The sequence below is a fragment of the Xenopus laevis genome, chromosome 5S, assembly GCF_017654675.1.
Source record: "Xenopus laevis strain J_2021 chromosome 5S, Xenopus_laevis_v10.1, whole genome shotgun sequence".
Taxonomy (NCBI): Eukaryota; Metazoa; Chordata; class Amphibia; order Anura; family Pipidae; genus Xenopus; species Xenopus laevis.
This window is the reverse complement of record NC_054380.1, coordinates 66,434,243-66,578,421: the sequence shown is the minus strand read 5'-3', so window position 1 is coordinate 66,578,421 and position 144,179 is coordinate 66,434,243. Positions and strand designations below refer to the sequence as shown.

The window sequence follows — 144,179 nt, the reverse complement described above, 5'->3', positions numbered from 1 at the left end:
ATGTAAGCAAAATTTCAGGGGTGGTGGTGGGGGATTCCTATTTGCAGACGTCCATGTCTATCACCAACTTTACCTAGATCATGGGTTTCTTTTTTTCTTATCACAGTTCACACTCAGGACTTATCCATCAGAAATATAACTGCTGAAATTTTATATTTATATTATAACATTCATTGTTATTTGCATTCGCGCCACAGAAAAATTATTACATTGCATAAATACTAAAAGGAAAATGTTTAGGCCCTACAGTTCCATTAATCAACTTTAGTCAATATTCAATTTCATTCTAGAAGAGGAAATTGGCATTTTTGATCAGAAGTCAAAACAGCAACAAATTTACTCCAGCCTCGGCAGAATTGTAAAAGACCAGAACAAGAAAGACAACAACAGTTTGAAAATCACTGACTTGGACCAATTTTTTAAACTTGGACTAATTCTTTTTTTGAAGCATTGGCTGCTCAGTCATAATTGAGCCATGCAATTCATATGGGAGGTCAAATAGAGGAGCCTGGCAAAAGAAGCACAAGCTGTAGGTTGCTTAAACAACTCATAATAGAGCTATTTGCCACTAATTAAAAAAGGTGCACAGTCTACAAGCTAGTCAAGACAAATATCAACACTTGAAAATGCAATTACTACTAATTGCCAGATCATAATTACGTGTACCAATTTGCTATAAAGATCTAAAAACAATTTCTTAATCTATTTTAATTTCAGCAGTTTGTAACAGCTTGGCTAATGGCACAACGACCACTGTCAGTGCAGTCAATATGCCCCTATCCTCCTGCCATTGCTCATTTTGCCATTACTAGGGGTCTTTTGACTGCCACAGACATGGTCATAAGCCTTAGGCTATAATTATCAATACAAAACAGCAGCATTCAAATTTATTGTCCCATGTTTATTTAAAAAGCTCTTGTGGACATTCACATGTGATAAAAAAATCCGCAATTCTGTTTGCACATTAAATACACCACTCTAATCCAGCTTTATAAATATAACCATGCAAATATATTCACTGTGTGAAACGATCTGCCCTGTGCAAATCTGTGCTAAGTTTATAAATGAGCCCTCAGGATGATGAGCTTCCAGAAACTTGCCCCACACATGTGCTAAATTGGTGGTTTAAATAATGAAATTAAATCCAGTTTAAGAGTTGTAACTGTAGCATTAGTTTACAATGAAAAAAGATTAGAGGAACAGAAAGAAAAGTAATGCATTCAAAACCATGTAGCTCTGATCGTCCCCTCCTATCACTTTTCCTATTGATACATTGCAGCCTCTAAAGAGTTGCTTTACAGCCAACATCCCAGGCCAATGGCACTTAACAAAACTGCTTTTATGAAACCCAGACAGGTTTTGAATAATGGCTCTTCTATGCCTTGAGAGGGTTGCATCTTACATTCAGTCCTATAACAGATACTAAGTTAAGAAAAATGGCAGTGACAGCTTTTTTCAAGCGAACGACTTTCCGAATGGAATCGATCACTGTAGGCTTCAGCTCTGCTTTACATGATCCATTTCTCAAAATCATGGGGTAGAAAGCTTTGATATTTTGGGAAATCATATTTATTTTCAAGCAGACGAAGATAGTTGGTATATATTTTTCTATCACTTTACTATTTCTGTTCCTTTTTTAATCAAAATCAGTTAGTTCTGGATTGGTTTAATGAGGTGAGTAGTTATAGTTACATAGGGGTTGAACTTGATGGACTTTTTTCAACCCAACTTGACTATCTATACTCACATAAACTATATATACCCATATCTATACTACTTGCAGATATTACTATTAGAATAGCCTATGATATTATGATTGTCCAAAAAATAATCCAAGCCACTCTTGAAAGCATTAACAGAATCAGCTATAAGAACAACATCCGGCAGTGGATTCTCCAACCTCACTGTCCACACTATGAAGAACCACCTACACTGATTAAAATGAAGGTTATTTTCCTTTAGTCTGAAGGGGTGGCCTCTGGTGCGGTGATCCTCTTTATGATAAGAAAGGTCCCATGCTATTTATCTATCTACAGTTAGAGATGTCGCGAACTGTTCGCCGGCGAACTTGTTCGCGCGAACATCGGGTGTTCGCGCTCGCCGGAAGTTCGCGAACGTCGCGCGACGTTCGCCATTTTGGGTTCGCCATTGTTGGCGCTTTTTTTTGCCCTCTCACCCCAGACCAGCAGGTACATGGCAGCCAATCAGGAAGCTCTCCCCTGGACCACTCCCCTTCCCTATAAAAACCGAAGCCCTGCAGCGTTTTTTCACTCTGCCTGTGTGTGCTGAAGAGATAGTGTAGGGAGAGAGCTGCTGCCTGTTAGTGATTTCAGGGACAGTTGAAAGTTTGCTGGCTAGTAATCGTTTTGATACTGCTCTGTTATTGGAGGGACAGAAGTCTGCAGGGGTTTGAGGGACATTTAAGCTTAGGTAGCTTTGCTGGCTAGTAATCTACCTTCTACTGCAGTGCTCTGTATGTAGCTGCTGTGGGCAGCTGTCCTGCTTCTGATCTCATCTGCTGACTGCTGCAATAACAGTAGTCCTTGTAAGGACTGCTTTTATTTATTTTTTTGTTGTTTTACTACTACTACTACTACTACTATAAGAGCCCAGTGCTATTAGTCTAGCAGTGTTGGGGAGTGGGACTGGTGTGCTAATCTGCTGCTCCTAGTAGTTCAGCAGCACCAACTTTAATTTTTTTTTTTTTAATATTCATTTTTTTTTTATTTTACTTTTTTTTATTTTACTACCGCTGTAGTAGTGTATAAGTTGACCTTTTAGGCATTATTTGCCCTGTAGGCATTATTTGCACAGTGTTTTCTTCAACCCGCCATCTAGCTGTGTGACCTTGTTCACATTCTGTCTAAATATCCATAATATTACCGTCTCCAGAAAAAACACCGGAGTGACTTTTTTCAAGCAGCCATAATATATTTTACGTAATCAGTATCCACCGCTGCAGTAGTGTATACGTTGACCTTGTAGGCATTATTTGCACACTGTTTTCTTCAACCCGCCATCTAGCTGTGTGACCTTGTTCACATTCTGTCTAAATATCCATAATATTACCGTCTCCAGAAAAAACACCGGAGTGACTTTTTTCAAGCAGCCATAATATATTTTACGTAATCCGTATCCACCGCTGTAGTAGTGTATACGTTGACCTTGTAGGCATTATTTGCACACTGTTTTCTTCAACCCGCCATCTAGCTGTGTGTATTATCGTTTCCAGAAAAACCAACTGAGTTTTTGTTGTTGTTGTTGTTTTTTAAAAAATAATGCCAGGCAAAGGCAGGCCGCCACGCAGAGGCCGTGCTAGGGGCCGTGCTGCTATGCAATCCTGTGGCCCTAGCAAATTGCCCAGTTTTAAAAAGCCAATGACCCTGAACTCCCAAAATGCTGAAGAGGTAGTTGACTGGCTTACACAGCACACCCCATCCTCTACCGTTTCTAACTTTACCACAACATCCTCCTCATCCTCCACTGCTATGGCCACCCCACGTAACACTTCCTCCACCACCGGTGCCCCTTCTTCACTGGGGTCAGAGGAGTTATTTTCCCATGAGTTTCTTGAACTGAGTAATGCGCAACCATTATTGCCAGAAGAAGATGAAGGAGATGAGGACCTTACACCAGATTTAATTCTGGCAGAGAACACGACAGAGATGGACATAATGAGTGATGAGGAGGAGGTCCCCGCTGCTGCTTCCTTCTGTGATGTGTCAGAAGAAATTGATGCATCTGAGGAGAATGATGATGAGGAGATTGATGTTTTGTGGGTGCCTAGTAGAAGAGAGCAAGAGGAGGGTAGTTCAGATGGAGAGACGGAGAGTCAGAGAGGCAGTAGGAGAATAAGACTTAGAAGAAGCAGGGAGGACAGCCTGCAGGGATCAGTAGGGCAACAACATGTATCGGCACCTGTGTTCAGCCGGCCAACGCACCCGCCATTGCCGCCAATGCCGCCAACTTCTACTGTTACCGCCAGATCGCACACTTCCAAAAAGTCAGCAGTGTGGGATTTTTTTAATGTGTGTGCCTCTGACAAAAGCATTGTAATTTGCAATGAGTGCAGTCAGAAACTGAGCCTTGGTAAGCCCAACAGCCACATAGGTACAACTTCTATGCGAAGGCACATGAGCGGCAAGCACAAAGCACTTTGGGAGCAACACCTCAAAGGCAACAGGCAAACTAAAAGCCACACTCCTTCTGGTCCAGCATCTTACTGCTCTACCTCTGCTCTCCTTGACCCGTCTGAACCACCCTCCACTCCGCCTTCCACCTTGACCACCTGTTCCCATTCCCAGTCATCTGCCACCAGCCAAGTTTCTGTGAAGGCCATGTTTGAGCGTAAGAAGCCAATGTCTGACTGTCACCCCCTTGCCCGGCGTCTGACAGCTGGCTTGTCTGCACTCTTAGCCCGCCAGCTTTTACCATACCAGCTGGTGGACTCTGAGGCCTTCCGCAAATTTGTAGCAATTGGGACACCGCAGTGGAAGGTACCCAGCCGCAATTTTTTTTCTAAAAAGGGAATACCACACCTGTACCAACATGTGCAGAGCCAAGTTACCGCATCTCTGTCACTTAGTGTTGGGCCAAAGGTCCATATGACTACTGACGCATGGTCCTCCAAGCATGGTCAGGGCAGGTATGTCACCTACACTGCCCACTGGGTGAACTTGGTAATGGCTGGGAAGCAGGGAATGGGTAGCTCAACAACAACAGTGGAGTTGGTGTCACCGCCACGGATTGCACGCGGTTCTGCCACCACCTCTACTCCTCCATCGCTCTCTACCTCGTCTTCTTCTTCTTCTTACTCTGCTGCTGGGTCCTCCTTCTCCTCCTCCACACCTGTGCACCCCCAGCTCCCCCTAGGCTATTCGACGTGCCAGGTACGCCGTTGTCACGCTGTCTTGGGGATGACGTGCCTGGAAAGCAAAAACCATACCGGATCTGTACTCCTGTCATCTCTGCAGTCACAGGCCGATCGGTGGCTGACCCCACACCAACTGCAGATCGGAAAAGTGGTGTGTGACAATGGAAGCAATCTGTTGGCAGCGTTGAGACTAGGCAATTTAACACATGTGCCCTGCATGGCACATGTGTTAAATTTAATAGTCCAACGTTTTGTCTCCAAGTACCCAGGATTCCAGGACGTTCTCACCCAGTCCAGAAAGGTGTCGGCCCATTTCAGACGTTCCTACACAGCCATGGCACGCCTTGCTGACATTCAGCAGCGCTACAACATGCCAGTCAGGCGTTTGATTTCTGACAGCCAGACTCGCTGGAATTCAACGCTCCTTATGTTGGAACGTCTGCTGCAACAACAAAGGGCCGTCAACGAGTACCTTTTTGAACTGGGTGGTAGGACTGGATCTGCACAGCTGGGGATTTTTTTCCCCCGTTACTGGGTGCTTATGCGCGATGCCTGCAGGCTCATGCGACCTTTTGAAGAGGTGACAAATATGGTCAGTCGCACCGAAGGCACCATCAGCGACCTAATACCCTTCGCTTTATTCCTGGAGCGTGCCGTGCGACGAGTGACAGATGAGGCTGTAGACCAGCGTGACGAGGAGCTGGAAGCGCACGATTTCTGGTCGGAATCACCAGAACGAACCCAGGCACCTGCTGCAACGCAGGGAGAGGTGCCAGAAGTGGAGTCAGAGGAGGAAGGTGGCTTTGTGGAGGAGGAGGAGGAGGACCAACAGGAGCAGGCTTCCCAGGGGGCTAGTGGTGACCTTTTGGGGACCCCTGGTCTTGTACGTGGCTGGGGGGAGGAGACCGTGGATGATGCAGTCCTTGATAATGAGGAAGCGGAGATGGATAGCTCTGCATCCAACCTTGTGAGAATGGGGTCTTTCATGCTGTCATGCCTGTTGAAGGACCCCCGTATCAAGAGGCTTAAGGAGAAGGACCTGTACTGGGTCGCAACGCTACTAGACCCTCGGTACAAGCATAAAGTGTCAGAAATGTTACCAACATACCACAAGTCCGAAAAGATGCGGCATTTACAAACCAGCCTGCAAAACATGTTGTACAATGCTTTTAAGGGTGATGTCACTTCAGGAACTCATCAACATTCCAGGGGCAGAGGTGCCAGTAATCCTGCCACGAGCACACCTGCAAGGACAAAGCCCTTTGGCCAGTCTGTAACGTCAGACATGCAAATGTTTTTCTGTCCAAGGCAGCGCCAAACCCTTCTGGATCCACCCTCAAAGAACGCCTCGACCGGCAGGTAGCGGACTACCTGGCATTAACTGCAGATATCGACACTCTGAGGAGCGATGAACCCCTGGACTACTGGGTGCGCAGGCTTGATCTGTGGCCAGAGCTGTCACAATTTGCCATGAACCTCTTGTCTTGCCCAGCCTCAAGTGTGCTCTCAGAAAGGACCTTCAGTGCAGCAGGAGGGATTGTAACTGAGAAGAGAACTCGCCTAGGTCACAAAAGTGTCGATTACCTGACCTTTATTAAAATGAATGAGGGGTGGATCTCGGAGGGTTACTGCACGCCGGAAGACTTGTTCTGACTTCTATGCAGCTGTCCTTCTCTTCGAGCCTCATGACTCCACACACAGCTGTCCTTTAGCGTCCTCCTCCTCCCTCCGCCACCGTTACAAACTAGGGTGCAAACCCTACTGGTTTAATTTTTTCTGGCCTCTGTGCTTCAGTGGCTGCAACCAAAAAAACTGGGCAAACAATGTCTACAAGGTCAACGTATGGCAAAAAATGACTATTTTCAGCATTTATATGGCATATTTTTTCTGGCAACTGTGCTTCAGTGGCTGCGTCCAAAAAAATGCATATTTTCTGCATTTATATGGCATAATTTTTCTGGCCTCTGTGCTTCAGTGGCTGCAACCAAAAAAATGCATATTTTCAGCATTTATATGGCATAATTTTTCTGGCCTCTGTGCTTCAGTGGCTGCAACCAAAAAAATTTATATTTTCAGCATTTATATGGCATAATTTTTCTGGCCTCTGTGCTTCAGTGGCTGCAACCAAAAAAATGCATATTTTCAGCATTTATATGGCATAATTTTTCTGGCCTCTGTGCTTCAGTGGCTGCAACCAAAAAAATGCATATTTTCAGCATTTATATGGCATAATTTTTCTGGCCTCTGTGCTTCAGTGGCTGCGGCCAAAAAAACTGGGCAAACAATGCCTACAAGGTCAACGACGTTGACCTTGTAGGCATTGTTTGCCCAGTTTTTTTGGCCGCAGCCACTGAAGCACAGAGGCCAGAAAAAATATGCCATATAAATGCTGAAAATAGTAATTTTTTGCCATATACGTTGAGTCAACGTATGGCAAAAAATGACTATTTTCAGCATTTATATGGCATATTTTTTCTGGCAACTGTGCTTCAGTGGCTGCGACCAAAAAAACTGGGCAAACAATGCCTACAAGGTCAACGTATGGCAAAAAATGACTATTTTCAGCATTTATATGGCATATTTTTTCTGGCAACTGTGCTTCAGTGGCTGCAACCAAAAAAACTGGGCAAACAATGTCTACAAGGTCAACGTATGGCGAAAAATGACTATTTTCAGCATTTATATGGCATATTTTTTCTGGCAACTGTGCTTCAGTGGCTGCAACCAAAAAAACTGGGCAAACAATGCCTACAAGGTCAACGTATGGCGAAAAATGACTATTTTCAGCATTTATATGGCATATTTTTTCTGGCAACTGTGCTTCAGTGGCTGCGTCCAAAAAAACTGGGCAAACAATGCCTACAAGGTCAACGTATGGCAGTTGTTTAAAGAGAACAGTAGATTACTAGCCAGCAAAGCTACCTAAGCTAAAATGTCCCTCAAATCCCTGCAGACTTCTGTCCCTCCAATACAGAGCAGTATCAAGCAGATTACTAGCCAGCAAACTTACTATCATCTGTCCCTGAAATCACTAACAGCTCTCCCCCTACACTATCTCTTCCAAGCACACACAGGCAGATTTTTCAGATACATTTTTGCCCTTGATCCCACTCTGGCATGCCACTGTCCAGGTCGTTGCACCCTTTAAACAACTTTAAAATCATTTTTCTGGCCAGAAATTTTTTTTTTAGATGTTAAAGTTCGCCTTCCCATTGAAGTCTATGGGGTTCGCGAACCGTTCGCGAACCGCTCGCGTTTTTGCGCAAGTTCGCGAATATGTTCGCGAACTTTTTTTCCGACGTTCGCTACATCCCTATCTACAGTATAATGTCCTCTAATGAACTTGCAAAAAGTAATCATGTCCCCTCTCAAGCAACTTTTTCCCAGAGAAAACAACCCGAAACTTGACCAAGTACCTTGTCTTAAGAGACATTGCCAGGGGTAAGTAGCAATTCCACACACTTGTATTTAAGCAATTTCTAACTCCTAAAATAGGGTAGATACTGTGTATCTTACTACCTATATAATTATGTGCTCAAGGGACTCTTTTAAATTTGGCATCTTGACACTGATTGATCTGCATATCTTCCCTCAATTGCCAAAAATGCATTATCCACTATAACCAAACAACTCAACAGTAATAGTTTATAATCAGTTCATTACCACCATTTTTCATGTTCTCTTTACTCCAACAGCCCCAAAGCTACTATTGAGGAGATGGATCAATTACAGTAGATCAGTATTAACAAATATAAAATATAATGGCCTTTCATATGGAGAAAATACACCCAGACACTGTTTTTTTCAATCATTTTCCATTATTTATTTTTTAAGTTTTTTCCAAAATCTAAGTTTAAAGGTGAATGTTTGTGTCTCTGGTGTTTGAGTCTGGCAGCTCAGTAATTCAGGCGCAGACTCTGAACTGTTACAATTTTGCAACATTGAGTTGATACATTTCTCAGCAAATCAGAATGCTTTAGGTGATATCCTTGCAGCATTTGTATAAATATGTATCCGCTCTCAAAACAGGGTGCCTGACTCCGTCCAGTCAGGGAATCTCACAGATCAATGAATAAAGCTTACCCTGGAGAACCTTCAAACAATTGTATTGTTTATTTCAATATACACAACATGTTTCGAGTCCAAGGACTCTTCATCAGGTGCTTATATATGAATAAGCACCTGATGAAGAGTCCTTAGACTCGAAACATGTTGTGTATATTGAAATAAACAATACAATTGTTTGAAGGTTCTCCAGGGTAAGCTTTATACATTTCTCAGCAGCATTTCTGGAGTATTAGCAACAATTGTATCAATTCTAACAGCTGTCTGTAATGAAACCCAGAGATTCTACTAAACTGGGACAAAGATAAGAAATGTATAAACTAAATGTATCCATTTAGAACAGTTTACAGGATCGGCGACCCCCCCCCCCCTCCCAGAGCTGCTTCAGAAGGAGAGAAGTGACGCTTTACACTTCAATATTAGAAAAACCGTCACACAGAAAATAGAAAGTCATTGGAAAAAGTCATTATTTCTGGTGATCTATCTGAAACCAACTAGTTGTTTGAAGGTGAACAACCCCTTTAATGAACAGAACAGACTACACATCTGCTAAAAGTGTGTATTATTTCCCCCTATCATGATGTGTGTGTGAGTAATCATTCATTCAAACATATTCTGTGGTTATAGCAGCTCTAAGATGCTGCAGTTTATTGTATTTCTATTTTTAACTAAGCTTAGCAACAGAAAAGCATTCCGGTGTGAAGCTGGCCATAGACACAAAGATCCGATCGTACGAATCAACGTATGATCGGACTTTCCCATCTCCCGACCCGCCACTAACCATTCAGATCAAAGTCTTTACCATTCCGATCAAATAAGAACAGATCACCCAATGTTCTGCCCCTGACAGCAATCGTACGATACTTATGTCTGACAACACTAGTGACAGTCTCCCACTGAAAATCGTACGATCGGCAATACACGCAGAGATATTATCGGCAGGCGACAGAAATTTTTTAACCTGTCCGATCGACCAAACGACCGATCTCAGACGGACGAAAAATGTCAGGACTCTCCACACATGGTCCGAAAATCGTACGAATCCACGATTCGTACGATCGGATCTTTGCGTCTATGGCCAGCTTAAGATCTATTGCCCAAAATGCTTATGGTCTTGGATTTTCCTAGATAAGGGCTTTTTTTATGTCATTTCTCCTTACCTTAAGTAAAAAAATAAAAAATTTTTTAAAAGCACTGTGAAGAAAGTGCTGGCGCTATATACTTTATGTACCAGGAAGTAAGTAAAATGAAAACATTAAATAAAACCAGTAGGATTGTTATGTCACCAATATGGATTTGTAAAGCTTACTTTCTTTAAGGAATAGTGTAATACTGTAAGGAAATCATTATCAAAATGGGATTGGGCCTTGCACCAGTGGTGCCAATAGGTGTGACTGCGCCCCACAGCTACTTTTTTTAAGGAATTTTTGTGCCAATATATATAGAAATGCACATTAATTAGAACTCCGCTGGGCCCTCTACATTCCTGGTTCCCCTTTACCCACATCCTTGTGGGACCGAACAGCATAAAATGCTCCTACAATCCAAATAGCTGGGCTGTTGGCAACAATGTAGATGTCTTTCTGGTACCCACAAACAGGTCAGGGCTGTAGTTAGTGGTGGCACAGCTCTTTGGTATGGAGAGATAGAATCTTAAAATACAGGTAAGGGATCCGTTATCTGTAAACCCCTTATCCAGAAAGCTCAGAATTACAGAAAGGCAGTATCCTATAGACTCCATTTTATCCAAATAATCAGAATTTTTAAAAATGATTTCCCTTTTCTCTGTAATACAATAAAACAGTACCTTGTATTTGATCCAAACTAAGACATAATGAATCCTTATTGGAAGCAGAACCAGCCTATTGTTTATTTAATGTTTACATGATTTTCTAGTAGCCTTAAAGAATAAAGATCCAAATTACCAAATGAACCATTATCCGGAAAGCCCCAGAAAGTATTCTGGATAACAAGTCCCATACCTGCAGGGCCGCCATTAGAAATCACAGGGCCCCGTACAACAACATTTTCGGGGCCCCCACCCTGGTGCCCAGGCCCTGCCCACACCACATCACAGTTAAAAGACCACACAGACATCAGTGCTAAACACACACAAGTTATAAGAAGCTATTGATGGTCAGGGCCCCCTTATAAATTTAAAAAAAAAAAAAACATTGGCGCCAGGGCCACACATAAAAGTTTTTCTTAAAAAGCATTGGTGCCAGGTCCCCCCTTACAAGTTAAAAAAAATTGGGGCACCAAAAATTTCTTTTTAAAAAAACATTGGCGCCAGGGCCCTCCTTACAAGTTAAAAAAATTGGGACCCCAAAAAAATATTTAAAAAAAAACATTGGTGACAGGGGCCTATAGATTATTAAAATAATACATTGGTGGCCAGGGGATTAAAAAAAACACAAATTGGTGTTCAGTAGAATTGAACTTGTGGCTTCAGGACTTCAACTTTGTCTCCTTTTGTGACTTTGGGTCTTTTCGCCGCTTCAGGACTTCAATTCAGGCTGTTTTCATGACTTGGGGTCTTTTTGCTGCTTCGGGACTTCAGCTATTTTCGGGACTTTGGCTTCGGCTATTTTCGTGGAGTTCGGCTGTTTGGCTTTTTGGCACTTCCTCATTTTCGGCTGGCTGCAGATCTTCGACGCTGGCAAGGGGGGCCCGGCTCTTTCAAAAGTGCAGCCCCCTGATGGCGGCCCTGAATACCTGTACAACTAAACAACCAGACATACACGCTGTGCCCTCCTCTTCATGACTGAAATGTCAATTTGAACCTGCTTGACTGGCACACAGTCATTACCATTCTAACTGGCACACAGTCTGTACCAATATTAATAGCACACAGTCTGTATCAGTCTAACTGGCACATAGCAGCAATAAGGAGAAGGGCAATAATAAAAGAAGAGTGACAAAACTATATGATCCAGTGAGGACACACACATGTCATCCTATGGCAGCAGTGTAGTCTGAGCATCTGTACGGAACGCATTTTAGGACATGTGCCAATCCCTAGACCTGAGCCATACTCCCCTACATTTGCACAGTCTCTACCCAGACAATAAATAGGTGCGGAGCCTGAAACACCTCAAATCTTCCCCCACACGCTTCTCTTTCACCATCTGTCCCAGTGTAACTTAATACTCGTGCTGTAACCTGGTATTACTCCCAACACACTTCCCTTCCCCTGGAATTCCCCAAGCGGATCATTTGAAGTCCCCGTTAGCCCAAGTTTAGAGCAAGAAGGTAGGAGCCTCCCGCCCCGGGTTTGGCCTCACTTTGCCACTTACCTGCAGGCTGCATCATGTGCTGCAAAGTTGTCGTGTCAGTGAGAGGGAGCAGCGGCCGGGCGGGGAGATGTGACTAAAATAGGCAAAGAAGGAGCAGAGGGGAGGCTGCAGCCCTGAGCTGAGCTCACTCCCCTTCCTACAACAGCGCCTGCAGCTCTCTCACTGCTTCTCTCACACACACACGGGAGAGAGGGAGGGGGAGGGAAAAGAGACGGACAGGGACAGCGGGAGGGAGGGGAGCCGGGAGGAGCCCACAATGGAAAGCATATGATTTTAAACAAGATTAAAATGAGAAAAGAGAGGGTGATTGAACATAAATACAGCCCAATTTAACAACTGAGATGATATTATATTAGTAAAAGTGTAGTAGGGATTATCGCGCCCCCTTTGGTAGACTATGAGGATATTAACCGGGTCGCAGGCTGAAGTGACTTTATTTAAATTACACTTTATACTAGGGTCATGTGACCTCATTAAGAACTGGTGACGTGACTAAACACCATTGCTGTTATATTGATGGCTCGTGCCTCATGGTTATTAATATGTCTGTCAGTGCTTGAGTCTGTAAGAATGATCGCTTCGTGTTATTTGTGTATGTTACACGTGGTACAAGCCAGGTATAGGCCATATTCTGTTAAACATTTCATAGTATGGTGACAATAAATGAAGGAATAATATATTAGAAATATTGCCCCCAACTAAAGTGTAACAATGTGTAAAATATAGTATTGCCTGCATCATAGCATCAGCTGTGATAGGGGAAGGGAGCTGTAGTTGTACATTCCTTGTGTAACAGTGGCCTGAGGGGCAGTAGGGTAGCTACCTTGAAACACACACTCTCTCTCTCATGGGGATAACTTTTGTTTTGTTATAAATCAGGAAGGATAGTGTCATATTGGAGTTCTGTAGTAAGAATATAACTAGTTTGGCCACATTTACAACTGGGGTACATGTCCCATATAGAGGTTACATATAGCAACACTATAATAATACATGTACAGGGTAAACTCAGCTGCTGAAACCTTTATACCTTTCGTCTTCACCCCTGGGCTGTGCACACAGGCTTATTCAAGTATGCTTTGATAGGTCCCTCAGAAGGCAGAAAAAATTACAGTAAGAAATTAGGCTGCACAGGTAGATTCTGAGATTGCGGTGTCCCTGTTGCTCTGCCATCTGACTAGATTTTCAAATTATGGGACAGGTGAAAATTACCCACATGTATGTCTCACCTTGTGTTTGTCAAGCTTAAAGCTGGTCATAGATGCAACAATCCAGGGGTGCTTCGACAATGAGGCAAGTTGAGGCTGTCGCCTCAGGCGGCAGCGCCACACAAGGTACCAGGGGCAGCAAAAATGCTGCTCCTGGTACTTTAAGAGCAAATTTCCGGGGGAGGGGGGCAGCAGCAACTACTGCTGCCTCAGGCGGCAGAGGGGCCAGGATCGCCTCTGCAAAGATCCGATCGTTCAAATCCTCGAATGATCGAACTTCCCCATCTCCCAACCTGCCACTAACCATTCCAATCAAATAAAGTAGCAAATGAACAAATCAGCTGATGTTCTGCCCCTGACAGCAATTGTACGAAAGTTATGTCCGACAAAAGCTAGTGACAGTCTCCCACTGAAAATCGTACGATTGGCAATACATGCAGAGATATTATCGGCAGCCGACAGAAATTTTTTAACCTGTCCGATAGACCAAACGACCAATCTCCGCCGGACAAAAAAAGGTCGGGACTCTCCACACACGGTCCAAAAATTGTACGAATCCTCGATTCGTACGATCGGATCTTTGTATCTATGGCCAGCTTTACTCTCCTCCTTTCACATCTCCATGATTTGCTCCCTTGTTGCCCTGAGCTCTTCCATTCTCAGTGTTTTTCTGCTCCACTACCCTGCACTACTTTCATACCCAACTCCATGTTTGCACCTTTCCTCCAACCTGCTCATCTAATTCTTCCTTCATTCCTACATTAGTTATTCAGATCAAGTCCCTAGGTTTTACATCTACATTACTATAGTGCTTGGATCATGGGCTGTTTATTTCAAGGAAACTTCCATGTGACATCTGTCAGTACAGATACAGTAGGGGCATAGGGCTTGCAGTCTATTTTTGGCTCCTTAGACACAGGCAGATAAATTTAGTTTACTGTGGGCTGTGGGATAAACATATTTTTAGCTAACTGTTTTTCAAACCTCATTTATATTGCCATAAAAACACAATTTTCGTTACTATTCTGCCACTACATTCAGGTATTTGCTAAATAAAACAGATTGTACAAATAAAAGCTACAGTGCTGTGGGAACCCTGAAACTATTGTCACATTCAGTGTGGTGGATGCTTTAGGATTCCACAGAATCAATAGGCTCACTTATGCACAATTCAACAGAAAAAGCACAAACGACCCAATGGCACTTAGTGCTGCCATAAATAAGTGCAAGGAGCTTGTGTAAATGCAAGTCTTTTTAATGAATGCCATCAATAATTGTAACATTTTAAGTTATCAGTTTTAACACAATCATATTTGGGGCTCTGTTTGTAAATGAGCCTATTTCCTTTATTGTGCAGGATTGCTAATATGCAGCAGGAGTACGTTGTCTTCTTTATGACTTCAGCGTGTATGTAGAAGTTTAGAATTTGGATTACAGTAAAGTTGAAGAAATTGGAGAACCACCTTAAATTAAAAAGGATTAAAGGGGAAGTCATTGCATAAAGAAAGTAAATTAAAATATATACATATATATGTATATATATATATATATATATATATATATATATATATATATATATATATATATATAGGGATTTTTTCTTCAGAATTTATCTTTATTCAATCGCCATTTCGATCCACACCTGGGACCTTGATCGATAACGTCAATTGAATAAAGATAAATTCTGATGAAAAAATCACTGTGCGTACCAGCATTTATTTATCAATATTATTATCTATATTAACTTCTGGGAGTACCAGGGTAGGTGGCTGAACTATAAAGGGCAGATTTATCAAAGGTCAAGGTGAGTTTTCGAATTTGATAAAAAATTAGAAAACTCGAATATCAAAACTTGTCATGAACTGTCTCTTAAAAAAATTCGACTTCGATCATTCACCATCTACAACCTGCCAAATTGCTGTTTTAGCCTATGGGGGACCTCCTAGAACCTATTTGGTGTCAATTGGTGGACTTTGAAAAATCAAAGTTTTTTCTGGGAAAAAATCAAATTTGATCGAATGAGCTATTCCTTCGATTTGTACCATTCGAATTTGGCCGAATACGGACCTCTGCGATCAAAAACGGACCTATTAGACCATATTCCAGTCAGAAATAGAGAGGTTTAGCTCAGAGACTTCAGCACCTTGGACAGCAGCTATGCCACAAAACATACAGTTGACAGCTGAATCGCATACTCTGGAATCTTGGAATCAGAAATCTAGCAGGGTTTTTAAAAAAAAATGTATATTGTCCCTTATTTTCATATTGCATTGACATAGTGTAAAAAGCAGGGGCGATGCTGCCATGAGATGAGTTGAGGGGGAAATAGCTCCTGGTAATTTCAAGAGCTGAAAATTCTGATATTTAAATTAGAATGTCAGCTCTTCTAGTATAGAGATCAGTCTTTGCACTAGTAGTGCACCCCCCCTCAACTCTCTCCAATACAAGAAAACTGGGCGAGGAGGGGCAGGATCAGCTCCTTTAAGCTAAATAAATCTATTTAATTCTTCTACAGGTATGGGATAAAGTATCAGGTAACCCGATACCTAGAAAACTTTTTCTCTGTAGTAATAAAACAGTACCTTGTACTTCATCCCAGCTAAGATATAGTTAATCCTTATTTCATCCATTTGTTTTTTAATTTTGATATCTACATATAGGTATGGCATCTGTTATCTTCAAACCCATTATCCAGAAAGCTCTGATTTACAGAAGGACATCTCCCATGGACTTCATTTTTATCCAAATAGATTACCTTTTTCTCTGTATTAATAAAACTGTACCTTGTACGTGATCCAAACTAAGATATGATTAATCCTTATTAGACGCAGAACCAGCCTATTGGGGTTATTTAATGTTTACATAATTTTCTAGGGATAATTTAACCCTAAAAATGAATATAGCTAGAAATGCAATATTTTATATATTGAACTCATTGAACCAGCCGAAAAAATTAGCATCTCTATAGTAGTAATGGTTCAGGATCAAAGTTGTCTCAGGAGTTTCCCATCTTGGATATTGTTAGGAGTGCCTTGACACACACAGATGCACAGTGGGCTTTAAGCAGCTGTTGAGCAGCTAAGCTTAGGAGTCTTTGCAAATCATTAAGCAGAAAATGAGGTTTGTCTGTCATATAAGGTGATGCTACAGAGCTGATTATTAATTATGATGCTAATCGTGCTGGTTTCTTAGCTGCCATGTACCAATAAGTATTTACTAATTGGTCTCTGCCTTATATTTTGACATGTATATTCTTTATATTCAGTATCTTGTGCATCATTCTCTTTGCTCAGTAACTGACAGGAGCACAGAGCATGTGCAGTGAATCAGCAGAAAAGAAGGTAGGGGGCTACTAGCAACTATGCTCTGATTTGAATAAGAGACTGGAATATGACTAGAAGAAGACCAGAATGAATCGATGAGTAATAAAAAGCAATAACAATACATTTGTAGCCTTACAGAGCATATGTTTTTTATATGAGGTCTGTGACCCCCATTTGAAAACTGGAAAGAGTCAGAAGAAGAAGGCAAATAATTCAAAAGCAATAAAAAAGAAAAAATGAAAGCCAATTAAAAAGTTGCTTAGAATTACAAATCTATAAAAAATTGAAATCAATTGAAAAGTTTCTTAGATTGACCCCCCCCCTCCTGCTACTGTTTCACTGATACACTATTATGTATTGCCTTTTCTTCTTTGTAACAGATTCAATATATTTATTATTGTAATGCTTTCTACTCCTTTCTGCTAAATTCCTGTTTAATACTAGGCACACACCAGCATAATTTTTTGTGCTCCTATCAGGTACATCCTCTGTGATTCAATAGGTAGGACACATACAACTTGAAAACTAGGTCATATATTTTACACCAGTTTATACTCTTTTTTTTTCAGGCATAAATTAATTTACACAGATTTATAAATGTACCTGTTAAAGGAAAATTAAAGTTAGAATCACTGGTGGAGAGGGGGCGCCTTTGCCCCACTGATTCTAGTTTCTGACTTTGTACCCTTCTTACCTGGCCCAGCACTCCTCTACTTCAAAAGGTGCCAACCTGGTTAGGCTGCTTATCATATACTCCTGGCATAGAGCTCATGAGAAAAAAGTAAAGGGGCATAAATCTTCATCTAATTGTTACTCCTAAGCATGCTCAAAAATACTTTGATGCTGGGGGCTGTAGTTTAGCAACATCAGGGCTGTACATCTTTCAGAAACACGTTTAATGCAAAAACTTCACTAAAACCTCTGTTCTTTTTTCATGTGATCATCACTGGAGGAGAGGAAATATATCTCTAGCTCTATAGTGACACTTCTGATGATTGATTACAATGTAATGTTGGCAAACAAATAACAACAAGGTAATCACAATCAGCTGATTGATGTAGGGATGATTGGAGACTTTCATTGGAGAGACAAGGGATGATTTTTGGTAAGTTGTATGTCTCTTTAAAGATGTATGTTGCATATATGCTATAAGTCCAAATGTATAATCTTTTATCTACTTTTAATCTTATGTTACATAGATAACCAGTGTATCAATGTATCCAAAAGTAATCGATCTAGCTTACAACAAAAACTGGGACTTTGCAATCAATGCTTACTTTAAAGTCATACATAAAAGGGAACCTCATACAGAACCCTCTGGTGATGTATACTACATTTCTAGAAAAGACAATTATAACGTGGTTTATGAAATAACTATGTAGTACTGTGTGAAAATGGAAAAGCATGCTCACCAATCATACATCGAGACAAAAGGCTATCTTTTGCACACAGTATATTAAAGAACATTAGGATAAGGCCTTCCCAAATAAACTGTGTCTCTTTAAATTGCAGTGTAAAGCATTTTAGATGCCAACTACATAACCTACAGCTATGGCCAACTACAAATTCTGGCCCATATTTGCCCATATATGGCCACCTTCAAGTTTTATGTGTAACGTCCAACTGATTGCTCATGTTATTAGGGATCACCTTACACAAGTTGGATTCTAACAAAGTATTATCACTCATTATCACTGTAACAATCATACTGGCATCATTTGCATGCCTTAGACTTGTAATACTCAAATATCTTTAAATTAAACAATGTGGGGGGTTGATTGTGGGAGTTTTATTTATATAATTTTAATGTTTGCCTCTACTTTTCTCTTTCTGTCAGACTTGTACATTTGCTACTTTTTAAAATAATTTTAATCTTTATTATGTTTTTTTTTACCCAGGAAGGTATCATATCAGCATTATTTTGCTGAAAAGTACTTTGTTAGATTTGGCCTCTCTTTTATTAACTTAGACTGCTGCAATGTATAATCTCTATTTGCCAGTTTTTCCTTCCACCGTCATTTGACACAAGCCATACCTTGTGCAAGATTTCCTAAACCATAAGAGTAACTTTTCTTTTAAAGATTTTGTACTTGACACAAGAAATCTTCCTGCTCTTTGATCTTTGGGAGTTTCATTAAACCAGTTCATTTCTGGGTAATTAATTTCCCTGTGATTAAACTTGATCCAACTCAGCAGCTTCTTTTTTATATCTAACCTTGTTCCTTTTCATTAATATGATGTGGTCTCTAACATATAGCTACAATTAACCTGTTTCTTCTCTTACACGCCTGTGCAGACACTATTAGCTTGTGTCAGCCAAGTCATTCGCTCATGAAAACTGCAGGATATATTGCCTGTCACCTAAATGGATCATATTATCCTGGGTTGGTGGGAGGAAAAGAAAACTCATCAAGCATTAACTGTGCTGAAAAAAGACAATACTGGTGGTAATAATTAGGACTGGCTACATTGTATCAGTGTTGGGCAGCACTGCAGCTATATCACATCTATACAAATCTTCTGGCCATTTATTACTTTTTGACATAATACTTGCGGCTCAGGAACTTATATGCATGTTTAGTGCATATTAAAGGAACAGTAACACCAAAAATGTAAAGTGTTTTAAAGTAATCATAATGTAACATACTTTTCTGCTGCACTGGCACAGCTGGTGTTTTTTCTTTAGAAACTCTACGATATTTTATATAAACAAGCTGCTGTGTAGCCATATGGACAGCCATTCAAAGTTGAAAAAGGAGGGCACAGGATACACAGCAGATAACAGATAAGCTCTGTAGTATACAATTGGATTCTTCAGAACTTATCTGTTATCTACTGTGTATCCTGTGCTTGAATGGCTGTCCCTATGGTTGCACAGCAGTTGTGAAAATGAACTATAAATGTGTTTCTAAAGCAAACACACCAGTTTTACCAGTGCAGGGCAACACTACATTATATTGTCATTCATTTAAAACCCTTCCATTTTTTGGTGTTACTGTTCCTTTAAATTGAAAGCAAAAGTGGCCCCTGGCCAAATTACATATTTAGTTCATTTTATAAGAGAAAAGTAGTAATAGCTGCAGGGATCAGTATGTTAAGAAACAACATCTGATTGTGAAGTTTAAAGCGATATACTTTGGATGAATTTCTACATATTGCCAATCAATTTGGTTTGAGTACTGTTAGGCAAATCTGATTTGTTTGGTTTAGCTGTGCTCTGTTTAGTTGCAATTCTGTGCAGTGTTGTAAATTGACTATTGTGTGACCCCCCCCTTTTTTTCTTCTGTACCCCTTCTCCCAAATATTGACAAACTGTTAATAAAAATCTTTATGTTAAATCAAGAAACACCAGCTGCAAATGTTAATGCACAATTACATTTTATTTTACAAAAAAGAACAAAGAAAATCTTAATTGTGGCAAGTGGCAATGTTTGGACATCCTAGTATGTCAGTATTTAATAACACCTCCTTTGACACAGATCAAAGCTTCTATCCTTCAATTCTTGTTGTAGGGATTTTTGTCCACCTTTCTTTGCATACCACTTCTAATTCTGCAATTTTCTTGGGAAATCTTGCATTATCACGATCTACCCACAGATTTTCAATGATGCCTAAATCATGGGACTATGTGGGCCACTTCAAACCCTTCAATTTTTAACTTTGTACTCATGGTTAGTTTTAAGGCAGTAATCCTCAACCAGTGGCTCTACAGCAACATGTTGCTCACCACCCCATGGATGTTGCTGACAGTGGCCACAAAGCAGGAGCTTATTTTTGAATTTCTGGCTTGGAGGCTCAGGCAAGTGTTGGAAGCATGAAAACCAGGTGTACTGCCAAACAGAGGCTCATGTAGGCTGCCAGTCCACATAGGGGATAGTAGCCAATCACAGCACTTATTTTACAACACCCAAGAACATTTTTCATGCTTGTGTTGCTGCCCAACTGTTTATACATCTGAATGTGGCTCATGGGTAAAAAAAAAAGTAGGGGACCCCCATTTTAAGGTATGTTTAGGATCATTGTCTTGTTGTACACACAACATCCAAGATGGTGACCCCCTGTGCACAGATTTGAAGGCCTGAATCATTAATTTTATAGAGATTCTGAAACTTTAAGCTGAGGCAATAAGTTTAGAAAATAAAATATGCCATTTCTACGCATATTTGTTTTTAAGGGTTAGTTCTCCTTTAACAATAACATGGTCACACATAAAAAACATAAAAAAACTGCCATAACAATGTATTAAAAACTGCTCCTCTGGTATCCCACATGCACTGAACCCCAGGGATTCATCTGCATGTGCCCAAGTGGGGAAAGGAGCAAAAGCTGACATTTTTGTATTGGGTGTCAAAGCTCCTTGGAATGGCTGTTCTGTAAATCAACTCATCCGGCCATCTCATCCTTTCCTTCTGCATTAATATGTTTACTGCTTGTTGGAATTAATATTAGCCACCAGGATACATTATTATAAGGAAACATGGTGTCATTAGGAAAGATCTTCATGCATAACTTACCTGTTTACAAATAATTAATTATAACGTTTATGGCAGAATTGCTGCTTAGTGCATTCATGCATGAAATTATGTACAGTTAATGAGAATGTCCCGGGGATTTGCATTACTTGCAATACTCCATCTCCAAATGAAGTGATATTGCTGATACAGTTTTACTTATAAGATAGGAGCACATTTGTTTAAATAGAAATGGATGTTAGTAGTAAAGCTAAAGAACGATAAATGATCAATTTCTTTGCAGCTTTTGTATGGAAACTTTTAATAAAAGAATCCTGTAGAATCTGAGAGAGCAATTACTTTTTTTGTAAAGACAGGGGTAGTTAAATGTATTCTATATTCAAACTCTTCTGTTAAATTCATAATCTTATGCCTGCACCAGTGATTTCATTACAGATGTCACCTCCCTCATATTCTGTTGGTGACATGGAGCTTACTCAGCACTACAACAAACACTGATATTAATCACTGCTTGAATTTTATCTGCACACCCTTATTGTTATTGTAAGAGTTTTTTTACTGTCGCATTATTATACCCAGGCCCAGTTTCCTTGGCTCCTAGCTAGGGCCCTATTGAGTGATTCAGTCATAATAAAATAATACAATGAGATTTAATCAGTTTTCTAGATTTATTCTGCTGTACTGGGGAGAATCAACAAGATATCAACAGAAAGGGTGGTCGGCTGGGGTCTCGACTACCTTGCCTAGTGCTCAGTTCATCATCTATAATTCATCTCTTAAAGCAGTAATGAAAATAGCTTTATAAAATTCACATATGATATACAGGTATGGGACCTGCTATCCAGATTGCTTGGGATCTTAGGTTTTCCAGATCTCTATACTACTACAAAATCATTTAGGGGGTTATTTATCAAAGGTCGAATTTTAGAGCAATGGGAATTTTTTTAAACTCGAATAAATTCGATTTTATTCACAATTCGAATGGTATGTTATTTATGAAAAGATTCAAACGTCTAAAACATGATCGAATAGTCCCGACCCGAAAACTAGAAACAAATTGAGTTTATCTCCAGAAAAAAAAATCATTTTCAAATGACTATAGTCATCTAATAGTTCAAGGGACCTCTGCCATTGAATTCTACGTGAACTCGGCTGGTTTTAGGTGGAGTCGAATGAGAACTGTTTCCAGGGTCAAGGTGTGATAAATCTCACATTTGAATTCAAATTTTGACAGAATTTTTTTTTTACGAAAATTTGAATTTGAATTTACCTTCAAACCTTAGTTAATCTGCCCCTTAAACATGAAATACACCCAATAGGATTGTTTTGGTTCAGAGCTTTCTGGATAATGGGTTTCTGGATAATGGGACCTATACCTGTATATCCTTTTGTGTTGTTTCCTGTCCCACGTATTGTTTTACATGAAACCCTTACAGATTTATTTCCTTCCAAGTCCCACCCTTAGGGGCAGGTTTATCAAGGGTCGAATTTCGAAGGTAAAAATACTTCTAAATTCAACCATCGAATTGGAATACTTCGACTTCTAATATCGAAGTCAAAGTTTTTTTTACCGAATTTGACCGTTTTGCGGTCAAAGCAAAATCGTTCATATCAAACGATTGAAGGATTTCACAGGTTGATCGAACAATTTTCAAACTTAGAAAACTGTTCTAGAAGGTCCCCATAGGCTAACATAGCACTTCGGCAGGTTTAATATGGCGAAGTACTTCGATTATCGAATGGTCGAATATTCAAACTATTTTACTTCGAATCGAATTCGAAGTCAGAGTCGTAGTATCCTATTCGATGGTCGAAGTATACAAAAAATGACTTCGAATTTTTTTACTTAGAAAATTCCCTCGAATTCACTTTGACCCTTGATAAATCTGCCCCTTACAGTCATCACAGGGACATAACTGAAAAGGTGTTGTTGGTTGATACAATTATAAGTAATAGGGGAGCTGGGGCAGACAAGATGCCAGTTTTATTACAGTTAATTAGAGTCAGGAAGTTTTTTTTCCAGGTCACTTAAATTATACTAATACATTCTTGTAAAAGCTGGAAATGTGTAGTCCTATAGCAAGCAGACATTCCTCAGTTTTAACTATAGGCAAGGGATCCCTTATCTGGAAACTTGATATCCAGGGAGCTCCAAATTCTGGGAAGGCCATCTCCATAGAGTTAATTTTAAAGGAAAGCAGTGAATATTAACAGACACACCAGATTATGTATATCATAAGTGTATGAGTATTAAAGAATCCTACCATATTGACTTGGTTAGGGGACACACGGCACACACTGTTATTTATATATGGGCTGTTTTATGCAAAAATATTTCCTTTCACTCCTTGGTGATTTATAATATCCTTATATTTTAAATGAGTATATATTATTTCTAGGGATGTAGCGAACGGCACTTGGTTAAAGACTGGGCAAACAATGCCTGCAAGGGCAACGTATACAGTAGTGGATACGGAATATATTATTGCTGCTGTAAAAACATCACTCAGGTGATGTTTACGGACACGGAATTATTATTGTTATTTAGACAGAATGTGAAAAAGCTCACACAGCTAGGTGGCACTTGCATACCTCCCAACTGTCCCTCTTTTGACCACTCAACCCCCTGTCCCTCTTTTGTACTGGAAAGTCCCTCTTTTCTCTGCACTGAACAGCCAGAAAAAAAACAGTTTCTAACTTAATTAGCTTTTGGCAGAGAGCTCAGAACAGCTAACAGGTGCAAATAAGATACTTTGTAACAATTTTGACTCTGGTTGGTGCTGGTAGTGGTGAACTACTAGGAGGAGCAGCACACCAGTCCCTCTTTTCTCTGAACTGAACAGCCAGAAAAAAAACAGTTTCTAACTTAATTAGCTTTTGGCAGAGAGCTCAGAACAGCTAACAGGTGCAAATAAGATACTTTGTAACAATTTTGACTCTGGTTGGTGCTGGTGGTGGTGAACTACTAGGAGGAGCAGCACACCAGTCCCACTCCCCAACACAGCTAGACTAATAGCACTGGGCTCTTACAGTAGCAAAGTAAAAAAAACAAAAAAGAAAATAAAAGCAGTTCTTACAAGGACTATTGGGTTACAGGCAGCAGTCAGCAGATGAGAGATCAGCAGCAGGACAGCTGCCCACAGCAGCTACATACAGAGCACTGCAGTAGAAGGTAGATTACTAGCCAGCAAAGCTACCTAACCTAAAATGTCCCTCAAATCCCTGCAGAGTTCTGTCCCTACAATACAGAGCAGTATCAAGTAGATTACTAGCCAGCAAAGTTACTATCAACTGTCCCTCAAATCACTAAACAGCTCTCTCCCTACACTAGCTCTTCCAAGCACACACAGGCAGAATGAAAAAACGCTGCAGGGCTTCAGTTTATATATGGAAGGGGAGTGGTCCAGGGGGTGTGGGGGTGGTCCAGGAGGGAGAGCTTCCTGATTGGCTGCCATGTATCTGCTGGTCTGGGGTGAGAGGTCAAAAATAAGCGCCAGCTAAGGCGAACCCAAATTGGCGAACGTCGCGCGACTTACGCGAACATTTGGGGGACGCGAACAGCCGATGTTCGCGGGCGAACAGTCCGCGACATCCCTAATTATTTCATATTTAATGCAAAAGAGCATTCAATATCCTGTAAAATATATCCTTATAATACACAAAAGCCATGAATATCTTATAAAATATACCATTATAAACAGTGACTAGTGATGTCATCAGTTATAAACGGTGAGTTCTGATGTCATTTTTGTCACATGACTCACTGAAACTTGTGTATTATAATAAATAAAGTACCCCTTGTTGGAAAATATGAGGATATTAGAAGTTACCTCGGAGTTCCATGACCTGTATAAAAACACTTGGCCTTCGCCCTCATGATTTTATATGGTCATGGAACTCCTCAGTAACTTATAATATCCTTATATTTTACAATATGGGGTACTTTATTCACGATATAATCAGTGTTTAGTGATGTAAATTATAAAGGATGACCTGCATAAAAACAATCATCTTTTTATCTTGTACCTTTTTATGGTAATTTAATTTCAGGGAGAGGGTTATTCACTAATAATCTACTTTTGGAGAATTTTCCTGTGCACCAAACATACATTCTTATAGTGTGTTTTTCCACAACTTTTTCCACAAGCTTTTCTGCAACTTACATTTATTGCCCAGTTGTTTTTAGGTCACTCAAGTATATACCAGGCTGCAGTTTGAACAGCACAAAAAAAAAAATGATCTGGTTCCCAGGACTGTGTTTTATCCACAGAGCTCCCACAAGTGTTGCAATGTCGCAGGTCCACCCTACAAAAACAGAAACAAGTACATTTTAATGGATGGCCACTATTGTAAACTTCTTGGTAAGTAGGATCTCTGTGGGAATAAGGATTCGGAATCTTACTGATTCTTGTATTTTCTCCCAGAGTATCTGAAAGAGACACTAACATTGCTTCACTTTAGTGTTGATTATAAAGTATAATTACCCCTTTTAAGACTTGAAAGGCTATTAGTGGTGACCTTAAAGCTCCATCATGACCTTGATAGTAGCACTTAGCCTGTGTCCTTGTACTGTTCTATAGCCAAGGAACTCCATGGTGGCTTCTAATGTGTTGCAATGCAAGTAAATGGCAGGGGGAACAGATTAATTGAGCTGTTTATTTCGGGCCACTTTATCACAGTGTTTTCAGTAGAATAAACATTCTAGAATTCTAGAACATGTTCATTTGTGGCCACAGGGTTAAATGACACCAGCAGAGTTTCCAGGGCAGTAGTGGGTGTATTTCTTTAAATACAGTAAAACAGTCCAGTTCACTTCTTAGTTCAGCACAGGCGTAATTCTCTTGAAATACATGTGGTTAGAGAGTGGGACACAGTATAGGGGGAGATAACATACTGGGAAAAGAGAAAATGGGACACTGAAAGGATAAAAAATGCAAAACCAACTGATATAGCTGCAGGGAGATCCAGATGAAAAAGAAAGTACTCACCCCAAAGTCACATCCTAAATATCAGGACACAGTATAAATCTCAAATTGCTCTTGTTTCTTCCATTTACTAAAACAAAGCATTTTCCAATGAATTAAAAACAAACCTTTTAATAAAAATAATGGAAAGATTACATTTTCATTATAGGTTTCGTTTATTTAGCTGTGTAAAGGATAGGTGTGTATTGCCCTTTAATATATAATCATGTCATAAGGTCATGGCAATGTGACCTTTTTCTAAGAAAAGAAACCATACCTGCTAGGATTGTTATAGCTTGTGAGCAGTTCCATTATGTCTCTGAATGAATGTGCCTTCTTTTTTCTCCCATCCTCTGACTCCTCCAGCAGATAATATCGCTGGAAGAACAATCTGTAAATAAAGAGCTATCTCGCCAGCAAAATAGAACAAAACAGGCAAGAGGTTTGAAAATGGAGAAATGATTTCGAAAAGGATTAGTGAACAGGTCTGGCATTGGATTCACGCAATCATAATACAAGAGAACAATTATGCTCCCATGTTTGCAATCAGATGCCTTATTTGTAATTAAACTTTTGAACTGTGGCATATTATGCATTTGAAATAAAGCATCTGTTGAACAACTTTCTGAATCTAATCTGGAAAGCAGCTTGCAAATATTGGGATTGATGTAAAGATGATAAGGATGACTTGTAGTAAATGTGTTTAAAATAGAAAAGAACTATTTGCTAGTGGACTTAAACAGCTGCAAGGTGGAGTTGAAAAGGTAAATTAAGCCAAAGGCTATCAATGTGATTTTCCAGTCTCTCCTATTATAACTTGAAGGATTAGGCTTTATAGCAGGCAATGCATTGATCACCATTCACCTTTATGGAGGGCAGTTATAATACTGATGCCAGTGCTGCTTTGTTAAATATATCTATTTTTAGGTGTCAAGTATTAAATGTGGCACTGCTTTCTACCTTGATTTATAGTAATTTGGGCAACTGATTGAAGCTCTCATAATATGGACAATATGGACATAGTTTTCACACCTTACTCAGCAGTGCATGTTTTCCAAGACATTCTCATTTACATTCGAGGAGAATGAAGGGGAAATTCATAGCATCAAGTGAAAGAGTTACCTACAAAATCCAGGCACAGCCTTTGAATACTCATGGGCAGGTACCTTTTTGCTCAGACCTCGGCAGCTATCAGGAGACCCATTTTCAGGAGAAGTCTTGCCATGACTGCCATGACTGTAAAACATTACTTGTTATTTATACAGCTTCTCGCATATGAGACATTGTTGAAAGCTGACAGGTTAAAAAAAAGACATTTTATTCACTGCAGTGTATACAAATAGGTAAAACATCCTAAACACTGGCTGAATGCAGAAAAATGGGTCAGTACTTTCAAGGGACTCTTTCAGGTTCTCTGGGAAGACTTAGATCATTAGGCTTTCTCGAGAATAAATGTTATAGTTCTCTTATATATTTATATATATATATATATATATATATATATATATATATATATATATATATATATATATATATATATATCTCTGATATTGCCTTAAAGGAGAACTAAAACCTAATAATGAATATGGCTAAAAATTACATATTTTATATACTGAACTTATTGCACCAACCTATAGTTTCAGTGTTTCAATAGTAGCAATGATCCAGGACTTCAAACTTGTCACAGGGGGTCACCATCTTGTTGAGAAGCTGATCTTATGGGTTGTCGCAAATTATTAAGCAGAAAATGTTTGCCTGTAATATAAGCTGATGCTATAAGGCTGATTATGAAATTCTGATGCTAATTGCACTGGTTTCTGTGCTGACATGTAGTAATTATCTGTATTACTTACTAATCAGCTTTATATTGTGACATTTATATTCTGTGTGTACTGTATCTTTTAAGTCATCCCTAAGCTCAGTAACTGACAGAGTGTGTTCAGTAAATCAGCAAAAATAGAAATGGGGAGCTACTGAGGCATATTTGGCGGCACATATCTTCCCTGATAAATGGCTGTGCTTGCCTTGACTTGGTAAAGAACATAATGTAAAACATTTATAGCTTACTTATTTAGTTAAGCTTAAGTTCTCTTTTAAGTGTCTCTTCTCCATCTTGTCTTTCTCTTGCTCCATAGTGTATTTTGTGTATCAGAGACCAAAACTGCACTGCATATTATATATGTTGCTTAATGAATCCAAACAAATATAATGGAGCAGAATTCTGTCCTCCCATGAACTCTTACCTTGTATAACACAATATTTTACAGGGCATTGTTTCTGCAGACTGTAATTGCTTATCATCTTATCAGTACTTGGTCATGTGAACAGGCACTTTTATACCCGAAATTCACCTTATTTTATTAAGGTATTAAGTGCCATTCACATTGTTAATTGCCAATTGCATAATGTTGAACCTCAAAGGCAAATTCATTGGGGCGAATTTGCACAAGTGATTTGCAGCACTTTGTGCCACTTTGTCAGGCGCTTACCACTATGCTAATTCATTAAAATGTGAAGTTACGTCTCAGCAGCCGAACGCTGGCGAAATTTTGCTAGTGTTACTTCGGCATTGTGAGAATTTCATAATGAAATTTCGCTAGCGTTCATTTATGCCTAGCGAAACTTTGTTAGTACTCTTACGCTTAGGTCAATTTGAATAGGGCGGGTACATTAAAGTCACATGGACGTCTTTATTAGAGATGTTGGTGCAAATGCTTGAAGTGACTACTTTTTATTACAAATGTCAAAGGAACCATAATAAAGACAGAAGAGATGATCGTATGCCCTACACATAAGCCCACTATAAAACAAATGTGGCATGCCCTTCAAATGTATGGAAAATAAAATTCACGCAAAAATCTTTAATAGTTAGGACTTTTGAAGGCAATCCCACATTAAAAAAGAAAAAGTCACCAGCGTTTTATACAACTTTAATGCATTTCCGGCATACAGGATATGATGTCACTGACATAAGATTGAGGAAGATGTAGCTTTGTTTTATCAGTTTGCCTGGTCTAAGGTGGAGAAGTAAACTCTGATGAAAAAGGAAACGTTCAGTAAGATTTGCATCTTAGTGACAAGTAAAAAGTCACGTGGCGATAGGGTGCGACAAACGATAGTGATGGTCTCGTTCGCTAGTGGATTGTCCTCTACGCCTGTAAGTGAACTGGCGATATCCCAGCGGATGAGATTTCTGGCAAATTGTCGATAGCAACGGCCACTCTGCCCTTTAGTGAATCTACCCCATTGTCACACTGCCAGTTTCATTATAGAAGGATACTCACTGATGCCCACAGCACTGCGTTTATTCCCACCATCAGGCGAATCTTTGCTTTACTACCTCCCTGTCAAAAGTTTGAACAAGCCTTGTATTGTGTGAGGTGCTTGTGGGTCTCTGTACACTGAATTCTGAGACATCATCTATCCTGCATCTCTTCTGCTCTAAAACATTTTGTGTTGTTGGTTGAGACATAGGTATTTCTTTCAATGCCCACTTCTACATTATTTTTATTCTTTTTGTAAAGGATCCATTAGCCAACTCTCTGTCCAAGACCAACGAACCTTAGTTCATAAATGTCATCCATGTCTCTCTATATATCCACAGGATGAAAAACATTCTTTTACGCAATAGAATCGTTGCTGGCAATAAATATTCTATTTACAGAAGCTAGATATAATGGTCAAATGTTTCAGAGACAAAATTCAATTTACTATAAAATCAGGCTGACATGAAGCTGAAATCCCCCTGCAGGACCTTATCACTGTTGGCAGACAGCTTAGATGTTCAATTCTGAATTCTCCCTGTCATGGTATAAAAAATGAGAAGCAAAAGGAAAAAATGTAGATTGAATATTCAGTGGGAATGAACCAAAATGATAACTCACCCGCTTGAAGACAATTAAATGAATCTGTTTTCTGTTTGGTTCATTGTGTCCCTTGCAAAAGCAATAGTGTAATCTTTGCAGAAATAATGTTGACGTACGTTCGATTTTGACGCGAGCGAATTTATTCGCCACTGACGCATTGCGAAAATTTGCCGCAAATTCACGCCAGGTGATTTTATTTGCCCATTACTATAAAATATATCTGAAACAAAAACATCCCCTAGCTTTCTAAATATATCTGTATAATTACTTCTATTAAAAATTACATTAAAAAAATAATTGACACCATACTGGTAAAATTTTATAGTGTGTATGTGTGTGCAGAATAAAAAGCTTTTATACAGACCAATTCTATGTAATAGGAAATGCAGCCTGCCATATAAATCCAGCATTCTGTTTCTATATAAAATATTACAGACCATTTTAAAACAACCACATTGCATTTTTGACAAAAGAATTAACTATAGAAACCTCTACCAGGTTGTAGTTGCAGACTGTAAGATGAAAGTGAAAATGCAAACAATGGTAAATTGCTGGTCCCCTGGGAGCCTTCTAGTTAAAGCCTGAATAGGATTGAAGCTTTTTAATATCCTTGTAGGTTGCACATGCTCCTTTTCTAGTCAAAACCTATTATCATGGAATAAAACATGAACCGGCAGAGACAGAGTCTAAAAGATATGGAAGTATCTTGTAGATTGATTGATTGGTGCACAAGGGAAAACATTTTTTGATCCTTTTTTCCTGAAATATGAAAAGTATATTTCTCACAGTCTTGCTCGTCTTTATCACCAGTAGTTTTAGTGGTTATTCTCTTCTATGAAGCAACTATACAATGTAGGTTATACTAAATAAACTGGGTGGAGGAAAGTTGTTTTAAAACCATTAAGTGGTGAGCACAACTTTCCCTTGTTTGTTATAGTTTATACAAGAGCAGTGACCAGCTCCATGTTGTAGCTCCCACCCTTTCCAGCTATAGTCAGGTGATCCCAGTGGTGGCCAATAAAAGGAGCAAGTAGCAAGTAAAACGTAGTCCTTGTGACTTTAGGTAGTTGGCCAGCTTAAATATATTGCAATATATGGACCGAGAATCCCTGTTTTGTGTAAAGGGGGGGGGGGGGTTTTTAAGTAGCTTAATGCACAAAATGCCTTAAAGGGGACCTGTCACCCAGACATAAAAAGCTCTATTCACATTAAACATGAAAACATCCATACCTGTTATAGAAGGTATTTAACAATCTCAGCTGTCAATCATATATTGTCTGCCCCACCTCAATGCCAACAGCCAATTACTTTCACTTTCCATTCTGTACTTCCTAGATGTCACTCCATTTCTCTCATTCCCTCTCTCTCTTTACACTGTCTAATTCTGTAGCCAGTGCCTGGGCATCAGGTGCCCCACTCTGGGACATAAACAAGAGTTTTGGATGATGCAAAGCCTGTATTAATAACAGTGTTCACAAAATGGCTGCTGTCTGAGTGATGTGTATGTGTATTTTAAAGACTGAAGGAATCAATAGTTTAATAATTTATATGGTGTAAGTGATGTTTAGTTTACTTAAAATACACAATAGAAATTCATTTGGAATTATTTCTTAAGGTGACTTAATGTATTCAATTTATTTTTATTGGGTGTGTGCAGAGGAATTCTGGTCTTTTCCTGTATGAATTTTGTGGTACCACCCTCACTGCACCCCCAATTAATAAATTATTATTATACAATACAACATTCCCTTTTTTGCTGTATCAGTAATACACAGTAGGGCACTAATGCAAGTGCAATGCACTTTATTTTACCTGTCCAGCTTGTTTCTCGAGATATGTACCTATTTTTATGAGCTCACTTCTGATTACTGATTTATTGGCACACCTGAGGGAATTAATGCTAATATCAGTTAGTTGTGTTATTCATCAGAAGATATTCTGTTTGTAATTAATTTATTGGGAGTTCAATTTATCAGGTGCTGTGATGTGGACATGGCTGGACCATGAAATGGAACCATTTAACCTCCTGTATAGGAGTTAGTATATATATAGTTATTAGGGGAAAAAGTTGTAGCAGAGTAAGAATTGTCAAAGGTTATAGAGGTCATATTTATGGAGAATTTTACTTATATCGGATTGTGTAGCTTGAAAGAACGGGGTATATAGAGTTGCTTTCTGTAGTTTTCTACACTATTAAAATCAACACCAATTATTTCTGAGTTTGGAATTTGCAATTTTACAAAATGGTTGATTAAGGAAAGGTTTTTTTTTTCTTCTTACAAATAAGAGAGAAGTAATTTGATGTACAGTTAAGTTCAGAATAATAGCAGTCTGACATCACTAACCTGATCAATCACTGTTTTGGTAGGAATTATATTTCTACATAATTTCTAAATAATTTACTAGTAGGTGTAGTAGAGTAATAGAAAACCAACAGAGCCAAAAGTCACAAAATGTTTGCTGCCGATTCTTTGTAATTGAATCATTAATTGAGGCTTGTTCAAAATAATAATACTTGTTTCAAATAATAGCAGTGTGGTGTTAAATTAGTGAGGTCATTCATTCTGTGAAAAAAACAGGTGTTAATTACGGCCTTTATTAAGGAAGGAAGGCAGCAAATGTTGTGCATGCTGGTTATAGTGCATTTCTCTCTGAATATCTGAGTAAAATGGGTCGTTCCAGACATTGTTCAGAAGAACAGAGTAGTTTGATTAAAAAGTTGATTGAAGAGGGGAAAACATATAAAGAAGTGCAGAAAATTATAGGCTGCTCAGCTAAAAGATCTCAAATACTTTAAAATGGCAAGCAAAACTTAAGACATGGAAGAAAATGGAAAACTACCATTCAAATGGATAGAAGAATAGCCAAAATGGCAAAGCGAATGATCATCTCCAGGAAGATCAAAGAAGATCTAAAGTTACCTGTGAGTACTGTTACAATGAGAAGACGTCTATGTGAAGCCAAGCTATCTGCAAGAAGCCTCAGCAAAGTCCCATTGTTGAAAAAAAGACATTCTGAAGAGGTTACAGTTTGCCAAAGAACACATTGACTGGCCCTAAAGAGAAATGGCGCACCATTTTGTGGACTGACTTTGTTATTTTTGGGTCTAGGGGCTGCATACTTTTGTCAAATGACCCCCAAACACTGAATTCAAGCCACAGTACATTGTGAAGACAGTGAAACATGGTGCCACAAGCATCATGATATGGGGATGTTTCTCATACTAGGATGTTGGGCCTATTTATCACATACCAGGGATCATGGATCAGTTTCAATACATCAAAATACTTGAAGAGGTCATGTTGCCTTATGCCGAAGAGGAAATGCCCTTGAATTGAATGTTTCAACAACCCCAAACACACCAGTAAACGAGCAATATATTGGTTCCAGACCATGTAATGGAGTGACCAGCCCAATCCCTTATTTCAATATAAAAATTTGTGGGGCAGACAAAAATGTTGTTCCTGAGGCAACACCAAAAAAAGTGGAAGAATTGTGGAATGTAACAAGTGCCAGAAGTTGGTTGACTCCGTTCTACACAGATGTGCAGCAGTTCTCAGCAACACTGGTTATACAACTAAATATTAGTTCAGTGATTCAAAGGAAAGCAACATCTTGAAATATTTTTAAGTTTATACAATGAATGGAGGCCCGGACTGGCAATCTGTGGGTTCTGGCAAATGCCAAATGGGCTGCTATAAGATGCCATAGAAAGTCAGTATTTAATGGGCTGGTGGGGGCTGGGTGGGTCTCTGTGTGGGCTGATTGGGCCTCTGGGTACCTGAAATGCCAGGGTCTATTTTAATTCTCAGTCCGGACCTGAATGAATTTTTGAGTTTGTATAGAATAATTTAGAAATTGCCCCTTTCACTTTCTGTATAGGAATAATCAGGCCCGGATTTCTGGCGAGGCCATAAAGGCCCGGGCCTAGGGCGGTGAAATCTTAGTGGCGGTGTGGCATCCTAAAACTGCATTGGGAACTCAGAGGTCTCCAGTGCTATCATCTCTGCTAGCGTGCACCTGTGGGGTGCGCACAAGCGGGGGCGGGCTCTAGGTCCCTGAGGCTGAAAATCCGGCCTTAGGAATAATGCAAATTTGATAAATGTTTTGAATTGATATAGAATGTGCAATTTTCTCAATCAGGGTCGGACTGCCCCTCCGCTGCCCCCCTGCTGCTCTGCCTGGCCAACACGTATGAGTAAGCAGGCATGCGCAAATGTGCGTGCAAATGAGCGCATGAGCGTATGAGTGAGTGCACATATGCATACAAGCGCACTGTGTCACGGAAAAAAGAAGGCAGGGTGCGGAACTGGGTCGGAGGGGCCCACAAGAGCCTGGGACCCACAGGGTTTTTTCCCGGTGTCCCGCGGGCCCATTCCGACCCTGTTCCCAGGGCCGGATTTACATAGTGGGCGCTGCTAGGCCCACTGCCGTTCATTGCCCCTGTCCCATCCCCTTAAGGGGATTGGTGCACTGGAAATTAAAAAAATGATTGTATTCCAGCACATCCCAAGTGTTTTTGAACCAATGTGGGTGTGGTTGGGTACTGATGGTACTGATTTCTTGTCATGTTTGAGCTACAAATGGACCAAACATGGAGCAGCATTCGTTTTCCTGTTTAACTCAAGAAGTACGTTCAACAAGGTATACTGGCCCTTTGATATGAAATGTTAATCCAAAATGAAATATATGAGCCAGTACTACAGAGACATAATAAATTACATTCTGTGACTGTTACCATTGGTTAAGCTGGTAATGTAAACTGATGGCTTTAAGCTTAAAAACACATTAAAGGAGAAGCAACAACTTATTGTGCTTTACAGTATATAAACAGATAAACTTTTTTTGTACATATCCTTAAAAGGGATCTTTAATTCCTTCGAGAAAATGAAACCGACATAGCAATCTGCCAGACGCTGCATTATTTATAGCGGTTACTAACTTTATTGCAAATGTCACTTTCCCTACACCAACATTGTTTCTGTTTTGTTCTTAATTGGCCACCCATGGGTAGTCAGTCTTGTTTGGACCAAACTGGTTGACCAACTCTCCTTGTGATGGCCTTTAACTTTTTTTTTAGTTGGAATGACCTACATATGCATAAAATACCTTTGAGTAAACACAAGTGCTCAAACAATAAAGCAGTGGGACAAATATAATCCCTGAAATAATATTCCATTGTCAAAGATCAAATGATGATCAGTGCATTGCCTAGCAACTGGAGGCATGTCAAATATGAGTTGGTGCATAACTAGCTGAAATTATCCCAAAGGGTGTTTTGGTCTTATGAAGTACCTTTGTGGGTGTCTTCTGGGTACTCTCATAATCCAAATACATAGAGGCAGGTGAATGGACTCCTGATAAAACTGACCCTACTGTGTGTTGTATGTGAATATGATCAGGACTATAGACTGTAATGCCCACTGGGGCAAGGAACTATGTGAATGAAGTATAATCTCTGTAAGGGCTATATCAGTGATATACAAATAATGAATATAATAATAAGGTGTAGGACCAAACATTGCAATAGTGACTAACAATACAGTAAAGATACAGTGCATATTAAAACAATCACCATGGTAAATGTTATTAGTCCACTGAAAACAGTGATGAATGTTCACTAATTTACATTGAGGTGAATTTAGTTTCTGTATTTAAACCCTATCCTGTGAAAGGTGTAATATATAAATGGTTGCACCTTATTCAGGCCTTACTGGAAGTTAGTAAAGACATGAACAAAGAGCTGACAAGTGAAAAAGGGCCTATGAAATTGAATAACTATAATTCAGTCTCTTAGCATGTCCTAAAAGCATTTCAAAGAAGTTGCTGTTTGTATTGTCTGGGGTTTTCATGTCAAATAAAGTTCATTAACTCAAGAGTGCTGAGGGTAAGTAGTTTGTATAATAAATACTATATAGTACTACTTGCTCTAAGCACATAAAAAAATCTCATCATTCTGTTTTGATATCCAATATTTTTTTAAGAATATTAGAAAGCACCATTAAGCTTTTGTTGTTTAGCCAAATTCCCACTTATTTCAATTGTGGACGAAATTGAACATTTATATATTGTATCCTGGTACATATCCTACTTTATGGCTTTAGTTTGAAATTGCACTGTAGGTTAAACACATGGAAACAACTTTTAAAACGAAGCAGTTTAATGAGGATTTGTGTATAGGGACCCCTAGGTTTGGTAAGTCCCTATGGCTTTAAATCCCTACACTCCCTTATCTCCCTAGTTGCTGGGCATATATATAATTATTTTATTTACATATTTGTACTAGTGGCCTACAGGCATATGACCACTACCTGTCATACCTTATCATAGTGCCTGGTTAGTGGTTGATCCTTCTCTTTGGCTTCTGGTTGATGACCCAGCTGGATCAGTTCCAGGGAGCCTGGGTACACCAGGGCCCAGTAAATCTGTTCTGCCCTAGAAGGACCAGTACCTCTAGTGATAAGTCAGGGAGCAGGGACCCTGTGAATGCTAGAGACAGGTTATATTCTTTTATAGTAGTCTCTAAGAGAGTAAGATAGATAAGTTAAATAGCATGAGCAGTCCTGTGCTCCTACTAGGATTGTAGTAGGGAGTTGGTCTCCCCTAGGCTCGTAGTCTGCCTATAGTGAAGGCCCTACAGCTGGATAGGGAATCAGGCTTTAGATTTATTCTGATTATTCCACTGATTATGCCACTGTATGGGATCCTGCCCATCTCTGGGCATTCTATCCTAGAGGTGTACCTTGAGCTTCCCTATTTACGTCCACAAGGAGTCACACTGTCTCTGTCTGAACGAGAGTATAACCCTGTGGATCATTTGCCTCTGACAAATAAACTTGTTCTGTTGTTTGCTGCAAGAACCTTTATTCTTGTTTTTGTGCACAGTAGCCAATGTGAGATGTAGTACAACTATACCTTTCCTTTGTGAAGGCCCTGCTTTGGGTGTTTAGAGTCAAGTGTAACCCATGCTCTACTGTTTGGCTGGACATAGCCTATTTTAACCCAAAATAGCGTTACAAGTGGTATTAAAACATGGTCTAAGCGGGCTTACCAGGCTAAAAAATTTCATTTAATTACTGGCAACTGATCTCAACAAGAGCACAAGTTTATTAGAGAATTAATTTAGCATCATCAGAACTGGCTAATAAATGGTTTGTACACATCGTTTATAGTATTTAGCTATATGTTTCACATGCCTGGTCAAAGGCTTTATCACTTAATCTTAAATCTGATTTTAGGAAAGAAAAAAAGCCAATCCCACATGGGGTGTGTAATGAGTAAAAATGTAACAAGAAGATACTGTACTTTGGTATTGTATTTATTTCTATGGTATTAGCATCATGGGAAATGCAACATGCTTATTAGTTTTGTATGATGTATAAAAGATCATTGAATCTATGAAAGTATGTATTACGGATTCAAATGAACGGTTAAGACTGTGTTGCCTGCATATAGGCCTGAAATGTTATAAATGTAAATAGATATGATTTGCATGGCTAAGTTTGCAATATAAAGTAGTTGGTTTGCCCTACACTATAAAATGTTCAGGAGACCTTTTCTTTATTTATATATAGATGGATTGACTTTGACTAGCAATATAATCCTTGCTTTATTTGCTGCTCTGCTACTTTGGTAGTAGCTGAGCCTATAATTAGAATTATTAAGCACACAATGCCAGAAGGGCTGATAGATAATTAACATTACTAGTTTTGTTCAGTTTTCAATACATGCATTCAGACCAATATATTTGTTCCAAGGATATCCGTGCAGTCATCAACCACTCATGCTGGAAAAATTCATCTGTTGATAGACCACATCTTCCAGTGTATATTTATAAGCAGAGGAAGAAGTTAAGAAGAACCTCTGTTCCACTTCACTTCAGTCTGTTCTGCTTGATGGGGGTGCTGGCCCAATGAATTGAACAGTAGAATGGTGTCTATAATGTGTATGACTGCTGTATGAGTGCTACTATCTGTTCATTCTACCAAGTACAGATCAATCAGGTACTTACTAGTATGGCTGCTTTTAGACTTCAAAGGAATGAAAACATTTTAGACAGCATTGAGTCTCGAGCCTCCTACAAGGATACATAGATCCCAAATCATGGCCAGTAAAGTCATACCGGTAATAAAAAGAGGAAAAAGCACATTGGTTTATTTGATACGACCCATAAATATTTTCCAAATCGATATCAGTACATGAACATTTAATCGTTACAAGCAGCAGGAGGACACGGTATAAACAGCATATAACTCCCTCCCACTAGCTTTTTCCAAGGTTATCAGAAAATGACAATGAGGTTATTTGTAAGAAAAGTTGTAGAATGCAATACAGCTCTGAATCCTATATACGGATATGTTACCACACACAATGTGACAAACAAGCCCTTGTTTTCAGCCTGGCACCTTTAAGGTATCATTTTGTCCACTGGAAACCTAGGCATTGTGCAATAAAAGCAAACATATCAGACACTTCTTCAATGACTTTGGCAGTTGGTTTCCCTGCCCCATGGCCTGCCTTAGTGTCCACATGAATAAGCAGTGGATTTGTTTGGTTTGGACTTCTCCCCACAATGTGTTGAAGGGTAGCGATAAATTTCAGGGAGTGCAAGGGCACAACTCTGTCATCATGGTCTGCTGTGAGTAGCAGCATGGATGGGTACTGAATCCCATCTTTCTCTGGCACCTTGATGTTATGTAATGGGGAATATCTGCAACAACAACAATAAAATTATATATAAATTAACCAGTCTTTCAAAAAGCATATAATACAGGTATGGGATCTGTTATCCAGAAACCTGTAATCCAGAAACCTCTGAGTTACGAAAAGTCTCCCATAGACTCCATTTTATCCAAATAATCCAAATTTGTTAAAAATGATTTCCTTATTCTCTGTAATTATAAAACAGTAATTTGTACTTGAGCCAGATATAATTAATCCTTATTGGAAGCAAAACCAGTCTATTGGGTTTATTTAATGTTTACATGATATTCTAGTAGACTTAAGGTTGGAAGATCCAAATTACAGAAAGATCAGTTATTCGGAAAACCCCAGGTCCTGAGCATTCTGTATACGGATGTATTGTTGGTATTTGTTGCGTATTTATTCAGGTGGGGTCTGTGGTTCCATGATTTCTGCAGCAGCACAGCTAAACACTTGAGAGTTATTATTACATTAGTTTGTATTCTGTGATAGAGATACGGGGTTAAGTCAACAATGGCAGCTTTATAAATTCACTATTTATTTCACACCTAATGCTTACATGGTCAGGTTCTTTAAACTGTGAATGCATAAGATCACAAGTGGAATCAATTTTAAGCAAGTCTACTAACACAAATTAGGAATATGGTGTGCCCTAAAACACCAGTTGAGTATAAACAAATAAGGACTTGATAACAGATGGGCTTTGTTATCAAACACACAATGAATAACACTGCCATTTGTCCTCTATTGTAATGGGGAGCTATTTATGGACTTATTTAGACTTGTCTGAAGTATATTTTTTGTTAAACCTGAAATAAGCAAAACAACACATCACCTGGGTATGAGACATATATATAAGAATAATGCAGTTGTCTTTTTGTCTGAAGACACCAGTCATTCCTGTATTGTTTTTTTCTATTTTTTAAGGTTGAACAATTGAAAACTTACTTGATAAGCCAATCAAAGTGCTCTTTCTTGTCTGAGCAGCCATAGTCTGTTGTCCATGCATGGCCGATTGTAAATTTGTGAAATTTTAACATGTCCATCACACCAACTTGAGCAATGGCACATCCAAAAAGGTCAGGACGCTGATTGACACATGCCGCTGTAAGAAATTAGTAAAAAATAAGCATAGCTCATAATGTATTATAATATATTACAGAAACAATGGCTATACTGATGCGCAAACATTTTGCAATATTTTTATACTATCTGAAAGCAGTCTATATGTTGCACTTAGATTCTATCCAGTAGGTTTAATGCATTTCCAAATCTTCATTCCAAGTTTCTGGTGTCTCAGGAAATGGAATCTGGGAAGCATAGTTTAGTTTGTGTAACTAATCGGAGCATAGCAGTCTGTATTGTTTTTCTACTCTGGAAAAGAAGACACTAATATCTGTATGCACACAAGATGGGGGTACCGGGATACATTATATATATTGGTGGGATCACAAAAAATGATGTAAAATGAGGGGAAATTTTTTCACAGTACATAAAATACATTGAGAGACAAAGGTTTAGTTGTCTCCCTCATCTGTAATTAGTAAAAGTAACAGGTTATGTGCCTTCCTTATGCCTCTTACAATCCATATTTATTTGCTAAACATTCTTTCTAGCCACTTGTTGCCTAAACCCCTCCTGTTAACAGGTCAGACCTGACTAATCTTTTGCTATGTGTACTCATACTCATCATTCTGTTGTTGAGAATATTATTGAAAGTGGCACTATGCAACCAAATATATCAACAAAATGCTTTAATTAGGGGAGAGTTATAAAAATAAGACAAATGTAGGACTGTATGTGAAGAATGCGTTTATAAATGGGCTATGGTGAAGTTATAAATCAGTTTACATAGTAACAGTTACTCAACATGGAAGTAGGATCAAATGCATTTATTCTATAACCATCTCATGTCTGCCTATCACCTACCTTTCTTTCCACAACTAGCTGCCTATATCACTATTTAATCTGTCATTACAGTTTTATGTGAGCAGTATGAAAATTAGTGTGCACTTTTTCACAGATGCTCTGATTTATATTGCCAACTTTTGATACTTCTGACAAACACACCAACAGTTCCTTCAAAGGGACTGCATTGCTTAAACATAAATAAAAATTCAAACACAAAACAGTAGAAAGCTGCAGACATGGCAAATCCTGCAGAAAAAATATAAGAGAACCTTGCAGTAACAACAAAAATTATCATGAAAGGACAAACCTTCATAACACTCATATTTTGTGCCAAAAAAATACATAAAGAAACCTACCTACTAACAGACCACCATTAGAACCTCCGTTGATTGTGATCTTGTTAGCTGATGAGTACCCTTCCTTGACTAAGTATTCAGCAGCGCATTGAAAATCATCAAAACAGTTCTGTTTGTTTCCCAGGATTGCAGCTTTAATGGTGGGAGAAAAAGTGTGACATTTTTAGATACAGTATGATAATAATGATACCATGACATTCATAGTCTATGTTCTACTCTACAACTTGGTGTAACATTAAAATATGAATAGCAGCCAGAAGTTGTTTTCTGTACCAATATGAAATGCAGAATCTCATTATTTTGAGTAAGATTGGGTGAGATTTCCTTGTAAGGCAATAGTGTGCTAACCACTGAGCCACCACAAGCCAAGTTTATATTTTTCTCTCTTTGTTATTGTGCCCGCAGCATCCTAGTGTGCCATTAGCCTACAAGTCTGATAGTACATAGAGGGTTTGATGACTTTCTGACAGTGATCACAGGCTACAAATTGTGATGTTAGTTACTCCAAAAATAGTTGGTTCTTGATTATAGGATTTATAGTCTTTTCACACAAGTGTTAGGAAAATCTATAACAATAAAACATATAATGGATGCAATTTATTGACACTAGAAACTCAAGCTTCTGCTGCCATTCTGTGAGTAAATACCTTAAAGTACCCATTCATAGTCTTTTGGAGGAATGTAATATTGGTCTCTAATGGAAAAATCGTTCACAGTGCCAATAAATGTTTGCAAAGCTAACAATATTGCCTCACGTGACCGTAGGATAGCGATTTTTATAGTTTGTATGTAACAGTGCACAGGTCACTCCCAAAAATATATCACTCAGGAGCAGTTATAAATGCCTTTAGAATTGTACCCCACCTCACACAGATATTAGCACAGAAAAATGCAAATTATAAGTGCACAAAATGAAAAACAAATGTAAATGGGAGCCCCAAAGTGAAATATTTCTACCCAAGAAAATGTACTTAAATGTACTTAAAAAAGAAGTCTTCTTCCACTTGGGGGTGCCAAATGGCACCCCAAGTGATTGTATATACTTACCTAAAACCCTGGGCCGGTGCTCCTATCAGGAGAAAACTGCACCGGCCCAGGGTTCTTCCATTGAGCACCAGGGAGCGATCCTCTTCCTGCTTCTTCTTTCTTCAAATTTCCTGGGACAGACGCATGCGCAGTAGAACGAAATAGCCGACTTTTTAGTTAAAGTTCGGCTGTTCGCTCTACTGCGCTTGCACAGCCAAGAGAAGAAAGAAGAAGCCGGAAGAGGATCGATCTGTGGTGCTTGCTGGAAGAACCAGGGGCCGGTGCAGTTTTCTGCTGATAGGAGCACCGGCCCGGGGTTTCAGGTAAGTATATACAATGACTTGGGGGTGCCTAACATTTGGCACCCCCCAAGTTAAAGAAGACTTTCCTTCTCCTTTAATAAGAACATATGGCTTTCCTTAAATAAATGCTAGGGCAGGTGATTTTGGCTTCTCTGGGCTAAAAGCTCATATTTTATGGACTCAAGAATGATGGGTCCCAGTTCAGCTGTACCTTCCATCGACTGCATTGATCATATGTTCATAGCAACCAATGGGAAATGCAGTGAAGGACAGTATTCAAATCTACTACATTATGACACTATATTGCTTAAAATATAAGAGCTATACTGTCAGTTCAAAATGAAATATATAAAAATATTTCTTAAAATAGTAAAATTTAGAGCCAGAGAAACAGATGTGCAATCAAGAAAGCAGGCAATGCAAGAATGTAAAATGATAAAAACAGACATTCTGGATGGAAAATCAAAATTATTTTGCACATCAACTTGAATGGAAATTAGAAAACATTCAGGTAATCATCATGTAAAAATGTTTTTAAATGGCTTAAAAACACCAAGAAAGACCTAATCAGTTTATTACAAATATAATTCTAAAACAGCAGTGTAAAACGTAAGGTGGGCATTGTTAACTTGATTTGCTTAACACCGTTTAGTAAAACAAAAATTCAGTCAATTAATGTTTCCAACATTGGCACCTCTATATGAGCAATGCATTTTTAGGGTTCTTTATGTTTAATGTGGGGATTAAACACAAAGCTCTTGGTATATTTTCATAATGGACATGGAATCAAGATTAGAAATCAGCACTCATCCTTAGGGTATATTAGATGAGGGTGCAAGTCTTAAGTGGCCACTACCACCTATTCTGTAGACGAAATCGATAGATAGCACCGCACATGAGGTTTATTCTTAAAAGGCCTTTACCCCAAAAGGGCTTAGTTAAGGACAGCTGTTTTCTGTCCTTAACTAAGCCCTTTTGGAATAAAGGCCTTTTAAGAATAAACCTCATGTGCGGTGCTGTCTATTCATTGATTTCATAATGGACATGGATCAAACTGGGAATGTTATAAATTGATAATGCATTATCTTCAGGACAGGTGCTACCAAGGCTTTTATTACACCTATGGAGTTCTATACTAAGGTTCTATACTAAGGTGCCGGTGCAATAGCAACAGTTGTTATAATAATGAGGATATGTAGATGTAGAAAAATCACCTACTATAATTTGGTTTAGAACATGAATAGCCTTGAAAGGCTTAAATGTAAAAGTAGATTTTTTTTCCCCGCCACTGACTACTTTTTGTATAGATGTTATTGAGGAGGTATCATTTTAGCAAAAATGTCAGTGTCTGTCATTTCCACATCTTTTTTTAATTACAAGGTTGCAATGCCCTGCTCCAGCCTCTTCTGGAAATGCCAAACTGCTCATTAAAAAGCATAGAAATATTGTTCCTTTCTACAGAAAAATCAGTCTTGATACTGTGTTAAAAGGATTAAATATGTTGACAAAATGATATAAACTAGCTGCAATGCACTTAATCAATACAATACAATCTTTTGTTTCGGTGCTGCTAGATATTGCTCAGAGACATCAATCCAATCATCCACATGCTGTATATCAAATGAAGATCTTAGGGTCAACTGGTCTCTAAAGGTTTTTAATTATCCAGGTCATTATATATGGTATTTAGTATAGATACGTCTACAGCAACTGGACTTTCTGAATATTCTTGGAAACAAATCACTACTCATCATAGAATCCCTTGCCTCCATCCAAAGGGCAGAGACACACATGGAGATTCGGGGAGTTTAGTCGCCCAGCGACAAATTGCCTCTTCTTCGAGCAACTAATCTCCACGCAATGCCTTCCCACTGGCTAGAATCGAAATCACCGGCGGGATGGCACTCGGTTCACTTCGTTTCCCGAAGTAGCCCAAAATTCCTCGCGAGGCAACTTCGGAAAACGAAGCGATCCGAGTGCCATACAGCCGGCGATTTAGATTCTAGTTGGCAGGAAGGCAGTTCGGGGAGATTAGTTGCCAGAAGAAAAGGCGATTTGTCGACGGATGACTGAATCTCCCCGAATCTCCACGTGTGTCTCTGCCCTTAGGAGATACCAGTTTTTTTGTAGAATTTTGTCAAATTGGCACAAATCCATGCCTGCCAAATTTATTTGCTCATCAGTATAAGAATACGTTGCAATAAATAGAACTATCTTTAAGAGGTCTTTTGAAAAACAAATACAGTAGAACCCCAATTTTATGTACCCAGATGTTTTGTTTTTTCAGTCCCATAAAGGAAAGAGGCAAATTTACTCCCCAGATTTTACATTAACCTGGAATTCATGCCATTTTGACACCATCCCATGGGAAATGCGTAATCAGGGTTCTACTGTATAGTGTATTCACATCTTTACATTAAATGGCTACTACAATCCAAATAGCTTACCTTTGTGCCAAGTCTCTCCATATTCACCACCACCTCGAATGTTGGCAACAGCTAGAATGCCACCAAGGTGCCTAACAAAAATTAGCCTTGACACACTGTAACAAAAAGCATTGATCATAATACAGTTGTAGAAAAATATGAATACAATACTGCAAACCCAAATGTCATGCAATTTACAGTACTAGAACATGGAAATGCTATAAAACCATCATGACCTTGGGAGAACAACCATCACCCAATAGAAGGATGAAAGCAGTGTCAGGATTTAATCAATATGGTTTCATGCAGCTTAGTACTGTTTTATTATTATAAAGAGAAATCATTAAAAAAACTGAATTATTTTCTTGAAACCAACTCTGTGGGAGATGGCCTTGACTTAATTTGGAGTTTGGGGATCCCATCCCATATATTTTGAGGTTTGAGCAGTGTTAGATTTATAAGATATATTTCTTTGATAGAGCAAAAAAATGTTTTATCTTGCATCATTCTTCTATATAGGTAAGTATAGAAAAAAAGGGTACAAATGATTTGTACCTCTAGTTTTTTTAGGTCTACTTTCCTTTTATTCTTTATTTTGATTTTTGTACTTTGCAAAAGTCTTAATAATTAAGTAAAATTATTTCACAACACAATACAAATATTACTGGAAGAGCAGCAATTAGAAGCTGTAGAAAAAAGCCATTTATTGACAGCCTATGACTTAATTAAATCCATAGATATATTTAATGGTGTCTATTAACAAATGAAAAGGTGGAATTGCAGAACTGATTAGGTACATGTCGTAGTATCATTACTATATATATCACGGTTTACATTTTAGAAGCATTTACCAAAAGTGCATTCTCCTAAAAGATGAATGCTGAAACATCTTTGCACACTTTTCTGACGTGAACATTTGCACAGGCCCTACTAACTGCACTGGAACATGAACTTGAAGAATGAATGAAGAGTCTGCACACTGTATCAGGGCAGCCATATAGAAGGGACAATAATTTAAGCCTGGCGCCTTATAAACTGCGTTAAGGTTTTTTGGTTTTCCAGGAATAGCATTATTCTCAGGAGAGTACAATTCAGGACTGCAGCAGACTTACTCACAGCCTGCTAAAAGATTACATCAGAGACAACCTTGAGGAAGAAAAGGACTAAACAAAATCACCTTTCCCCATGCTCCCCTCACTGTGTTATGTGGAAAATAAAGCTGCAGGCTAGTCCACTTAGCTAGTCAGCTCCACTACTCCACTTACCTCTCTCAATATACCCCCCTTCCCTCCATAGCCAAAATTGTATTTTGAAAAGAGCTCTGTGAACACAGAGCCATATAAACCTCTGTTTGGGATCCTTGGGTTCCTTGTTTCTTCTAACCTTGTATGTTTTTTGGCTGGTGGTGATGAATTAAGAGACCCCTTTTGTCCTCTTCAGGTCTAGTAGCCAGGAAGGTTGAGGTTTAAAGAGCATGCCACAGTCTTTGGAGTATGGTATGCCTGACGTTTCCTTCTCATTGCGGACCTTCTTGCCATGTGACCCAGAGTTTGATGGCAAGTCTAATTATGCCCTACTACTTTGTGTGTGTTTTTATGCACTTTAGTGATTTTTGAAGCATGTTGCACGGGCTTCAATTAAAACAAAAAAATAAAATAATCAGCCAATGCTACTACTATAATTATTGTTATTTGTTAATGCAGTCTTGATTTACATTATTGTGGTTGAAATTACATTATTTATTTTGAAACCACAAGCTAAGCACTATTGTGTTTATAATTACACTATAAGAATATTTTTAAATAGACTAAACTATTTTGCTAAGTCTATTAAGATTTAAAGTCCTCATCTGATTTACAAGTGCAATTGACTTGATAATGTAGAAAAATCAATGCTAGTGTATAATAAAGTCAATTTAATACAAAACTATATACATTATATAGATTTATGCAAAATGTTTCTTTCACACATCTGTTTATTATATTTGAGCAACATCTTACTAAGCCTTCTCTAGCAAATTGTGTTAACAAGTCAAAAGCCTTTTTGCAGCAAACAAATGAAGTATAGGTATAGTATCTATTATCTGGAATGCTTAGGACCTGGGGGTTTCCAGAAAAGGGATCCCATACCTGTATCTTTATTTAGGTGGGATAGGAACTATGAACCATCTTTCTTTCTATTGGTAATATTTAGTGATATCCTACTATTTATCAGCTGGGAAATTGACAATATGTCTAGCCCCATGTCAGATTTCAAAATTGAATATAAAAAAAAATCTGTTTGCTCTTTTGAGAAATGGATTTCAGTGCAGAATTCTGCTGGAGCAGCACTATTAACTGATTCATTTTGAAAAATTTTTTTTTCCCCATGACAGTATCCCTTTAAGATAAGCTGCCACCATAGTGATTAACCGATTTCTTCTCCATAAAAGGCACACAGTAATAACCAAGTTCTGTTAGAATAGCATTCCATATTTTTCATGACAGAAGTTCATATTTATTACATGTCTATAGTTTTATCAGTCTTCCACTGTTAAGTCAGCCGCAGACGTCAATTATATAGAAAAAGTGACAGATTATTTCCCAGTGTTTTTTGAAAGAAACTGGTAGTCATTACATTTCCACATTTAAAAAAATTCTAGCAAAATATTTTTTTGGAGTTATATATATCATTCTCATTTGTTTCATATCAATAACCCAGCATTAGGATAAAGAATATTTAAAAAACCTTGTGCACAATAGACTAACCTATAAATGTTTTATGTTTTGGCTGAAAAGGGCATTTTCTTTTTGTTTACTTTAATTTGCTCCCTAGAGTAAAATAAATGTAAATTAAATACTTTGCACAGGGCAGGCTTCCCCAGTAATGGAAAAAAACTGTTTAATCCTATTCTAGTATTTTTCTTTCTGACTGGGCATATTTGCAGTAGTTCCTTGGATCACAATAAGTTGTAGCGATCTAAAGAAGCTATATCTCTCATGTCATCCTGTTCAATGACTTTGATTATTAAGTTAAATTTATTTGTGAGACTGGATTTGTCGGCACTCTTTAATCATTAGAGTTAGTCTCCTGAGGGTGCTGTCCTAATGTTTTGCTGATTGATGATCCCAATTTTAATCAGCAAACTAATGTCAGAGTTAACGAATCGAACATGCAGCACCTTTTGGGCTAAATCTCAGTTCCAGTAATGGTGAAAAAGAAAAAAACCCCACGGAATTTAATATATGGGCCATTGAAATGTATAATTACGCGTTTGTATATTTAAATAATTCTAAGAGTTTCCTGAGGCTACCCCAATTAAATTAAGGTCTGAATTCCATGAAACATTGTGACAGCAACTGGTACCACATTCTTACCCAATTCCTGCGGTTTGAGACAAAAAGAGACTGTATTATTACCCACAAGCCCATTTTATAATAAGATCCTACTTTTAAGGAAACTCTATCAACACTATATTTAAACGGAACCTGTGGCAGCCTAATTATGAAAATTGCAGATGAGTTTATTGTATATTTGTCTAATGTCACATTAGGGACAATTTTCTCCATATGTAATAAACTGAACTAAGTTTGCCCAGTAGCAGTATCCTATAGTATCAAATAAGATGTTTGCTTTAAACAGGTGACCAATAAATGCTACCCACTGATTGGTTGCTATGAGTAACTACTCATTGGGACACTTAGGGGGAGATTTATCAAGGGTCGAATAGTAAATTTAAATTTTCGAGTTTCAAAACTCAAACATTCAAATTTGAATCCCCCCTATTCGAATGTAAGTTTGAATGTGAGATTTATCACCCCTCGACCATGGAAACAGTCTTAAGTCTAATATTTGCCGTTTAAAACCTGCGAGTTCATGTACAAGTCAATTGAGACATTTGGAGATGTTAATAACCTTCCTAACATTCAAGTTTTTTTTTTCGGGATTCGAAAAATTGCATTTCGGGGTCGGAACCATTTGATAAAAAAAACATTCACTTGAATTCGAAATTCAACCTTTGAAAAATGGGTCTCTTAGTGTCTTTTATTATATAACCCCACAAATGTCACTGGGGGAACAATAGTTTATTTGATAACCACATAGATGCAGCAGCCTCAAAAGCACAATAATCAAGACTAAAAAAATCTATTTATGGATTTCAAAATACAAAATTGTTTAGTATAACAATTGTTTCTAAATATTTCATAACTAAGAAATGAACGTGGCTAAAATGTTTAGCAAAAAAAAAAAAAAAAATCATGGCAAACACAGAACATACTCATTTATTACTACTCTACGTGATTTTTTTTTATTTCAAAATGAACATGGATAATGTCCATACCTGTAGCTTGGTGTGATGGATATGTTGAACCCACCGTAGCCATATAGAAAAGCAGGATGAGAATTGTCCAAGGTAATTCCCTTTTTATGGACTATAAACATTGGTATCATGGTGCCATCTTTGCTAGGGTAAAACACCTGAAGGAGACAAGAAACACTTCAAATGTGGTAGAGAATGAAAAAAATAATCAGTACTAATATGCATTTGAAACTGAAACTTTTTCATCTTTAATAATATTATGAATGAAAATGTGATCATACAAACACTTTACTGGCTCAGATAAAAGCAACATGAATGAACTTGTTATTAGCAAGAGCCTTTCCTTTGATTCCAAGCCTGGTTGAGTAGTTTAAGAATTCTGAATGTTGAATGCCAATGAAACACAGCTGAACAATGACTACCTAACTATCTCTCATGAACACAAATTGAAGAGAGTTAGCAGTTCTCAATCACTTCTTTGTTTCCTCTTTTGTATTACAGCTATAAGAGAACGTGTTTCAAATGAATAATGAATGAATAAAAGAATGTGGTACTTTCAGCAAATTAGAAGTTTAATTGAACTACAATTATGTCTGAACATTTTTATTTTGTTATTCTGGTAATAAAAGGTACTAAAGAGTAAGAACATTGTAGCCCCACAGAGAAATAGTTTTTTAGCTGCCGGGTCCAGTTACCCTTTTTTAAACTGGTAGAAAGCAGAAGCGGAAGTCAAAAAATAACTAACTGAATAGTTGCCAAGAATAGGACATTCTTCATACATACTGGGAGAATCTGACCCATTTTGCAAATTTTCAGAGAAGCAAAATGGGCCAGATTTGTACATCACTGGACCTGGCAGCCAAAAATAAATCACAAAATGCATTGAAGTCTATGGGCGACAGCTAAAATATTTTTTTAAAACTATTGATATGAGCTTAAAGGCCAAAATACATTTTGCAAGATAGTTCTTGTAGAGTTGAGGGACCAAAAATTATAAATCTGAAACTATACATTAAGCAACAGGACAGGTAGGTATACTTTGAACAGCAGCACTGACTTGGCATTATTTATGGACCTGGTTGTGCAACCCCCACCCCCGACTTCTTCTTCTTCTTATATTATTAAATATATTGGATTATAAACACAAAAGGAAATACCACAATGAATGCAAAACAAAGACATACTCTGGAACAAACAAAACCAAAGATTCTCCACATACAGCAACCAGTATGCTGCAAGTTGCGTTAGTCCTTGAATATTTTATGCCATAATAATGCTCAGGTGAGGTTAAATCTTGCAATTCACACACTACTTATTATTCTAAAAAAATCCCAAACCTCTAGAGATGCTTTGCTCTTATTCAAGAGCACCAAGAAAACCCATATTAGTGTTGTCCTTGCGAACAAGGGCAATTCAATGTCCATTTCAAAGCCTTTGGCTTTAGGTGATTTATTGCAGCAAAGTTAAAAAATGGAGGAAAAAAAGTTTTTACAGAATATTTTCTTTATCTTACATTAAAGGAACCATAGTACCAAAAAATGAAAGTGTTTGAAGTAATGAAAATATCATGTAGTATTGCCCTGCACTGGTAAAACCGATGTTTGTTCCAGAAACACTACTATAGTTCATATAAACAAGCTGCTGTGTAGCAATGGCGGAAATTGAAGAAAGGCTATATGGCACAGGTTAACTAATGGATAACAGATAACACCATTTTGTTCTACAGGTATGGGACCTGTTATCCAGAATGTCCGGGACCTGGGGTTTTCCGGATAACGGATCTTTCCGTAATTTGGGTCTTCATGCCTTAAGTCTACTAGAAATTCATGTAAACATTAAATAAACCCAATAGGCTGGTTTTGCTTCCAATAAGGATTGATTATACCTTAGTTGGGATAAAGTACAAGCTACTGTTTTATTATTACAGAGAAAAAGGAAATCATTTTTAAAAATTTGGATTATTTGGATAAAATGGAGTCTATGGGAGACGGCCATTCCGTAATTCGGAGCTTTCTGGATATCGGGTTTCCGGATAAGCGATCCTATTCCTGTACAGAGATTATCTGCTATCTGCTGTGTAACCTGAGCCTTTTCTCCTTTGAATGGCTGCCCCCATTGCTACACAGTAGTTTTACCAGTGCAGCGTAAAAATGCATTATATTTTTAGTACCGTACTTTAAAACACTTTCATAATTTTATGTTACTGTTCCTTTAAAGCGTTCTCCTGCAAAAGTAGTATATCATTTTCCTTATGAATAAACCACACGAGGTATCATTTCAGAGGTATCTATATTAGTTTATATTTCAGAGATTATGTATAAATTACCTTCACCTGCCTAAGTGCTAACAAAGCATTTCAGTGGAAAGTGAACTTCGAATAGAATGTTTAATTTTATCACAATATGTCCAGCGAACATGACAAAGACCACAGTGCCACTGAAATATAGTTTATTTCTCTCTCTCTCATTAAAAATGGGAAGTGCAATAGATATAAATGCATTAATCAGCATTATTCCTATAACTGACCTTGCCTGTCTTACTGCTTGAAGGCTAAACAAGCTCATTTTGTAAACATATTAAAATCCCACCAGAACAAACTTGTGCATGTATGACACAATGAGCAGATGAAGTAAACTGTATCTAGACAAAAGCTGAAATGGCACACCATGCTACTCATTTTAAAAAAAATATTAACAAATGGTTTTCCATTAAAATAAATGCTGTGTTTTTGTGCCTTGTTGTGCTGCGTGAAGTTAATAAAGTTTGCACCACCTGTAGAAAATAAAACTTGGCAGAAATAATGTGGAACAATAAGGGATGCACCAAATTCTTTGTTTAAAGATTCGACCAAATCCTTTGTTTAAGATTGGAATGATACCAACTGAATCTGAGCCCTAATTCACATATGTATATTAGGGAAAAGAGAAAAATGTTTGACTTCCTTGTTTGTGTGAGAAAAGTCACATGAAATTTTGGATTCGGATTCAGTTTGGCCAGGCACTTGGATTCGGCTAAATGCGAATCTTGACAAAAAAAACAAAAACAAAACACCAAATCTCGACCAAATCCTCGATTCCGTGTATCCTTAGCAACAATGTAAGCATCATTTTGAAGTATACTTTTTCTATATTGGTATTCCAGCAATTTACAACTGATCTGCCTGACTTTATTCGCCAGTTTTGAATATTATTGCCCCAATGACATTATATCATTACTCCAATTCACTACTAGACCATATCCCACCACTGGCTTCATGCAAAAGAATTTGAATACTTTAAAGGAAAACTAACCCCCCCCCAAATTAATACTTAACGGGATCCTGTCATCCGAAAGCATGTTTTTTTCAAAACACATCAGTTAATAGTGCTACTCCAGCAGAATTCTGCACTGAAATCCATTTCTCAAAAGAGCAAACAGATTTTTTTATATTCAATTTTGAAATCTGACATGGGGCTAGACATTTTGTCAATTTCCCAGCTACCCCTGGTCATGTGACTTGTGCCTGCACTTTAGGAGAGAAATGCTTTCTGGCAGGCTGCTGTTTTTCCTTCTCAATGTAACTGAATGTGTCTCAGTGGGACATGGGTTTTTGCTATTGAGTGTTGTTCTTAGATCTACCAGGCAGCCGTTATCTTGTGTTAGGGAGCTGCTGTCTGGTTACCCTCCCATTGTTCTTTTGTTTGGCTGCTGGGGGGGAAAAGGGAGGGGGTGATATCACTCCAACTTGCAGTACAGCAGTAAAGAGTGATTGAAGTTTATCAGACCATAAGTCACATGACTTGGGGCAGCTGGGAAATTGACAACATGTCTAGCCACATGTCAGATTTCAAAATTGAATATAAAAAAAACTGTTTGCTCTTTTGAGAAACGGATTTCAGTGCAGAATTCAGCTGGAGCAGCACTATTAACTGATTAATTTTGAAAAAAAATGTTTTTTCCCCATGAGAGTATCCCTTTAAGCAACAGATAGTTTACATCATATTAAGGGACATATTAAAGAATCTTACCAAACTGGAATATATATATATATATATATATATATATATATATTTATTTATTTTTAAGTAAATATTGCTTAGATATTCTCTGTGCTGCCTCAGAGATCACCTGTCCAGAAATACTGCAGCTCTAAATGTAACAGGAAGAAGTATGAGAGCAAAAGACAGAACTTTGTCTGTTAATTGGCTCTTGCGACCTAACGTATGTTTTTTTGGTTTGTTTGTGTGCACCGTGAAAATAGTGGAATCCTAGGCTTAGGATCATCCAGTGGTACATGCTACTAAAAAAGTATATTATTAAGAAAATGGTTTATTTACATGAAGCAGAGTTTTTACATATGAGCTGTTTTATGCAATATATTTTTATAGAGACCTACATTGTTCAGAGGAATAGTTTTACTTTATAGTAGGGTGTGGGAACACATAAGGAAGGCTGTAGATGGACAACCGTTGAATGGAAAATTGTTAGCCTAGGCAGAAACATATTCATAAAAACTACAGAATACAAGGTAAAGGAAACAATAATACACTTACAATTTTGATAAATACCACTGCTGGGTCATGCAACCAGAAGAACAAAGCCATGTCCTTTGCAAAACTGTACCCAGTATCTAAAATAATAAATGAATTTCTCGCAAACGCATGCAGAATGTTTACAACAAAGAGTAATCATAAGAAATTAAAAACGAGTCTTAAACAGTACCTTTTCAAATTTAGGACTAAACTGCTGCGTATGAATGATAGAAAATGATTTGTAAGATAACTGAAACCTACAACAATATTACATATATACAATAATGCCTGGCTACTGCAAAAGCCATCATGCTTCAAACGCCCTACAGAGTTCAAACTAGCGCAATTTTAGCCTGGAAGCTTACCTCATGCTGCAATTTACCAGGGTGGAACTAGGCACAAAGGGGATGAGGGCAGTATCATTAGGTCTGCTTCCTAAGGTGGCAGAAGACCTAGAAATATCTGTAGGCCTTTCACTAGAGACATTTTTTTTTCTAGTTAAGTATGTGTGTAATTGTTTAGTTGTTTTACCTTTATGACCAGCTGCATTTGTGAGGCTTCTTTGAAGAGCTGATGAGGCTAAAAGGGAACTCTAGTCTTACTACTAATACATGCCAGTAGCTGCCTTCAAAATGATGCATTTGAAGTCCCAAAACATTTGCACCAAAATCCTTACTATGTTTTCTGTGAGGGCAATGAAATGTGCATTAACAATAATCTGTACATTTTAGGGCCATATCGGAAATTATATTTTTCCAACAGGATAAGGCTCTTAAGTATGATAAGGATGTTATCATGGAAAAGGGGCATAGCACTTGCTATTTTATTTTTTCACATTTCACAAGGTATCAGCTTTATAGAAAGATCCAGAGCCGCTAGAGGACACTGAATAAAAGAATTTCGTCTAATTCACAGAAGTGATCCTATAACAATTAGAAACACTAGAAAATGTAGCAAATGAACATGTGAAACCGGTACTGATTATTTTAGTGCTCTGATTACATCAGCTTCAGAAAAGGATGTGTGAAGGCATTAACCCAACTGAAAATGAAAGGGTTTATAATTGATAACTGAACATTTTCATTGACAAATATCTGTTTGCTAGAAAGGCTGCCAATAATTTATAAGCTATATTTTTTCACTTCACAGAACTGCTTTATATCTCAAGTTTTTTGAGTTTTTCTATTAAAATCAGTTACTGTAACTGAGCCTGTTGAGTGTGGTATTTTTTCTATATTTTTTACACAGTTTACCTGCACCCAAGCATGCAGTGTTTTTGTTTGGTGAGTGCTCCTCCATGTTATAAAAACACACACATATATATATATATACATACATACATACATACATATATATATATATATATATATATATATATATATATATATATATATATATATATATATATATATATATATATATATATACACACACTCAAAGGGATTGTTCACCTTCTAAACACAATTTTGTTTTCAAATTGTTCACCATAAACAAAGACTTTTTTCAATTGCTTTCCGTATTTTAATTTTTTAGTTTTCCCATACTTTAAATTTAATGTGTCTCTAGTGTTTCAGTCTGGCAGCTCAATGATACAGGAGCATTCTGAACGGTTACAATCTCTAAATTTAGTTGATACATTTAGTTAATTCTCTGCAATATCTATGGACTATAAGCAACTATTGTATCAATTATAACAGCTGCCTTTAATGAAGCTCAGGGATTCTGCTCAGCAGGGACAAAGATAACTAAATGTATCAACTAAATGTATTAATTTAGAACAGTTAAAGAGTCGGCGACCCCCCCCAGAGCTGCTTTAGAAGGTGAAAAATTATAAAATAGAAAGTAATTGGGAAAAGTCTTTATTTACGGTGAACAACCTGAAAACAACTGAACTGAGAAAAGTGTTTTGAAGGTAAAAAACCCCTTTAAGTCTCATTTCATGTAAGCGTTAGCTCCAATACATCTACGAGGCAAAGGGAGCCCACCCTCTCACATTAAAATATTTTAGACCTGTTAATTAAAATCAAACTGACTCATGATGAGAGATAGGTTGCTCAATGGGGAATAGTAAGGAATACATAATTATCATCAAACATCACAGAATTTTAAATTTATTATATTTAATAATTAAAAAATGATGGATACGAGTAAATTAACATTCATGTGTATATTCATAATATAAAATGTTAAGATGTTGTACCATGTTATCCATTGAAAAAATGCAGAAAAAGTAGAGTTTGGTGATACCTTTTATATGACAATTGCTAATGTTACTAATTCAGCTAGCCAATAAAAGGTATCACCAAACTTTACTTTTTCTGCATAATATATAATAAACTGAAGAAAATATTAAACAGGACTGATTTGTACAATTATTTTAAAGTGGATTATACCAGCTTCTGTATTGGCATAAACTGTGTTTTCATTGGTTATTAGAAAAGATGGCCTACTTTTTTCCCATTAACGTTTTCTGTAGTCCCTAAAGGACAAAAGAATATGGACATGTAATGATCGGACTGCTTTCACAACAGCAAAACAAATTAAAAGTAGCTGCTAATGCATTTGAAATGTGATGTGATCATAGTAAAAAAAATAATAGACTGCAGAGATTTCCAAGTTACATTTGGCACTAGATGTCAAGTTAACATGTTCAAGTTCAAGAGCTCAGCTGACTAAATCACACCAGCCATGACAAATCAATTACACCGCAAGGGAATTCTGTTAGCAACTTACAAATAATGTAATAACACTGCTTCTAAACCAGAAATATCTAGCAATTATCAAAAATCAGTTCTATGAAGAATAAAGGCTAGGCAGATTACCAAAATATCACTAACAGCACAATATATTTGTCAGAAGTGATACATAGGTACAGTGATACAATAGTGATATTAACAACTCTGCATTAGAGAAATGTTAATTTCTTTGATCCATGTGCAGTCATCCGGAGAAGAGCAATTTAGAAAATGCATTTTTCTTGTAAACCATTACACCAAGCTTAGTATGAACAATTAAATATTTATTCTTAGGAAATTAAAACATTGCATATTTGTTTGTACTGAAAAGGTAATTATGTTTGCCATCCACAGAGCTAAATGAAAAGACTCCAGCTGGGAGCCTCCACAAGTGTATTAACCGATATTTATATACACCATGTAAAGTATACAAAAATCTGAGAAGGTCACAACCTTTGCCTGTTATGTTGTTATGTGCAATGGTTTTAGGGCAATTCCCCAGAGAGATCAGAAATATATATGTGGTGTTATGTCACCTGGATTCCTGTTTCTCCAGTAAGGAATACATAGGCTCTGCTCCAGTTGTGCCAACTTATTGATCAATGACCATGGGGATATCAGGGGTCATTTACTATGACAGTGCTGGTGTTAAAACCCCTAGCAGGTTAGCATAAAATAAATACAGAACATAAAGACTGGAATCAAATGTGGAATATGGTGTACTAATCAGTTACAGATGCTATAAGTCAGGCTCTGTTTGATGTAAATTGCTTTAGAGTGACTGGAAAAGGTACAGGTCAGCCAATGAGTTTATACAAGCTTTATTGCATGATCATAAGTAAATTAAACTGTAATAGAATGTTTAGAATGTATAGAAACATTTATTTCATTTGCTGTTTTTAGCACCCGTTGCGGTCTTAAAATATGCCAATCATATCCACTGTAAACCAATTAATTTATAATCCTCTAGTTTTCCTGCAGCAACTGTACTAGGAAGGGAAACCTTTGGTTTCACTAAAAGGGTAGTTTGACATTAGTCTTTATGAGCTAGCAATTCCATATACTGCCCATGGGATAAGAAACAAGCCAGATAGCAAGCAATCGTCAGTTACCCTGGTAGTTTATTTGTAGCTCATAAGAAAATTCAGATATCATAACAGATTGAAAGAAGTCTCATTAAATGCACTGCTGCAAGAAATTGCTTAGTGATAAATGCTATTCATCAAATTTCCAAGTGCTCAGTAGGTTTTAATAGCAGTTGGATATATTATTTACACCCATACTACTTTTTAAAAACAAAATAAATGTCTAAATGGGTGTGGTCCATTCAGGCATATATTATAATTATTAGATTTAATTATTATATTTTATTTTATATTTATTTTAATATATTATTATATATTAATTATTACATATAATTATTATAAGCATATATTTAGAAAGTGATCACTTGCAGAAATGGGTCCAACAAGAAAAACAATACTACACACAGAACAAGAACAATACAGTGTTTCTGAGAACTATGTTTCCTATTGCTTATTACTCCACAAAGTGCTTACAGGTCACTGAAACTGAATCTATAAAGTATATGTAAGCAGTATATGTATTGTTTATAGTTTATTGTGCAAAAGAAACTACACAAACAATCATCGCCGATTCATTCATATTTTAAAAAGTAGTTTTTTAGGGGGATATGTTACTGTTACAAAATGCAGATGGTGAAACTCAATTATAAGTTCTGTAGCGCAGAATTATTTGCACAGTGAACATACTTGCCCTGGGTGTGTTTATATTTATAAAATTGGCCAAAATTTGCACTATAATAGTCCTTAAGAGCTTTTAAAATATGGCTAAATCTCAAATTACAAATATATATGCACACACGCTGTATTCAGTTTATGTTAAATATACATTAGGGGACCAGTCACCCTTAGAAATAAGTCCAAATCAAGTTAGTTGAGCAAAATAGACTTTACTTACACTATATGTATTATTTCAGTTTTGTTTCCTTCAGTCTTGGAATTACAAAATCACAGCAAGCAGGCAGGAGCCATGTTGTGGACACAGTTATAAAAACAAATTGTTTATCACCCCAAAATCTTATATATATGCACTAGAATGGGGGACCTAATGCCCATGCACTGTACGGTACACAATTATAGAGCGATAGGAGGGAAGGGGAATGTGAGATTTGCAGTGACCTGTAGGAATAGCTGAAGGAAAAGTTAAAGTAATTGACTGCCCCGCCTCTATGCCTGAGTCGTATGATTGACAGGGCAGATATTTAAACACCGTTATAGCATGGAAGGATATTTTAATGAAAAAAAAAATGTATTCCATGTTTAATTTGCATAGGATTTTCATTATGCAGCTTTTTAAGTGTAGGTGACATGTCCACTTTAAGGAAGTGCACAAATTCTAATTTATATTTGCAAATTATCACCAATGTACAGTGTTCATTGTCATGCAAAACACTCATCTTTTTTGTGAATATTTGCACTTCACTACAATTCGCAAAAAAATGAAAAACATGCATGGATAAGTGTTTGGAGGAAACATGCACAAACAACCATATGCAAATAAATATACCCGTATATACTCGTGTATAAGCCGACCCGCGTATAAGCCGAGGTACCTAATTTTACCTAGAAAAACTGGGTAAACTTATTGACTCGCATATAAGCCTAGGCTGAGAAATGATGGACTGGGAGACTTGGCACTCTATTACTAAATACCCCCAGAGCTCACAAAAAGATGGCACAGCAGCAAGTACATGTATAATACCCCCAGATATCATAGCAGAATGGCACAGATTTAATGCCTGCACTGCTCTCTGGCTTTAACTAGAAAGTGGACCAGTAGCCAGCACAATAACCCAGGGACAACTTAACAGAGGCACTGACTGACCGTATGGGTGGGAAAGTGGTGAGAAGCCTGCAGACTGCAGTGCTAATGTGATAGTAGCAGCTCCTTCCTTGCTTCCGTTTCTCCCGAGCTGAAAACCATTTGAGTGCTGCTGGCCAATCAGATGCACACACACAGCTGCTGGTAGCGCGCTCGCCTTCTCCCTGTCACAGCCGAAGTAATTTGATCCTGCAGCAGAGACTGTGACAAGGGAGGAGGAGCGGCAGCAAGGGAAGCTCTGAAAAGAATAGTCTGCTGCAGAGAAGAAAAGCTCCGAGGGAGCGGGAGACAAAATCACTGCACTGTCTTCGATTCCCGGCAACGGAGCGTTTCAATAGGGGCCGCATTGATCTCCATCCCTGAATAGTGCATCTCCTCTACTGTGCGCCGGTACTTACGGTAGGAAGCGATGGATTAGGAGCCCCATCAGGGGTGCAGGGGACATGGAGGAGCTCATGAAGCGCAGCCTGTTTTGCAGCCTTCTGCGTATGACTCGCGTATAAGCCGAGGTAGAATTTTTCAGCAAATTTTGGGTGCTGAAAAACTCGGCTTATACACGAGTATATACGGTACTCTGCTCAAAGTCTATAAATGACCCACAGTGAGGTTTGCTTATAGGGGTTAAAGAATTAGCCATGACATTTGAAATGCACTACTCACATTTTGGGTTTTTTAGAAAACCCATACATATGTTGTATATATCTATCAATATAAATCGTATACTGTGAGACGTACTGTATGTTGAGATGTTCTGTGTTCATTTGTGGAGATTCATGGTGGCCGGCAATTACAAGGCAATTTCCAGCTTAGTGATCTTGGAACAGCCTCATTTCATGGTTAGCAAGGATTTTTAATTTTAAAAACAACAAAGCAGCAGAGATGTACACATAACCAACATTTTTGTCCTAAGGAAATACAGATGAACACCTTATCTCTGCTGGAGTATGACAATCCATACTTCGCAGGAGTACATTTTTCATTATTTCATTTCAAAGTATCTAAGCAGCATGAAAACAACTGTACAGAGAATTCTTTTTGAACAAAGCCCATCATACCTTTTTCTAGATGAAAAGCTTTTGAAAAACACATTCTAAAGAAGAGCTGGGAAAGCATATTCTCTCAAAACAGATGTTCTTAAATATAAACAAGCATGCAGTAGTTCTATCCAAAGAGCTATCTATGCAAAGTGATCAATCATTTATATTTTTTCCTGCCAATACCCAAGCATTCATTAAAAAGAACAAGCTTTAAGTAAGAAATACATTTCAATATTCTTGCAGGCATAAGATGCATTAGAGAAGAGAAAAACTTTATAATCATATCATGTTTGCCCTCAATTTAAATTTTTTTTTTTTGTGGTCCCACCTATGTATTTTACATATTACACTGAGGGGCAGATTTACATAGGGTCAAATATCGAGGGTTAATTAACCCTCGATATTCGACTGCCGAATGTAAATCCTTCGACTTTGAATATCGAGGTCGAAGGATTTAGCGCTATTCCTACGATCGAAGGAATAATCGTTCGATCGAACGATTTGAAGGATTTTAATCCATCTATCGAACGATTTTCTTCCGATCAGAAAATTGTTAGGAAGCCTATGGGGACCTTCCCCATAGGCTAACATTGGCCTCGGTAGGTTTTAAGTGGCGAACTAGGGGGTCGAAGTATTTTTTAAAGAGACAGTACTTCGACTTCCGAATGGTCGAATAGTCGAACAATTTTTAGTTCGAATCTTCGAAGTCTAAGTAGCCTATTCAATGGTCGAAGTAGCCATATTCAACCATTTAAAATTCGAAGTATTTTTTCTTCTATTCCTTCACTCGAGCTAAGTAAATGGGCCCCTGGAATTGTATAAAACAAAACTGTACACTCAGAACTAAAGTAATATATTGTATTACATACGATCTTTATTGAGACCAGGGTTTATGTAGTGAAGCTGTGCTCAGTAGAATGATGGTGTTCATGGGTTATATCAATATCATTACAATATCATACAGTAGTTGATATTTCTTTTGCATTTTTGGCCACCCATAAGTCAATAGAACAATGATCAGAATAGGCAAACATTTTGGAATGTATACTGACATTCAGAAACACAAAATAGTTTAATGGATAATATATATCAAAAATGAAGACACATGCTACAGCTACAACCTTAAAAAGATGCTATAAAGAGAGCAGCTATTTTCTATTTGACCTCATATAGCCTGACAGAGAATTATCTGCCAGGTTAGAGGTTATTCTCTTCCAACACATGTTCATTGATCTATTTACTCTAAATCTTGTTTAGAGCCGACAGGCGTCATTACACAACAATCATCACATTGTGTACCACAGGAATCACAGATTCGGAGTGAATGGCAATAGGAAGTAGAAATGCAAAATATGCTGTGTGCTGTCTGTCTCCATTAACATTGAATATATTATACTACTATGGTTGATGCAAATGAATCAACCACAGAGCTTCTGGCTCTCCATAGTTATCGAACTTCAGATTACAAGCAACTAGCTTAGCTTTAAAAAACAAAACAAAATTCAGTTCTGAAATAAATAGGTATGTCAGAAAATGGTATGTACCTGTATGGTCTGATAGTCAGAAGGATCAAAGCCTTTAACCAATACTTCACGGAAAACTGTTGGATTTAGCTCTTCTTTGGTCAGATCACAGTGGAAAACAATGCCTGAAAGGACACAGCTAAATTAGTGTTTTACATTACTTCATTATTTAAATAATAAAACATTAATTCTGTTCTACAGCTGTCCAGTTTGGAAATGAAATTTTCTAGCATCCCTACACATCATATGATCAGTATGATAAAAGTGTCTACTACAAAAGGTTAAGTATAAAAAAGAAGCACAAAGGAAACGACTGCTTTTCTTAGGGGACTTATCAGAATTTGAGATTAGAGCTGACCACAGAAAAACTTTTTTTTGATTTGGTTTGCTTTTAGACAGGTAACCAGTAAATGCTTCCTGCTGATTGGTTGCTATGGGTTACTGCTCCTGGGCAAACAGTGTCTTTTATTACATTACCCCATAAGGCTTTTATTCATAATACAACATTTAAAACAAAAGGAAACCTATTTTTCATGCTAACATAACTTAAAAAACTTTTACTACTTGTCGCAAAAAGTATTAAAAAAGGAGATGCATTTCAGGTAAATGATTAGAGAACTACCACCGGTTATATCATATGAAACATAAAGCACAAAGCTTCATAAAGATCACAAGGAGTACTGAACGCATGCTCCCTGTGGATACACATTCTCGTTTTTTTTCACCAATTATGTTTTTTTATATTATTTAGAGTTACTTGTATTTATGAATATATTCTAAACCCAATCATAAATTAGAACTATCAATATTGTATGAACAGAATCTGCATTTTAACAGTGGGGTGGCATACTCTTTTATCTAACTGCATGAGTAAAAACTTTGACATCTTAGCAGAAGGTTATTTATTATATTAAATTAATGAATATTGGCCTAGAACATTATATTTGTACTAGGATAGAGAAATGACTAAATGATAGTTTACCAAGAGTGGTTGTAAATGGAATATGTTCACATGACCACTGTTGTTAGTGGAGTACTGCAGGGGTCTGTGTTCTTGGTCTTTTGCTTTTTAGGTTGCTTATTAATGACTGTAAGGTTAGCATTGAAAGTACTGTTTCTTATTTTGTTGGTGATGATACTACATTTTTCCATGCAGGATTTTGCCACTTTGCAGAGAGAGATCTGACAAAATTGGAGAAATGGGCAGCAAATAGGCAGACAAGATTCAATGTTAATAAATGCAAGGTTATGTATTTTGGTAGAAATAACATAAATGTGAATTATAGACTAAAATGGTTGTTGGTGGGTATTTTTAAAGTGCATTTCCACCTTTTGGATAGAACTTTACTCAATATAATGCTCCTTTCTATATTAAATTAAAGTGCTTACCCAATTCTGGGTTCTGTGTGTGTAGAGTGGTGTTAAAGTGATACTGCACTAAAAAAAATTACTCTTCAAAATATTATTGTACATCACGGGGCAGATTTATTATGGTGTAAAAAATGGTGGAATAATTTGCTAGGCATCTTCATGTAAAAAAGGCAAAAATTTTTACACACTTTTTATTTCAGCAGCTTGCACTGGAACTTACTTAAAAAGATCAGATTCAGTGTAAAATAAAGGTGGCAAATCTTGTGTTTGCATGGTGTAAAAAAACACTCCTTATAATACTATTTCTTTTACACAGCTTTATTAACACATAACACATATTTAAAAGGCCCCATAAGTTACCTATGGATCATGTTGATAATTTATTCCTGATAGAGCTGCTTTAGTAAGCAATTGTTACTTGAAGTTCCTAAACCTGTCCATTCTTAACCGGTCAGTTACAGATTCTAATTCTAATGGACTATTGCTGCACAAATATGTCAGGTCCCTAATAGAGGAATATAGAGGAATATAAACATTTCAGGCAGACTTTTATGGTAACATTTTAAAAAGCATGCAAACACAATGTTACAATAGATGTAAAAAAAGGTTTAATTTCTGGTGTCAGTATCTCTTTAAGCGCTACAGCACATGCCCAGCGACCCTTCCTATATCTGGATGGCTGACAAAGAGGCTGAACATACACAGAAACGCTTAATGTAAGTGATCAGCCTATGATGGTGCAACTCATTCTATAGTCCCTGTGGCAAATCCTTGCTATTCTAGACAAGACGTTTAATCTCCTGAGGTACCGGCATACTTAGGGCACGTATAATGGCTGCATTGGATGCTGCAACATGCACTATACAAATAATTTCCTTTCCCTTTAACCCCTCCACTGCTGATCCCTTCATATCTATATTGGAGGAATCAGCAACCCCACTCCTGCAGAAAAACAACCCCTCTCACAGGATCGGATAGGGGCATATATAAAAATTTCAATAATAATTAAAGTAGGCATTTTTAATAAAGCATTACATTGGGTAATGTTCTACTAATCTGGTAGGACTTTGAAAAAGGAGGGCATGCCATTTAATTTAGAAGGATTTTGAGAAGGGATTTTGGGGACAACAATCTGTGTAACTGTATGCAGTCTCATTCAATGGCTACCTAAGCAAATAAAGTACAGGTATGGGACCTGTTATACAGAATGCTCTGGACCGGGCTCTGGGTTTTCAAGATAAGGGAAGTATTGGTTCCCAGTATTGGTTTGCCTCCAATGAGGATGAATTGTATTGTAGTTAGGATTAAGTAAAAGGCACTGTTTTATTATTACAGAGAAAAAAGGAAATCATTTTTGAGTTATTGGATTATCATGGAGTCAGTGGTGTAACTACAGAGGAAGCAGACCCTGCAAGGCCATAATTTATGAGCAATTTTAATATATATTGGTAAAACAGGAAAACTTCTGGATAGTTCGGGGGGGCGCTAAAACTGATTTGCGGTGGGGCCCAGTAACATTTAGTTACGCCCCTGCATGGAGTCAACGTTTTCTGGATAATGAATCCCACAATGTTCTGTCTTGCATAAAAAAGGGCATTAACTTGAGTAATGAAAACATACTTTTGCCTCTTTATATGTCCCTGGTATGCCCCCTACCTTGATATCCAAGGCTATTGTGATATTAAGATCTACAGTTAGTATTGATATTGGTATATATATTTTTTATTGTATAGATAGGTCGGTACATGGTTCATTTGAAGTGGCTGAACATAATGAATGTTGCTCCTTTTCCAACCAACATTAACTATGTAACTGTCTTAACCCAGATCTAATAAATTCACATAAACAAACATCACCATCAACATTAAATGCCTCCAAACACTAGCTTTCAGTTAAAAAAAACCTCTTCAGTATACAAAATGCAAGTATGGATATATGTTAACAGTTATCGGGAAACCTGTTATCCAGAAAGCTTCAAATTACAGGAAGGTCATCTCCCATAGACTCCACTGTAAGCAAATAATTTGAATTCTAATTTTTATAAATGATTTTCTTTTTCTCAGTTATACAACTTTACCTTGTTCTTGATCCTAACTAAGATATAATTAATCCTTAATGAAGACAAAACAATTATATTGGGTATATTTAACTTTTGCATTATTTTTAATAGACATATGAGGATGTAAATTATGTTAAGAACCCTTCTTAGAAAATCCCGAGGTTCCAAGCGTTCTGGATAACAGGTCCCATACCTGTTTAAGAGAAGCTGAAGTTTAACCTTTTGGGGACCAATGTATATTAAGTATATGTCCAAAACTCCCACTGCAAAGGAGCCTCTCTCTATTGCCCCAAATGTAAGCCTGTTCAAGGCTTTTTATGATTCACAAGCTGGATATATGTAGTCAATGAAATGCATACCAGCTAGTGGTTAATCATCCTTCATTTGTCCCTGCGAAGATCAATTCTCAAACTCTAATTATGCTTTATGATATATTTTATGCTTTTTTGAAACTCTCATTAAATTGATCACGTCTGTTTTCCCCCATTAACAAGGATGCTTAAGTCTTATAACACAAAAGTATTAAAAAATAAAATTGGACTCAAATCAGCTATTGGTTTATTATTATTGTCTTTGTTGCTTTTCTTACCGGGGCCTATCGTATTGGGGTATTTAATGTTTGGTTATGTAAATGGATTTTAATTATGCCTTGGTGAAATTGACTTAATATAGCAAGGTATAAAACAGATCTGCAACAGAGGATAGTCAGAATTATAGACTGGCACCTTGTTTATGCCTAGCACTATTTTTTATTTTTCTTCCATAGAGTTGAGAGATGTGAGATTTGGCCTTGGGTTTCCACATTACTAAATTTGCATATTCCACTTATTCTATATGCCCCTTTTTCTTTTAGTGCTTTGAAACATCACAGTATTGTTTTTTAGGATTTTTGTCAAGGATCTGAATACTTTAGCAAGGCATGCAACGTATTTGGGTACTACCCAAAAGGAAAAAAAATTGAGAATCAGTTACATTAGTGCCACTGTATACAGCATAATCCTATTTACCAAACCTACATTTGCAGCCCATGGCATACAAATTATTAATTTCTATTCCTTAACCAACTACTATGGTCAATTGCTTAGCCGTGAAGAAAAGCAAAGTTACTTTAAAGTGCCTGTGATCTCACTGCATCTTGTTGATATTCTCAAACAGCAGCTGCTTAGTATCAGCAGCTGAATTCAGAGCCTGACAGATTCCAATCTTCTCACCACCATATCTGGGAATGTCTTTTTATACTAACAAACAAAGTTAAACCTGCTTATGTTCTAAACATTACAAAGTTTTCTAGAAAAAAAGGACCCATGACTACATTTCCCATCATTATATTCCTAAAAACTTTTATATTTCTTGAGGCCAATCAATACATCAAGGATGTATAATCTTTTGTTGAGCTTTAATTTATCAGCCTGCTGGGGAGACTGAAAGTAAATAACTCTTTAAAGGGGACCCGTCACCCAAACAAAATTATTCCAAATGCTATTTCATCATGTTAGTCAAGCAAAATGAACTTTAATTACACTGTATAAATTATTTGAATCTTGTTTCCATCAGTCTGGGAACTCATAATTATAGCAACCAGGAAGGAGCCATTTTGTGGACACTGTTATTAAGGCAAGCCTTGTATCATCTCAGAATCTTGTTTGTGCACCAGGGGACAGGGACCCAATGTCCATCCACATGCACTGGTTACACAATTAAATCATTAAGAGAGCTCGGGGAATGTAGGGAGAGCGGTGACATCTAGGAAGTGCTGAATGGAAAGTGAAAGTAATTGTTTGCCCCGCCTCTATGCCTAGGCATAGAGGCGGGGTAGGCAATATTTGATTGACAGCTGATATTTTTAAATGAGTTTCCAACAGCTATGAATGCTTTAATAAAAAAAAGAAATTGGATTACATATTTAATTTAAAAAGGACTTTTATTATACAGATTTTTATGTCTGGGTGACGGGTCCACTTTAAAGTTCCAAAAACTTGACATCTCCACTCTCAAAAATGTTAAAATTACATATAAGCCACACCTAGAAACAAAGTAACAAATAAAAAGGAGAGAAATGGATAGCCTGAAACAAGTACTGGTCTTCAAGTGGTTAAACATATCATTGCAGCAGGGAATGCTGCCTGCTATACTTAATTATAATGGAGATACTCATGTAATCACAACAAAAAGGGCTATCACTATGTCAAACAAATATATCTGCACCTCAAAAATGCCCACTCGTTTGCAAGATACGTTAAGAGATGCACACAGAGAAATGTCCAAATATGTTTGGATTTTGGAGTCAAACTTGCAATAGTTCCTGAATTTGCCCTCTACTCCCATTAAGAAGAAACATAAAAATAATTTATAATAATTTTAAGTGGAAGCCTTTTTAAATTGAACTCTCAATGCAATTAAAATTGATCAAACTGAATATGCATCCTCAGCAAATTTTATAGCTTGTTTTGAAAACAAATGTTTTTTTGCAAGATTTGCAAGAAATAGGACATTGCAGTAGGAAAATACATTAGAATAATAAAAATACCATTGGGTACATATAACCCACATCTTCACAGAATTGAAGAGAATATAAAGAAAAAAAAAATAGAATATAAAATAAAAGCTAAATATTTTCCCAAGCCCAATGACCCATAGCAAATAGCAAGATTCAGCACATCAGTAAATACTAATTTAAGACTGGTTGCTATTAGTTACTACAATTAAACCTTGCTCTAAATTGCAGTTGTTGCTCAATTGTGATTTAGACATCAACTGCTACAGGTTACGAGCAGTTTATTCATGTTATGGTTTGCACACCTGATGCAGCAAGTCTAATACAGATATGGGATCCATTATCCGGAAACCCGTTTTCCCAAAAGCTCTGAATTACGGAATGGCCGTCTCTCATAGACTCAATTTTATCTAAATAATTACAAATTTAAGTGATTTCCTTTTTCTGTGTAATAATAATAAAACAGTAGCTTGTACTTGATCCCAATATATAATAATCCTTATTGGAAGCAAACCCAGTTTATTCGGTTTATTTAATGTTAACATGATTTTCTAGTAGACTTAAGGAATGATGAAGACCCCAGGTCCCGAGCATTCTGGATAACAGGTCCTATACCTGTACAAGAAAAATGCTTGATTGTTAGTGTTTTCAGACTGATTTGTAGAAAACAATGTGCAAATACTTCCCTTTAGTCAATGTACCACTAGAATCTACAGGAGAGAGGGGGATTGAACAAGGAACATTCTGGGGTCCTGTTTCACTAGTTATTTGATATCTATATGGGAAATTTTATGATCATAACTTTGTAACTAAAAACCCCTGTATTTGAAGATATATGCACTTGCATAGATATCCAATTACTTGTGAAATGGGACTAGGGAATGTGCATTGATCAATTGCCTATTTTTGTATTTGTTGTAGTCAATCTGGTCAGATAAATTGCAATTGCATTGTACCTGTACCTATACTCTACTACGCCTTGGTGCTGTTTTTAGTGTATTTCTGTACCACTAGAGTTATAGAGACCATATCTGTCACAAAGAGCAAAACTGGCAAGGTAAGCTCCAGAAAGGTTAACCGTCAGAATATATTTGTTTATTTGAACTTTAATAAAGGTTCGCATAAACCTTAAGCCAACAAAATTTGCAAGATCACCTACCTGGTGATAAAAATGAAGTGAACTGATAAAATATTTCGGAATCCTTCTTCTGACCACTGTATCCCACAACACTACCAACATCCAGAGGGAAAGTCTTTAAATGAGATCCAGAGGCAAGGACATGAAGATGCAAAATGTTCTTCACATCATGGAGGTAGCATAATACCAGGAATTTTTTATGAACACATGAAGCCCATTCTGCAAAGAATGATAATATGTTAATAAGGATGTGCCCATGGATATGTGCCATACACTTAGTGCTTATGTTATCATATACACTGTTTGTTATTGGATGCATTTGAGGAAGCCTTTCACTAAATATAATCTATTATGTTTTTTTCCCTAGCTCCTTAAAGGGTACCCATCACCCAGAAATAATAAGTTGTGTAATACAAGTAATTTTCAATTATAAGTGAAACCTATATTTTGTAATTAAAATATCCAAACCGGCTATAAACTTGTTTAAAAAAATATTAGCAGGCAATCATATATTGCCTTCCATGCCTCTTGGCAAAGCCAGTACTTTCACTTTTGTATATATATATGGCACTTCACTTCTCACTTTTACCCGTACTCCACAATGTCTATAATTGCATATAAATAGCTTATTTGTATAAGGGCGATGGCACATGGGACGTTTTTGTCACCCATTGTAAACCTATCATTAGTGTCAAACCGTCCTTAGTTTCCTGCCCATCAGCAGTAACTTCAGTGAGAAACCATATGCAACACAAAAAGCCAAAAGTTTCCTAGTGAGGCAACCTTGGAAAGCATATGTGACATGTATGTTTTCACACTAGTGATTTACTTCAGATTGTATCACATATTTACCATAGGAGACAAAATGCCCTGTGTGCCATTGACCTAAACGTTTCCACAAAGTGGGGGCTGCCTGTATGGGTTTTTTTGTGGATTCCAAAAGAATGAAGGTTGGGCAAGATTTATAAGATATATATTCTGTTGCAGAAAACCTTATGTTTACTTTACCGAATGATACTGAAATGGCGCTGTTAACCAACTGTCATTGCAGATTATTGCTGTATGATTTTGCAATAATATCATGCAATCCATCTGAGCTTTTTTCACCAAAGCTGTAGCATGCTGCAATATGTTTAATAGTCTTCTAAAATATATCCTTATTAGAATCGGCCTCTATATCACTCCTGAAAGGAAACATAAAATGAGTCGCTCCACTACTCCAACGTGCTACTGCCGCTGTGGGGAGGTAGGTAATATTTTACATACCTGGTGGACTTGCCCAATTGCTGTTACATATTGGAAAGTCATTTTCAGTATTTCAGAAGCCCCTACAGAAAGACATTCGTCTAGCCTTGCTAGACCTCCCCGCCAGGGAGTTAAATAACCCATAGTTATCATCATACAAAATGTATTGTATTTAACCGCTTTATTAACAGACCAGATAAACACACTGAAATATGGTCCCCATGGAACATCGACTGCAAAATTACATCGTAAACAATTCTGGCGATAGGAGGAGAGCTACAGGTAGCCTCTGCAACTTTTCTTTTTTTTTTCCTGACTCCCTATACTAACACTTCCTATCCCCAAACTGTAACTGTAATGTTGAAGTTGTAATTTTTAGAGGTCATTGTAACATGATTCATATGAAAGGCAAGCAAATTAACCACAATGTAAGGGGCATGTGCAGAACATCAGTTCATCACATGGCAAAAAACCCAGTGAAATGGGGTTAAGGACTACCAAATAGCAGCCCCGGTGGTAAATATCTTGAAAACTATTTTTAAAAACCAAGATCATATGGAAAAATGTTTTTATTGGCCAAGGGTTGTCCAAATATAGACATTTGTCTGGCAGTTGCAGGCTCTATAGGCAGCGTCTCAGGCTGTTATGCATGAACTCTCCTTCTCTAGATTCCTGGGTGGGGAATGTGGAAAATCTTATTACCATGGTCCATAATGTATTTCAGGAAGGCATTGGTCAGGGGCTTTACAAATTCAATAAATATGTATATCTTTCTGCATCTAGTGGCATTCTCGTTTGCTTCTCTCTTTTTCCAATGGTCTTGCACTCACAAGCTCCTATGGTTTCTACTGGAGTCTCTATTGTCCCCTTTTACTGCCCAACAAATCTAACGCAGGCCAGGAGGATACATTATTACTGCTTTTAACAGTCCCAAAAATTGCTCCTTTAAAAAGCAAATTACATTTGAATATCAATGCCCAAGGATGGTTATGGTGCACCAGTTATTTGAATCTGAAGCATACAGAACATTTTCATTTACCTGGTAGACAATCATGTTAATAACCAACATGTAAATTTATATTTAGTTCCTACAGGACTACACAATATCACATTTATAATAATGGGTATTTCCATTATCTACTGCCAGATAATAAAATCTATTCTACACACCTAATCCAGATTCAAGAGTTAGTTGTCAAAAGCAGGAGCTAAATACTTTAGAAACACCAATTTCCAAAAAGACAGAAGGAATTCTGCAAGTTGCACACCTGCCTTTAGTGAATGTAAACATGTATTACAGTAACCTGTTAACAGTCTTTAAGGGCATGTAAAGGCAAAAAAAAATAAAATCCAATTTTTACTTTCCTTAATGAAAAAGAAACCTACCTTCAATATATTTTAATTAAAAAATGTGTACCGTTTTTATAAAAAAAACGGTCTGTATGCAGTGAAATTCTCCCTTCATTTACTGCTGTGGATACGAATGTCAGACGGTCCCTAGCTGCTCGGCAGGAAAACAATCATATTTATGAACAGCAGGGGGGAGCCCCTGCCTTACTTCCCAGCCATGCAGAACTCAGCCAGCTTTTTTTCCTTTCCCTGTAGAGCAGTCGGCGACTGTGTAGAGATTTGTATTGGATTTTATTTTGGCTTTACAAACCCTTTACTGTTTCCAACTCCAGCTGCAGGGACAAAGATCATGGAGCCAGATTTAAACAGATAGATAAACTGGGATTCTATTTGGAGGATTATTTTGCTGCAGTCACTGGTTCTGCAGAGAAAGTTTGTATTAAACAATACAAAAACTATACAATCCACATTAGATTAAATGACAACACAGGACTCAGTGCAGTCTGCATATTCTGATTTTTAATCAGTCTTGCTATATCGGCTTCTGGCAGATAATATTTGACTTGTGCTGTTTTGATCATTTATGAAGATCCCAAAGCAACCCAGACCACACTGAACATGTGCACAGTCTTAGTCTTGCAAAGATGTTTAACAAAGTTAAAAGATCATGACCTCCTGTGGCCAACTCTGAAGCATAAATCATTTGTTTAATTAGGCTTGTGGTGCAGTAAGTTAATGTTTATGTTTAGTATACAAAATACAGAATTTGTAGCCTATTTTAGACTTTTCTTCCTCTTTAAAGTGGAAATATGCCCCTTTTTTCTTTTTATTATGAGCTCATGCGGCTTAGGCAGAAAAGGTATTTACTGTGTAACTTGTTCCATTGTGAAGTAAAAGAGTCTGGGACTTAGAAGTGCCTTCAAGTCTTAGTTAGATCCATCACCATAGAATGTGGTTCTGACTAGTATCATGGTTTTGTTACAATCTGTGGAATCAGGTATAACTGTGTAATGAAAAAATATATATTTCTTTTTTTGGAAGTTCATAGAATGTGGTTCTGACTAGTATCATGGTTTTGTTACAATCTGTGGAATCAGGTATAACTGTGTAATGAAAAAATATATATTTCTTTTTTTGGAAGTTCAGAAAGTTTAAACAATTTAAATCTTTTTACATAAGCTCAGCTACTTGTGTCATATAAAAATGGGGAAATGTTCTCCCTTTAAAGACACATAATTAAACTGAAAAATTAACAGTACTCTGTCTAAAATATTATATGAAGACTATGTAGCCAAAAACTATTCTTTCCCTTTTAATAAGCATCTTGCTTTAATTTTGTATGGATATTTGCTTATGAACTACACTTTCAAGGATCTCTAAATTTAGCCAGTCCCTGCTGACTTAATTAACCCCAACTGTTACTGATTGCGTTAGAAAGTCTGATTCACTATCATAAGAATACAAATGATTAGTCCCTTAATTAACCTTGTGAAGAAACGGGCAATTATGTGAGTTTGAAGCATTTTATATTATACAATAAACAGAAAAAGAACTCTCAAAAGCAGCACAATCTAAAAACTATTGTGTAAAATCAATCTTTTCATTAAAAAGTATAGCAACATTTGTTTTTTCTATGTTACTCTTGAACAAAAATCTGTATTTTAAAAAACCCACCAAAATGACCTATTTATATACAAAAGGTTCAACCACGGTTTCAACCGCCACAGATTGCGAAATATGTTATTTGTGGAAAATCTTTATTTTCCTCAGAATGTACATTTTACAATCTCTGGCAGTAGCAACTGTGAAAGGGCAGCTTCAAAAGTCAAACTTGTGTTCCTCCACTGGCACCCCTTACACCCAAGCACAGGCAATGAGCAGATTAGGAAACAAAAGGGCCCTGGCACAACAGCTAACTGCAGACGGTTGTTTGCAATTGTATATTATTATAAGCAAGACCAATGCAAAACCAATGCAGACCAAATGCAAGACCAATTTGAAAAAAAAGCCTTTTGTTGTATAAAACAACTTGTCTTCACTGTTGGTTTCGCTAACAAATCCTCTTCCATGGCTGGGCTTCGTGTGAGGGTGCCCTAGGACTCCAACTGCCTCCTACATATTGTCTCCTGAATGAATCACGGCCACCTCAAACTACACCTAGCTAAAACAGAGCTTATAATATTTTCACCCATACCTGGCCTATCGTCTCCCTTTTACCATTACTACAGATGGCATGACCTTTAGGGTGAGGGTCCACTGGGCGTACAGCTCTATTCTCTCCACCTGTAGGAAAGGCAGAGAGAAGTGAATGGGGATGGACTAGAGTCTGCACCATGAAGACATGATCAAAGCCAGCAGCTTATTGTATCATGTAAGGTGCAAAATGCACCATCTATTGGGCAGGTTTAAAATCTCATCAGGCAAGGAATGTACCAGTCCTCTGATGAGTCGACGCAGACCCTTAATATGAACCAGTCATTAGCCTGAGAGCCAAGTGAAGAGATGTCCATGTGGATCCTTTTGTTTATTGTTTGCTTAACATTTTTCTTTAAAGAAATCCAGAACAAAAACAGATATGTAAACTTGGAGCCGCATGCAGCTACACATTACAGTATACACATACTGCTTGAATAGGCAAATTCTTGATTTTTCAGTTCCTGACCAACAAATTTAAAACCCTGAAAGCAGAGAGAAAGTGAAAAAACGCTACAATAATAAAATATAGCAAAGAAAATGCAAATCATCAATAATTAATTTTGTAGCATCTACTCAAAGTATTTGTGATTACAAACCCCAGGAAACATTTTAATTGTATACTTACCCAATACATCTTTTTGATGCTCTGGAACAAGTGCTTTCCAATTGGTCTCCTTGGGATTGTTGAAGTCTATGTTAATTAATTTGTAATTTGGGGCATTACGATTAGTCTTGAATGTGAAAACCGTTCCTTCATTAGTGATATAGTCATATTCAGCTTCAAAATTATCTATCAATTTTACCCAAGGAAGAGTTCCTGTAGAGAGAAAGTATCAATAATAAAATTATTTTAGGCAACTAAAGATGCAGGTCATACTCATTTTATGAAACTATTTATCTCCTCCATTAACTACTGGAAAGCTTTCACTGATGGGCAAACAAACTACATCAGTTGTGTTAATCTTCAGCACCTTGGAGAGCAGACCTTTCAGAATGGCTCTAGTGGACAGCTCTTCAGTAACAGCATAAATCCTGCACCAGAGATTTTGTTAAGTTTAGCAGTGCGATAAATAACAGTCCTTTTTGACTAATACAAAAGTGCATATTTTTTTTCAAAGGTACCACTGTTATTAACCCGACCTTCCGCTATATGATAAATGTTATGTTACATTTGTGACACGTTTGTATGGTAGAATCATGCTTTAGGTATGGATGAAAATAAACATATATAAAGGGCAATTCTAAGGAAAAAACATTTCAGCCTGCAGCAGACCTGAGACTTAGGCAAAAGTTCAGCTTTCTGTAGGACACAAAACCAAAAATATCCAGACTTCAGGTCAACTGAGAATCTGTGGCAAAACTTAGAAATTGTTGCTCATTAACTTGACAGAGCTTGAGCATTTTTGACAAGAGAAATGGGCAGAAAATAACCTGTAGCTATAACTGCAGCCCAAACATAGCATGCTTAGTAAACATAAAAGTATGGGCTCATTAAAGGGGAAGGAAACCTAGTTGGCGCAAAAAACCCTCCCCCCCTCCCGTGTGTTGCCCACCCTCCCTCCTCCCCCCTGGCCTACCCATCCCGCTGGGCAAATGCCCCTAACTTGTTTCTTACCCTTCTGCACAGGTCCAGTCCAGGGAGTTCACAGACGACATCTTCTTCCACGCGATCTTCTTCCTGCTTTGAACGGCGTTTTGGCGCATGCGCAGTAGGAGCATTTCGCCGGTACGGTTCCCTGCGCATGCGCCAAAAGTCACGAAGTCTTCGTGACTTTTGGCGCATGCGCAGTAGATCGTATCGGCGAAATGCTCCTACTGCGCATGCGCCGGTCTAAGCTGGAAGAAGATCGCGTGGAAGAAGATGTCGTCTGTGAACTCCCTGGACTGGACCTGTGCAGAAGGGTAAGTAGCAAGTTAGGGGCATTTGCCCAGCGGGACGGGAAGGCATGGGGGGGTGGAGGGAGGGTGGGCAACACACGGGAGGGGGGAGGGGTTTTGCGCCTACTAGGTTTCCTTCCCCTTTAAAATGCAAACAGAAATCATTAATATGGTATAAGGAACCTTTATGGAGAACATCTATATTTGCTCATCATCAACTTGCAGCAAACAAATAAATGCACTCTTTCAACCCATCCTGATTATTATAGGATATACTGTACACATGGCCAGCACTCTCGTATAAAGTGTTCATATGCCTGGGTACCTGATCAGTGAATCATTTCCATCGATTCCAAAAGGATCAGCACTCACAGGACTTAAAAATGTGAAGTTTATTTGCAGAACAGCATAAGACTAACGTTTCGACTCCATCAGAAGCCTTTTTCAAAGTGCCAAAACTAATTCATATCATGTCTTATAACTAGTAACTGGCAGGAAACAACAGCTGTAACATGTAATCAGCCTCATTAACAAACACTAATAGAATTATATTATACACCATCCTATATTGAAATCACATTGCTAAATCTAAAAAACAGCAACTAATGCTGTGGATGCTTAACATAAGCAAGGATTAAAACCAAACCGCATACTACGGAATTTTATAGACACCTAACCTTTTACCATAAATATAAAGGGAAACAATTTCGCTATAAATGTTGCAATATTATCTGTAGCTAATTATGTCCCAACTAATAATGGTAACAATTCTGTTTAACCTGTTACAATGTGTCATGCTTTGAGACTAACTCAGTGTTACTGCCACCCAAGCATTTATTATACTTTTATATCTTTCATGTTACGTTACAAGCCATCCCAACCTAAGTGAAAGGCTAAACCTAATTGAAAAGGTTTGCTGTAAGCTATATCATAATCAATTTATCCTTATGTCAGTACTGCCACTCAAAGGGACCTCAATATACTTCTATTGTACTGCCACTGATGTAATTTCTATATCCACAAAACGGCACATCATTTCCCACAGAATATCATAGTGTATATAATAACCCCAAAATATATGTGTAAATTAACATGGTGATGATTGTTAGTAATATTACATAAAATGGCTGTACATTTTACCTTCAATAACAAAAGAACTTCTAAAAAATAGGAAATTGAGCAATACCAATAAAATTAAGAAAAATACTATTTCATAGGTACTTGCAGAAAAACTCAACCATCATATATTGCTTTGCATTTTATTTTTCTAAGCTGGAGAGTCCAATAATTTCAAACTCTTATGCATTTGCAAAACCGAAGCTTAATAAAACTGCTTTTGAGTATGCAAGCTTTAAGCACACTTGGCGGATGCAAAGGAAAGAGAAACTATTAACACACTACAATGGTTTGCTCTGAAATTACCATTTAAATCAACTGAAATACCGGAGGATGAAAATTATGTTCATACTGGGGAAGTGCTGAATTTAAGATGGCTGACATTTTATAGCCAATTAAAATACTGTATAATTTTGCTCTAAGAGGAAATGATTTAAAGGACATGTAAACCCCCCTCCACAAAAAATTAATCAGTGAATAGCCTCTTTGAAATCTTCAGATAACTGCCACTCTGGTTGTTAAAAGGTTTACAGTAAGGCTACAGCATCCCCTTAATCAGTTAGAAATCCTTCTAAGTGATTAAGCGCTGGCAAATGAAGTGGGGTAAATGCAGTACAAATGATGTGGCTTGGGTGGGGAAGATATGCTCATGGTAGGAAAATGTTGGCTTTACATTTCCTTAAGGAGAATTCAACCCAAAAGTAAAAAATTCAACCCAAAAGTAAAAAATCCCCTACCCTACATAAGTCCCCCTCCCTCCTCCCCCCAGCCTAGCTGCTACCCTGGGCAAATGCTCCCGAGTCTTTACTTACCCCTCAGTCCAGTGGAGTTCACAGCAGCCATCTTCTGGCTTTTCGGTAATTTTCAGAATGAGAGCGGTGTATCGGCAATTTCCGTGATTTTCGGCGCATGCACAGTTGTCGCAAAGCGGAAGATTGCTCCAACTGAGCATGCGCCGATACACAGCTCTCATTCAGAAGATTACTGAAGAGCTGAAAGATGAACACCGCTGGACAGGATCTGCACAGAGGGATAAGTAAAGGCACAGGGACATTTGTCCAGGGTAGCAGCTAGGCTGGGGGGAGGAGGGAGGGGTCTATGTAGGGCAGGGGTTTTTAAATTTACGGTTGAATTCTCATTTAAGGCATTTAACAGAGAGAAGGGCACAATACATCTCTAGCAAGGCCCTCCTTTATGAAAATACTGACAATACTGACCTCTTTGGCATGACTGCCAGAATGCACTAAATCAAAATATTTACAATGTGCATTTCCTAGAGAAAATTATTGCCGCCAAACTGACCTTAAATGTTTTTTTAAACAAACTTTACATATACTGTAGGTCTTTGAATAAACCCATGCTGTGTGCTTCTGTTTAAGCCAAAGCAGAAATATATACATTTTAAAATGGCAGCTGAAATTAACTTGCATTTAGAGGGGACCTGTCACCCTAAGATATAATTCCAAATTCTTTTCTATTGTGTTTGTCAAGCAAAATAAACTTCACTTTCACTATATAAATTATTTAAAGGAGAACTTTTTAAACCCTAAAAATTAATGTGGTTAAATGCAAAGAGGTGGTAATATATGATTGACAGCTGAGATATTTAAGTTCCTTAATACTTTTGAGTCTCTGTTTAATTTAATGATGTACATGTGCATGTATGCCTGTCTACATGTATCAACCAAATGATCGTATAGTGTATGGCCACCCTTAGGGGATACCATTTAATAAAAAAGGAGGGGTGTTTAGTTTTCCTTTAAACTCTTCCTATCCAAGTCTGATTAAATCTAAAAATAAGTCTTTTTTCGAGTGTGGGGGTATTGGATTGCCTAACAGTGGTAGCAGACAGCGAGATTAGTCGCCCAGCGACAAATCTTAGATTATGCGGGAAACTAATCCTAAATTCCTTCCCACCGGCAAGAATACGAACCGATCGGATTTCAGCAGTCGCCCCAAGTTTCCTCGTGAGGCAATTTCGGAAATCTGAAGCAATTCGCATGCTATCCCGCCTCGTACTCTTGCTGGCAGGAAGGCATTTCAGGGACATTGTTCGCCGTAGAAGCGAAGCTTTGTCGCTGGGTGACTAATCTCCCTGTCTGCCACCACCTTAAGCAATAGGTTGTCTCTCAATTTAACATCTAGGTGTCTCTTCCTGAAAAAGCCAATGACTCCCTCTGCCCATAGCCAAAGAAAAGAGGCCTGGAGATAGGTAGAACCCCGTCTATTCCTCATTTCTCTCTGGCCAGCAGTACTAGCATTTTACAGTTTTTATCTACTTTCTCATAAAGTAAAGAGAAAGGGTTTTGTTTTGTTTTTACCTCTCTAAACTGCACTTGCAACATCAACAGCAGAAAACTACAGCAATGTTTTTTCCTAGTGACATGAACAGACTACCACAAGTTTGAAAAAGCACTATAATATTAATGAATACAAGTTTGTAATGGATGCAGCATCAATAATTTATTTTCAAATCAGGTTGAGAATGTCATGCTTTCTACTGTTTTTTTTGTAAAAAAGAAAAAGAATATTCAAATCTGGGATTCAAAAATAAAACATTCCACAGACACAGAGGGAAGTAAATAATTCAAAAACTAAAGCATCAGTAGGGACAACATCCAATGTTATACTTTAATGGATTTTTAATTTCTCATCTAGTTTAGGCAAAGAATGATGGTTCTGAGGTAAAGCCTTTAATTGCAAATCAGCAAGCATACGTTTTATAGTGCTTTATATGGAGGGTGTTGTTTCATATACTTAAAATATTTCAACTACACTCCCATGCAGTTTGAGGAAATAATAAGCATAAAGTATGTTTAGAGCAGTGCAGCTGAACATGCATCCCTTCTTGTTGGAATTTCTCTCATCTGTGTCCTTGCCTAATATTCCACCACTGTGCAGTGAAATGTCTGCAATTCAGAAGTGGCATTGAATTTGTCTGCAGTCAGCATAGTGCACACTACAATATTACATTTGTGGCACATAGTGATCTCCAAGTTGGGGGAATAAGTAATGTTCTCTCTGAACACCTTGCACAATCTTATAACCAAAAGCTGTAAATCCTAAATACTGAAGAAAATATAATGCTACAGCAGTTTAAGATCAATGATAACTGATCTTTTTTTTTACTGAAAAGTAACAGAACACACACAATTACTAGCAAAAAAGATGTCCCAAAACATTAAGCTTACAAACATTTTAAATATGTATAAAACATAGCAGTATATAGTAAAACTCCCTCAATATGTGTGGTCTGTAGTTTACATTTTTATTATTTTAAAATGAAATTCCATTCATGAAAAATGTTGGCTTTAATTTTTTTCTTTTTAGATTATGCTCCTCTTAATGTTTTATTTAGCCTCTATTTTTGATGGAATTTTCATTAACTTAAACACATCTGTAGCACTCCATCTCTGCTAGGTCTATTCAGCAGAATCAAATATTCAGAAGTAATATTTTGTCCACTATAAGATATGTATAGTTTACAGTCTGCTCAGTAAAAGATCAATGGAAGATGAGCTTTTTTAAGCAAGTAATGTTTCCCCCTTAAGCATTAACATCTAATAATTGTTTCAAATTGGCAACATCAGCAAAAACAAAACTTGCTCTTAGATGAGGTAAACACATTGATTAAATGACACTAGATAGAATGCAATGGAAGCTTTAACTATTTCTTTAAAAAAAATGGCAACCAACCAAATTGATAGAAATGAGAAATCCTCCATTTGTTTATGTATATTTAATTGGTAAAAGTGGGTTGTTGAACGATAAAAAGGCAGCTAAATATATCCAACAGTCTATACAGTTTAAAGGACAAGGAGTGTCGGACTGGTCCACCGGGATACCAAGAAAACTCCCGAAGGGCCCAGGTGACAGTGGACCCTCATGCTGTTGTTAAACATTTGGTCTATTCCATGGCCATTCCCTATTTCTAGGAGAACAAAGAAGCTAAACAGATGGAATAATAGATTAAAGTATGTAAAGAAAAGAGACTAGGAGAACAAAAATTGAGGAGAGGAAGAATAGTAGTACTGAGCACTGAAAGTGGGCCCCTGGTCTAAGGTTTTTGGGTGGGCCCATTGTGTTCCAGTCCGACATTGACCCCCATTGAACCAAATGGTTAGCCTTTAACCCTGGACTACTGCATTTCTTCTATAAAAAATGTTAAGAGCCTGCCAGGCTTTGTTTGGAAAAGCAGTGGCATCATTAAAGGGATACTGTCATGGGAAAAAAAATTTTTTTCAAAATGAATCAGTTAATAGTGCGGCTCCAGCAGAATTCTGCACTGAAATCCATTTCTCAAAAGAGCAAACAGATTTTTTTTATATTCAATTTTGAATATAAGGGGCTAGACATATTGTCAATTTCCAAGCTGCCCCAAGTCATGTGACTTGTGCTCTGGTAAACTTCAATCACTCTTTACTGCCGTACTGCAAGTTGGAGTGATATCACCCCCTCCCTTTTCCCCCCCAGCAGCCAAACAAAAGAACAATGGGAATGTAACCAGAGAGCAGCTCCCTAACACAAGATAACAGCTGCCTGGTAGATCTAAGAACAACACTCAATAGTAAAAACCCATGTCCCACTGAGACACATTCAGTTACATTGAGAAGGAAAAACAGCAGCCTTCCAGAAAGCATTTCTCTCCTAAAGTGCAGGCACAAGTCACATGACCAGGGGCAGCTGGGAAATTGACAAAATGTCTAGCCCCATGTCAGATTTCAAAATTGAATATAAAAAAATCTGTTTGCTCTTTTGAGAAATGGATTTCAGTGCAGAATTCTGCTGGAGTAGCACTATTAACTAATGCGTTTTGAAAAAAAACTTGTTTTCCGATGACAGGATCCCTTTAATCTTCTCAAGCATCAATTATGGCAGTGTGGCCTGGGTGCAGAACTATACTTTCTTGTTATCAACATTGTGCTTATGTGCCCATGAATAATGATGTGGCACAGTACCAATTAATTTTTTAACAGGCAAACTGACTGTTACCGAGATAAAGGTAATCATTTTAAAAATTAGAATTATTTGCTTATTAAGGAGTCTATGGGAGATGGTACTCATGTAATTCTGGAGCTCTGGATAATGGGTTACCGGGTAATGGATCCCATACAGGCATATACACAAAAATCACAAATTCTAAATTTCATTACATACAACTATTTTAAAAAGGAAATTGTGTAGAAATCAGTGATTGTTTTTTCCCCCCACATAGTAAGACTTCCAGTTCTTTCTGAGATGACAGCCTTCAAATGTCAAACCAGAAATTGCACATAATTTGTTCCAAATAGATGTTTGCACCAAATAAATAAAACATGGAAAACTGCTCATCTAATTATGTTGAAATTGCACTATGGGTATGACCGAAAGAATATAGTAACTTACCAGTGATGCCAGTGTTCTTGTCTAGTTTACAATACCATAGTCGGTTTACTGGATCACAGCCTTCTCTAATGGAAAGCAACACATATTGTCCATCATCTGTAACCTAAAACGATAAAGAATAAAGTAATATCAACTATGTAGAAAATGGTCCCATTATTAGTTCCATGTATGCTTAAAGAGATACTGACGCCAGAAATGAAACTCTTTTTTTTACATCTATCATAATATTGCCTTTGAAAGCTAGTTATAACTTTGCCATAAAGTATTTTAACTACATTACCTGTCATTACATTACCTTTTACATTACCTGTCCGATGCCCCATGTTCCTCTATGAGGGGGCTGCCCTATTTGTGCAGCAGGAGTCCGTTAGCATTGGAAACTTTATGCTCAGATGGGACAGTCAAGTCATATTTTAAAAAGTCATTTTTTGGTGTATCACTTTAAATGCTGTGCTTATATCTACACAGGGAGCTGTTCTCTGGTTACCTTCCCATTGCTTTGCTAATGGGCTGCTGAGAGGGGGAGGGGTGATTTCACTCTAAAGGTGGCCATAGACGCACAGATAATATCGTATGAAAAAAATTTTCTTGCTTTATTTTGTGCGTGCATGGTGGGAAAAGAGCCGACCGATATCGGCAGAAGACCTGGATATCGGTTGGCTCGTCGATCAGGCTGGACAGAAAATTTTGATCGGGTGCCCATACTCTAGCACTGTTGTTATACTTACACTCCAGACATTTAAGCAATGCCATTTACTGTATATAGGCTCCTGCTTACTATTCATTGCAAGTATTCATATGCTCTCCATGCTTCGTTGAATTCCTCCATGCATCCAAGCAAAACACCAAATGACAAGGGTTTCATGAGACATATAATATATATATATATATATATATATATATAATTATATATGTTATATATATTTATTTAAATAGATTTATTACAGGTTAATTGATAATGGCTCTGACAAGGTGCACAGGGAAATCGAAAGATATTTAATCAGATAAAAAATAAGCAAATTCAGCTAAAAAAATTGGGAACAAAAGAAGCTGATCGAATTGTTTAATAAAAGTTGCCATTTATTAATCTGTATATCATAATATCATCATAATTGGGAAACTATAAAGAATAATGCAATTATCTGTTTTAGTGAGATATCCTAAAAGGTCCTAAACCTGCTATGTTTTAAATAACATCTCGGTTATGAGTTTAGAGTAACCCTTCTCAACAAGGACAAACAGTAAAGAAAGAACATGACCTTAAAACATTTTCCACATCTCCCTGGGTTATCTACTGGGATCTTACAACAGCTGAGGTCACAGTTTGTCAGGCACATGATACAGAAAAAAAACAAGTAATAGGCAAATTAAGGCCCTATATTGTGTGCTTTCAGGAACACTGCAGCATTACAGACAATATAAAATATTCACACTCATTATGCAGACTATTGAAAAACAAACAAAGGTTGCACTCTTGTTATTTCTAGTTGGGAGTCAAGGCACACTGTTGTTTGGAAGACTTGTGTAATTTATACTAGATGAAAGAAGCAATGGGCCTGGAAATGATACAAGGAGGATGAAAAGGGGCATCGCGTAAATCACACTTATTTGGGAGACATGGTTTCACTGTAACTGGCAAGAAGTGTAGTGGCAAATTACAGTGGACAAAAGGAGGGGGCTTGATCTGGAAAACCCAGTGGCTGGAAAGGGAAAGCACATTGGTGGAAATTAGGTATAAAAACATAAAAGAATGATAAGGTGTTATGAAGTTTCAAATGCTACATGAACCAATGTGAAATATATGGCTCAGATTTATTACATACAATGTATGTTAAAAAAGAAATGATGAACTTCACAGCATCATTCATTTAGGCAGTTCAGAAACCAACAGTCTTTTAGTCTTAGTGCCCTCTGCTGATTAATTGAAATTATTGCATCTTTCAGAAACCTATAAATATCCAAGTTTGGGTCCAAGTAACATAGAATGCATACTTGCAAAATATCATAATATTTCTAGTTCTTACACTAACATGCATAATAGTTAAAAATTAATTCTAGTACTACTACTGTCTCTATAAAAAAAGACAAAGGTGGTGGATATAACGATATAAATCTGTGTTCAGTCTGAAGTTTACCTTTAAACCTTATTCCTTTTACTAACTTTATGTACAAAATGTCCAATACTAATATTTAAGCAATGTTAATAGGCACAAAGTGTTAACGGAGAGGTGTAACAATAGAGACAGCAGGCTCAGGGACTGTTATGGGGCACAGCAATAAAGCAAACTCGTGTATGTCCTGCACTGTATTGCCAATAAATATTTATGCAAATATCTATACAAATATTTCTTTGTAATCTACTTGACTGCTTATATTTTCAGGCTACTGTAAAAAACAATTCTTAAGTTAATCACATTTTTGTCATGTGTAAATACCAACATCATTTTAAATTCAAATGTATATATACAAAAGGCTTTTTAATTATGAGTAAAGTATTCAGTTATTACCTCTGCCCCTCCCATCCACTTGGGCTCCTCAGGAAATTGAGCACATAAAACATCATCAGATTGTGACGTCCCCAGAACATGGTAATAAAGTTTCTGGTTCAGATTGGCAGAAGTTTCCGTTCCTTCATACAGAGAAAACAATGAACATGCAGAAGAAATATTATCAGCTATATAAAAGAGTAAATGTTAAATGTCTATGCATTTAGTAGGTTTATAAGGCTATTGTTTCTGTTTCCTGTCTCTGAAAACATTGCTCATCTTCCTCTTTTCACAATCCTAATTAGATCTATAGCTTTGGATGCCAACCCAATAGTACTGTAAATTGAAATAATGATTTTAATTAGGATTAGGAGTAGTATCTAGGACATACTGCTAAACAAAACTTTTGTCTTGTATTTTACCAGAAAACAGAGACAGAATTTCCCATTCATTGCCAGCAAGCAAACACAGAAAGTAAAAAGAAAATACACATCACACATTCTGTTCGTGGACACAATCAAATCTTTTTCAAAGACACTACCCTTGTAATACAACACACAAATCATTCTCAGTAGTGATGGTTGGGTTCCGGCTGACATGCACACAACCTTTTCGGGGCGCGGGGAGGCTAAATGAGCTCAGCCCTCCCGCGACTTCATTGTGCCCTGCTTCTGATTCCAGGTTTTGCCTGTGCACCTGTTCTGGGATACCACATCGTGGTGGGCGCAGGCCTATAAATGTGGGCACTCACCGGGTTAGGGTCGGGTGCAGGTGGGACGTGGGCAGGCTAGGGTTATATGTGGATTGTCGAATGTGAATTTTGTCCTTAACTAAAACCGAAAAATGATGATATTTTAAGGGGTTGTTCGTCTTCCAGTCACTTTTTCAGTTTAGGTAGTACACCAAAAGTAAGGACTTCTTTCAGTTGTTTTATTTTATATTTATAAGACTGAAGTTTCATTTTCCATCTTCTCATGTCTTCCTGGTGGAGCTCTCTATTAGGAGGTCATCAACTCTGTGAACTGTTTCAATTTAATGCATCAGTATCTATGGCCCTTGGTGAGCAGTTACCATTGAGCTGCTAATATCCCACAGATGCTGCTCAGAAATATATAAGATAACGTAGCAAATTAGAATCTGCACCTGGATTACCGGGCTGCCAGACAAACACAAGAGAGAGAAACATGAACATTTAAACAAATACAATATATGGGAAACTAATATTTAAAAGATTTAAAGCAACTGATAAAATGCTTTATTTCTGATGCATGACCTAAAAACACTTTGAACTGTTTAGAATGTAAACATCCACTTAATTAACACAGTGCTGCCTAAATTAAAACATGGTATTCTAATGTTTATAGTGTTTACTTTGCAAGTTATTTAAATACTTTTATTGTAATTAAATATTTTGTGTAGAAATATTTTTATGCTTCATCTAATTATACATATTATAGTAAAAACTAAATTCCTAGTATAGCATATATGCATTTTTATAACCATCTAAGTGCTAGTTGTAATCACCTTAGCCATTTAACCTTTTTGATGTGTGATAAAGGTTGTTAAACATGTTTTCAATGACAAGTTTTTAGTTCAGGTTTTATGTGAAGATTTGATCTTTGTTAGTTTTAAGTACAAAGATATATTTACCTATTTTCAAAAACAGTTTTATCCTAAAGTCTACAGTTTTGAAGAACGAACCGACTGCTGCAGAAAGGCCAACTGCATTTACAGTAATATTTTTGTAGCTTGTCTCAAATACTAATTTTCATATGCAAATTAAGGGTGGGAAGGGGAAAACATTTTTGACTTTCTTGTTTTGTGGCAAAAAGTCAGGCGATTTCCCTCCCAGCCCCTAATTTGCATATGCACATTAGGATTCAGGTTTGGTTTGGCTGGGCAGAAGGATTCGGCTGAATCCGAATTCTGCTGAAAAAGGCCGAAGTACGATAAAAAGTTACAAATATAGTAAAAGAGACCAGCAAAAATCTCGGTGTTGGTGGCCTCTTTTAATATATATATATATATATATATATATATATATATATATATATATATATATATATATATATATATATATATATAAAGGGAAAGTTGTGCTCACCACTATTTTTTAAAACCATTAGGCGGGGGTGCAATGAGGCTGTGACCACAAAATACATATAGTCAAATACAAGAGTCCTCTGCACTCAACCCATTATCAATATATTTAAGACAGCGACATTTTGTGCATACTGCTACTAAAAAATGCCTTACCCTTTAAACAAAACAGGGATTGTTTGTCCATATATTGCAATATATTTAAGCTGGCCAACTACGTCAAAGTCATCCCATATCTGGCCAGTCCTACGCTTAATTTTCATCTGATTCATTAAGAATTCTGTTGCTTCATTATACATTTTACAAAGGGACTTGGTTTTACCTGCAACTTAACTTATATATATATATATATATATATATATATATATATATAGTGGACATAATATCTTTATAAATTTCAGTAGGGGTACATTATGCATTATAATCGACATTTTGTGTGAAATGTTGGGAGGGGGGGTCGGCATCCAATTCTGATAGCCAGTGTCCAAATCGGGTGCGCCGGCATCCAATTCAGTCTCGTCGGAGTTCAATTTGAACGCGGCGACGTCAAATTCGAGCCGTTTATAAGGATATAATTTACAGTCTGGTCCCATAGGGAAATGTAGATTCCCTATGGGATATAGATATATATATATATAGTAAAAAAGATCAGCACTCTCAGGACTTATATTAATGTAAAAAGTTTTAATTGCTTTGGCCTCCTCCGAGGCCTTTCTCAAGGTGTCTAAAAGTTGGTAGATATGCAAATAAATACAAGAGTTTGACGGAAAACTAGACACATTGAATCTGACTGGTGACATCATCACAGAAACGTAACACCCTTTAAATATTGCTCATTCTATACAGACAAGTCAAAAGACTACAAAGCACATATTGCCTTTGTAGAGCCTTATATCATAATGTTTTTTAAAAGTCACTTTTTAATAGATTGGTCTTAGTAGATATTTAATAGTACTGAGTGGATCCTTTTTCATACTTTATATATGCGAATAGGTGGATACCTTTTAGTTCACATGTGTAGTGTTCTAAACATTGACAAGTTGATTGGATATATGTTATTGATTTAATGGTTTGCTTCAATTCCTGTTTTTTCATCCTGACGACGGCTCCATGTGAGTCAAAACGCATTGATGCACCATGCACTAATAAAAGCCTTTTGATATACATTTGAGGAGCTAATGCCGTGAGTGCTTTCACTGCACTGATGCTTATGATTTTGGTTAGCACCCGGCCCTTAACTAGATGAATGGTGAGTGCCGATTTTCGAGATATATATATATATATATATATATATATATATATATATATATATATATATATATATATATATATATATATATATATACATACACACACACACGAGTTGATAGATGGTAGTCACACTCACAGGACTTATGCTGTACAAAAAGTGTTTTATTTCCTGGCAAAAACTGACGTTTCGGCTGTATCCAGGTGGTGGATACAGCCGAAGCGTCAGTTTTTGCCATGAAATATATATATATATATATATATATATATATATATATATATATATATATATATATATATATATACATACATACATATACATATATACGTAATTCAGCAAAGATGACAGCACTCCAAGAAGAAATCAGCAGGACAATAATTCCCAATAAACCTTTATTATTTTTTTCATCAGAAACATTGTCCTGCTGATTTCTCCTTGGAGTGCTGTATATTTCTTCTGGACTGGCACCCAGGCTGTTTATTAACATTTTTGTTAGTACTTGTGCATAGTTAGCTTGTGAAACAGATAACTGTTTAAAAGTCCATGTAAATATTTTGCTTTAAAATCTAATTTACCATCACTCTTTCCCTCTTGTTTTGGATAGCAGTTATAAAACATTCCAACACCATCATGGGTCCAGGACATGCAGCTGAATTTGACCCGATCCAGAACATCCGGCAGCTCTTCCTGGTTGGCAACTTTCATGAACTTAATAGTGACCCAGTCTGACCCACTTGCACTTAACCCATAGGCAAAATATTCTCCGTCTTCACTGAAAGTATAGCCTATATTAAAATAAACAAATATGATATGTTGTCAGAATTATCTATTGGCTACAACAAACAATTTAAAGATAGTTGTGTAAATCTCATATGGTACAGAAAGAGTGCGGCATGCTCGTGGAAACAAGCAAAAAATAAAAAGACAGAAATCATTACATACCCTGTGAATAAGCCCTATACACTTAGTGGACATGCCTTATAATTAAAGTTCTTTAATGACTTACTTTACAATGACAAAAAAAAAACCCTGAAGTTTTCTCCTAAAATGTATTGTCTTAAAATATTTGTTGTTAATTCTAACAAAGTGCATCTACTGTTAAAGGCTGAAATACCCTTTACGTTTTCTAAATGAAATACAAGTATGGGATCTGATATCCGGAAACCGGTTATCTAGAAAGTTCTAAATTACAGAAAGGTTATGTCCCATAGACTCCATTATAATCAAATAGTCCAAATCTGTAAAAATTATTTCCTTTTACTCAATAATAATAATAATAATAATAATAAATAATAATATTAAAACAGCACCTTGTACTGGATCCAAACTAAGATATAATCAATCCTTAATGGAAGCAAAACCAGCCTGTTAGGTTACATGATTTTCTAGTAGACTTAAGGTATGAAGGTCCATTATCCTGAAATACCCAGGTCCTGAGCATTCTGGATAACATGTCCCATACCTGTATGGTAAACATTTCTAAGCAGAAGCTACGAGTACTTGTCACCACTACCATCTATCATACTTTTGCTATAAAAAAGTGTGAAAGATGATTTTAGATATTCTAACGTTTAGGCAGTACAGGCATTCAAATGCCATTTGTCTCATAGGTCTTATGCATGCAATATGCACTAGGCGAAGGCATGTTATCTCAGATCTTTCAATCTAAATCCCAGTGGGGACACTTACCCTTCGATTTAAATGATTGCAAAATTGATTGGAGTGCTCTTCTGAGCACTTTGCCATTTATATTTTACATTTTTTACAGATTTTATGATACAACAGTTTTAATCAAAAATGTGTAAAAGGAACACTTTTTTGCTGATCAGGTGCCAGATAGAACAGCAAAAGTTAAAAGGGGCAGTACAACCCCACTATGCAAGTGAATATGAGTTTAATTAATAGGCAAAGGAACACACTTTTTGTCTATTGTATGAAATAAATCCAGCAGCACTCCGATATGTGATTCAATTGTTTATTCGTGCCACTAGCAAAGACACTTTTTGTCTATTGTTTTAATCTGTTAATTTGCTTTTTTTTTTATCTGAACAGGAAAACTGAAACAGCTTTATGTTTGGTACTTGTTGTGAGGTAGATAATTAGTCTACTGGTATGCAATGCCCACCCTTCTCGATTTGTTGTGACTGGTTTGTTAGCAAAAGTCGATTATGCAGGGGAGATTATCTGTGGTAGTCTATCTACCTTACAAGAATCAAACATGGAGTAGCTTCAATTTGTCCTGATTAGAGCAAGAAAAATGTAAAAATTTATTGTGATTAAAAAGATATGCAAGCTGTTCATTCAGCACAAGACATTCTTTAAACCGACATGTATACATTAACTTTGAGCAGCTAATTAAATATGCTAGACAAGCGCCGACTTGCGCCCCCTTCCCCGCTCAGGTAAGAGAGTGGCTGGGGGGGGGGGGGGTTCTGTTGGCTATGGAGGAAGCAGACCTGCCTCCTCTATAATTACACCACTGGACTTGAGGGTCATAATGGTTTGCTTTTGAATCTTAGCTGTGTGCTAAAGACAAACTCACTTCAAACTCACTTTACAGTTATGTCCCATGTGGCTCCCCTTATAGTTGCTGACTAACTCAGTTAGAGAGCTGAAATGCAGGAAGTTGTGTTCTGCTTTGTTATGTTAGACATCCACTCACTCCAGCCTTAATAGATTACATTTTTGGCTAACTATATTAATTTTTTTATTTTATTTTGCACAGCCTATTAAGCCAGATTTTATTTTTACACTGAACTGTTCCTTTAATAGAAAACCCCAGGTCCCAAGCATTCTAGATAACAGGTCCTATACCTGTAATTATCCTCATAAAAACTGAACCAGAGTTGCTTGATAAGCATATCTAAATAGTTTTCTTTTAAAAGCATGAAGCTTTTTTGTATTACACAGTCATAAAAAAAACAAAATGCTTTTGTTAGTACAACAACTTACCTTGCAGCGCAACTGTCCCATCTTCAGAAAATGTATTGGGATCAAGGAAAACTCTAGGTTCATCTTTTAACGAGTCTTGTACATATAACACACGTTGGTTCTGCAAGCCAGAATTGTAGAAATAGAAATATCTGCAGGATGAGAGACAGGAAAGTAAATATACCAATATACCTTGAAAGTTTTCAACACAAGCTTCTGATCTATTATGCATTTTTTAAGAGACCTGGTCTACATTACAGCAAGGAAATGGAAACCACAAAGGGTTAACAAAATTAAAGAAAACAGAAAAACAGACAATGTATTTAAAAAAAAAAATCAATATAAACAGGTATGGGATCCATTATCCGGAAAACTGTTATCCAAAAAGCTCCAAATCATGGGAAGACCATCTCTCAGACTCCATTTTATCCAAATAATCCAAAATTGAATATATATATATATATATAACCGATTACCTATTTCCTTTCTTGAAGTTACAGCTATACTTTGGATAGTCATAGAGTTCTGTCATACGGTCCTTAAAAAGATGTCTAACTGGACACTGCTCAAGAAATGGTGTTGTAAGTTTGTTCTGGGCTTCAACAAATGCCTAAAAACATGAAAGAAGTTGACAAGAGGTAAGATGGCAAATTGTTTCCATTAAATAAAATAGGAAACAGTACATCAAACAGCTATAAGCTCCATGAACAGTCCTATTAACATGGAGAGGTGAAAGCGTGCAGCTTCACATTGCTCATTTAAAAGGTAACAAACTTATATATTTCTTTCCTTTAATAGAAAAGTTACATGTGGAAGGTGGCGCTATAAGGGGATTTTCTAATGTTTTTTAATACATTGATGTAATAAACTTAACCTTTTTTACTTAATAGCATGTTTTGGAAAATTATTTAAGTATATATGGTTGTACCTCTGTTTGGTCACTAGACCGGCATTCTAAAGATTGATGTTTATTGGTCTCTACTCCCAAGTTGATCAATACAAATTTCTTTTGACCCCTATGTCTACATCTTGTTTAACATTCTACCATAAAAAAATGTAGTATGAAATTTTACCTTTGTCTGTGCGCTGTCTGGGTCTTCTAACCATCTGTATGGATCACTCATCTTAACACCATGATAGTCATCAACCTACAAAACATACATGTAAAATGTTTGTAAACAATACCTTACAGGAGTTCCTGGTAATGGATTACTTTGTTGGTGGGTAACAATGGCTTGTAAAGCATGCAGTCTGTTACAACGTATATAATTCCTTTTTATCATTTGTACTGTACTAATTTCCATCTAAGAATGCAGACTGCACACAAATATATACTGCAATATAAGCAGTATATGGTCTGCATTGTTACTCCATTTCATAATATGGAGTGTGAACTATATTTATCACTAAATACAAAAAACATATAAAAACACACCCATGTATGTGCAGAATATGTAAACACAAAATATTTAAAGTATTTTAGGGGAGGAAGATTTTAAAAAATGCAAGTCACTGTTATGAGGTTAAAGTGGACCTGTCACCCCCAACATAAAAAGCTGTATAATAAAAGACCTTTTCAAATTAAACATGAAATCCGAATTTTTTTTATTAAAAGCTTTCAAAGCTGTTTAAAAATCGCATTTAAAAATCTCAGCGGTCAATCAAATATTGCCTGCACCTCCTCAATGCCTTAGGCATAGATGCCTTAGGCATAGAGGCGGAACAGGCAATTACTTTCCATTTTCCATTCAGCACTTACTAGATATCACTGCGCTCCCCACATCCCCCCTTTCTCTTTAATATTTAATTGTGTAACCAGGGCATGGACATCAGCTCCCCCATTCTGGTGCATAAACAAGATTTTGAGATGATGCAAGGCTTGAATTAATAACAGTGTCCAGGAGTTCCTAGACCGAATGAAACAAGATTGAAATCTTTTTTATAGTGTAATTAAAGTTTATTTTGCTTGACTAATGTCATAAAATAGGATTTAGATTATTTGTTTTGGGCGACAGGTCCCCTTTAAGTAAGTTAAAGAATTGTCACCACTACACATTCTCTTGTGGACAGGGGGATACAGTTTCCCTCTAGAGTCTTCACTCAGACACTGAATAATTTTGCAGCATAATCATCAATGCGTTCATATTTATGTTGCTAAGAGCATAACAAATGTGCAGCTTGACTTGACAGGTAAGAATGTGACAGCAAACAAAGCTTATCAGCGAATGTATCCATACAATAGAACAGAAAGACTACTTCCGGGGAGGAGTTCTGGGAGTTGTAGTTTACAAATGGCAGGAAGAAGAAGACACCAAAATGCATTTAAGTCAAAATCCAACTCTGCACCACACAGGGTGGGACCGATGTAAAGATAATAAGAAAGCTTATAGGAGCGCGAGTTATAAAGACAAATGGAGATGGGTGCTCTGATAATAGGCATATGGTTGTACTCACTGCACAGTCATCCCGGGCGGCTTCTGGGTACTGTATTTTCGGCTGTTGCGGCATGGTGCCAGGGGTGCTGAGCCTGGCACAACACAGGGAGCGAGGGAAGACACAGGCGTGGCGGAGACGACGTGCAGAGACAGTGACAGGTAAAGCGAATACTCGGTTAGCGCTGAGACACAGGTGGCTTAGTGGTTTCCGGATGAAATGGTAAGAAAAACTGAGAGCGCACAGCATCTTTGTTTAATAAAGAGAGAAGTACAGCCGAAGTTCAATGTTAAGCTAACAATGCACAGCGACCCCTGCTGGGCACCAAGGCCTACAATCACCTTTCTACTGTCCATGTTTCCTCAGTCAGACCCACAGTGACGCAACAGCGCTGAGGGAGTCACAATCTGCTCTGACAGAAACACTAGCGTGATTTACTTGTATTGTGATTAAAATGATATATTATACCCCAAATCAGTATTGTATCAATTGAACCTGCCTCAGGTTAATTTTAGACTGAGTCTTGTGCATATTGTAAGTAGAACAGCTATGACACACTGAGACTTAGGGGGCAAACCGCCAGTGTTACGTCATTTTGCCACTTCACCGATTTACTAACAGGCTCTGGTGTAAATTCGCTAGTGAAGGAGATAGACTCTGGCGCAACTTTGTACTCTTTTAACGGCAGGCGAATTTTCACACTGGCGAATGGTAAGTGACAGCAGCACAGAGCATGTGCAGTGAATCAGCAGAAAAGAAGATGGGGAGCTACTGGGGGCATTTATGGAGGCACAGATCTTTACTGCTAAAGGGCTGTTGTTAACTTGAACTAGAGTCCTGCACAGAACCAATTTTTGAGATCCGAACCGCAACCCGTGTATTTACCCTGCTTGGATCCGCTATCCGGCCTGCAACAGCCTTATCCGCAACCGATCACCATTAAACAGGAAGTGCTGTTGCTACAGACCAGAAGTGACGTCATCAGAAGTAGACAGAGACAAAAAAATGTTTTGTAAAATAGACAATATACACAAGATAAGAAATATAGATGAGACCTCCAACCTACCCGCAGACCCGAATCTATACCCGCACCCGAAAAGCCTACACTCATCCTGCAAGGTACCTGCATTTTTTGCGGGTACCCAAACTGCTGCAGGACTCTACCTTGAGCTAGTATAGAAGCTCAACACATAGGGGCATATTTATCAAAGGTGGAAGGTTGAAGTTAAAAAAACTTCGAACTTCGAATTCAAAAAGACCAACCGAATGGGGTTGGAAGTGGGCCGAATTCGTACTCCGATCTACTTCGATTCAAAGTTTTTTTAACTTTGACCTTCGATCTCCCAAACTCCCCCAATTGCCTCCATACAGGTTCTAGGAGGTCGCCCATAGGTTAAAACAGCACTTCGGCAGCTTTTAGGTGGTGAATGGTCGAAGTTTTAAAGAGATAGTACTTCAAAAAAAATTTGACCTTCGAATTTCAACGTTTTTTCAAATTTGAATTGAAGTTGGAATGTTCCCTAGTCGAAGTACACAAAAAGTAGCTCGAAATTCGAGGTTTTCTAATTCGAAACTTCACCTTGACCTTTAATAAATCTGCCCCATAATGTACATTTTTTTCCTGCCTTACTGCTTTAGTTAAGCTTTAGTTCTTTGAGTTTCAAAACAGCTCCTTTGTGCTCTGAGAACAGAATTATGTTAAGGTTTCCAGTTTAATCTTTTGTTTTTTAACCAAACTTCTTGTATCAATTAGATCATAAATTTACCAGAACTAGTGTAATTTTCGACTCTCCAATGATTTTTGTTTTGGATAATTTAGTATAGTTGCATTACTAGAAAGTTGCTAGGGGGCCACTTATTACAAAACTCCGGGAAAGATTACCCATTAACAATTATTTATTGAGTGTATGTCAAAAACTCCTTAGATGCCTTCATATTTTTTTAAAAAAAATAGATAACATGGTAAGTTAAATTGAAAAAGACACGTCGATCAAGTTCAACCTTTTACATCTATATAACCTGCCTAACTGCTAGTTGATCCAGAGGAAGGCAAAAGACCCTGTTTGAAGCCTCTTCAATTTGCCTCAGAGGAGAATAAAATTCCTTCCTGATGGCAATCAGACTAGTCCCTGAATCAACTTGTACTATGAGCTATCTTCCATAACCCTGTAGCCCCTCACTTGCTAAAAAGCTGTCCAACCCCTTCTTAAAGCTATCTAATTTATCAGGCAGCAAAACTCATTCAGGGAGAGAATTCCACATCTTCACAGATCTCACATTTTTGAAAAACAAAATCATTGTGATCTTAGATAAAATAGAGAATGTAATTATTTAAGACGAATGCAAAAGTTAAGCTTGCAACTCTGTCCATCACTGAAAGTAGCAAATGGAAGGGAAGGGAAATTTGTCTCATATCTGGCTGATCTCGAAATCCTAGCTGTAAAAGGGAGTCCAAGGCCATACATTTCTGTCCAATCCACAATCCTAGGATAGAAATAATACACATTTAATTAAAAATATGGAATATCCAAAAGAATGAAGTTATCTCAGGTAACAACTGAATACTGGTTTTGCAAGAATTGCACGGATGACTATTGCACCCAAAAAATGGCCTACAAAGCTGCAAGGAGACATGTTTTAAAATGTATTAGTTATAAAAAAATCTAAGGAATGTTGACATCATAAACGCTGATGTGATGTATTGTACAATTAGCTACTATGTTATTATTTCATTGCCACTGGAAACTATGAAGAATTTTCTCCCTTTCTTATACAGTATACAGTATATCTGGTAGATGATGGAAGTCAGATTAAAAGCCATGGACAATTTCAATATGAATTAATGGGTTTATTTTATTGATAGTGTTCTTTATTTAATTAAGGAAATATATGCCATAAGGGGTTCCCCAAGTTAATTTAATTCTAGATGGGTAACCGTTGGATATTTATATAGCTATAGTGTAAATCAGTGCTGTCCAACTTTTGTTGTACCGAGGGCCAGAATTTTTCTGGCCTATGTAGTAGAGGGTTGATAATGGAAGCCACTGTTAACCACTCCCCCTTTTAAACCACCTTTTAAACATCAAAAAGCTATAAAATGCTTGCTTATTTCACTTAGCTCATATTCAGCAGTCACTTCTAATAATCTAAATGGGTCACATAGCACAGAGGAGCAAGAAAGCATTATTATGCCTTGTGCAAATATGTGTCTACTGAAATTCAGCATCAATTTGCAAAAGGCACAATAATGATGGAATTCTGGGGGAGCTGTTAGTAATGAGGTCCGGCATCTCTCAGCAGCATCTCTCAGCAGCATCTCTCTTGCTTCCAATACTATTACGTGATTAGTGTTCCTCCGAAGGACTACTATACATTTTTTCTATTATATTTGTGTTTTCCATTATATATTATCTTCCATTATATATTATGTAAGTATTCACAGGAAATGTTTTAATTAATACTACAAAGTACAATCACAGGTCCCCAATAGTTTGTAAGGTGCTCTACACCCAATAATTAGAGGTAGGTGAATAATAGCACAGCGGTGTATTGTTGGGCACACTAATTAGGTATTAGTGTGCCCAACAATACACCACTGTTCTATTATTCAGTTACATGGAATTTTAGTTAATCTTTGCTCTTTTACCTTACCTAGTATCTATAAAGGTATTACTGAGTTTGTTGCATTACATGTATGAAATACTGATTGCTTCTCTGATGTGAATATGTCAGGAAACACCCCACATTAGCTGTTGCTGCCAAAAAAGCAGTGTTTTGCCATTCTGGGCAATTATTTCAAGAGCAGGGAAACCTGTGACACAGCAGTGTGAATGAATTCAAGGTGGGTAGTTGGCAATTTAACCAACGCAAAAGTTAGCAACAAGCACAACACTCAGTATGCTATTTGCATTTATCTTGCCTAGGGCTTAGCTTATACTAGCCTTTTTTTCCTCTTGCTTAGGTGAGTCATAATAGAAAGCAACTCTGCGTCATTATAAATCTTTTCTATTTCCTGTATATACCTTGTTTGCCCTGCCTGTTCCTGTGCCTGTTCCATGTACCTACCTAACTTGACTTGTTTAACCTGTTTGTACCTAAATGAAGTGCAAATGAAGTGCAAGCATGTTTTAGAGTACCTGTCCTACCTGTGACCCAGTTCCCACTTTCGCTTAAGTCTGCACATCCAATAATTGGAATTTACACCTAAAAACTATGACAACTTAAAATGAATTATGTACGATTATTTATGGCCTATTTATCAAAATCCTAATTTTTCGGAGTATTTAAATTGTTTGACCAAACACGATTGGACCTTATTTATTATTAAGAAAGCACAATTTAATCGGATCGTGGACAAATTCGATAACATTGATTGAAATTCTGAATTGTGCAAGTTTTTTTTGCCTGAAAAGTCGTATTTTCAGGCTAATTTTCAGCGCAGACCACAGAAACTTTCAAATAGAATAGGGACCGCTCCCATTGACTTATATACCTCGGCAGGTCTGAGATGCCAGATATTCGGATTCAGACTTTTTTCATCCTCGGGGTATAATAAATCTCAAAAAATTTGAGTTTGTTTTTCCACCAAAAATTTTGATTTTATAGTAAAAAAAACAACAAAAAATTTCGCATTTTGGCATTCGGACTTTGATAAATAACCCCCTTAAATTGCTTTTGGTGGGTCATGTAAGGCTGCATTATTGTTTCATATTACAGGTTAGAGGAAGATGATCAAACTGTAGTCACCATTCCCATTGTAATGCCACAGACTCATGTAGGAGACTATTAAATTAGTCTTAAAGGAACAGTAACGTCAAAAAATAAAAGTGTTTTAAAGTAATGAAAATATAATGTAGTGTTGCCCTGCACTGGTAAAACTGCTGTGTTTGATTCAGAAACACTACTACTGTTTATAGAAATAAGCTGCTGTGTAGCAATGGGGGCAGCCATTCAAAGGAGAAAAAGCTCAAGTTACACAGCAGATAAGCTCTGTCTGTCTAATGGTGTTATCTGTTATCCATTCGTTAACCTGTGCCATATAGCCGTTTTTCAATTTCCGCCATTGCTCCACAGCAGCTTGTTTATATGAACTATCGTAGTGTTTCTGAAGCAAACAGATCAGTTTTACCAGTGCAGGGCAACACTACATGATATTTTCATTACTTTAAAACACTTACATTTTTTGGTGTTACTGTTCCTTTAAAGCTATGCCCCTTGGTGTTCTAACAGTGCCAAGTAAATGGCACTATGCTATGGTATAAAGGTCTGAGTAACCATGTGCTCAGTGTCCATTGCTTTAGCCCTTACCTGAGCAGGCAGGAAGGGCTAGTAAAGGATAAGCTATTCTCTGTTATAGGTCATTCTAGGGGGCAAATTTAATAAAGGGCAAAGTGGCTAACGCTAGCTAAAATTCGCGAGCGTGACGTCATTTCGTTACTTCGCTGATTTATGAATGGGCGCCGGCGTAAATTCGCTAGTGAAGTGGACTTTATCTAGCGCTACTTCGCACCATTATGCCAGGCGAAGTTGCGCTATGGCGAAGAGACATAAATACAATAATTCACTAACTTGCGCATTTTACTGAACGTTACCTCTTGCGCCAGACCTGCCTTTGCCACCTCAGACCAGGCGAAGTGCAATAGAGTAGATAGCGCTTGCTTCAAAAAAAGTTGAAATTCCCTAAAAGTCCCTAAAAATGCAGATTGTCTTTTACCTTTTTAAGGGTGATAGGCTGAAAAAGATCGTACCCTCCTTCCCCCTACATTTCCTAACATATGGCACCTAAACTATACAGTGGGCACATGTATATGGCAAAAATAACAACTCTATTTTATTTTATGAAGCTTTCCCAGGCTTGTGTAGTATAATGTATTTGCTGCTACATATATGTCTATTGTACTTTAACTTGGCGACGTATGCAAATTAGGTATCGCTAGCATAACTTCGCTTTGCTTGATAAATTAACAGTAGCGCAACTTCGCTACCTTTCGCCTCCCTGAGCGCAATTTCGGATTTTAGTGAATTAGCGGCGCCCTGGCGAAGTGCGCAAAGCCAACGCCAGCGCAACTTTGAAGGTAAGTAAATTTGCCCCTAGGAGTGATAGACAGGGTATTTAGTTGAGCAGCCTGAGGCTGAGGTGTGACAGGGATTAAGATCCCGGGTACTAATTGCCCAAAATTTAGGGACTAAGGGGCATATTTATCAAGGGTCGAATTTCGAATTGAAAAAACGTTGAAATTCAAATTAAAATTGACCAACCGAAATTAAGTCGAAGGTCTGAATTCGGCTGAATTAGAATCGTACGAATCGAAGGAATAGCGCATTAGATCAAATTTGATTAAAAATTTTTCCCAAAAAAAAACTTCGATTTTTAAGTCCACCAATTGACTCCAAATAAGTTCTAGGAGGTCCCCCATAGGCTAAAACAGCAATTCGGGAGGTTTTAGATGGCGAATGGTCGAAGACGAATTTTTAAAGAGACAGTACATGATAAATTTCTAAATCGAATACGTGCTATTCCCTAATCGAAGTACACAAAAAATAGCTTGAAATTCTAATTTTTTTCATTCAAAAATTCACCTCAACCTTTGATAAATCTGCCCCTAAGTGTACAGACATACGGATGTAGAGATTTCCCTGGGTTCCACTTAGGGAAAAGGCTGAAAGCTAGGTGTACCTTCATTTGCTGCTGTGTGTGTTCCCATGCCTGCAGGGACTAAGCTGATAATTGGTGCTTATAAGTATATGTTTTCCTCTGTTGCTCTATGTACCTTTTAAGTTATATGAACTCCTATGTGGATCAATCTGTTGAATAAACGATGTTCTCTGGTTAAGTATAAAGAACCACTAGCGCCTAATCATTGCGCACAGGACTTTATTACAGTTGCACTACACCCTGCCTCCACACCAGTGTGAGGGCTTAAACCCAGAGAGAAAGGTCTCACCTGGAGCACAAATATATGTTGGGGTAAGCTCATAGTAGAGACAGTGCACTCAATTTATTATAGCGGTGCACTAATCACTCTAGGTGTCATAATAAACACTTTCATAAACACAAATGCAGTAACTGTCTGAATGTCAGGCATTGCCATATAAGATCCAACATATACACAAAGCTGTGCATTAAGTTTTGGAGATTGTGAAGGCCATTGAAAAATAGAGTTTGCTTTTTTTACGCAGATTGTACATTGCTTCTTCCATCATACCTTTTATGAAGCCTAATGTTTTTTCTTTGACTTGAATAGGTTATGTCAGCTCTGATGTGGTGTAAAATAATGGTATAAATTACTGCGACATAAGAAAGAAAACACAGCTTTACAAATAGCATGACCAGTTCTTTGCAAGGGATGATATTAGGTATCATGATAAATGTAAAATAGTACATGTATAGTAAGTAAGTGTATAGTAAAATAATACAATACAATCCTGGTTCAGGAATTCAATTTAGTGAGTGAATTATCTGCAGTGTAAACAATGTAATTTAGAAATAAAAAAGACATCATAAAATCATGACTGATTCCCTTTAAAGTTGCCATGGGAGGGGGTTTGCTCCCCAAGCTTCTCACCTTGCCTCACAAATAAAGTCACTGCCATTGGCTTTTTTATGTAATCCTACCTTAATAGGTAATTTTACATCATAGGTTCTTAAACAGTAGTTCTGATTTCTTACACTAGATGGCAGCAAATAATTACATATAGTAGATTTTCTATATTATTAGAGGGCACCTATTACATAAAAATAGTTTTTCCCACTGGAGATGTGGGCTAATAGTATTTTTTACTAAAACGAAATAAGGAACAAACACTCTTGCCTCTCACCAGGTCCATGACAAAGTACCCAATTGGGCAGCAATTCTGGGGTATATGCATCCACATAAAGTGCCACGGAACACTCATTATGAGCATAATTATGATATAGGATAGGGGGAGATGCCAACCAATCCTACATCATGTGCCAGTAACATATACTGTATGTCATGCTTGACTTGCTCCCGACTCTTTTTAGATCTGAATGTTGCTCACAGGTACAAAAGGTTGGGAATCACTGCTGTAGATTCTCCGAATGCCATAGGGACTGATGTGTTGGGCTGTTTGGGCCTCTGTACCTCTAATGCAATACCCCATTTTAAACTAGCAAAACTAGGTGATATTTATGTTGCATATTAATATAGTATTTAATATTTCCAATAGCTAGCTATGTAGCTAGACAGATGCATGTCAATGACAATGCCATGATAAAATCATAGATGCCATAATAGCTGCAATACATATTTGTATAATGAAATAGTTCTGTCATCTATTTCCCAACTTTAAAGTGACACTGACACTAAAAGAAACAACTCTTCAAATTATTACTGTACATTAATAGTTACCCTTTGGTTGTTGATGGTTTTTCCACTGATAGTTCTGCTTTTGCAAGTAATTGTTACTTGAAGTTCCTAAACCTGACTGTTTTGGTGACCTGACTGTCCCATCTCAGCCTGTCAGTTTTAGCTTCTATAGCTAAGGGACTACTTCTGCACAAATATGGCAGCCCCCTCATAGAAGAACATGGGGGATCAGATCAGGTAATGTAAAAGCTTTAACCAAAAATGTGGGTTCCTCCAGAAAATAATATTACAGTAAGTAAAAAAATACAAAAAAGTTTATTAGGACATGTCCTAATATATCTTAATGAACTTTTTTTGTATATTTTTTTTTTACTTACTGTCGTATTATTTTCTGGAGGAACTCACATTTTTGGTTTTGACTTTATGTATATGTGCTCATGGGCTTGGCGAACTGTGAGTATGTTCTCCTTTTCTACATTTGATTTCTAAAATTGCCTTTTACTTCAGTAGTGCTTGTGCAAGTTGGATGCACCATTCTCTCTTTTTGTAAAAGCTTTAGGCAAATACTTTTATGGCAAAATTATAAACAGCATACAGAGACAATGTTATGATATAGATGTAAAAAAAGGTTTAACTGTTGGTGTTAGTATCATTAAAATGATCAATGGTAAAATATTATTATAATAATACTTAAATGTGTGTTGTACATGGGCATCGCATTTACTTAAAGTCAATTTATGACACCGTCTTGCATGAAACAATCATATCTCAATTTGAATAGGTGGGAGCTCATTACAAAACCTGAGTTAGTCTTTCACACGCCGCACGTTTTTCAGTGAAAATTACATTCATATCTCCCCATCACTTGTATGCATTGTAGTTACTCATTGATCTCAAGCAAAAGTGACCTTCAGTTTAATTACATAAAAATGAGCATGCAGCATGTTTTCATTTTGAGAATGCAGAGATTTTGTTTACTTTTGGCAAAGTGTAATGTGCAAGGACATCACTTTATCAAGAACCCATAATTCTAGAGTGGATCATAAAACTTTATGAATTAGAGATATCTGTTGTAGGAAATGAGGAAACGGCATGTGAGAGCAAACAGGACAATGCAGTCAATAGTTAATGAGTAACATTTTCTACACTAATAAAAAGTAGTTGTTCCTGATTGTGTTTTTATCCAACAAATATGTTTATGTTGTCAATAAATGGGTTTTGTCCAGTGTTCCTAAATTCATTGCAATTATTTATAAAGTACAGAATTTGTATAGCATTAACTGCAAATTAAAGTGTCATGATCAGGGGCGATCCTGGCCCCTCTGCCGCCTGAGGCAACAGCAGTTGCTGCTGCCCCCCATCCCCTGGAAATTTGCTCTTAAAGTACCAGGAGCAGCATTTTTGCTGCCCCTGGTACCTTGTGTGGCGCTGCCGCCTGAGGCGACAGCCTCAACTTGCCTCATTGTCGAAGCACCCCTGGTCATGATTGTGATGCCATGGAGACTGCAGTACACTGTGTGACCGTACTATTTAGGGCCAGCTCTATAGGTGACTATGCCCAAAGCTAGCCCCTGCCCTCAATTTCCCTCCCCCCGCTATGCAACACCTTGGCTCGCCCCCCCCCCGCCAGTGACTTGTGTACCAAATACCCATGCAGTGAAACAACAGCAGTGTTGATTCAGTGTACCAGGCTTAGAGAAGGGCTGAACCTATGGAAATACAGGCAGAATAGATTTGTATGTGCTGAGCAACCCCCTACTACTCAAAATGACAAAAATGGTTTGTAATGAATGGTTAGCATTTTCTTTTTTCATGGAAGGGCTTTTTCTTCTCTTATTCTTTTCATCTCTTACTGAAGGATTTTTTGACTGCAAAGGTGCATATTTATCAAGGGTCGAATTTGAAAAACTTCGAAATTCAAATTCAAAAAGACCAACCGAAATTAAGTCGAAGGTTTTTTTGTCCGAATAGGTCCATTTTCGATTGAATAGGTCCGTATTCGGCTGAATTCGAATCGTACGAATCTAAGTAATATCACATTCGATCGAATTCAAAAAACTTTGATTTTTCAGAGTCCACGGATTGACTCCAAGTAGGTTTGTTCTAGGAGTTCCCCATAGGCTAAAACAGCAATTCGGCAGGTTTTAGATGTCGAATAGTCAAATTTTTAAAGAGACAGTACATGATAAATTTCAGTATTCGAATTTGATTTTTTTTAAAAAAATTCAAATCAAATTTGGACTATTCCCTAGTCGAAGTACACAAAAAATAGCTTGAAATTAGAATTTTTAAAATTTGAAAATTCACCTCGACTCTTGATAAATCTGCCTCTACGTATTGTGAATAAATAAATAAAGCTACAGAGTTTTTTTTACTCTGTGGTATTTATATATTTAAAATGCCAACACAACTTAACTGTTTATTTTGAAATCTCATTTCCAATGATTTCTCATTGCACATCTCTTTGTTCTTCTCCCTGTTTTGTTTTAACGTTAGTCCATTTAAATTTGTTGGGCTAAACAGTTCAGCCCATTCATTGTTCCCTAGCTCCGCCCTCAGGGTTTAGAAGTTAGCTACCTTGAAAAACACATCAAATAAACAAGACTCTTTCTCTCCTAGTTTGTTGTGCACATCATATTAATAGCTATGTACCTGTGATAAGATGCAACAGCTCAAATTACAGAACTTGAAAGGGTCATCTGTATCGTCAAGCCTAATTAAGTTGTCTACTCTCACAAAACAGAGGTTACTGCAAGGCCACATCTTTCTGCATACCTGGGAAAGCTGTTCCGGTACACAAGGATGATCAAAGCAAATTAAATTAGCCGCCACAAATAGAATGAATACATTTCTTTTCTGATACTTTAAAAATAAGCTATATTTGGAATCCTGAGTAAATCAGGGCTCTTAAGAAAAAAGAGCCACATGTTTCAAATCATTGGCAATAAAGTGGAGCACTAAACCTTTTGCAGTATAATAAATGCATAATGATTCTGAATGCCATTAACTGGCAAGGGTTTCTAGGAGTGGTGTTTTAATATATGCTGTACCGCTTATTTGACATAACTGTTCCATGAAGTGGGGATCATCAATGCTATTAGCTATTCTAATAGTGATTGCTGTGGTAAAATAGCCATAATAAAAATGTAAGCATTTATGTATATATACACATACCAGATATATCCACCTGCCAGATGCTGTGTACCCAAACTCTCAGCACCCCCTTCTTAAATGGGAGTTTATAAACAGATGGGAATCTGACAACCTTAAATCAAGACAAATAAATATATATATATATATATATATATATATATATATATATATATATAGTCAATGGAGGAGTCGGCACTCACGACACAAGGTTCACTGCCTGGGTGCAGTGTCCAAAATTGTACAATATTATATATATATATATATATATATATATATATATATATATATATATATATATATATATATATATATATATATATATATAATCTAAATATAAATCCCATACAACTGGTGCACTCTAAACTGTCCTCAAATGCCTGGGTGCCGGTCAACACATTAGTATAACAGAAAACAAACAAACCGCACTCCAAGGACTTCGTGTCTCAAAAGCCAAGTGAAAGTTTATTCTTGCTCAACGTTTCGGCGCTCCAACTGAGGCCGTCTTCAGGACGCTCCTGGAGTGCGGTTTGTTTGTTTTCTGTTATATATATATATATATATATATATATATATATATATATATATATATATATATACAGTATATAGAGAGAGAGAGAGAGATATATTTTTAAAAATATATATATTAATACTAGTTTTACTTGATAGTATATAAATATGAAAGAATACAGACTTATTTGCAACTTATTAAAATAAGGTCCACAGGACAAAAGGTTAAGTTATGGCCTATAAACAAAAAAAGGTTAAAAGGACCCATATATTTTTCTGGGAGCAATGCATCTTCCTCTCATCTGTCATTTTCAGAGACACCTGATTCTTTTGTTAGAAAGTAAGGAATTTTCTCTGCAAAAAGATACCCAGTGTGCATGTCTTGCCTTCCACATAACCTCCCGTGAATGTTACACTTTTAAAGGTATCTTAACAAGTTATATAAAACAAATGTGATAGTAAAGAAGATAAGCAGTTGAAGTGTTTTCCTGTCAAATGTATATTCCTAATCACTTTAATGAAAATGTCATAGCCATGACTTTGTGCATTTTGCTTCCCCCTAATCTGTTTATGCTATTTTACAATGGTGGCATAATTGATCAAAAGAGTGTAAACTTGTATTAGTTATTGCTTGTGTTTGTATTTATTCTTGTATATTCAATATATATATATATATATATATATATATATATATATATATATATATATATATATATATATATATATATATATATATACTGACTTTTTGCTATTTTGATATCATGATGTAATACTCCAGCACCTAGGCATCCATTTTGTGTTCTGTGTGCACCGACATTATATTATATATAATCATTATACAATGCATACAGTCAGTTTATACCAGTTTAATAGTTATTTCAAATGTCTTACAAATTTGCTATGCCAGGATACTTCACCATCCTAAATATCATAAATACTTTAACACCATTAGTAAACACAAGGTTAGAGCAAACCAGTTACAATGTATTGTCTACAATATGTACCACACAACAAGGTATCCAAAAAAGGTACTCTATGTATCTAAAGTATGTATCCTGGGACAGATTATTTCACTGAAAACAATTTAAAGCCAAAGAACTATTCAAACCCTTGGGAGCTACACAGTTCAATTCATATGTCCAAAAGGCCTCCCTCTGAAGTAACATACGGTTACCACCTCTTGCTGAGTGCTGAATGAAGTCAATCCGCATACATTTAAAAGTGGAGGCCGGATGTTTGGCTTGCAACCAGTGTTGTGCCACAGGTTGTTTCGAAATATCCTGTTTGGTTTCCTTTCTTGGTTATGGCCGATCGATGCATGCTGGTGCATTCCCGCAGCTGCCTACAGGTCTTGGCACAATACAGTAGCCCGCAGGGGCATTTGATTATATACACTACATTTTGGGATGTGCAAGTAAGTCTACTGTATGTTTTATAGAGTACGGTTTGCCAGTGTCTGGATGGAAAACTCTGTCACCTACAATGTCCAAAGCAAACCTTCTTATTATTAAAGGACAAGGAAAGTCTAAAATAGAATAAGGCTAGAAATGCTGTATTTTGTATATTAAACATAAGTATGAACTTACTGCACCACAAAGCCTAATCAAACAAATGATTTATGCCTTCAAAGTTGGCCACAGGAGGCTGTCATCTTGTAACTTTGTTAAACATCTTTGCCTGGGGATTTCACCCAATACCTCTCTGTGGGAAAATGAGCTGCTTCCACATCTGAACAATACCACAATACAGGAATACTGGCACCCGCAAGATCTCCAAATAATAGATGATTTGTTTATTGAGGGAGTATTTAAATCCTTTCCACAAATGCAGGCTGATTATGGGGTTACATCTAAGGCATGGTTGCAGTACTACCAGCTTAAACATGCGCAATGGCCAATCTCACCTGTTAAAATTGTTAAATCACCGGTTGAAAATATATTGGACTACCTGGTCACTATATGTAGAACTCATCCTTTGGCATTGATTTATTCCGTTATACTTAAAGAAATTGTTCAGTGTAAAAATAAAAACTGGGTAAATAGATAGGCTGTGCAAAATAAAAAATGTTTCTAATTTAGTTAGTTAGCCAAAAATGTAATGTATAAAGGCTGGAGTGATTTGATGTATAACAAGTCAGTCAGAACACTACTTTTCAGCTCTCTTGGTTTACACTGACTGGTTGCCCTGGTTACCAGGCAGTAACCAATCAGAGATTTGAGGGGGGGCCACATGGGTCATTTCTGTTGCTCTTGAATCTGAGCTGAATGCTGAGGGTCAATTGCAAACTCACTGAACAGAAATGTACCATGTGGCCCCCCTTCAAGTCGCTGACTAACTCAGAGTTATAGAGCTGAAAAGCAGGAAGTTGGATTCTGGCTGTTTTATTAGACATCTGTTCACTCCAGCCTTTATATATTACATTTTTGGCTAACTAACTATATTAGAAACATTTTTTATTTTGTACAGCCTATCTATTTACACAGTTTTTATTTTCACACTGAACTATTCCTTTAAGAATAAGAAGCACACACTCAGTAATGATAGGACTAAATGGGAAAGTACTGTTCCTGATCTGGAAGATGAGGATTGGGAGGAGGCACTGGAAGCCCCTAGCTTAGTGTCGTTCAATGTCAGGAGTAGATTCTCACAAATACTTATCTTACATCAGGCATACATTACCTCTACTCGTCTGTATAAAGCGAAATTAAGACCAGATGATTGCTGTCCGAAATGTCAATTGCCTGGTGCAAATTTTTTTCATTTGATGTGGACTTGCCCTACTATAGCACTATTCTGGGTTCATGTTTGTGAAATTCTCACCGAAATCACTGCAGGTTACTGCCACACCTCGATTCTGCTTGCTGGGGATAGTATCACATCTTACTAAGTCATATTCTATGCTTATTCTGTTAAGGGAAACACTGTTTCTTGCCCGAAAATGTATTGCTCTAAAATGGTGTGCAGGGGAACCCCCCTATTATAGTAATGTGGAAAAATTTGGTACAGGAACACCTCACATTGGCTCAACTGGTATACATGCAGAGGGAAAACCCAGGCAAATTTGAACTTGTATGGCAACCCTGGTTGGACTCTCCCCTAAACTGGCTAAAATGTAACTTGTCCTTTGAAACCTTCTACTGCTTGAATTTGTAGTATTGTGATTTCTGTGCTTGTCAGATTGTTGGGAGGCATTCTAATGCTTATTGATATTACCCACGACTGCTTGATATGTACTTTTTTGTTTTTTTTTATTGCTTTTTATTTCTGTATTTGACATGTTTGTTGAAAACAATAAAAATTATTTAAAAAAAAAAAAAACATCTTTGCCTGACCCTGACCCTGCACATGCTCAGTGTGGTCTGGGCTACTTAGGGATTGTCATAAACAAAGCTGCTTGAGTTCTGCATGGCTGGTAAGTAAGGCGGGGCTCCCCCTGCTGTTCATAAGTGTGATTGTTTTCCTGCTCAGCAGTTAGGGACCATCTGACAATTCCTATCCACTGCAGTAAATGAAGGGAGAATTCACTGCATACAGGCAGGTTTCTTATAAAAACGGTACACATTTTTTAATTAAAGTATATTGGAGATAGGTTTCTTTTTCATTAAAGAAAGTAAAAATGGGATTTTATTTTTTTACCTTTCCTTGTCCTTTAAGTGCTGTCAGGTCATTGTCGGATTTCACGATGAGCCAGTACTGCAAAATAGATTTTTTGATTAAAGGGGTACGAGCATGAAATGTTGTCATATAATAAATCTCATTTGATTTATCCCCATCTATCCTTGAAGGACCCTTTAGGATCTTATCCCGATCAAGTGACCCAGCCCATTCCTTTGTTTCCTTAATCAGTTTGCTCGGATATCCCCTCTCCAAAAACCTATTGGCCATGGTTTCCAATGCCAACACCCTCTCCTCTTCTTTACTAGTCACTCTTACTACCCGCACCATCTGCGTCCTGGGTATGGAATTTAATAAATGTAGTGGGTGACTACTTGAGTAGTGTAATAGAGAGTTCCTTTCAGTAGGTTTTTGGCAAATCTTGGTATGTTACTGATGCCACTCCTCGTCTTTATATATTGTCACATCCAGGAAGTTAATACTACATGCATCAGTGTGTGCTGTAAACCTGATGGGTGAGGGTATTTTATTCAAATCATTGACAAATACATTCAATTCCTCCTCAGTGCCATATCACAAGAAAAACAGGTCATCAATGTAGCGTCTAAAATATCCACCATTTTTACGAAAAAATGGATGGTTGTATATGTTTAGGGTTTCATATCTATGCATAAAAATATTAGCATATGTTGGCGCTACATTTGAACCCATCGCGGTCCCGTTAAGTTGTAAAAAGAAATCCGTCTCAAATTTCAAGTAATTTTATACAGTATGAATTCCAAGAGTGAAATCACAAATTCTGACGGTGGGCCGGTGTAGGTATGATTGTAACTTAGAAACTCCCTCACAGCCTGGATGCCCGCCTCGTGTGGGATGCAGGTATACAAACTCTGAACACCCATAGTCACAAACAGAAAATTCATATTGTCCGTGTTGATACTTCTAATCATCTTTAGAAAATCTGTGGTGTCTAGTAAAAAGGATCCCAATTCTCTAATAAGGGGCTGTAGTAGTGTGTCCACATATTTGGCTATGTTCTCTGTTAGTGATCCCCTGGCGGATATGATTGGCCTACCGGGGGGATGTGTAAGGGATTTGTGTATTTTCGGGAGAGAGTAAATAACTGGTCTTACCGGATATTTAACATACAGTCTTTCCCCTTGGTGTTCTGTAATCCAGCCATGTGTACATGCCAGGTCCAACAGATTCTTGAGGCGCAGCTGAAATTTAGAAGCGGGGTCAAAGTTCAGTTTGCGGTAACCGTTAGTGTCAGATAACTGTGCCAACAATTCTGACCTGTAATATATGTGTAGTCTAAAATCACTACTGCCCCACCTTTGTCCGCAGGCTTGATAATGATATTTTTGCTATCACATAATGCCTTCAGTGCCACGATGTTTTGTCACTTCCTGTTGATGGGTTCAATGGGATCATGGGTATATAAACTTTTTTGGGGTTTTGACATGGTTGCCTTGAAAAAAGTCCATGTGTGGACCGAAACGTCACTTCGGCTTAACGTGATTTTTTTCAATACACTTTTGATTATTCACGAAAAATCTCGGTGTTGCTGGTCATTTTTCCTTTATCTAATTTCATTACCTTGCACCCGAGTTGAAACAGAAAGAGCGGAGTGCTGCCCACATGAACTCATATATATATATATATATATATATATATATATATATATATATATATATATATACATATATATATACATATATATATATACACACACACATATATAATTAGTCTAAGATGTAATTAATCCTTATTGGAGGCAAAACAATCCTACTAGGTTTATTTAAGGGTTAGTTCACACAACCCTTAAATATATATATGTGTGCAAGGTACTGTTTTATTATAATACAGAAAAAGAAAATAATTTTTAAAAATGTGAATTATTTTATTAAAATGGGGTCTATCGGGGATGGCCTTTTTGTAATCCTGGATAATGGGTTTCCAAATAATGGATCCCATACCTGTATAAAAACTATTGGAGTTTCTGAGGTATGATATACACACACACACACACACACACACACACTCACACACACAGACACACACACACACATACACAGAGATAAGTTCCTTGGCTAATTTATGTTGCTAGTAGAAGTGGGACATTTACTTTACATTTTAAGAGTGACAGGTGCTGTAAGATGACTCCATGTAACTTTTAAGGTCATTGGCCACGTTCTCTATTGATTATCAGTGCCATCTCTTGAAACAACAATCACTTCCAGGACTCCTTCATCTTATTTATTCTTGCCCCATTCCCTGCACTTGTCTAACCTGTCATTCCCTTTCTGGCATGTGTCCCTCACCACTTCTCTTTTTAAATTCTTTTTACAGAGTTGTTCCTGTTATCATCACAAAGACCTCAATGTCCTTTATGTACCCTCCTTCAATGGCAAGCAGTGTCTTCTTCAAAACCCCTCAGTTTCAAAGTATTATGCTTTCTTTCTTATCTTTTCCCATTTTGCCTGTTGCAGAAAAGGGGTCTTTGTATAATTCTAAACTAATTAAGACACTCAGAGGTAATTTAAGGGTACGTCCCAGGAAACAGTTCATTTAATGAAAGTATATCGGCAATACCCATTTACTGTTTTACTTAACAAACCTTTTCTTTACAAATGAAAGCAAACCTTCACCTAATATCAAGTATCACGGTGTAAATTTTGAACAGAAAGTAACATTTTCTAACAGAAATTATGTAAATTGTAAAATGGAGACGGCAAACACTGACATTATCTATGTAGTTAGGATATTAAATATTGTTTCCAAACTAGTGTTCAATTATTTGGAACAGTACTTTGCAATGTTTATAAATGGAAAGTTGTTTTTTTCCCTTGAGTGATAATTGTATGATCTAATAGTGACAAATTTTATATTTTACAAGAGCCATACAATAGGAGCCAGATCACAATTTCCTGTTCTGCAGAAGGGATAGTCATTATAGTATACTAAAGGAAATCTACTCCCCCTCAAGAACTGCCCATACAATTTCAGTTCCCTTTTGAAAAAAACATTCAAATCTATATTTTGGAATGCTTATACATACTGTATATAAATTTATATTTTGTGAAATTCATAGGTATTGTACAATTTATTCAAAAAGTGCTGTAATTTTCCTTTTTTTGCTCATTTTCTCCATTGTTTTTCAAACCAAATTTGTTGTTATCTAAGATGCAAAAGAAATGTGGTAACTCCCCACCCACATCTCCCGATAATTCAAGTCATCCTGAAACTTCGTACTATCTATATATGTATGTTAGAATGTAGCTGTTACAGTAGCTGATGAAACTGTGGAAGACAAGTCACAACACAATAGAGTGATGGATTAAGGCATAAGAGATGCAAGAGTTTAGTCTATTCAACTCAAGACAACCAGGGGAATTTTGTAATTATCACAAACAAAAAAAGAGGTGGGCAAAGGGTGAAGAGTTTGTGAAATGAAAAGCACTGTCCCAGTCTTGCCCCTGTATAGGTTTCAGTTAGGGCTGCCGTTGTCTAGTTTTCAACCAAACAACTTTCAGCAACTATCATGGTCACAGATAAGTAAACATAACTACAACAACATAAAAAAAGGGCATCCAGGTTTCTGACCTTTTGCAGGCATAAGCAAGCCTTTTGTAAATATATGTATTTGTTTATTTATATAGCATCATATATGAAAGTGGTGCTTTACAAGGTATGAACACAAACAGGGTTATAGTTATATTCTTAGAACTGTCAGTGCACAGTTTACAATCTATCAGCCTTAGGCAGGGGCAATCCTGGCCATTTTGCCGCCCAAGGCGGCCTTCATTCTGCCCCCCCCACTCACATTTTCACTGCTGGAGGTGGTCTCTGCACTAGAAGAGCTGAATTTCCGAGTTGAAATCCTGTTCTTCTGTTCTTGGCAAGCAGGGGGGCGCTGTCGCTTGAGGCGAGTTGCTCAACTTGCTTCATTGGCGGAGTACCCCTGGCCTTAGGTCTGAAGCATCTTTTTTTCTCATGAAGACTGTAGCTACAGCTTATTTCTTCCCATTACTGACCTTAGCATTCATTATCAATCAAGACGATTCAGCTCTAATACGTCTAAATTGAAAGTAAACCATCTTTCAGAGGAAAGATCGTAATTGTTACATCTATGGCTATAAATCAGCCAATAGGGGGTCATTTTCGCAAATGGCTGTAACTCTAAAATATTGTACTGCTATACCTGTCTCTCCTTTTTTTTGTGTATTCATATTGCGTATAAATGTTTCACAATAGGCTTGAAAATGAGATGGGTAATTGCTTGAGTGTGGCCACTGTGCGAGGTTGTTGTGTACGAAAATGTTGACAATAGTTGACATTAATTTAAATTTGCAATTTGCTAAACAGATTTGCAAATACTGTATTTTCTCCTTCACCAAAGTTGTGGCATAACTCAAATGTAGAGTATATGCATAAATATTCAAAATTAGTGATTTTTGTCATATTTAAAATTCTTTCTGTATGCACAATGTGTTACAGGGCAACCCTTTTGAAATAAAAATTAACAAAGTGGTATAAAGATGATACTAACTAACAAAAACAATAGAGTTCTTGATTAATAAAATAGGCAAAATCTATGTTCAGCTCAATCACTATTCTTTGCACTCATGTTGAACAAGTGATGGGAAATCAGAGATGTCTGATGGATGAGTTTCCAGGTGGTAGGCTGGACCAAACTGAACTGACATGTTCAAAGTGTTAATTTAAAGACATAAAAAAAGCCTTATGCATTTTGTGCCAAGCGGGGGGGGGGGCACAAAACAAATAAGGATTTTTTTAATAATTTTTTTGTCTGCACAGAACAGTGCAGACTGTTCAGTGCAGTGAACATGTCAGTTCAGTTTGTGCCAGCCTAACATTTGTGAAGTGTAAAGTCTCTGGAACCTCCCCTAAGCTAAAGGTCTAAGGCATTTGTTCCTGGACCACTCATACTTATTGGTGAGTCTACCACCTGATAATATAGATCAGACCAGAATTTTGGAAATGTTAAAGTATATGTTTGCTGGTTGAGGGCCAAAAACTGAAGATGTTGAATTTAGGGCAGATGGGCTGAGAACTGAAAAATGAGGATGGAGGAGTGCCAAGAACTAAAGGTGGAGGGCTGATTACATTAGAGAAGATGAAATGGACAGAGGAGAACTGAAGGAGGATGGAGGAAGGCAAATAACTTAAAGGTGTGGTTCAGCTTTGATATAACTTTTAGTATGTTATGGAATGTCCAATTGTAGGAGGTCCCCTGTAGCCTAAAACACAAATTCGTCAGGTTTTAAATGGCCAATAGTCAAATTCAAATTCTTAAAGGGACAGTACATGATAAATTTCACAATTCGAATTTTGCATTCTTTTTAAATTCGAATTTGGACTATTCCCTAGTCAAATTTTCAATTCGACCCTTGATAAATCTGCCCCCTAGAGGCACAATTATCAAAGGTCAAATTTCGAATTCATGTGAGTTTTTTAAAAACTCCCCTGAACTCCCATAGGTTTGAAATTCGACCAATCTAAATTTATTATTAAAACAACCCTAAATTCAAATCAAATTCAAATTGAATTCTATCAGACTCCGAAAAAAACTCAAATGCAAGGAAGACTGCAAAAATCTACAATAAAGTGCAAACATCTCCAATAAAGCTTTAATAAAAATGAATGTAAACAAGGCTCCAGGGCCTGATGGCATACACCCCTGGGTTCTAAGAGACTTCCTCAGAGACCCTGAGACCTCAGAGGTCTCTGAGGAAGTGCGAAGCCACGAAACACGTCAGACCTCAGATTCTAGATGATTAATCAGATGTGAAAATAAAGATATACCTTTTAACCATAACCTCGAGAATGGCCGATTCTTCCAAGATGCCGGTGTGCGCTGGCACAAATCTTTGTGTCTCTTACAATTGGCCATTCTATTACCTCAAAGACAAATATAGGATTCAGCAACTTTTCTATGAATGTAAGTGTTAAGCCTCTGTAGTAAATACATCCACTTAAGCACAGTGCTGCGTCATTTAAAAAATGATCTGCTCAAAAATTCCTAACCTTTCACTCAGACTCCTTTTGCAAATCTGGGAAGATCCAAAGCGAGATGAATGAAACCTTTAGGGTGCCACATGACACTGAATTTACAGGATGAATCACCGTTTGTAGTTGCTGAGGTTTCGTCAAGTCACTGTTATTTTAACATGCCTCAACAAGAATTAACATAGAAGGGGAAGAATACAGCTGAGCGTGTTACATGCTAATTAGAAACACATCCTTTCTACATAACTTGGCGATCTCAAAAACATTTCAGTTCACAAGGGCATTAGTAAAAATAGCTCTCTCGTCCCTACTGGCGTGACTCAGAGATGCTTACAATATTGTAAAGTTACTTTTCCAGTCCTGACGAGAAGGCATCAACTCAATGAAAAGTCTAGTTAGGAATAGTGATGAGCGAATTTGTTCTTATTTTTTTTTTTTTGCCGAAAAATTCGAGTTGTTGTGCACCTATTTTATTCAATTGCATTAAAGTCAATGGATTCATGTTAAATTGTCGCTGGCGGCGAAATTCACCGGCCGGTGGTGAAACACGGAAATTTGAATTTGCGCCTGCAGAATAAATTCAACCATCGCTAGTTAGGAATGCCATATTACTATTTAATGGATTATAGTGTAACACCCAGGATTACATAAAATGCAGAAGAGGAATCCAAGGGATGATTGGTATACAGTATTTTAGATATATCACTTATGTCGTTTTCTAAGAGCAGCAGAGAACAAGTCCATGTATGACAACTGTTATGCAGAGGAATTACTGTAGAATTATCAACTTGAAGCCATGTGGTGGTGCTGTTTTACCATCATAAAAAAGATTTCTAACTAGTATCATCACGACTCTTCAGGAACGAAAGTGTCTTTTTCAAAATAAAAAAGTAATACTGTTTGCTTTAATATCAGGTATACAAATAACAATCTTCCTAATAAAAAGGATAATCTCAGTGGCGTAACTACCAGGGGAGCAGGGGGTGCGATTGGGCCAGGGCCCGCACCCCCCTCAGGGACCCCCGGCAGCTTGCGCGCCACTACACACACAGAAAATAGCATACGGAGGGGGACGCCAGGGCCAGTCCCCCTCTAGTAACGTTACTGAGTCATCTCATCTGTCCAGAAAATTATTACAGAGAAAAAAGGGGGAACAAATTTTAACTTTAGTCTATTTGATTATAATGGACTCTATTGGAGATGGCCTTTCTGTAATTTGGAGCTTTCTGGATCACAGGTTTCCAGATAACAGATCCCATATCTGTACTTCAATGTGGTACAACTCTACCCCCCCCCATTACCTAACTTGCACTTCATTTATATGTGCAAGTTAGAGAGAACCGGCAGGCACAGGCAGTAAGAACAGGGCAGCTTTGTGCTTTCTCGTACTTTGTTTTGCATCATGAACCAAATTTTTAACCCAGCGCAGGGTGCAGACTAGGGTTGCCAACTGTCTGGTTTTGATATTTGTACTATTCTAATACTTCACAGCATCCTATTACTAGAAGTCACTTGTTAAATCATACCTCTCTACATTTTGGAAATTAAAAGAGGGACAAAAAGTTGCCGTGCAGAACTCTGCAACATTTTTTGACCATGCCCATTTTTGTGGCCACACCCCCATGTTCATTTTAAAATTTTGGCAGGTTATGAAAGTTTGAACATATTTCTTTTTTTTCAGTTATTACAGTTTTACTAATGAAGGCGAATTGCCCTTTAAGCTGTGAGTCTAACTTCTCCTAAGGGATCTATCTTATATTATTACAATTACTCATTTGCATATCTAGAAATTGTTACCAAAGTATCTTATCTGCTGCTGTGGCTGTTCTGGACTCTGCCAAAAGCCAATTAGTTTAGAAATATTGTTTCTTTTTCTGGCTGTTCAGTGCAGAGAAAATTGGGATTTTCCAGTACAAACAAGGGACTGCAGGTTGAGCTGTCAAAAGAGGGACTGTCCCTCTAAAAATGGGACAGTTGGGAGGTATGTGATAAACTTTCACTGATACACTGGAACATTTTTCTGCTGATGTTAGATGTGAGTGGACTCTGCATGAAAATAGCATTGTACAGTAAACTATACTTGTAAATCTGTCAATGAAATATGCACATAAATGAAATACACTTTTTATTTTTATCACTCACCAACTCATAGGAGCATCACATGCACATTCTAGCTTCCATAGGTCTCCTGTCTAAACATGTCACAGATAGCATATCACCCTGAGAAGATTTCATAATAAGAATTTGATTTGATCTTATATTTGCAGTTCACTGATCATTTAAACAAGGGGGAGATTAAACAGGGGGAGAGATTATTATTTTTACACATATTTATAAACCACCATATACTGATGTCTGAGGAATGAAGATTTGCATATACTGTACAGTATGGATACATATTATCTGTTTGGCTCTTCCTGAACTTTTTCAGTCTTTACTAAGCTGAGTGATGCCTTAGAAGCCAATTTATGCCATATGGGGATTTGTCAACTCTATAATGTGGTAATTAGTTCAACAATGGTTAAATGAGCTTCATCAGATAAACTGGGAACATTTAAACATTTCATTCCAATAGCTAAAATAAGTAGAGGTTTAAGCAGAGTTTAGGAAAATAGGATTGTAATAATTCAATTAAAAGTAAAATCCAAATAAAATTTGCTGTAGTATGAATGTTTGGTAAACGGAAAAGTAGGCCCAAGGTTCAATTGTGTCCACAAATCCCAGCCGGCTCCCACTTGTATCCCTCCAAGTCCACAAAATCTGTTACTGAAATAAAAGAGCCAGCGCCAAAAGGCACGGGGGACAGACAAACAGGCAAATAGGGTAATATAGTTTTGCAATGTTGCCACCTCTTGTGTAGGGAACAAGCCACTTGTTTCACCATATAAGTGTAACCCTCCTTTATTATCAACCTCCACCAAAGGGTTAAAAAGACTCTCCTTAGGAGCTTGTTTAGATGGGTACTCACAAACAGGCAATATCAATATGCACGTAAAATCCTGGAGCGCCTCTCCTCGTATAGACTGTAAATCAACATGCAGCAGCAAATAGTGTAAAATATCTTTTTAATACTTATAAAAACAAAGCTTAAAATGCACTCACATGGCAAAGATTTAAAAAGAGCATATCCATGCACCGTCCACCTGGAGGCCCCCTATATGCACCAGTCCACACGGATAGTCCCAAGATGATCAGGCTTGGGAAAACGAATAAATAGATGTTTACGTTCGTTCCTCGTGTGCGATGGTTGTTTGCGTTCGTTCCTCGTGTGCAATGTTGGGCGCCTACCAGTGACGTCACCTGCCTTACGCATTTCGTCTTGCGACTTCTTCAGAGGCTTACTTCCAGCTGCGCATGCGTTGAACTTTTATTCCGTCTCTCCTTGCGTCACTTGACGCTTCCTCCTCCTTCGTCATTCGTTGCTATAGAGACGCGTCTCTCTAACTCTTAGGCCTATTGTTGCCATAGGGACGCGTAGTTGGAAACGTTTAAACTTCACTATGGCTATTTTGATTGAACTTTCTTTTGGAAGGGATTAAGAATATCAATATAAGACTTTTTTGGAGTGCATTTACAGAAAATCCACTATTACACAGTTTATTTGCTATAATAACAAAAACCACTCCTGTCAAAAAATCTAAATAATCAAAAACATCAAAAACCACAAAGAAATATATATATATATATATATATCTCCAAATATATGCAAACTCAAAATCACAGAAATAAACAAATAAAAATAAGAATAAAAAGGAAAAGGGGGGGAAAAAAGGAAGGAGAATATTGAACAACAGGTTTTTGAAAAAACTTTTCATTAACCCTTTACACTTCAATTTAAAATTCTGGGGTATAGAACAGATAAAGAGAGGATGGGGAGGGGGTGACTTAGTGAGAAAGACGTTACAGATAGAAAGTAAATGGATATATCAAATGGAAACATCAGTACCAAGTGGTCTGAATGTAGATATAAATTTGAGAGCATTTTTGTAGGTACCGAAACATCAAAATGTGCGGGGCTAAATTAAAATCATATACCCAGATTTGAGGGGTGGACACAGAAGTGTAAAGGGTTAATGAAAAGTTTTTTCAAAAACCTGTTGTTCAATATTCTCCTTCCTTTTTTCCCCCCTTTTCCTTTTTATTCTTATTTTTATTTGTTTATTTCTGTGATTTTGAGTTTGCATATATTTGGAGATATATATATATATATATATTTCTTTGTGGTTTTTGATGTTTTTGATTATTTAGATTTTTTGACAGGAGTGGTTTTTGTTATTATAGCAAATAAACTGTGTAATAGTGGATTTTCTGTAAATGCACTCCAAAAAAGTCTTATATTGATATTCTTAATCCCTTCCAAAAGAAAGTTCAATCAAAATAGCCATAGTGAAGTTTAAACGTTTCCAACTACGCGTCCCTATGGCAACAATAGGCCTAAGAGTTAGAGAGACGCGTCTCCATAGCAACGAATGACGAAGGAGGAGGAAGCGTCAAGTGACGCAAGGAGAGACGGAATAAAAGTTCAACGCATGCGCAGCTGGAAGTAAGCCTCTGAAGAAGTCGCAAGACGAAACGCGTAAGGCAGGTGACGTCACTGGTAGGCGCCCAACATTGCACACGAGGAACGAACGCAAACAACCATCGCACACGAGGAACGAACGTAAACATCTATTTATTCGTTTTCCCAAGCCTGATCATCTTGGGACTATCCGTGTGGACTGGTGCATATAGGGGGCCTCCAGGTGGACGTGCATGGATATGCTCTTTTTAAATCTTTGCCATGTGAGTGCATTTTAAGCTTTGTTTTTATAAGTATTAAAAAGATATTTTACACTATTTGCTGCTGCATGTTGATTTACAGTCTATACGAGGAGAGGCGCTCCAGGATTTTATGTGCATATTGATATTGCCTGTTTGTGAGTACCCATCTAAACAAGCTCCTAAGGAGAGTCTTTTTAACCCTTTGGTGGAGGTTGATAATAAAGGAGGGTTACACTTATATGGTGAAACAAGTGGCTTGTTCCCTACACAAGAGGTGGCAACATTGCAAAACTATATTACCCTATTTGCCTGTTTGTCTGTCCCCCGTGCCTTTTGGCGCTGGATCTTTTATTTCAGTAACAGATTCTGTAGTATGAATGTTTATCAAGTATTTATGTGCAGCATGTACAGGTATGGGACCTGTTATCCAGAATGCTTGGGACTTGGGGTTTTCCAGGAAAGGAATCTTACTGTACTTTGGATCTACATACCTTAAGTCTACTAAAAAAATATTTAAATATTAAGGGGGTTATTTATTAAAACTTGTTTTTCTCTCATATTTTACCAGAAACAAACTCGACTTAACTCCCATCCACGAATTTGGCTTATTTACTAATATATCCGATAGAAAAAAATCTGACAAAACATCTTCAAAAAAATTCAAGTTTCAATTTGAATCATACGACTATATCGAATTGCCACTCGAGAAACAAAAAATTTTTTTTGGGGGTCAAACACAAAAATTCAACCTCAATAAATAGGCCTCTATAACATTAACTTAAAACTGTAAAAAAAAAAAAAAACCTATAAAATATGTATTAAATGCAATGTTCTACCTATTATTGTTGTTTCTTTTCCCTTCTTTAAACCTGTTTTCACAATTAAATAATGAGGATGTATCCCATTTCAATTTTTCTTTTTCTCCTTCAGGCACCTTTAATAATGCAGTGAATGCCATTCATTCAGCCGCACTAAAAATGAATTTCCAAATTCCCAAGACAGCAGCAATTTATTTAGGAGCCAGAGTTTAAATTGGCCTTAAAGAATGATAAAGTTGAAAAATAACAGCACTGTGAGTTTCATAGAAAGAATGTGAGGTGAGGTAAGAAGGCTGCAAGATGTTCCAGAGGATTTACCTGCTCCTGCACATTAGGCTGTTTGTCAAGGAAGGATTTCCTCTTTTGTTTTGGTGCCCCCTCTTTCCCGTTCACTGATCTCCTTTCCTGGAGCTACTCTTTTGCATACCCTTGGGATAATTTCATTCCTTCAGTGGCACTTCCTTTAAGCTTTTAATTGTCATAGCCACACTATAAGCATGTTGCTTTCACAATCTTAACAAAAGGAGCAACACCTGATTCGAGATTTATGGCACTGAAATATCCCCTTTAAGAAAGCTTGTTTACTTACAGCGTCTGATTAACTGTAATGTTCTAATTTAAAATATGCCTTTAGATATGCAAACCTTTACATTATTAAGTGGATTTGTTTATTGGCGATCATAAGGATTCCCAGGTAGGGATGTCGCGGACTGTTCGCCCGCGAACATCGACTGTTCGCGTCCGCCGAATATTCGCGAACGTCGCGCGACGTTCGCCAATTTGGGTTCGCCTTAGCTGGCGCTTATTTTTGCCATTTCTCCCCAGACCAGCAGATACATGGCAGCCAATCAGGAAGCTCTCCCTCCTGGACCACCCCCACACTCCCTGGACCACTCCCCTTCCATATAAAAAACTGAAGCCCTGCAGCGTTTTTTCATTCTGCCTGTGTGTGCTTGGAAGAGCTAGTGTAGGGAGAGAGCTGTTTAGTGGAGTGATTTACTTTGCTGGCTAGTAATCGACTTGATACTGCTCTGTATTGTAGGGACAGAACTCTGCAGGGATTTGAGGGACAGTGAGTTTAGGTTAGTTAGCTTTGCTGACTAGTAATCTACCTTCTACTGCAGTGCTCTGTATGTAGCTGCTGTGGGCACTGCTGCTGATCTCTCATCTGCTGACTGCTGCCTGTAACCCAATAGTCCTTGTAAGGACTGCTTTTATTTTCTTTTTTCTTTTTTTTACTTTGCTACTGTAAGAGCCCAGTGCTATTAGTCTAGCTGTGTTGGGGAGTGGGACTGGTGTGCTGCTCCTCCTAGTAGTTCACCACCACCAGCACAACCAGAGTCAAAATTGTTACAAAGTATCTTATTTGCACCTGTTAGTTGTTCTGAGCTCTCTGCCAAAAGCTAATTAAGTTAGAAACTGTTTTTTTTCTGGCTGTTCAGTTCAGAGAAAAGAGGGACTGGTGTGCTGCTCCTCCTAGTAGTTCACCACTACCAGCACCGACCAGAGTCAAAATTGTTACAAAGTATCTTATTTGCACCTGTTAGCTGTTCTGAGCTCTCTGCCAAAAGCTAATTAAGTTAGAAACTGGGTTTTTTCTGGCTGTTCAGTGCAGAGAAAAGAGGGACTTTCCAGTACAAAAGAGGGACAGGGGGTTGAGTGGTCAAAAGAGGGACAGTTGGGAGGTATGCAAGTGCCACCTAGCTGTGTGAGCTTTTTCACATTCTGTCTAAATAACAATAATAATTCCGTGTCCGTAAACATCACCTGAGTGATGTTTTTACAGCAGCAATAATATATTCCGTATCCACTACTGTATACGTTGCACTTGCAGGCATTGTTTGCCCAGTCTTTAACCAAGTGCCACCTAGCTGTGTGAGCTTTTTCACATTCCGTGTCCAGAAACATCACCTGAGTGACGTAGTGTGATTTCTGCCCTTTACAGCACAAAACGCAGCGCTGTGTCAACAATGTATTTTTCAGATACATTTTTGCCATTGATCCCCCTCTGGCATGCCACTGTCCAGGTTGTTGCACCCTTTAAACAACTTTAAAATCATTTTTCTGGCCAGAAATGTCTTTTCTAGCTTTTAAAATTCGCCTTCCCATTGAAGTCTATGGGGTTTGCGACGTTCGCGAACCGTTCGCATTTTTGGACGCATGTTCGCGAATATGTTCGCGAACATTTTTTCCGACGTTCGCTACATCCCTATTCCCAGGGCTGGGTATTTGCACTGGTTTACTAATTAGAGATGAAGAGCAGATAAGTAGAATATTTTGACTGTCCTATACATATCATTTTGTTGACGAGTAAAGCTAGTTAAATACAGTATGATTAGTGGGGAAATCAGGCAGATTGGAATGTATGGCCCTGGGGCAACAACTAAAACACATGCAGGGTGGAAAAATCTCACTATCACAAGATATCTGAACAACTCTTGATTACATTTTAATTGGGATAAACAATGACCTATATATCCAGACTGCCAACTCAAATGTAGCTTATTCATCAGCCAATGTCAATCCACTTAAAGGTAAATTCTTGCAATTTTTGCATCAACCATTTTCCCACTGTTAGTAAACAAAGTTCTATTCCCGTAAAAGTGACCATGCCATTGTCTTCTTTAACAAATCCCACCTCACTGCAATGAGACTACGATAACAATTAATGGAGGCTTATTTTGAGCTCGTGAGTAAATGCAATGGATAATCACTTTGAGAAACTACCAAAGGATCATAGGCTCTGCATCCCTGACTAGTAAACAGGTTAAGCTCACATAAATCTTTCAAGCCTAGGGCAATCCTGCATGTGCTCTGAAGAAAAATCACCCATGGTGGCCAGTGATGGCTGAGCCATAGTCTAATTTAGAATCTAGATTTAAGGGATATGGCATTTAGAAACCACAGATTTTTTTTTTTTTCAGATTTTACAAAAATAATACAATACCATAGATATAAATAGATAGAAAAGTGAAAAGAAAAAGAGAATAAAATAGAGTAGATTAAGAATATATAAGACCCAAGCTATCTCGTAGCTGTTTGCTTCCAAAATCCACTTGCTACACCCGCGGGCCATCTCCTAAACCTTCAGGGTTACTTGGACCAATTACAAATTTTATTACTCCAACTAACTCGCTTACCCCATCCCCAGGACATTCCTATCTATACTCAGAAGGATCCTCCCTTTAATCCTATTTCAGCCTGAAGTCCCTTTTATCTCAATTTATTTATAAACCTAACCCATGGTTCCCAGATGTCCCAGTATTTAGCACTCTTGTTATGAATAATATGTGTTATTTCTTCCATCTTCCTAGTATGCTCTACTACCTGCTGCCACTCCATGCTGCTTGGTGGAACTGTCTTCCTCTAATGTCTTGGGATTATTGACCTAGCCGCATCCAGCAAATGTAAGGTGAGTGGGTCCCTTAATAAACCCTTTTAATCAATATCTAGGCTTAACAGAATCAAAGGGACATCTTCCATTGACAAATTGGTGTTCGTTATTTCTTTTATTACTTTCAAGATTTTACCCCAATAATCTTGCAAATCCTTACACTTACACCATATGTGCGTGTGTGTCCCCCTCTCCCTATCACATCTCTAACATAAATCTGTGAGTTCAGGATACATCCTATTCAACTTAGTTGGTGTGAGGTGCCATCTAGTAACTATTTTGAAATTCATTTCCCTCACTCTTGCAGCTCTAGATGATTTGTGGGCTTGTAACCACATCTCGGGGGGGATCTTAATATCCAAATCTTTTTCCCATTCCCTGAGAGCTGTGTCTTTGCCCAGAGAAATATTTGATAATAAAAGTTTATATATAATAGATATTGCTTTGTTAGGGACCTCTTTACTTTCCAATAATTTTTCCCATTTGGTCAGTTCTCTATCCCAATCTTCCTCTTTAAATTTATAAATATAATGTTGCAATTGGCAGTAGTTCCATGCATCTCTAACATGATTTCCCCATTTCTTTTGAATTTCTTTTAATGAAATCATTTTATTATTTTCCAGAAAAGCACTGATTCTTGTTGGTCTCCCCAAGTACCCGCCAATCCCTGAAGGCTCCACTCTCCAAACTGGGTATAAATGAAATGTTGTGTATTAAGGGTTTTAATATAAAGGGCGTTTTAGTCAGGTTCATCTTTATTCTGTTGCTATACCATATCCTAAGTGTGGGAGCTATTAGAGGGTGGGCCTTCACCCTATCCGGTATACTTTTGGGTTTCTCACGATAAAAAATTTAACAAAGGTATCCCTGCCCACTGATGTTCTAGAACTGCCCACTCTTTCTTCCTTTCCTCTCCTGCCCATTGTTTTATACGTGTTAAATGGATTGAAATATAGTATAACCAGGCATCTGGAATAGCTAACCCTCCTCTATCTAATGGTAATATTAGTTGTCTATATTGGATCCTAGCCTGTTTGCCATTCCAAATACATTTTATAAACAGGGATTTAATTTTCTTGAAAAAAACAGCTGGTAATCTAATTGGCAGAATTTGTAGATAGTAGTTCAGTTTAGGCATCAGGAACATTTTCAATGCTTGTACTCTCCCCATCCATGACAGGTTTATTTTATTCCATTTATTTACCTTGTCCTGTAGTATTGTCAATAAGGGGACAAAATTACTGTTATATAAATTGGACATATTTGGAGTTATATTGACACCCAAGTATCTAATACTATGATTTGCCTTTTTAAAGGGAAAGTAGTTTGTTAACCTCTCCATTATATTTTCTGGGGTATTGATATTCAGAATTCGGGATTTTGTAAGGTTAACCTTAAAGTTTGATAGGGTTCCAAAATATTCTATAAGTGTTAGAAGGCTAGGTAGGGAGGTCCACAGATTTTTTAATATGATTAACATACAGGAAATTTTATTTCCTGAAAAATATAAGAATATGTGAAATACTGTTATTTAATCAATTGACAAATAAAATCACTTCTATGTGGATTGTAACATTTTGTTCATTTGACTCTAGCCTTTCAATCAGTAAGGGCTAACATATTATTTATCTTTATTTGTTGAGTCATTTCCTTGGCCTAGCTCAGATATCTGTGTAACCAAGCTTTGCCATTAACATTTGTCACTTAACTCATGTTTGTATCCCTTTTTATCCCTTCTGTAGTCCTGTTTAGATGCAATGCCTTAATACTTTTCAGAAGTGTGCCTTTTATGTTATCAAAACAATTCACTCTATTATCGTCCAGTAAGACAGAATATCGATGGTTTGTCATTTCATGCTACAATTTGTATAATCTAAAAATGCACATCCATTGTATATATCAATAAGATAAAACATATATATGGGCTGCACAAAGCATAATTTTTCATAATTTTTAAAAAATTTATTTTAGCCTCTTCCCATGCTGTGTGAAGATGTAGTCAGATATTTTCTTTATAGTCTTTATAACAAAATACTCTAACTTGCGCTTGTGGGTGCTGCTCACCTCTGTCAGGCATTGCTGGGGTAAGGTAGCTAGGCCATCTCCCTGTCACAGCTACCAAAAGAAATAGTAATCAGGAGAATGCCTCCTCTTCTATGGAGAATACAATATGGCCATCCTATGTCATGTTTTCATAAAATAGTGGAATCATCAAAAATCATAAAAATAATTACAAGGCAGGAATCCCAATAAGAGGTTTTCTCTTAATTTGGATATTTAAAATGGACTCTGTGGGAAATAACTTCCTGTAATTATGAGCTATCCAGATAACGGGTTTCCGGATAAGGGATCCCATACCTGTATATGAAATCTGACTTGCTTTGGATCATGTTAAGGAAAACCAATCTCCCCAAAAAGACTTTTGGGTGGGTGTCAACATTATAAAGCATCCATAACAAGAGCCAACTAACAGGAAAAAGTGACTACATCTCGGAGAACCAGGAAACAGGAAATAGTGACTGTCTTAATGCTGGACATTGAAAGTGCAAGGTCTTTCTTTAAGAGCTTTGGCAAATGTTAGGCTTGTGTGAACTAAATATAAATACGTACTGGATTCTCTGGAATAACACTGTTACCTCACACATTGCATTTACATCCTGAGCTATTCTTTCCTATTTGTAATGAAACAACAAAACATTTTCCAACATAACACCGGATGGCAGGTGTTAATGGTGGGTGTATAGAAAACAGTATACTTGTGGAATAATGTTTTTCGTCTTTTCTATCAATGAAAACACTACCTGCCCCTTCCTTCGGGGTATACTATCTTCTGCAAAGGCCTTATACACAGTTAAACATAAGCAGATACCAAAACTACTGTACATCTCCCCAAATATAAACTACTTCTACATGAAAAGTTGTATAGTGTTCAGTAATATAGTAGTATCACTGTAGATAGTGTAAGTAATAATGGCAAAAACTAATTTACTTAGGGATGACAAGGTGCAAACTGCAAATAATAATCATATTATTCGTTTAAGTGCAAATATGTTACACAGGTATGGAACCTGTTATCCAGAATGCTCGGGATAACAGATCTTTCCATAATTGGATCTTCTAACCTTATGGTTCCCATTAACTAACAATCGAATTGCAAGCTTTTAAAATTACGGAAAATTGCAAGCTTTTCAAACTACAGAAAATGTGTGGTTTTCCTATATTTCTGTGTACAAACCATATAAGCGTTTAATGCCAAACTTAGCCAAGTAAAAGTTGTCGAGGTGCTGTAGAAGTCAATGAGGTGCGCTGATCTTAATGGTTTTCAGATTTTTTTTCCACTACAAATTGTCTGACAAAAATTGAATAATTGGAGCTTTTAATAAATCCACTGACAATTGTGGTTTTAGAACTTAGATGTGGTTTCCAAAACATTTAAAAACACTACAATTTTACGTTTAAAGGGGTTGTTCACCTTCCAAACAGTTGTTTTTATATTGCTCCCAAGTAACATAGACTTTTTTCAATTAGTTTCCATTATTTATTTTTTACTTAAATCTAAGTTTAAAGTTGAATGTTCGTGTCTCTGGTGTTTGAGTCTGGCAGCTCAGTAATTCAGGTGCAGACTCTAAACTGTTACCATTTTGCAACATTGAGTTGATACATTTCTCAGCTGCATCTTTGGAGTATTAGCAGCTATTGTATCTATTCTAACGGCTGCCTGTAATGAAACCCAGAGATTCTGCTCAGCAGGGATAAATATAAGAAATGTATCAACTAAATGCATCCATTTAGAACAGTTTACAGGGTCAGCGACCCCCCCCCCAGAGCTGCTTCAGAAGGTGAAAAATTACACTTCAATATTAGAAAAATGGTCACACATAGAAAAAAGAAAGTCATTGGAAAAAGGCATTATTTCTGGTGATCTATCTGAAAACAACTAGTTGTTTGAAGGTGAACCACCCCTTTAATAAATGAGCCTCCCCATCTACTAGAAAATCATGTAAACATTAAATAAACCCAACAGGCTGGTTTTGCTTTCATTATACCTTCATTTGCATGAAGTACAAGGTACTGTTTTATTATTACAGAGAAAAAAGAAAATCATTTTAGAAAAATTGGATTATTTGGAGTCTATGGGAGACTCTTTCCCGTAATTCTTAACTTTCTGGATATATGGGTTTTCATATATAGTATTCCATACCTGCACCTAAAATCCATGTAGCACTCCACCTCTTGTGCCTCTGTCCATAATAAATGAATCCTCAATGTCATAATAAAAAGTGACAGCATTACAGTGCAGCAATTTTTGAATATATGAAAACTTTTATTGTAAAATGTATATGACTTTCTGTCGTGAGTCAGTCTGCATTATTTGTGTACACAGAGCCATTCTCTGTTCTTTTACAAACTGCAAATTGTCAGGAAACCTGTAATTGATGCCTAGACACAAGGAAGTGAAGCGCATAACCACCTCCATTTTAGTCAATTTTAACCAATTTGTACTTTGATATTTTGTACTTGACTCAGCTTATATTTGTTTCTCCTTTGTACTATCTGATGTCTCAGACATGCCCTGACTGAGCTTGTCTGCACCATAGTAAACATCCAGTAGACATTTTACTTTTATTGGCACATCCCTAGGCCCTTGAGGGATTTGGCTGCTCGCCATTTCTCACTTTCCAATAAATACTTTGGGCCATTTAAACCCTGAGACTAGCTAAGGCTGATAGATGTTTAAACCACAACAAAATGTCAAAATACCCTGTGATATGTGGGAATTAACCCTTTCTTTATGGCTGCAGACATTAACTATACTGGATAATTGGTTTACTATTTGTAATCAGAAAGTGATTTTAAAATCACCCTCAGGTATAGGTATGCAGTTTTTCATAAAAACCAAGCAAGTACAAAATCACTGCTATTCTCTATTCCGAAACAGAATCAGGTAACAATGTAGGGCTGTATTTTCTTTCTAAAAATTATTGACCAATCTTGAGTGAAAATATTTGCACTAAAGCAATAAATTTGTACTGGAGATTTTTTGGGGCCTTGTGTATATATATTGTAATATATTACAAATAAAACAGAAATATGAATGTGTTGAAGAACTGGAATGGTCCAGGCAAATAAGCCTCTCCTGGCCATTATAGCATTTACAACATATTACAATTACAGATTGTGTGTAAACAAGAGTTCAAGAAACAGCAAGTTGATACCATAATTTGCATAAGCAATGCTTAGTAACATTAGTAACCCTGTATTTAAGAGGACGAGTCCCTTTGGAATCTCATTATCTAATATCTTTTATATCTTAATATTTTCACATAAATTGCAAAAAAAAAAAAGAAAATAGGGTGGGGCCGTGTGAATCAGATCATTCAATGAGTTTAACAGTTAATTCCTTTTTTGGAGATATTGTAGCTTGTTGCTTATTTTGATAAAGCAATGCAATTTCGAAATAAAGTCTCATCCATTGTCCAATGAAGAAATACAGGTGGCACAATTATTGTTGCTATATAGTCCAGATGCTTTGGGACTCACAACACCTGCTTCCCTTGCACAATGAAGCAAAGTCGTGGCCTTTTCCTGTAGAATAAATATCAGTACTCAAAAACTACAAGCTGTAAACAAGTGTTTAGCAACACAATGTCAAGATGAAGGCCTACTCTTCTTGGGAGGTTGCAGATTGATTTTAAATCTCTGTCTTCTGAAACATTTGTATCTATGTTGTTAGTTTCAGACTATGTCAAGATTATTAGAGATGAATGGCTGTGAGGCATATTTTGCAAAAAAAAAAAAAAATAATACATTCAGATTTTTACAGATACTGAGTGCAATATTGTAATTGTGAGCTAAAAGTATGGGGTTGGGAAGGGGCACAAGTCACCTGAAATGTTTAAATGTGCAGTAAAGTGTAGTGAAAAGAAGGAAAAAGAGAGCCATTTACCTTTCTGTTTTTACTTCTTTTTGTATACATTTTCAGTATTTGCAGAAATTGAGATCTAGTTCTCTGCTATCAGCATGGGTGTCCACAGAAGGGACAAGAGGGGGCAGTTGCCCCACCCTTACTTCTTCAGATAATGCCAAGAAATTGTTTGTAAATTTGATTCTCAAAAATACAAAAAATTTTGTATCATCCTACACCAAGGCAAGCCTTAATTATCTTCAAACATTGATATCAGAAGGGACTAAGGAGGATTTGAAACTAAGAACATGCAGGCAACAGAAAGTGTGTTCCTGATAACTGAATTATGTGATAAACTGAGTCTGGCACCTATGCTGAGTAGAGCAGAGTAGCATTAAATAACAATAACAGTTGTAAATATTTTCATGAATGAAAATCAATTTAGCTAAGAGTGTATTCATTTATTACCATATTATGCAGGTTATCTGCAGCATTTTCATGAATAGGTTAAAATCTTCAGTGGGATGCTACCCTATGTGATTTTAGCTTACTTGCCCCACCCTGGAAATTTTCTAAACGCAAATATTTTTTACTAATATGTAGGAGATGCAACTTTTTCCCCAGTTCTAGTAACCAATAAACCAACAATCAGACGGTAAGTGGTATATACTGGTCTGTTGTATATTTGATCGGTATTTCATTTAAATGGAACCATTTCATAGTCAGTGTCCATGATTTTAAAAGTGATGTGGTAATTTTATAATGAGGAACATTACAGCAAAAAAATAATAACAGAAAATGAAAAAACGGTTGAAGGAACAGAAATTGGAATTTAAAAGAAAAAAAATCAAAACCAGTTACTCAAGTGCATTTCCCTTGAGGCAATAGACTATAGAAAATGCTGAAAGTGATTTGAAAACATGAATTAAAGTAGGGTTAAGAAGAATTTATTGTGCAGAGAAGAAACACATAGTTTTAGAACATTCTTTACTACTTGGCGCCATTTACAATTGCCCTTGTCTAGGTTAGAGGGTGTGCATATAAATTTGATGCAGAATTTGGATAGTGCCTCTCCTTAAATGTTTCAGGCACAATTATATATGTGTTAGGTAATGTTTAGTCATATCAGCCATATATTATACAATTTGCAATTTATACAACAAAACATAGATGGCTGTACTACAATGATCGTCACAGGATCACAAGGAAATGCCATGGAGGAGGGGTCCTAATATTTTCCATGTCAACTTATTCCTCTCTCATTCTCTGATCCTAAAAGGGTCTGATGAATTTGACTCTGTAGGGGCACAGCATGGAACAGTAGTTGAGCTATTTGTCTAAAAATGGCTAAATTATTCAAAACACATTATTACATATATGGCCACCCATACCTCCAAACTGTCCCAATTCATGCAAGACAGTCCTGGTTTTGACAGCTGAGCCCACAGACCCGGATTTGTATTAAACTATCCCAATATCCTGTACTAACGCCAGAAAAAGATACATTGTTTCTGAAACTTAATTACAAAAGGGGCTTTTGGCAGAGAGCCCAGAGTACTCAGCGCCTGCATTTTGATACCATTGTATCTAATGAGATAAGCAAGTCTGTAGGGAGAACTGAGACACAGCTTAAAGGGCACCCTTTTTCATCAGCAAAACTGAAATAACACGTAAAATATGGCCTAAAAAGCCCTAGAAATATGTTCAAATTTTCCATAACCTGCCAAATTTTGTAAAATGGATGTGGTATTTAGGGGGTGTGGCCATGAAAATCGCCACAGTCAAAAAAAATTTCAATAGGCAACGCACATTTTTCAAATGTTGGGAGGTATGGTCAGGATATAGATAGAATATAGAGAATTTGTTTAACTCAAGTACTTGGTGCTCTCTTTTCCTTTCAAAGAAAAATTCACCTGGTGAAAAAAAAGACAGTACAGTATTAAGACACAGCATGTAAGTATTTCAGACCTTCCTGGTTAATGTGCTTCTGGATAATATAGTGCATATTTGCACTTACTGTATATTTTATATATAAACTGATGCTACAAGACTGATTATTAAATTCTGAAGATAGTTGCACTGGTTTCTCTGCTGCCATGTAGCAATTATCTGTCTTAATTACTAATCAGCCTTATATTGTGACATTTATATTCTATGTGTATTGTATATTTTTAGTCGGTCCCTAAGCTCAGTAAGTGACAGCATCATGGATCATGTGCAGTGAATCAGCAGAAAAGAAGATGGGGAGCTACTGGGGTATCTTCAGAAACACAGATCTTCACTGCTGAAGAGATGAGGTTGCCTTAAAGGTATTGCCTTAAAGGAGAAGTCCCCACTGGCTCCCCTCCCTGCTTCCCCCTGCTAAGTAATCTTCAGATCTTCTTCCAGTGCTTCAGCAATTTCCGTCACTTCCGGCGCATGCGCAGTTGTTGCAACTGTGCATGCGCCAATACGGCACTCACTTTACGAACATTATCGAAGCGCTGAGGGGCTCACTCTGCATATGCAGTCAGTAATCCTACAGGGGACACAATTCTGGGGTAACACTTAGCAGGGGGGCAGACTTATCACCATGGGGTGTTTAGTTCACCGTTAAGATATTGCCTTAAAGGAGAACTAAACCCCAAAAAGGAATATGGCTAAAAATGCCATATTTCATATACTGAACTTGTTGCACCAAACTAAAGTTTCAGTATCTCAATAGTAGCAATGATCCAGGACTTCAAACTTGTCACGGGGGATCACCATCTTGTTGAGAAGCTGAGCTTTGGGGTCATTGCAAATTATCAAGCAGAAAATGAAGTTTACCTGTAATATAAGTTGATGTTACAAAGCTGATTATAAAATACTGATGCTAGTTTCACTGGTTTCTGTGCTGTCATGTATATAATTATATTTATTAATTACTAATCAGCCAAATATTGTGACATTTATATTCTATGTGTACTGTATCTTTTGAGTCGGTTCCTATGTTTAGTAACTGACTAAGCATGTTCAGTGTATCAACAAAAGTAGAGATGGGGAGCTACTGGGGCATCTTAAGAGGAATAGATCTTCCCTGCTAAAGAGCTGTGTTTGCCTTGGGTTGGTACAAAAGCCCAAAATAAAATGTACAACATTTCTACCCTACTTCTTTAGTTAAGCTTTAGTTCGCCTTTAAGGGAAAATAAATGCATAATTATAACATAAAATAATATAAAATACAACTTTAAAGTTTTGCTGAATAAATTGTAAGAGGAAAAAAATAAAATATAACAAAGGTTTTACTTAATTAAAATTGAAAGAAAAAAACACAATAAAAATTATTGAGTAAATAAAACCAGAGGTTGTGTATGAAAAAAGGCCTAAACAAACAGTGCATTTTTTATGTACTATTAGAACTGTTTTTACTTATCTGGAAGAGATCTGTCCTTTTTTTGTAGCATATAATCTACTATTGAAGTTCTGTACCTAATCATTAGTTCAGCAAACAATAATGTTTCCCAACCTCCTCCAATTTTATGGCCCTACATTCTCCTTGAAAAACACATTTTGCCTTCATAGCTATTTTAGAAGAACATTCTTTTTTTTTCAAGTTTAGATTGTGGCATTGTAACAGTTTTCCTGCAGCTTTATGCGAGAGAAATGAATTCATATTTATAATATATATGAAAAGGGGAGATTTATGATAGCATTGTATTTCTATTTGAATATGCAGAGTTAATAGCATGCATATGTATTTGTCTGTGAGCCTGAAAAGATGATGTGCTATAGGCAAAAGGAAACCTTAAAGCTGTGTGGCTGGCAGAGTGAATACATTTATCTGGACTTCATTCATAAACAGCAGCTCTCACACACACAGCATCAGCCTTTGCCAAATCGGAACTGGAGTAAGTGCCAGGATTTCCTGATTTGTTTACATTTCTCCCAAAACTTTTTTGCCCCGGACTCAGACGGAATTAGACTTCCTTTTCCACTTTTGGCTCTTTTTAAAACTATTCTTGCCTGATGAACTCCATCACCTTTCCCTGCATTCTTCTTTGTTCTCGGCTCAGCTGCGCTCTTTTGTCTAAAAAACAGTGATAATGAAAGATGCAGACGTATGATAATGTTTTTTGTTTCTTTGAGCGGAACAGAACTCCATTTTTGGCACTAAGCTCCTTGTATTATTATGCTTTAGACTTTGAGTATATTTTATACACTATTTGGTGCTTAATGTAAAATCTAGAATTTATTTTTAAGGTTAGACGTTAATGAAATGCTATTTTTTGGAGCCAGAGAATCCAAATGTGCAGGTTTTATTATTTATTATGTAATGGATATACATTCAACTATGACATCCCAGCTAGTCAACAATTATATTTCAGTACTAACATTCTATTACCTGACATAATAAGACCGCTTTTTTTTTTTTTTTTTTACAGAATTCTGTAAGTTAACTGCTAAGTATGGGCAATGATTTCTGACAATATGGAGAATTAAATTAAAGCCAAAATGGTATTTGTAATTGTAACTGAAAAATTGCAATAAGCTAGCATCTGTTATCGTGGAAACATTTTGACACAATAATTTCTTAAGCATAATTTATATTATTTTTTGTCTTTATTTCTCATGCTAAGGACTGTGAGTATCTAGACAGCCAGCTATTTAATTACCTAGCACCCAAGAAATTAAAGTGGAAATTATATTTTATTGTCAGTGATATTATTGGCAGTGCCTGTCCAGTAAATAAACAGAACATTTGGATGTTGGTTAGCGTGGGTGCTTAATAATATATTATTAAAATACAGCGACATTGTTGCAATGATCATAGGTGAACAGCAGTCTTCTCTACCATTTGGACACACCCACGTGTAGTACAAATATCTGTCAATTAAATTAGTCTTGTTATAAGGAACCACATATGCACCACCTCACATAGCAATGCCAGGAATGAAACAATAAATGGACATTAAAACACATCTTGGGTGTTTGAAGAACATCTGACTATATACACCCCATCACCTCAGTTTTTTAACAGTACCTATACAGTCTTTAAAAAAACATTTGTTTTAAAGGGCTACTCAGGGGATAGTTTTAAAGGGGTAGGTAACTCACTCCAGATATTTTTGAATAGGACAAGTTATCTAGTGTAAAAAGGTACTCGAGGGAGAGTTTGAGATACTCCAGTATTTTCTGGTTGTATGCAACCAACACTTGCCTCCAAACCAAGAATTAAAAAATAAGCACCTGCTTTGATGCCACTGGGAGCAACAGCCAAGGGTTGTGAGCAACATTTTGCTCATGAGCCACTGACTTGACTAGAATATCAACTCTGTCTCTGACTTATTGCATACTCTGCCTACCTGACCACATCTCTGCTTGTAGCTTCTCTTTTATGCATCTGAATATATATTTGTTAACCTTGAAAACCTTGACAGTGCAAAGAACATGGTATCTTTTATATCTTTCTAGTTTAATTGAATATTTATATACAATGCACTGTACATTGCCACACACCAATGTTTAGTTCTTTATTCCATTTTTAATAATAGTTATATATAGTACAGGTATATAACTTTCATTTCATTCTTATGTGGGGTTAAGGTGTACCTAGGCCTGTGGGCCTGGCTCTGCTATGCATCTTTCTGCAGAGCACAACATTGGTGGGCACAGGCCAGCCTTATTTCCAAAAATGCAACAGTTTGTTGCACTTTGCACCCTACCTTCCATGTTGTAAATGACCCCTCATATCTTGTTCCTGTAGATTGTTGAAGATACGAGGTGCAGGTCATTCTCTTTTCCCTAAGATACACATGCCCAGGAAACTGATACTGTCTTCCTATGGTTATTATTTCCTTATGTTATACATGTAGTTTGCATTACTATCCTTACAGTTCTGAATTAAGATACCAGGATAAAAAACAGGAAATCTGAAACGCTTAGCAATGCTGTTTTATGCTATTTTTTCTGAATGTGCTCAATAGGGTAATTTTTGTAGTTTATATGTGGCTATATGGTATTATGTGAGTTACAGCTTGGGTTAATGCATTTCATTTGTTTATAAACATATTTTAGTACCTGATTACAATGTGTTTATATGTTGAATTTGTACTCCATTAGTTCTTCATTAAATAGACTTTTATGTATTGGAACTTTATTGTGGGTAGGAAACATTCTTTATCTCTAGATTTGTCTGTTATAAATATGAGTGGGAGATAGAAGATGTGTTCATAAACAATACATATGCTGCTCTTGTAGGGGCCTGGAGAAATGGTCAACTTCCTCTATAGCGAAGGTGGACTGGAGTACCTTGTGCTTGCCAGGCCCCTCGCCTGATTGTTCTGCCACCGTATGCAATGCTATCTATCTATCTATCTATCTATCTATCTATCTATCTATCTTTCATTTTATGAATTATGGTATTAGTGTGGCATAAAGTAAATTGCTCACCTTTTTAGCAAAATAGTTCTTTGTAACTGATGATTCCTACTGTTGTGATGCATGCCTATGAAGATGCCATTTATTTTACATTGCTATTCATACTATTTTGGCATAAATCATTTTGCAAACCTTTTTAAATAGGTCCCAAAGTACGTGTTTCTTAAAGGGTTTCCACAAAAACAGATGTCTGCTTGTAAGAAGCCTTTGACATAACAGTGAGTCATGAAAGTAAATCACAATTATAGGATGCATGACACAGTAAGGAACTGTGTAATGATAAATGCCTGGCAAACACAATAAAAACTGTCGTTTTCTTTCCATAAGAAAACAGGCAAAGAGGAAAGGAAGCTTTCTTAACTATTTTCCTGTTTTTGTAATGTATTATCATTAAAAAAAAACAATGTCTACAGTGATAATACAACATCAGGGTATCTAGGGATAAACGTCTGGCAGGAAAAAAGTACAGTACATAACAGCAACAACTGTCGTTGATAATTGTACCTGAATTTACAATGCTGCAAGTGCTGGAATGTCCCTTTAGAGCCTATACGCAAAGCTCTTGCTCCCACAAAATAGGCACTCTGTCTTGTAGCTAAAAAAAATCTTATTTGGAAGGAATGGCTGTGCCCATAGCCACCAGGTGGACAGTGGTGCCAGCACATCAATGCCGGTGCGCAGATGCATGACATCATCACGTTGCGTCTGGCGACAAAATTCTAAATAAAGGGACGCCAAGGCTTTCCTGGACTTGGTTACTGGACTTTTGACCTGTGCCTGAACTTCGATCCTGTGCTGTCTGCCTGTTGAATTACTGCCTGTATCCTGACTACACTTGTTCTTGATCCCTTTTGTTACCGCAAACTTGAATTTAACCGTAGAGCCGTAGAGCCAAGACCCCTGACAGTATATACTAGTACCAGTCCACCAGAGGTAATATCAAAAATCCTAGACATGTTTGTAATAAATGGCCAACATGTGAGCCTTTTTTCTAGTGAAAAAGTAGCTTGTAGCATGAGTATAGTAGTATAGTGAGCAAAAAGTGCATGTGATTCTGCCTTGCCATTGACTTCAGAGATCTTTTGGTGAAGCAAAATGACAGATTCGCTCATCACTACTATAGTTTTATAGTATCCCATACTAGAGAATACTTCAGGCAAGAAGTGCATTTTAAACGAAAGAGCTGATTTTACTGACTGACCGTGTTACAGTGGTTTCCTTTCAAACAAGCCCACATGGCACTGGATCAGTTTTTAAGTGACAGTACATGTACTGTATACATATCATAGGAACTTAGTTATATGTTTGAAATAATTTTAATGGCAAGTAAACTGTAATTTTACAGCACCCTTCTGCAACAGGGCAGAACTTGGACTTGAACTAATAAGGTATAGGGCAGAACTAACATAGCTAATCTGACCTGTTACTGATTTTTATTTTCTAAAGAGCAACACAACCAGGCCACAGATCAGATCCTAGAAACACAAAACAAAAGAGCATTAAAACACTTCTTACAAAAACTAGATTTGGACAGAAATCTAACTAGCTGGCTAAAAACAAACTGGACAAAACAGACATGATCAGAAAAGTCTAGATAGGAATACATACAGCATGAAGAATCTAACCTACTCACATTCACTGCAAGACATTTGTACAAAGGGGTGGGTATATGGATATTAGTTCCATATTAATGTATTTTGTAATTGTAAATATGAAAACATTTGAAAATAAAAAACCCCACAAAATTCTACATTATTTTTTGTAATTAATTTGCTCAGTAGTTTGGTTTATGATTTCAGCTACAGGAAGTGAGTACCTGAACAGCAATCAAATTTAATTAAAGTATTTTGTTAAATTTGTTTGACTGTGCCAAGAGTGAAGTGTATTGTTCTTATATTGGTGGTGGTTGTCTGTGTGTTCCTATATACTACAGGTTACACAAGACATTCACTAACTATGCACAGAAGACACTTTGGGCTCAATTCAATGCGATATGGCACATTTCGTATGATAAATGCAAATTTTCATATGTCCACTATGCAATCCATTGTGATAAACACTAACATTAACTAATATATCTTTCTGTTACCTATATTTTTGCTACCTAACGGCCCATTGAAACTGCCAGAAATGCTTACTTTTCGCAATTTCAACCCTGAAACCACTTACCGAGTGAAGTCTTTTGCGTTATCTTCCGGTTTTCCTTACGCCACCTTAAACTGACAAAAAATGCTCTTTGTCAAATAACTAAAGGCCCTTCCTTCTGTCTTCTATTTTGACACAAGTGCCTTATCTCACAAGTGTTTTAAAGGCAGTTACAACTACGCCAATGTATGTTTCATTAACAAAAGTACTTTTAAATGTTCTATTGTTTTTAAAAAATATATTTATTCAAAATATATGACCCATTTGCCTTATTTTTCTTTATTCCATTTTCATTCAAGTCTTGTCTTTTTTTTTTTTTTTTAAATAAGTGTGTGTGTGTATAACGCTTGACTAGTACTACATAGTTTTATTTCTTTTGGACACTAGCAACCATCCAGTGTTTGAAACAGCAGAATGCAAGTTGAAAGGCCCTGACAAACTCCAATTTAAATTCAGCTGCCAATAACACTAGAATGTTTAACCTCCCACCTTAGTATATTTGTATTCTGGGTTATTGATCACATTCTAAAGCTGTAAGAGACAAACCTTCCAAAAGATATTGATATGTTTATAATATTAACATCTTATATGTAGTGATGGGCGAATTTGCGCCGTTTCGCGAAAAATTCTCGAAACAGCGCCGGCGTCCCGTTTTTGACGCCGGCGCACGTTTTTCGACGCCGGCGCCCGTTTTTGACGCCGGCGTCCGTTTTTTCGGAAAAAAAATGTTGACGCCGGCGAATTTTTCCCGCGAATTTTCGCGGGCGTTTCGCGAATTTATTCGCCTGCCGCGAATCGCGCAAATTTGCCGCAAATTCGCTCCTGGCGAATAAATTCGCCCACCACTACTTAAATAGGCCTTTCAACAATTGTCATCAATAATCATTCTTATTATATCCCTTTCAAAGGATTCTACTAATCCACAGTGTAAATTATTTAATCATGTTCAGTTGTTTGCACATGACCTTCGCATATGCAAGTTCAATGTGCTAAGGCCATTTTCACTGTTGTTTTTAAGACCCAGCTCTGAAAGTGTTAATGCTAAATTTGGCCATGGCAAATAGGACTATAAAACCCTTCACTCCATGGCTTCTAGGCCTATGTCATGGAAAATTTTGACGCTCCCATGTGGCTCAAATGTGTCTGGAACTCTGATAAAAGAAAACAACTTAGAGGATAGAGGAGACTTCACTTAAGATTGCAGGTTAGAAGGGTTTATGCAAATCAACAAAAGAGCTGAGAGAAAGCAAACGAAGAGGCAGAACTTGCTGCTAAGTGCTCTTTATTGCACACAACATGTTTCGGGCCCAAAGCCCTTTATCAAGTGTACAAATCATTATGTGAACAAGCTTTTTAAGGTGTAAAACAGGAAGTGAGATCATAAAACATCATATGTCAATCAAAAGTGGCATAGTGCTCATGTCGTCATAATTTAAGTTAATAAAAATATATATAATAGCCTTTTTGCATCATTATTATAGTTCAACCGTGATACAGTGCTGATGTCATCACAATATGTGCTTATAAAATCAATAAAAATGTAAAAATAGTACAAAAATAGTCCAAATGGTCTTTTGACTTCATTCCAAGGTTACGAAGTTTACATGAGTATTGCACAAAGATTGTATCTACATAGTGTTTCACTAAAGTGCTGATATGCTAATGAACACAAAAGGAACTGCCCATTTCTAGGCCTACCACTAAAACAACAAGATCACATGTCTATTTTACATAGAAGGATTACCCAATATTCTTACCACTAGTTGTACATATAATGTAACTATCTTGGGCTCAGTAATTCTGTTATCTGCAAGGAAAAAAATTCCAATATAAGTTTCAAGGGAGAATAAATTACAAATGTATCAAAAAGAACGTCTCGATGGGCTGTAAAAAAGTTAAAAAGTTATCAATCATCGTTTACACAAAATAGAGATAAGGGATGCAACAATGTAGTTATAGGAAACATTTGACACTCCAGCTATCATTCATGCCTTTTGGATAGAGAGTATCCAATTTTTTAATCCAGTATGCCTCCCTCTGTGACAATTTTTTCCTCTGATTGCCTCCTCTTTGCATTGGGTTAACAACTTCAAGTATAGCCCATCTTAACTGGGACTGATTATGGTTGGCAGTATTAAAGTGTCTAGATACTGTCGTGTCGGTGGCTGTTCCTTTTTTAAAATTCCTTATATTCCCTTTATGTTCCTTTATGCGGGTCTTAACTGCTCTTATGGTTTGACCAATGTATGCAAGCCCACAGGGACATTTTAGCATATAGATCACATAGCTTGTGTCACATGTAGCAAAGTGATTTAGCTTAACAGGAGTACCGTTTGCTGGATGTCGCAAGGTTTCTCCTTTAATGATAGCGGAGCAACAATTGCAATTTAGACAGGCAAATGTTCCCACTTTAGGTTGACCCAAAAATCTCTGGGTACCCAGTATACGGGGCGGGTTAACTTCCGATGGGCACAATATATCTCGAAGACACCTTCCTTTGTTGTAGCTAAATATTGGAGGTTTTGTCAGGGAACTCCTTAGTGTTTTTTCCTGTAATACCAATGGCCAATATTTGTGGATTATACGTTCTATATCTTTGCTCTTAGTACTGTATTGGCTTACAAATGGAAAGACATCCCTTCTGTCTCTAGCTTTATATGTCAAAAGTTCTTTCCTAGGTATTGTGCCTACTTCCCTGACGCAGTTTTCAATATTTTTAGGTTTATAACCTCGTTCGATAAATCTATGTTTAAGGGTATTTACTGCAAGGGAATAGTTGGCCTCTTCAGAAGTAATCCTACGTGCCCTTATAAACTGGCCCTTAGGGATTGCTCTCATTACTTTAGGGGCATGGAAACTAGAAGCATGTAAGATATTATTTTTCTCAGTGGGTTTACGGTACAGATTTGTACTAATGTTACCCTCACTTACAGTTATGGTAACATCAAGGAAGTTGATGCTCTGCCCCCCCTGCTCAGTGGTGAATTTAATAGTGGGGTGTGCCTCATTTGCTTTGTTAACCATTTCCATAAAGGCCGTGTCTGAGCCTTCCCACAATATGAGGATATCATCCACAAACCTATAATATCCCAGTATGTGCTGTAAATATGGTGCTGTCAGGAATAATTGCTTCTCGATTCTGTGGACAAAAATATTGGCAAATGTTGGAGCGACGGCTGCACCCATCGACGTCCCCTGTCTTTGCCAATAGAATTCCCCAGAGAATCTAAAATAATTCTTCTTTAAGACTACCGACAAACAATCAATGATAAAATACAGTAGTTGATGAGAGACATTTGTTTCTAATAAAGCTTCCTCCACATATCGTATACCCTCTTCTTGCGGGATAGATGTGTAGAGGCTCTGTATGTCAATACTATACAATTTAGCATTGGTACTTATTTTCCCAAGATCCCTTAATTTACAAAGTAAATCTGTGGTGTCAATCAGGCAGGTAGGAATATTGGCAACCAAGGGCTGTAGAAACCTATCCACAAACTTGGAAAGAGGTTCTAGTACAGAATCTATTCCAAAAACTATAGGCCTGCCTGGCGGGTTCTCTAAGGACTTGTGAATCTTAGGTAGCAGGTATAGCACAGGTATGCGCGGATGTTCTTTACAAAGGAAATCTTTTACATGATTTGGAATAAGGCCATTCTCGGCTGCTTGCGAGACCATCAATTCAACCTCTTTTTTTATATTGAGAGTGGGATCAACATCTATTTTCTCATAATGGCCTGGCATATTGAGTTGTTTATAGGCCTCCTGTAAATAAGAGTCCTTACTCAGTAATACAATTGCCCCACCTTTATCAGCTTTACGTATAACAATTGACTCATTTGTTTTGAGTTTTTGAAGCGCCGATTTCTCTTTATAAGTAAGATTTGTCCTGCACCCCTTGGTTGCATTCTTTTCCCCAAACCTGTTTCACCTCATGTGTAACGATTTTTTCAAAAGCAGACAAAAATTCATTATTTACTTCAGGTACAAAAGTGCTAGTATTTTTTAACCCATTAAACACTTCTACTGGGTTAGTAGCTTTAATACTGCTGGCAGCCCCAAGTGTACCAAAATGTAATTTTAATTTAATATTCCTTAGAAACTTTTGAAAGTCAATTTCCCAGTTCACGAATTCAGGGTTATGTGTTGGTACAAAACCTAGACCCTTATTAAGTACTTGTATTTCATATTTGTCTAGTTCATAGGAGGATAAATTCACCACAAGGTGATTTACCTTGTTGCCTTGCGATTCCTCGTTGGGTATTACTCCCTGGTGTTCTGTGGCTTTTGGTTGCGTGGTATACCCATCGTATCCTGGGGTGCCGCAGCTCCTAAAAAAGGCGCAGAGGATTGGGAAGATGAGGCAGAGCATTCTTCGCTGCTGGATGTTGGCTCCGTCTGTGCGCGTGATGTGCCCTGCCATGAGGTTCTATAACGCTGTTTGCGCCGGTACTGGGGCTGTGCGGTGTCGGTTGAAGCCCAAGGTCTTCTTTCTGCTCGATCCGTTCGTCTATAGCGTGGACTATACTGGCCTGGCTGTGTGCGCTGGCTGTTCCTGTCTTCTCGCCACGTGTATTCACGGCCCTCTCTGTAGTCACGCGCGTCTCTTTCGAACTTGTTGCGCTTTCGGAGGATAATACCTGGAGCGGGGGTGCCTTGCTGAGATTGAGAGCATAGCTGCCAGTTCCCCAGTCAACCTTTTATATTGTTCAGGTTAGAAGGGTTGTTGCTGTTCAGCAGAGGATCTATTAGTATTTGCTGTGGCATATCTGCCTGTTGCCCCTGAACTTATCCCAAGGCTATATAGAAACAGGGTCTTGCTGGCTGGCTAAGGGGAGGATGAAGTCGTTGATCGATATCGACTTAATAGCCAATGCCTCATGGATCTCTATGAGGTTATAAAAATTATATTGATCCTCTGGCACTACAAATAGGACAGTTACAGGCTTTGCAAAGTTATTGCCAGCATTGCTACTGTATGTCTGAGTAATAACCTTTGACGATACAGCTATATGGTAATACAGTTAAAGGGATCCTGTCATCAGAAAACATGCATCAGTTAATAGTGCTACTCCAGCAGAATTCTGCACTGAAATCCATTTCTCAAAAGAGCAAACAGATTTTTTTATATTCAGTTTTGAAATCTGACATGGGACTAGACATTTTGTCAATTTCCCAGCTGCCACTGGCCATGTGACTTGTGCCTGCACTTTAGGAGAGAAATGCTTTCTGGCAGGCTGCTGTTTTTCCTTCTCAATGTATCTGAATGTGTCTCAGTGAGACATGGGTTTTTACTATTGCGTGTTGTTCTTAGATCTGCCAGGCAGCTGTTATCTTGTGTTAGGGAGCTGTTATCTGGTTACCTTCCCATTGTTCTTTTGTTTGGCTGCTGGGGGAAAAGGGAGGGGGTGATATCACTCCAGCTTGCAGTACAGCAGTAAAGAGTGATTGAAGTTTATCAGAGCACAAGTCACATAACTTGGGGCAGCTGGGAAATTGACAATATGTCTAGCCCCATGTCAGATTTCAAAATTGAATATAAAAAAATCTGTTTGCTCTTTTGAGAAATGGATTTCAGTGCAGAATTCTGCTGGAGCAGCACTATTAACTGATGCGTTTTGAAAAAAAAATTTTTTCCCATGACAGTATCCCTTTAAGTTGAAAAAAGACCAAAGTCCATCCAGTTCAACCCCTCCAAATGAAACTCAGCACCCATACATATACACACATACACAGTGACCCCTCCACACACTCACATAAACTATATATATATACATATTTATGCTAACTATACAAAATAAGCCATCACAACAAAATCTGGCAGGGTGTTCCACAACCTCATTGTCCTCACTGTGAAGAACCACCTAAGCTGCTTCAAATTAAAGTT

General features: G+C 37.3%; 2 protein-coding genes and 1 long non-coding RNA gene across 4 annotated transcripts in view; all 3 read right to left on the bottom strand.

Annotated features, from left to right (window-relative positions):
* bves.S (blood vessel epicardial substance S homeolog) overlaps nt 1-12,461 on the bottom strand; it is a 125,222-nt gene extending 112,761 nt beyond the window's left edge. Inside the window, exon 1 of one of the 2 annotated variants that reach the window (XM_018264622.2) lies at nt 12,235-12,461. In XM_018264622.2, coding sequence (XP_018120111.1) covers nt 12,235-12,250 — 16 coding nt within the window. In that variant the 5' untranslated portion in view covers nt 12,251-12,461. The remainder of the gene's footprint in view (nt 1-12,234) is intronic. The other variant, NM_001096940.1, reaches the window with a different exon arrangement.
* A 25,734-nt stretch (nt 12,462-38,195) lies between these two features.
* Nucleotides 38,196-93,496, bottom strand: prep.S (prolyl endopeptidase S homeolog). Its single transcript, XM_018265411.2, has 15 exons — nt 93,254-93,496; nt 91,873-91,947; nt 91,276-91,409; nt 90,821-90,951; nt 88,444-88,653; nt 84,541-84,662; nt 82,034-82,136; nt 74,280-74,471; nt 68,885-69,082; nt 61,823-61,926; nt 49,113-49,249; nt 44,813-44,907; nt 41,038-41,169; nt 39,719-39,875; nt 38,196-38,777 (listed from the first exon to the last, which is right to left on the bottom strand). The coding sequence occupies exons 1-15, from the start codon at nt 93,479-93,481 to the stop codon at nt 38,483-38,485; spliced, it is 2,313 nt and encodes a 770-aa protein (XP_018120900.1). The 5' UTR covers nt 93,482-93,496; the 3' UTR covers nt 38,196-38,482.
* Nucleotides 93,497-108,831: 15,335 nt separating this feature from the next.
* On the bottom strand, nt 108,832-114,914 carry LOC108717558. Its single transcript, XR_001935861.2, has 3 exons — nt 114,667-114,914; nt 109,971-110,057; nt 108,832-108,915 (listed from the first exon to the last, which is right to left on the bottom strand). It is a non-coding gene; the product is annotated as an uncharacterized LOC108717558 (long non-coding RNA).
* Between the last annotated feature and the right edge of the window lie 29,265 nt (nt 114,915-144,179).

Excerpts from the sequence above, each read along its gene's own strand:
- prep.S (XM_018265411.2), bottom strand. The coding sequence starts at position 93,481 with ATGCTGTGCGCTCTCAGTTTTTCTTACCATTTCATCCGGAAACCACTA. Across the intron at positions 88,654-90,820 it reads TGGGACAGTTGCGCTGCAAG|GCTATACTTTCAGTGAAGAC; the intron begins GTAAGTTGTTGT and ends ATTTTAATATAG. Across the intron at positions 49,250-61,822 it reads CTGACTATCAGACCATACAG|GTGTTTTACCCTAGCAAAGA; the intron begins GTACATACCATT and ends TGTCTCCTTCAG.